At 38.6% G+C, this 144,179-nt stretch overlaps 1 protein-coding gene, 1 long non-coding RNA gene and 1 pseudogene across 2 annotated transcripts; 2 read left to right on the plus strand and 1 right to left on the minus strand.

Moving 5' to 3' along the window:
• Positions 1 to 22,592: 22,592 nt before the first annotated feature.
• Positions 22,593 to 26,146, minus strand: LOC140505049 (uncharacterized). Its single transcript, XR_011967329.1, has 3 exons — positions 26,059 to 26,146; positions 23,145 to 23,328; positions 22,593 to 22,943 (listed from the first exon to the last, which is right to left on the minus strand). It is a non-coding gene; the product is annotated as an uncharacterized lncRNA (long non-coding RNA).
• On the plus strand, positions 26,087 to 81,386 carry RAB38 (RAB38, member RAS oncogene family). Its single transcript, XM_072610606.1, has 3 exons — positions 26,087 to 26,988; positions 54,918 to 55,198; positions 80,564 to 81,386. The coding sequence occupies exons 1-3, from the start codon at positions 26,787 to 26,789 to the stop codon at positions 80,714 to 80,716; spliced, it is 636 nt and encodes a 211-aa protein (XP_072466707.1). The 5' UTR covers positions 26,087 to 26,786; the 3' UTR covers positions 80,717 to 81,386.
• A 42,822-nt stretch (positions 81,387 to 124,208) lies between these two features.
• Positions 124,209 to 125,311, plus strand: LOC140507665 (L-lactate dehydrogenase A chain pseudogene; annotated as a pseudogene).
• The last annotated feature ends 18,868 nt before the right edge of the window (positions 125,312 to 144,179 follow it).

A 144,179-nucleotide genomic window follows, 5' to 3' on the forward strand; every position in this document is an offset into this window, starting at 1 on the left:
TTGCAGAAGATATATACTATATTAAGCATGACAAGTAGAGGATGGCTTCCTTATCTAAGATTAGAATTTGTGGAATACTAGCTTTCTTGAAATTTTAGTGTGACCTTGAACTGGATTTCCTACTTGTGTTTTGGATCCCACTAACAATTTGTTGTTAAAATTTTTTTCTGTTTAATAATCCTGGCTCCTTCTTCGTGCCCTGTTTGGTTTGTACTTCTTGCTTGTCATTCATGTAATTGGCCCTCTTGACGCACAGGACTTGCTTCTTATTTATTGGCCTGCAGCAATGAAAGAATTTTTTTTAAAAATTTTATTTTTAACTTATGGAATAAAACAAGCATTTGTATAACACAGTATAATTTTTAAAATGATTGCACATAAAACTGCCAATCTATTATGTACAACTTGCTATTCCATTCAAATACGATAAAGTTGTCATGTAGATTTCTTTTTTCCTTTTTTTATCCCACCCCACTCTAGAGATGGCACAAATTTTATATATATATATATATATATATAAAATACACACACATATATGCACATATATATGCACACATACATAAAACATAGATATGTATATACATATATGTACATATGTATGTATGTAAAGTCATTCTATACATACTTCTATTTATCAGTTCTTTCTCTGGACTCAAATAATGTCTCCCTTCATATGTCCTTTGTAGTTAATTTGGGCACTTATAGTAGTCAAAATGACTTATTCAATCAAACTTATTTTTAAAACAATATTGCTATTACTGGATACAATGTTGTCTTGGTTCTGTTTATTTTGCTCCTCATTATTTCATGCAAGTCTATCCATGTTTTTTCTAAGATCATCCAACTAATCATTTCTTTTTTTAAAGTTATTTATTTTTAGTTTACAACATCCACTTCCATAAGTTTTAAATTTTCTCTCCTTTCCTTCCCTCCCCCCTTCCCAAGATGGCACTCTGATATAGGTTCTACATATACATTTCTATTAAACATATTTTCACATTAGTCATGTTGTATAAAATAATTAGAATGAATGGGAGGAAGTATGAGAAAGAAAAAAACAAACAAACAAAAAAAAGAAAATAGGCTGCTTCACTTTCTCTTCAGAATCCATAGTTCTTTCTCCAGAAAATGGATGGCATTTTCCATCATGAGTCCTTTGGAATTGTTTTAGGTCTTTGAACTGCTGAGAAGGGCTAAGTCTATCAAAGTTAGTCATCACACATTGTCGCTGTTACTGTGCACTGTGTTCTCCTGGTTCTGCTCACTTCACTCAGCATCAGTTGATATAAGTCTTTCGAGTTTTTTCTGAAGTCTGCCTGTTCATCATTTCTTATAGCTCAATAGAATTTCATTACATTCATATACCTCAACTTGTTCAATCATTTCCCAATTAATGGGCATCCCCATAATTTCCACTTCTTTGCCACCACGAAGAGAGCAGCTATAAATATTTTAGAGCATATAGATCCCTTTCCTTTGCCACATAAGGATCTAAGAATTCAGACTTTCCCATGCTGGCCTGAACCCACTGTCCCTGTGCTTTCTCATGGTAGACTATCTGTTACAGCCCAAAAGGGATGCTTGCATTCTTGCAAAAGAAAGACAAGACAAGTAAAAATATAGTCTTTAACAATTATAACATACTTGAAAAAAAGAGGAAGTTAATAATAACATCAGGTATGGACTTTAAAGTTTCCTAAGGAGAAGATAGTGTTACTCATCCTGGGAAAGCATGGTATAATTAAAAAGGACACTAAGGGATATTGTCAGTGGTAGTCAGGACATGTAGGTTTTATTCCTCCATACCTCATTACTAACTGGGTGATTCACTTAACCTCTCTAAAGTTCAGTTACTTGTTTCTTACCAATGTCTTACCAGTACCACTTCCAGACCATTTCCAAACCACATCTATACATGGACTTTTGCTTCTCATATCCCAACCAACTTTCCAACTCTAACCTCCCTTTATTTTGTCTTCCCCTTTTAGAATATAAGCTCCTTGCGGGCAGGGACTGTCTTACTTACTTAGACAGCAAGTTTGGTACATTCCAATCATTCAATAAGTTCATCCATTCTGTGCACACACAATGACTTTTTAAATAGGTCCCCCACTAAATTGTGCATTGAAATTGTTATTTGCATCTTTGGAATTTCATTCCTAAGAGTTTCTAAACAATTTTCAGCTGATGACATCTGGAAAGTTTTAAGCCACGGCAACCTGCCAATGTTCTTTGGGCTGCATGCCCAATTATTCCCAGCTTTCTTTTCCTACACAACCATGTATTTGAAGATAGGGTGGTAATTTGCCTCTCTGGTACTCAGGTTTTATACTTCAGTAACCAGTTTCTTCTTATTTAATTAGGTACAGAATAGCTACAACTCTTGTTACTCCCTCTACATTTTAGAAGATGAAATAATCACTTAGCCAAGACAAGAATTTAATAATGCTTTTCTTCTTTTAACGGGAGGAATGTCCTAGCAGATATCATAAGATGCAAAATCTCCAGTCTCTACTATATCCTGCTTCTATTGCATTTGATTCCTAAACACATCTCTTTTTTACTCTGTACTATAGCAGTCTATTGCAGTGGTACGAAACTCAAATAAAAACAAATCCCTGCTGCATATTGACTTAGAAAACCACAAAGTAACATTATCTGTGCTGTACCTTTATGTATTTTTCTGACATTTCCCAATGACATTTTAATCTTGTCCTCTAGTAAGTGTTTGACACCTATGACCTATCTATGGTTTACTCCTTCAACAGTACTGATTCTGTTTCTCTCTTTACCCAAATGCTCTCCTTCGTGCTTCCCTTTTCTAGTTGCTAAATATAGTAGCACAGGTTTTAAGTACACAATGCTACTAGTACTCTTTATCTATTCTGTTTCTTTTGAATAAGATACTTTTCCAAAATCATATTCCAATAAGTCCTATCTTAGCAAGCCTTAATGACGCATAGGAAATAAAATTTATTTCCTTATATTTCTTGATTAGAGCTCGTTCTTTATTCCTTTGTGTACACATGTCTAAGGACTTCATTGCTGTCTTTTCTTGGATGTCATCTCTTCTAAATTAATAGGAATCTCTACTGATTTTCTTCTCCATGTGAAGTATTGCTGATTTTTAATTGACACATATGTATAGGCAGTTTTTTCTTCTTTCTTTTCTTTTCAAGTTAAAGCTTTCTTGATCAAATTATGTGCATGTGTATCTAAATATTTGTGTATTTGTGCACACAAATATATATGTCCTGTGGCAGCTAAGTGGTGCAGTGGATAGAGCACCAGTGCAGGAGTCAGGAGGACCTGAGTTCAAATCTCACCTCAGACACTTGACACTCACTAGCTGTGTGACCTTGGGCCAATCACTTAACCCCAATTGCCTCATCCTGGGTCATCTCCAGTCATTCTGTTGAATATCTGATCACTGGATTCAGATGGTTTTGGAGAAGTGAGGCTGGTGACCTGCACAGCCCTCTCTCGCTCACAATGAAGTCAAATGTAAGTCATGTCACTGTTTCTCTGACGGCATACTTCTTCAGCAACGAAGGACGAACACACACACAATATTTGTCCTGTCCTGTTTTCAGGCAGCATTTTTCAAGCTATCTATTCACATGCCAAATCCATAATTGTCTTCTAAAACCCTTGTTTCATAAACTGGTATGACCACAAAATTATTTGAATTTTATTTTGTTATTGGAAGAGAGTTCAGAGATCTAGCGTCATTTCTATGAATCTATCTCCTCACCAAGACAGAGTGTAACCACTCCATGTCTTACTATATGTTTTCATTAATTCTTTTGGCCTATCCCCTCAAGGAATGAACTTAATACAGGTGAAGAAAAATTTAAATGATATTAATCTCCTAGATATATTTCATATTTCTCAAAGCTTACTACTTCATTGAAATTTTCTATGAGTATCTCTCATGTAGGACTATCACTTTTAAGCCCACTTAATACATCAAAATTTAGATTCACTTTTTCTTTTCACAGAATCTTAGCATGAACAGAAGCTTAGAGATCACCTAGTTCACTTCTTTTATTCTACAGAAGAGAGTCGGGTCCCAGATGATGCAGTAACTTTTTTTAGTTTGTGGATGAGCAGGGATTTAGTACCTCAGTCTTCTGTCTTCTGGTCCAATAGAAATTTTCCCCCACTACATGATGACACTTTTCTTAAAAAGTAAATCAGGGGAAAGAAACCATATAACAAAAATACTTAGGACAACATTTTTTTCAGTAACAAAGAGGTGGAAACTAAGGAGACGCCCATCAGTTTGGGAATGACTAAATAAATTGTGATGTATGAATATAATAGAATAATTTTGTGCTGTAAAGAATGATTTCAGAGAAAGTTTGGAAGATTTGTCAGAAGTTATACAAAGTGAAATGAGCAAAACCAGGAGAATGTGTTTTTTTCATATAATAACTACAATGTTAAAGAGATAAATAGATCTGAAAGATTCTGATGAATGACATGGCCAATTATGATTCCAGACGGTTGATGATGAAGCATTTTACCCAGCTTCTAATAGAAGGATGATGAAATCAGCATGAAGAATGAGTCATGTACATGGCCAATGTAGGAATTTATGTTGCTTGACTATGCATATTTATTACAAAGGTTTTGTTTGTTTTTTTTTTTTGATGCAAGGAGAGAAGTAGAGAGGAGAGAAAATAGATTATTGTTAACTGAAAAAATATTTTAAAAAAATAATCAATGGCCATAGATTATTTTCCAACAAGGCATACATAGAGTAAATAAAGTGCTGAATTTAAAGTCTAAAGATCTGTGTTTGAATCCTGATTCTGTCACTATGACCTGTGTGACCATGAATAAAACATTTAACTTCCCTGGTCCTTACTTTGCTCATTTGTAAAATGAAGTATTTAGACTAGATAACTTCTAAGGATCCTTGCAACTTTAACCCTATGAAATGATGAACTCCTCCAATGGCATGTAAAATGCTCAATTTCCAACAATTAAATTCATGCAACCTCTCATGAACTCACCTATCTTAAAGAACACTTGTAGTTTTCCCCATAATTGGAAGAGCTAAAATTTATCTTGGGACTAAATATCTTTCCAAATCTGTAATGAGCTGATGACATTTCAAGAAAATATGAGATTCTCTTACTCTGAAATTCTTCTTGATTAAAAAATAAAAAAGCTCAAAATCTAGTGAAATTAGAGCCTAGTGAATCGAGGCTCTAAGGTGAGCCTAGTACCTCAATTCCTACTTTTTCAGACTTTGGTGAGGTATGGTCGATACATGGTATTGACTAATCCAAAGCAGGAATTGTTAAATTTTAACTAATCCTACCACTAACATAACATTTAAATATTATTTCTAGTAATTAATATCTGGTTATAATTGGAGGGGAAAAGGTCATTTCAGAGAAATACATGCATGAGACTCAGAATTATAAAGAATAATAATTCCTTACAATCTCCTGTAAATGAGCTTACACAGCCTGGTAATTACAGGAAAGACACTGACTGACCTTTATGTGCACACAGCAAGCAGCGGTAGTAACAGGCACAGAACTAGGCGACCAAGCAGCTTGACTGCTAATCACCCACTCCTTCCATTTGGATTTACTTTCTCATTCCTGATCCCAGACCAGCTGTTGTGAAGAATAGGTCAGCTGTTAGAGGGACAGTCCTTAGGTCAAAGACACAAATCAACGCATTTTGGATGTCCTTCCTTCCCTGCAGTGGTTTTCTTGGGAACTTTCTCTGAAGGAAAAAGAGGTTCAGAAAATGTCGATCAGGGATGACAAGATAACCCAGACATGATAGACACCCACCAACCAAGTGAATGGGGCAAACTGAGCTAATTCTTTTCTACTCTCTCATGTATACTAATCACCTGTTTGTCACAGACCAGATTCTAGGCTTTGCCCCTCACTAGCCCCAGTTCAGACCATGTTGTGATTACAGCTTTTGAACTTGCTTCCAGCTCAACAGTGGTTCTTTTAGTTCTGCAACTCATCTTTATCTTGGTTTGTTTGGATACTGATTCTGTCACATACTTTCACAAGACAGTTTTGGCTGCCATTACTCCCACTATCTGAACTGGGGAAAGCTCAAGCAATCCATCAAGAAACCAATGAGTGTTTATTAAGCTCACTATTTACCAGGCATTTTGCAAAGCACTGGGCACACAAAGCAAAGCAAAAATACAAAGCATTTTCTGTCCCCAAAGGGCTCCCATTTTAGTGGGAATAAATAGCAATTTATAAATAAATTTTTAAAAGTTCATACAAAAAACAAAAAGGAGCTGGAATAATCCTTACTCCACATTGCCACTTCCTAGTTCCCTCCATCACTGTCATAAATCCTTCATTCAGTCACTAAAGTGAATTTCCTAAAAAACATAAGTCTGACCAGGTCACTCCCCTCTTCCCCCACTCTATAAGCTCCAGTGTCTCCCTGTCACCTTTAGGATCAAATACAAAATCCTCTGCTTGATGTTCAAAGCCCTTTATAACCCAACTCCCACCAAACTTTCTAGTCTTTTTATAGCTTATTCCCCACCACATAATCTTTGACCAGTTATACTGGCCTTAATGTTCCCTAAACAAGATACCCCATCTCTCATCTTTGGGCCTTTTCTTATGTCTAGAATGCTCTCTCCTCATTACTTCCTACTGCCTTCCCTGCCTTCCTTTAAATCCCAACCATAATCCCATCTTTTACAGGAAGACTTTTCCCAGTCTCTTTAGTGCCTTAATTTTATTTAAATATTTCTAATATTATCCAACTTATCCTGCATGCCAACCATCCTTATTTATGTTTGTTATCTCCCCCATTAGAGGACAGAGACTGTCTTTTCCTTCTTTTTGTGTACTTAGTTCTTAGCACATCTGATACATGTGGGAAGCTGGCCTTTAACTCAGACCATCTTTACTCTCTAAGGCCAGCATGGTATCCATTATACAACACTTACTATTGCTGTCTTAGTCATAAAATATAAAACAGAGTTTAAAATAATTGCTCATATTTCCTGCTCTGTTTTCTAGAAGTCATTTTATTTTATGAAACATGCCATCTTTTTCATGAAATTTGAAACATCATTGAAATATAAAGCTTTTCTGACCCTGTCTAATTGATAATGAAATTTTACCCCTTGATTTTTATCAGGCAGAGGTAGATTTGGTTTAACCAATAGATACCTGGTATGTAATAATAAAGTGCATGACTTTTTCATTGGTCTTTTTTTTTTTAATTTATGGGATAACTCTTGACATTTTTTCAATCCAAATGTTAGTACATCTGGATTAAAGCTTTGCTATGTCTGAGCCAATTGTACAAGGATCATATTATAAAATTGTGTATTCATGAGGTAATAACATATTTTTTTTAATCTGTGAGATCTTTCATCCTCTCAAGCCAATCAGTTAGTCAGCATTTATTAAGTACCTACCAGCAGAGACAAGATGGCGGAGTAGAAAGACACACATATGCTAGCTCCGAACCCACAGCCCATAAAATATCTGTAAAAAAGAACTCCCAACAAATTCTGGAGCAGCAGAAGGCACAGAACAACAGAGCAGATGAGATTTCTGTTCCAGAGAGCCTGAAAACCTCTCGCAAAAGGTTCTTCACGCTGGGGACCCAGAGCCAAGCCGAGCCCTGCTTTGGCCATGTGGCTCCAAGAGGAGGAGATCCAAGCAGGCTTCAGGAACAGAATCTCCAGCTGCCACGCAGGTCCCTCCACCCACAGGTGACAAGGGTTGGTGAGAGGGTCTCTTTGGTGGGTCGAGAGGGCAGTGGGGTGCCCCCATAACTCAAGCCCCCTTGGGAGGCAGCAGTGGAGGCAGCAGCAGACCAGGGATCCCCAAGAAGGCAGGAGCCCGGCTCCATTGTTGAAGGTCTCCCCATAAACCCCCTGAGGGAACTGAGCCCCATGAGGCATCCCTGCCCCCACCTGAGCACCTGAACTTGATCTCACACTGAATGGAAGCCCTGCCCCCGCCCAAAGCCCTGAGGCTGGGAAGCAGCATTTGAATCTCAGACCCCAAGCACTGGCTGGGAGGATCTGGAGGCAAAGTGGGTGTGAAGAGAATACTCAGAAGTCAAGTAACTGGCTGGGAAAATGCCCAGAAAAGGGGAAAAAAATAAGACTATAGAAGGTTACTTTCTTGATGAACAGGTCTTTCCTCCCTTCCTTTCTGATGAGGAAGAACAGTGCTTACTATCAGGGAAAGACATAGAAATCAAGGCTTCTGTACCCCACACATCCAAAATAAATATACCATGGGCTCAGGCCATGGAAGAGCTCAAAAAGGATTTTGAAAATCAAGTTAGAGAGGTGGAGGAAAAACTGGGAAGAGCAATGAGAGACATGCAAGCAAAGCATGAAAACCAAGTAAACACCCTGCTAAAGGAGACCCAAAAAAATGCTGAAGAAAATAACACCTTGAAAAATAGGCTAACTCAATTGGCAAAAGAGGTTCAAAAAGCCAATGAGGAGAAGAATGCTTTCAAAAGCAGAATTAGCCAAATGGAAAAGGAGGTTCAAAAGCTCACTGAAGAAAATAGTTCTTTCAAAATTAGAATGGAACACATGGAGGCTAATGACTTTATGAGAAACCAAGAAATCACAAAACAAAACCAAAAGAATGAAAAAATGGAAGATAATGTGAAATATCTCATTGGAAAAACAACTGACCTGGAAAAAAGATCCAGGAGAGACAATTTAAAAATTATGGGCCTACCTGAAAGCCATGATCAAAAAAAGAGCTTAGACATCATCTTTCATGAAATTATCAAGGAAAACTGCCCTGAGATTCTAGAACCAGAGGGCAAAATAACTATTCAAGGAATCCACAGAACACTGCCTGAAAGAGATCCAAAAAGAGAAACTCCTAGGAATATTGTGGCCAAATTCCAGAGTTCCCTGGTCAAGGAGAAAATATTGCAAGCAGCTAGAAAGAAACAATTCAAGTATTGTGGAAATACAATCAGGATAACACAAGATCTAGCAGCTTCTACATTAAGGGATCAAAGGGCATGGAATAGGATATTCCAGAAGTCAAAGGAACTAGGACTAAAACCAAGAATCACCTACCCAGCAAAACTGAGTATAATACTTCAGGGGAAAAATTGGTCTTTCATTGAAATAGAGGACTTTCAAGCATTCTTGATGAAAAGACCAGAGCTGAAAAGAAAATTTGACTTTCAAACACAAGAATGAAGAGAAGCATGAAAAGGTAAACAGCAAAGAGAAGTCATAAAGGACTTATAAAAGTTGAACTGTTTACATTCCTACATGGAAAGACAATATTTGTAACTCTTGAAACTATTCAGTATCTGGGTACTGGGTAGGATTACACACACACATGCACACACACACGCACACACACATAGAAACAGAGTGCACAGAATGAATTGAAGAGGATGGGATCATATCTTTAAAAAATGAAATCAAGCAGTGAGAGAGAATTATATTGAGAGGAGAAAGGGAGAAATGGAATGGGCCAAATTATCTCTCATAAAAGAGGGAAGCAAAAGACTTATTAGTGGAGGGATAAAGAGGGGAGGTGAGAGAAAAATATGAAGTTTACTCTCATCACATTCCACTAAAGGAAGGAATAAAATGCATACTCATTTTGGTATGAAAACCTATCTTGCAATACAGGAAAGTGGGGGATAAGGGGATAATCAGGGTGGGGGGGATGATAGAAGGGAGGGCAGTGGGAGGAGGGACCAATTTGAGGTTGACACTCATGGGGAGGGACAGAATCCAAAGAGAGAATAGAAGCAATGAGGGGCAAGATAGGATGGAGGGAAATATAGTTAGTCTTACCCAACATGACTATTATGTAAGTCATTTGCAAAACTACACAGAATTGGCCTATATTGAATTGCTTGCCTTCCAAAGGGAAGGGGTGGGGAGGGAGGGAGGAAGAGAAGTTGGAACTCAAAGTTTTAGGAACAACTGTTGAGTACTGTTCTTGCCACTAGGAAATAAGAAATACAGGTAAAGGGGTATTGAAAGTTATTTGGCCCTACAGGACAAAAGAGAAGATGGAGACAAGGGCAGAGAGGGATGATAGAAGAGAGAGCAGATTGGTGATAGGGGCAATTAGAATGCTCTGTGCTTTGGGGTGGGGGGAGGGGACAAAAGGGGAGAAAATTTGGAGCCCAAAATTTTGTTAAAATGAATGATAAAAGTTAAATAAATAAATAAATAATTTTTTTTTTTGAAGAAAGTGCCTACTATGTGCCAGACACTTTGCCAAGGGCTGAGGATACAAAGAAAGACAAATGACATTCCTTGTCCTCAAAAACAATCAAACAAGGGAAGATAATACTTTGAAAGGAGTAAAACTAGGAAGGGAGGAGGAGGGTACCTGGTAAGAATATGAGGAAGTTCTGCAGGCCAGTGGGAAATGGTGAGATGGTTGCCGTGGGCACCCTCATTAAGTGGAGGATCTGGGGGTTTCTCTGATGTTTACCCTCCATCTCTCTAATCAGAAGGAGTGACAGGCCCTAATGGCAGGGGGCTGAATCTGATTCCTCATCATAGTTTGTAGAGGTGACACCAGTGAAAGGCAAGCTTTGTCAGATCCTGTCAATCAATAAGCACTTACCAAGTCTCTACTATGCCCCATACATGAATAAATGACATATTTATTAGGCACTTATTATGTTATTGTTTATGATTCATCAATGGCATTACAAGGATGATGTCTTGACTTATGGGTAAATTAGATTTAAGTGAGACAGGGTTGCACAAAGTCATTAGCCTCGCTCTTTCTTCCAAAGTCATCAAAGTCCAGTGGCAAGGCAAAAGTCAAGGTGACTGGTGATGGCCTAGGTTATAATGGATGAACTTGGCATCTTTGATTTCTGACCAAGCTCCAAGAACCTGGGAATTGCCAGATGTATTCCCAGAGCTTAGCACAGTACCTGACACATAGTACACACTTAGTAAAGATTGATTGATCAATTGTCATTGTTCTCAGTGAACGTCTTAAATCAGCTGTTTTTAGTACTAGCATAGAAAGGAAACATTTAAATGTGACTAAACGTTCAAATCAGAAAAGGAAAGGACAGCATAAATTTAAGGTGAATATTATAATAGCTCACATGAATAACAATGAAAAAAGGGTGAAAGCAATGATATGCATTAGGTGGAGAAGCACAATGGCCTCTGTCCAATTCTATCCCTTACCTTCAGCAATAAGTATCATCATTGTCTTGAACATAACCATAACCTTCATTGTAACACCACCTATTTATATAATACCTCGTAGTTTTATAAACCTTTAAATAATACCAACTGGAAGGTAGTACCTGAATTATTATCTTGATCCAGGTCTCCTAATTTCAAGTGCCAGGGCTCTTTGGACTACATTATGCTACCTCTCTGATTAAGCCATCTCAATAAATCGGGTGAGCAAGGCCCAAGACAGTTTCTAGAGGTCAGTAGGCCATTGTTGATCCTTGTTCACATGCCTCAACACTGAGAAAAAAAGTGAAAAAATACTAGGTTATTACCAGTATGGCTCTCTTGGGTACATCCATTCCTGGTGAAGTACAACATACTCTAAAACTCCCTCTCTTCAGCCCATAAAATACCTGTAAAGAAGAACTCCCAACAAATTTTGGAGCAGCAGAAGGCACAGAACAGAGCAGACGAGATCTCTGTTCCAGAGAGACTTGAAAAACCAACGTGAAAGGTCCATCTGCACCGACCTGGAGCAGAGCCCAGCCCTGCCTTGGCCATGCAGCACCAAGAGCAGAAGATCCGAGCAGGCTTCAGGGACAGAATCTCCAGCATCTATGCAGGTCCCTCCACCCACAGGAGCCAAAGGTGAGTGAGAGAATCTTTTTGGCTCCCCAAGAGGGGAGCAGGGTGTCCCCATAACTCAGGCCCCCTCGGGATGCAGCAGCAGAGGAAGCAGAGGACAAGGGCTCCCAAAGCAGGCAGGGACCCGGATCCATTGTTGAAGGTCTCCCCATAAACCCCCTGAGGGAACTGAGCCCCATGTAGCGGACCTGCCCCTACCTGAGCAGCTGAACTTAATCCCACACTGAATAACAGCCCTACCCCCACCAAAAGCCCTGAGGCTGGGAAGCAGCATTTGAATCTCAGCCCCTAAGCCATAGCTGGGCAGATCTGGAGGCATGGTGGGTGTGGAGAGGACACTCAGAAGTCAAGTAACTGGCTGGGAAAATGCCCAGAAAAGGGAAAAAAAAATAAGACTATAGAAGGTTACTTTCTTGATGAACAGATATCTCCTCCCATCCTTTTTGATGAAGAATAACAGTGCTTACCATCAGGGAAAGACATAGAATTCAAGGCTTCTGTATCCCAAACATCCAAAATAAATATTCAATGGGCTCAGGCCATGGAAGAGCTCAAAAAGGATTTTGAAAATCAAGTTAGAGAGGTGGAGGAAAAACTGGGAAGAGAAAAGAGAGATGCAAGAAAAGCATGAAAAAGAGGTCAACACCCTGCTAGAGGAGACCCAAAAAATGCTGAAAAAAATAACACCTTGAAAAATAGGCTAACTCAATTGGCAAAAGAGGTTCAAAAAGCCAATGAGGAGAAGAATGCTTTCAAAAGCAGAATTAGCCAAATGGAAAAGGAGGTTCAAAAGCTCACTGAAGAAAATAGTTCTTTCAAAATTAGAATGGAACACATGGAGGCTAATGACTTTATGAGAAACCAAGAAATCACAAAACAAAACCAAAAGAATGAAAAAATGGAAGATAATGTGAAATATCTCATTGGAAAAACAACTGACCTGGAAAAAAGATCCAGGAGAGACAATTTAAAAATTATGGGCCTACCTGAAAGCCATGATCAAAAAAAAGAGCCTAGACATCATCTTTCATGAAATTATCAAGGAAAACTGCCCTGAGATTCTAGAACCAGAGGGCAAAATAACTATTCAAGGAATCCACAGAACACTGCCTGAAAGAGATCCAAAAAGAGAAACTCCTAGGAACATTGTGGCCAAATTCCAGAGTTCCCTGGTCAAGGAGAAAATATTGCAAGCAGCTAGAAAGAAACAATTCAAGTATTGTGGGAATACAATCAGGATAACACAAAATCTAGCAGCTTCTACATTAAGGGATCGAAGGGCGTGGAATAGGATATTCCAGAAGTCAAAGGAACTAGGACTAAAACCAAGAATCACCTACCCAGCAAAACTGAGTATAATACTTCAGGGGTAAAAATGGTCTTTCAATGAAATAGACGACTTTCAAGCATTCTTGATGAAAAGACCAGAGCTGAAAAGAAAATTTGACTTTCAAACACAAGAATGAAGAGAAGCATGAAAAGGTAAACAGCAAAGAGAAGTCATAAAGGACTTACTAAAGTTGAACTGTTTACATTCCTACATGGAAAGACAATATTTGTAACTCTTGAAACTTTTCAGTATCTGGGTAGTTGGTGGGATTACACACACACACACACACACACACACATGCACACATGCACACATACATACACACACACAGAGACAGCACAGAGTGAATTGAATAGGATGGGATCATATTTTAAAAAAGGAAATTAAGTGGTGAGAGAGAAATATATGGGAGGAGAAAGGGAGAAATGGAACGGGGCAAATTATCTCTCATAAAGGAGGCAAGCAAAATACTTTTTAGTGGAGGGAAAAAGAGGGGAGGTGAGAGAAAAACATGAAGTTTACTCTCATCACATTCGACTAAAGGAAGGAATAAAATGCACACTCATTTTGGTATTAAAACCTATCTTATAATACAGGAAAGTGGGGGAGAAGGGGATATGCAGGGTGGAGGGGATGATGGAAGGGAGGGCAGTGGGAGGAGGGAGCAATTTGAAGTCAACACTCCTGGAGAGGGACAGGATCAAAAGACAGAATAGAAACAATGAGGAGCAGGATAGGATGGAGGGAAATATAGTTAGTCTTACCCAACATGACTATTATGGAAGTCATTTGCAAAACTACAGAGATATGGCATATGTTGAATTGCTTGCCTTCCAAAGGGAATAGGTGGGGAGGGAGGGATGAAGAAAAGTTGGATCTCAAAGTTGTAGGAACAACTGTCAAATACTGTTCTTGCTACTAGGAAATAAGAAATACAGGTAATGGGGTGTAGAAAGTTATCTGGCCCTACAGGAGAAAAGAATAGTTGGGGTCAGGGGAAGGGAGGGATGATAGAAGAATAGGGGCAATTAGAATGCTCGGTGTTTTGGGGTGGGGGGAGGTGACAAATGTGCAGAAAATTTGGAACTGAAAATTTTGTGAAAATGAATGTTAAAAGTTAAATAAATAAATTTTAAAAAAATTTAAAAAAAGAAATTAAAAAAAAAAAAACCCTCCCAGTCTTTGTGACCATTCCAATTCCCATCTGTCCCTGCTTATCTCTCACCAGCCTGCATGGCTGATTCTGACTCTTATGAGGAATATAATGAAAGAGTAAAAGGAGGAAGTTCATTTCCATATGGGGGGAACTCTTTACTGGAGGGACTGGACGTGTGTTCTTCCTTCATTACCGAAGAAGACCATGCCATGAGAGAAATAATGACATGATTTGCGCTTGACTTTGTTTTGAGTGAGGGAGGGCTGTGCAGGTCACCAGCCTCACTTCTCCTCCAGACCCATCTGGATGACTGGAGATGACCCAGGATGAGGCAACTGGGGTTAAGTGACTTGCCCAAGGTCACATAGCTAGTGAGTGACAAGTGTCTGAGGTGAGATTTGAACTCAGGTGCTCCTGACTCCTGCACTGGTGCTCTATCCACTATACCACCTAGCTGTTCCACTGGAGGGATTAATCAAGAAGGCAAGTATACAAAGATTATCTGAAAGGGTTAAATGCATGTCATTAAGAGACATAGAGCTAAGAGTCCTTCAGTGTTAATCCAGTCCAAACCTGTCATTTTCTAGGAGAAACTGAGGCCCCAAAAGAAGAGATGACATACTCAGAGGTAATAAGTAAAAATCAGGGTTCTAACTGAGATTCTTTGACTATGAATTCTCTGTTTTCCCCACTATACTGTACTGCTTCAAGGACATTTCATCAAGGAAGTGGGAAGAGATGCTAGGTTATCTGCAGTGTCCATAGTGCATAGACTGGCTAGTTATACAGTTAGTCCTATAATAATTTAATTTTAAATAAATATTTAAATTTTGATTTCAAATTAGGTAAGAAGTCACATCTCTAAAGTGGGTCAGTTACATTCAGGATGATATCTGCAAATGGTTTGGCTTTCTTGATGCTTAAGAGTTATCAATTATGAGTAATCAGATCCACTATTTTGCCAACTGCTAAAACAACTAGAAGGAAACAAAATACCTAATTATGCTTTAGAGCCTGTATGAAATAAAAAAACGTGCTAATTTAGTGCCTCTTAAATATGAGATTGCAACCAGAGAACTCCAATATTTTAACGCTAATTCCACTCCCTCTCTCCTACTCAAGAATGTTTCAGCTGTATATCGTCCCAGCTTAAATCTTTCGTATATACACATATACACACACATATATGTATATATGTACACACATATATGTATATATATGTAATTACACAGATATATACATACACATGTGTATATACATACATACATGTGTATATGTGTGTGTGTGTATATATATAAAACCCTTGAACTTTAACATGTGTGAAATGTCTTGAAATACTCAAGATGAAAAAATATTAAGTACAAAGTATGGTAGTTGTAATAAATTAGCATATGTTAAATTATTATGTCTGAACTACCATAAAGATGTTTTATTAACACTGGTATTTTAGGGGAGGGCCTGAATCTCTGAAAAACAGATATGATGACACTGAAGATCATTTTTAGAAGAATCAATGTTGATCCCTTTTCTAAAGCAATTTATATTATATTATTTATTCCTAAAAATGCTTCTTTCTTGGGTATCCTATTTTTTAAGTAATATGATAGAGAAAAGAAATGGGACAAATTTTTTCATTAAGATATTGGTGATTGTGTATTTTAAAAACTTGTCTTAAACCCAAAGGTGAAAATTACAAAGACCTTATACTAATTCACCTTTAAATCTTGTTTGGATTTATTTATGCTTTAAACTAAATGGATTTCTCTTATCTAAACAAGTGAAATTGAAAAGCATTTCATAGCCCATTTTTTTTTTAGAATTGCAAATTACATAGTTGATCCTTTTCAAATTTCTGCATAGTTGAGCCACTTACTGTTGAGTCTCACAAAGAAAAACCATTTACTTACTTGGTAAGCACCTATGTCTAGTCTAGTTATTAAGGGGATATAATAAAACATGTTATGCATAGTTAGACTTGGACGATGTGTTTGGTTCATGTTGCTGGGTTTTTTCTCTTGTTTTCTTCGTTACAAGCAATAACTTTCTCAGTAGGGAAGTAAAGGGAAGGAATATATTTGAAGAAAAAAGTTTGCATATACATACATACATATGTGTGTATACATACACACACATATATGTGTGTGTGTGTGTGTGTATATATGTATATATATATTCCATTTTAGTAGTTCATAGAGTTCTGAGTTGGGAGGAATCTTAAGAATCAACTAGTTGAACTCCATTTTGCCAATAAAGAAACTGAGGCCCAGAGAAGCCAAGTGATTGTGCTAAGTGTACATAGATTAGTAGAACTGGAACAGGAAGCCAAGAATTTTTGTTTTCAAATCAAATACTCTTTTCACTAGAGCATGGTGTATGGAAATGCACAAAACCAATGGAGTTTGAGTTTGGTAGATCTAGGCTCAAATCTACCCTCTGATACCCAGTTCCTGTGTGACTTTAGGCAAGTTACCATCTGGGCCTTAGTTGCTTCATCTGAAAAATGAGAATGTTGGATTAGTAACCTCTAAAATGCCTTTCACCTCTACATGTATGATCTTGATTCAAATCGACATACTTTAAATAGGTGCCATTTTATTGAGACCAATGAAAGGCTTCTATATCTAAATTAGACTAAAGCTAGATCTTAATTAGTGCAAATAATGATAGTAGGAATAAAGAATCCAGTGCAGTGGTTGCATATATTCAAATTTGCACTATTCACAGTTTTAGCTGTATGTAATATGGCCATTGGTTTCAGTCCGGTAGAAATAATAGTTTAATGGGACCAGTTGTAAAATCTTTTCCTAGTTGTTTTCTTCCTTTGTCTTTAAAATCTCCAGTCCCATAAAAATTAGATAGAAGTTAGCCAATTAGAAACTAGCAGATAAGAAGGGGCTGTTGCCTCTCTGAAGTGAATAAAAAACCCCATTTGCCTCCAGTGACTTATGACTTCAGTGTGAACCTTAACCAGAAATAAATCTACAACCATGATTATACTTAGAATACACATAATCTTCTTAGCCTAGTTGAAACTGTGAAAATCTCCTTCATCTTCAATTATTTTTTATTTGACCTACTTCTTTCCCTCAGCAAGCAGGAGAACATCTACCTAATCCCCTGGCTGGAAAGTAAGAGTCTTTGAAGAGAGGAGAGAATGTGGTCCTGGCTACCCTAAGCTGTGATGTTTTGGCTGGCCTGCTGTTCTCCACAGTGGGTTGTTCAGAGCTTTTCTGGGTTCCATGGGCAGAGGGTGTTCTAGGGTAGCTTGAAATACAACATTTATTTCAGCAGCAGTTCTGACCAAGTTCTACAGAGGCACAGCTCTGAGAAGTGTATAAACCTCCATTTGTTTGCAACAGAAGGAAAAGGTTGTTTTTGTTTGATTTGATTTGGTTTAGTTTTTTGCCATTGGGAGGATCTGGAGTCTGGAGGCACTTGGGCAACAAGTACTGGGGTATGAAGCGGGTCTGGTGTTCAGGGAGGTTGGCATTTTGGTGGTGAATTCTAAATGAAAACTATTGAAGGATGATTAGCTTAGAAAAGAGACACTGGGTTGGCAGAGGAGGGAGGGTGCTGAAAGATACCTAATAATCTTCAAGTACTATATCTGAAAGGTTTTCTTGTGGAAGGGAAAAATGACAATCTGCTTTGGCCCAGAGGGCAGAATGGACAGCATTGTGTGGACATTTGAAAGAGGCAAAAATGGTCTTTATGGAAGGCAAGACAAACTTACTAGCGACCAGAAATTGCTAAAAGTGGAACAGACTGCTTTGGAAAGTCCTTGGGATTTTAGCACTAGAGGGCTTCCAGGAATGTTCAGTTGCATATTATAGTTGGCATAAGGATTGGATTACTTGGTCTCTGAGGTACCTTCCCTCTCTAAGATTCTCTGACAATGGATGTCTGAAACCCAGTTCAGTTCCAAAATTAGAATGTGCATCAGTTTGTTGATGTTCAGAAGGGCTGTACCAAGCATCAGCTAGTTAGCTATAGCTGGAGGCATATACAAATACATTAAGGTAAGGAGCCCCCAGCCACCTCTGAATGTATCAATCATGAGTAGATGAAATAAGGATCAACATAGGAATAGGATTCCTCTGATATCAGAAGCTCCAGTTACAGATTCACTAGGCATTTAACTATTTCTTTCTGTAGGTCTTATCTTTTCCTGTTAGAGCAATAGTCTCCAAATTTTTGATCACATGTCTCTATAAGTAATTTTGTCTTTATGTGTGCACTTGGTTATTGTTGTGTTCGTCTTTCATTTTCGAAGAGGATGATGACATCAGAGAAATGATGACGACTTGTACTTGACTTTGTTTTGAGTGAGGGAGGGCTGTGCAGATCACCAACCTCACTTCCCCTCTAGAGCCATCTGAATCCAGTGACCAGATATTCATCAGGATGACTGAAGACAGCCCAGGATACAATCGGAGACCTTGGCCCTTTAGCCTAAGGCCTACTCAACTGGGAGAAAAGGAATAGATAATTTCCAAATCAGAAAATCAACAAGCTTTTATTAAAGAGTTCATCATTCATTTGGGAGCATATTTATAAAGTTCTTGGATTGAAAAAGTACCAAATTCATATGTGTGAGTGTGTGTTCACACACACACATTTAGTCTTCCACCCATATACACTCAGAAAGGCTACCCCTTAATCTCCACTTCCCATTAAAAAAAAATCTCCAGAAACCTCCCAGCTTTTTCAATAACCCATTGGTGGAGGCTAGGGAAAGAGGATCTATAGCAGTGTTAAAGATACTTGGTTGAGATATGGTTATACCTGTCCTTAGAGGTCAATGTTAGCATAGAAAGAATAAATGTTGGAACTGTACTTCATTGGGAAGAATGTAGGAGTATAAGGCTACAACAGGTGAAGAATAGGTGTGGTTCTTTTGGAGATGAACCTCACAATTGGTCATCCTAGGGAGGGTGGGATGTGACATCTTCTCCATCTCTAATTCTTTTAGGCACTACTCTTCATGTCAAACCTTGGCTCCTTTAAAACCACAGCCCCTAAGGGTACTCCCTTCCTCCTCTTCTGCTACTTTGGAGACCACTGCAATAGGTGGAGAGACCTAGCTGAATTAGACAGCATCACCCCTGTCTACCAGTGTTCATAGTTTCAGAGTCTGCTTTGACTTTTCTCTCCTCTTTGCCTAATGGACCAAGGCTCTCCTAGTCCAATCTTCACCATACACAACTATGCACAACTATTAGGCTTATCTTCCCCCAGTGACATTTGAATCATGTCACTCCCTTGCTCTGAATCCCATAACTGCTCTATAGAGCTTTTCCACCAAATAGAAATCTTTACTCCTCAGATTCAAGGCTTTCCAACAAATCTCTCCTGCTAATTAGTATCTTTATGTTCTGTTACACCCTGATTCCTACTCTCTTCCTATATCCTTTCTATATCCCTCCCTGTAGGAGTGCTCCTTCCCAAGCAATATTCTTCTCCATTCTAAAATTTCCTGCTGCCTTCCCAGACTGACTTATATTGACCTAACCTCTCTAGCAACTATCCACATATTTATCTCTACTTATAGTAGAACTCTGAAATAGAAGGATCACCTAATCTAGCTCCACATCTTTAGGCAGGTAAAGGACTATCCCATCTTTACAAATGAGATCATTAAGGTCTAGAAAGAATTAGTGATTTGGGCAAGGTCACATTTGGGTAAGTGACTTGGATTGGGGTTTCCTGATGCCTTATGCAGAGTTGGGTTTTTTTTTTTTTTGGTCTGTGTGTGTTTTTTTTTTCTGCTATGCCAATTGTATTTTATATACTTTGTTCTCATCAATGGCCACATTCTAACCCTCTTTATTGGCTTTTCAGCATCACCATGACCTGAGGCTTCTCTTAAAAGCACTGTGAAGTGTGTATCATATTGTTTTTCCGTTTTACTTGTCCTGGGATTTCCTCAGTGTAGAGAATTTGGTAAGAAATTTCCTCTACTAAGACAGAATGGCACTTTCTCTGTAACTTAGAGTTTTATAAAGTTGCCTGGAGACACTGAGAGGTTAAGCCTCTTGCCTGAAATCACATAACCAGAGTGTCAGAGGCAGGATTCGAACACATAACTTTCTGACTCTTAAGCCACCTCTTTATCCATTATGCTTTTCTGCTTACCTCTATATTTATCATATATATGAAAACAGTTTTGCTTTGAGGCTTTTTGTGGGAGATAATTGAGATAAATTAAGACAACTGGGCAGTAGCACGCTGGCAAAGTTCAACAGCTAGTTCTCCAGAAAAAAAAAAAATGTGTGCAGGATACAGTTTCAAATTTAATCTGTATTAGCAACATTTGCTCCATCACTTTCCGAAGTATATAAAAGGGGCCAGTATAGTTGCTGTAAAGTAAATACTCTAGGCTTTGTGGACCAGGAGGCAAAATTGAGGATGTTATACAGGTGCTTACATAAAAAGAAAGAAAACAGATCTCTACAAAATATTTTTGGTGAAATTCAAAATATAAGAAGGAGGAAGAGGAGGTGCACATCTGTTGTAATTGTTCTTGCTCTTTGTTCCCTATGAGGTGCTGGGTTCCCTAATAACAGGCCCTGTGACCATGGCTTCTTCTCTAGCTCCCTAGGGTCCCATGAATGCACTGCCTCGTTGCCAGGCCTGGACATAGTTAGAGAGCTCACTATTTCTGGGGTCTTGTGTCTAGTCTTTACTTTCTTTGTTTCTGGGAAAATTCCTCATCTTGCTCCTGCTGATCCCAATCAATGGATTCATTGCAAGTAGTCACTGTCCTCATTTCATGGGTGGCACAATCTGTGGGACACCATAGAACCAGTCAGACAGGATTTGTTCTACTAAACTAGAGTGACTCTGTTCTTGTAAAGTAGCAATACTATCACTTTAACCTGGACATCTCTGTAATCAAACTCAGCCTCTTGTTGCCACCAAACTGGCTTCCCCTCCTGGCTTCCTTATTTATTGTAAAGTTGGCCATTATTCTCCCAGGTCAACAAGCTTGAAATCTTGGACGCTCTCCAATGTGTCCCTCATGTTGCTGCCAGAATAATCTTTCTTAATCGTAAATCTCCTGATGCCACTCCTCCGCCTGGCAATCCTTAGTGACTTCATAGTCTCACCTTTGTTTGGTCTTCAAATCATATGCTAGCATCATCTTACCATCCCAATCTTATCTCATGTTGCTAAACTCTATGCACTTGATGGTCCAGTCAAGCTAGTCTACTCTCTGTTCCCTGAATATGTCATGCGCCTGTATGTATTTGCTCATCACTTTTCCCTGCGCCTGAAACTTCAACCCTATCCTTCTTTGATTATTTATCCTTTAAAATCCAGCTCAAACATCAGCTTCTCCAAAAAGCTTTCCCTGAGCCTCATCCTAACCCATTGGGAATGACCTTTCCCCTAGGAATTCACAGGAAGCTTTTCCTGTGGCTCCCTATTGCACCTGTCAGATAATGTTGGCTATTATAGATATCTGTATTTTTATCTTACTTGTGAGTGCAATGTCTCAGCCTTATCTTCATTTGGTATCTCTCTCGGTGCTTAGGAAAATTGTTTATTGACAGTAGGTATTTAATAAGCAGTTATTGAATAAATGTGGTGATAAATTGGACTAGATAGGAACTCACATTTAAACAACACCTTAAAGATTACAAAGCATTTTTCTCACTATAACCTAGTGAGATCAGTGTGAATATTATCACCATTTGAAAGATTAAAAAAACAAACAAACAGCAGTCCCCAGGAGACTACCAGAGCCCACCTTTGCTGGATGGAGCTAAATGACATGTTTTGCATGCATTACCTGTGTGACCCAATCTCTTTGGATCTCAGTTTTTGGAGATGTAAAATAAGCTGGCTGGAAGAGATGATTTCTTAGGTCTCTTTCAGCTTGATATCTGGAATACTGTAATCTGAAGTTTCTTCTGACTCTGAGCTTCAGGGATTCTGTGAAACCTCACCCACTAATTACTGAGCATGACACATTTACCTGCCCTGATATTTTACCTGTTATCACACAGGTTGGAATGATAACTTTCAGCCTTAGCTACTTTCCATCTCTGTGGAATACTTCCCTGAGTTCCAAAGTCTTTTCAAAATGGAAGGAGAATCAGCTCAATTCGTGGTGGGTCAGTGATATATCCTTTGCCCCCCTTTTCAATTCCCAGATATCTAAATTTGGGCTGCTTCATTCCTAATTACCACTCTCATATGGTGGGCTGACAGAGGAAGGAAAAAGAGCTTAGAATTTGATGTTTCAAAAGAATGAGCAACACTTGAAATAGTAATAATAATAAAATATCTATATTTCTATGACTGGTCACAAAGGATTTTTACCAAATATAGCCTCTCATTTGATTCGCACAATACTGCTATGAAATATTTTTTTTGCTTCATTTTCAGTTGCATCTTACTCTTTGTGACTCCATTTGGGGTCTTCTTAGAAGAAGTATGGGTATGGGAGAAATTTGCTGGTTCCTTCTCCAGTTCATTTTGTAGATGAGGAACTGAGGCAAACAGGGTTAAGTGACTTGTCCAGGGTCTCACAGCTAGTAAGAGTGTGGAGGTCAGATTTGATTTCAGGAAGATGAGTCTTTCTGACTCCAGGCCTAACACTCTCTCCACTGTGCCACCTAGATGCTCATAAAATAATTAATGATAGATAAATTGGTAGGTGATAGATATGATAACAGAAAAATTTTAAGCAGCTATGTGCTAAGTGTTAAGGATACAAATACAAAAGAGAAAAGATGATCCTTATTCTAAAGGGATTACTAATAGAGGAAGATACAATAAAAAGAGGAAATAGAAAGGGAGGAGGGAAGGATGCCCACCTGGGGGTAATGTTGTTGGGGGGTGATCCAGAAGTCCAGAGAGTGACAAGCTGGGAATGAAGCAAGCACGGCTGGAGCTCCTCAAGATATGGTCATCCAGGGACTTGCCAATCAGGAAGGCAGGGCCAGAACAGAGATGGGCAAGACTGGTGAGGAGGTATTGCTGATCAGGGAGTGAAAAAAGCTGGAAATGAATATTATTATTCCCATTTTTAAAGACGGGAAAGTAAGGTTCAGGCAAGTTAAATAATTTCCCCCATGCAACACAACTCACAAAAGACAAAGTTAGGATGTCAACTTCTATCTCTAGATCTGGAGCTCCTTCTACTCTATACCAATCTATCTCTTGAAAAAAGATGATAAAATTTAGAGCTAGAGGGGATCTTAGAGGTCATCTAGTCTGCCCTATCATTTTACAGATGAAACTGGGATTCTGAGAGGCTAATTGACTTATCAAAGATCTTATAGCTAAATAGAAGAGCCAAGATTGAGAATGAAGTCCTCTGACTCAGGTCTTCCCAGTGTACCATACTAACTTAAAAAAATGTGACCTCTAAAAAGTTCAAGAGACATAATTTCTTGGTAATTAATCACTTTATTAATAATGCCAGCATATTGCCAATAAAATGTGTCAATGACATTCTCGAATGCCAAAGACAAAATCATGGCGGTGCGCTCACAGTTTAAATGCCCTTGGAAGAGTGGGTGTTCCTAAGGCTGGCAATCAACTCTGATTGATTAATAATTAGTGAGAATTACACCTTACAGTGAGAGGAAGATCTATTCTAATGAAAGGCTGGGGGAAGGTAACTTTAATGATGTCATTTACTTCTAAATTGCCAGAAGTTGGGCAATCTAAGCAAATGAATTTATCCCTACTCATACCTGTATAGGTTGAATTCCTTGTAAGGTTGGGTGGGGTCTGACCTGATTGAGGAGAAAGTTAATTCAATCTCATCATCAGCAATGTTCTTCAGAGACTGAACAACCTACAGGTTTCTGAAAAAATCCTGGTCCTAATTGAATAATCAATCATTAATATGAGGGACAAATAATCAATTATCTCAAAAACAACAAAAAAATTTCAATGGAGATCAAAACTATTGCTAATGATAAATTTGGGGAATATTCTATGTTTTTCATTGAATTTCAGAAATGCAAGAAACCCTAAAGTTCTGATATAGTTATCAATCCATACATGGACAAGAATCCTCTCCACAATGTTATTACCTATCTCTGAGACAGCCCGTCCCACTTTTGGATAGTTCCAATTGGTAGAAAGACTTTGCTTGCATCAAACCTAAATCCCTCCCCCCTCCGCTAGCACTTTTTATTCTTTACTACTTCTGCCCATTGCTTCAGTTTCCATCACACTAATCAGAATTCAGGTAACAGAAGTAAATACTTCTCTTTTCTCCTTCTGTAGAAGAGCTTACTTAGTCTAAATCCCCAAAAATATCTACAATCATTCCTTTAAAGTTTTCGGATTCACAACCCATTTCCTTCTTCTTCATAGATAAAACAAAAGTCATTTCCTGTTTGACATTCTCTGTTGGAGTCCTGCATCCAAGACAGATGTCATCTGCAAAGCAAGTTAGTACAGGTCCCAGACAAGCAGGGAAGAGCATTGCCTGATCTTTGAATGGATTAAAGGACAGTAACTATTTGAAGCAAAGATAGGTTAACACCATTTTAAGTTGCCAGGATGGTCTATCAGTAAAGTGATCTGGGGCATTTTTATTTGCAGGGGGCATATCACATCTGATAACTATGTAATAGTTTTTAGGAAGAGCAGTTTTTAAGCTTAGTATTTTTAAAAGACTGTCCCCCCCAATAATAATGGTGTTAATTGAAGCAGAATTGGCCCTATCTCCTTACACAAAACAGTTCATATCTTTGCTCTTGTCCGTGCCCTCCTCCATATCAAAAACATAATGAAGTGCTTTGTAAACTCTAAGGCACTAATCAAATATCTGTTATTGTTAGTATCAGAATTGTTATTATTATTTTCTGGCTGTCATTTAAACTTTTTTTCCCTCAGAGTAGTAATGTCACTGATGTGGGCAAATCTCATTAAGGAAACTGCATCCGTAGAAGTAGATCAACAACTGCACTACAAAACTTAGTTTGACAAAATTATCTGCTGCACTGAGAGGTTGACATCTGCCCTTGATTATCCAGCTAACACAGGGATGGGAAACTTGTGGCTTTGAGGCCACATATGTCCCTTTAAGTCCTCAAATGCAGCCTTTAATCCACTTCAAGGGCTCCACATGTGGCCTCCAGACCACAGGTTCCCCACCTCTGAGTTAACATATATCAGGGGCAAGATTTAAACTCAGTTGTTCCTCCATCCAAGATTAGCCTTCTAGCCACTATTTCACCACTGTCTCCTGATATTTCTTACAAATAATCAAGAACTTACTAGGACTAAGGAATAATTCCTTAGGTCTTTCACTTTGGCAAAGATAAATACAGCTGAGTAACCTCTTAGGTAGAGAAGTGAATTACTGGCCCAACAAAGAATCCTTAGAAAGAAATGCAGGATGAGGTTATTGTCTGCCTCTACTGGAGGACAGAGTGATAGCACAGAGTCAGAAAGGATTTTGTCTTCCTGAGTTCAAATCTGGCCCCAGACACTTACCAGCTGTGTAACCCTGGACAAGTCACTTAACCCTGTTTGCCTCAGTTTCCTCATCTGTAAAATGAGCTGGGGAAGGAAAAGGCCAAACCACTCCAGTATGTTTGCCAAGAAAATTCCAAATGGGGTCATAAACAGTTGGGAAAGACTGAACAAAGTTTATATTTATAAAATAATCCCTAATTATTTTAGTTAGCGATGCCTTCTGACACATTAGCACTATCACCTACATTTTATAGTGAGGCATAGAAAAATATGAAGTTATTTGCTTACAGTTTGGATCAAGGATTAGAAATTCCATCCTATGTGAACTTTTATTTTCAAAAACCAAAGTGAGTCACACTGTCTACTTGTCTCTTGAGAAGAGGGAGACTTTGATTAGCAACTTGTCAGCGACGGCCAAGCCCTGGTATTCCACCAAGGAACAAGACGTCCAGAAACTTGACAGAACAGGGTTTGCAGACCTATCTTCAGGGACTTCCAGTTGAACTCAACTCAGCCTGGGCAGAAGGTTGCTCTCCCCCGCTACACAAGGTCGCCTCCCGGCCACAGCGAGACATCAGAGGAGGTCTTCAGTGGAGTCAGGAGAAGGGGAGAGAGACAAAGGTTAATGACAGAGGAAGGCGTCTGGAGCTCCCATTCCTTGTCCCTTTGCGCTTAAGGACCCCCTCCATCACCCAGGGCCCCGTCGGTGCTGGGCTCCAGTGTGACTCACTCCTTCCCCTCACTTCCCTTAGGGCCCAGACTGAGTTTGGCGTTTTAGAGGGCATTGAGCCCCTGGGTGGGCAGGGCGGTCCGGGGAGCAGAGCCCCGCCTCCTCTCTCCTCCCCGCTTCTCTTCCCTTCCTCCCCCGGCTTCTCTCGGCCACACACAGACTCACTCCTCCATACACGCGTGCACACACACACACACACACACACACACACACACACACCCTCCCACGTACGCCGGGGTCCATCCCCTCCAGAGCAGGGTGCGCGGGGCATGAGATCAGTGCCAGGATGCAGAGCCCGCCGAGGGAGCATCTCTACAAGCTGCTGGTGATCGGCGACCTGGGCGTGGGCAAGACCAGCATCATCAAGCGCTATGTGCACCAAAACTTCTCCTCCCACTACCGGGCCACCATCGGGGTGGACTTCGCCTTGAAAGTTCTGCAGTGGGACCCGGAGACCGTAGTGCGCCTGCAACTCTGGGACATCGCGGGTGAGTGCAGCCCGGAGGTGCCCGCGCTGCCCCATGCGCCGGGGTTAGCGCCCAGCCTCCCTCGAGACCCCCCCGGGGATCCAGCCCAGGCTTAGGCAGCCCTGCTTCTGTGGCCAAGCCCGGGCACGGGGCGGCTGCTGCCTGGGGAACTTGGACGAGTTGGCACAAAAGTTTGTGGAGAGGAGAGATGAAGTTTCCTCCCAGCTCTAACTTGGGCAAAGAGGACTCAAATAAGTTTGTATCTTAGGTTTGCTTCAGACTCATTTCCTAGGAGTTCTCGCTCTCTGGGACACTAGAACTCTTTCTTTTTCAGATTAAACGTTCAGATTTATGTTCCAAACAACAAAAATCAGTTTTGTTCTCCCTCCCCTTCTCCCTTATTGGGGGAAAAAAACAAAACCCCTTGCAACAAACATATATAGCCAAGAAAAAGAAATTCCAGTGTATATATTACAAACGCATATGTCAATGTGTCTTTGTGTACAAATTCATGCATATTCACACATGTACAAGAAATTATTCATGTGTGTGCCAATATATATGTACACATACACTTGCTTGCACCTCTCTCTCCCTCCCCCCTTTCTCTCTCTCTCTCTCTCTCTCTCTGTCTGTCTGTGTCTGTCTGTCTGTCCGTCCGTCTCTCTCTCTCTCTCTCTCTCTCTCTCTCTCTCTCTCTCTCTCTCTCTCTGTCTCTCTGTCTCTCTCTCTGTCTCTCTCTCTCTCTTCCCTCTCTCTGTCAGGTTTAGAAATTCTGAAAATCAGAAACCTTTCTCCTGTCTCTCCAGTACCACTAGGAGATTGCCTAAATTGCAATCCTCTTCCCAGTCCTCCCTCCCTCCCCACCCTCTCTCCACCCTAGTTTGTTCATATTTTCCCCTTTGACTTGCTTCCCAAGGCCCTTCAGTCCTATGACAGTGACTGACTGAGGGCAGCAGGAGGGCGAGCAAGTGGGAGGGAGGGGGAACTGGCCTACTGTGTTTGAAATGCCTAGCTGTCCTCAAGTCAGGGAGAGCCAGCCTTGACCTGCATGTTGCTCCTGGAATTATGATGAAACTGTATTGGGCTAATCCGAGGTCCTGCTTAGCCTTTCTCATCACGTGCATTAGGCAGGGTTGTCACTGCTTCCATCTTCAGACCAGCGGTGACTACTAGGCTGGCAAGTTTACGTGTCCTCAGCCATTAAAGATTTTGAATACCACTCAAGTCAGGGAGAGAGGGGTTGCTAGAAAAAATGTTTTTTTTCTTTTTTTACTTTAATGTCTTGGCAGGACTTGACTGAAAATACTTTTGAGGCAAATTCTGAAGGCATGCCCTGACCCGCTGTCTCAGCCAGTCATGGATTTATTGACTCAGCCCAGAACTTCCTATGCAGAGATCAGGAAAATAAGATTTGGGGTTTCTTTTGAAATCATAAGTGAGTTTTATTCACTTAGGTCCAGCACTGAGACCCAGGGAGCACAGTGAGGGTTTTATAGATTACAACACCTTAAATGGAAGAGATCCCAGAGAGCATCTAGCCCAAACACGCCTGAATATGAAAGAATCCCTCTGCAATGTAGAATCACAGAATTAAGGCATCCTCAGCCCCTTCCTCCCCATTGTTGTAAGGTACCTCAGCAGCCAGAGTCCAAACTAAACTTGGACCAACAGCATATGAAACAAGTTAGTCATTCATTCAGCCTTTGCTTGAAGACCTCCAAAGAGCCGCAACCCATCACCTCCCAAGGCAGTCCATTCCACTTTGGGATCTATTTCATCTCTTTGGAATCTCTTTATTTTAGGAAGTTTCCCCTTAGTTCACACTTGAATCTGATTTTAAAAATTCCACCTAAGTTAGAGATTCAAGTTCGGACACTTCAGTACCTCAAACTGTTGGAAATCATTTTGAGTTCTTAGCAAGCGATCGTAAATCTCTTAACTGGTATGATCTAGTCTTTGCCAGTGGGCTGATGTGTCTGCAACAGCATAGGGCTAGCCCAAACCAGCAATCCCTCATTGACAAGTCAGAGTGTTTAACTGATATATATGTATTGAAAACGTTTTTCAGTTAATCAGCAAACATTTATTAAGTGCCTACTATGTCCCAGGAACTGTGTTAGCTACTAGGGATAATAATCACAATGATGATGATAATAGCTAACTATTTATATGTGTATATATCCGTGTGTATGTATTATATATGTGTGGGGAGGTTGTCTATATACATATACATACATATATCTATATAAATATACATACATATGCACATATATACACACATACACATGTACCTATATATGCCAGGCATTGTGCTAAGCACTCTGTAATTGTTATCTCATTTGGCCATCACCACAACCCTGGGAGGTAGGTGCTATTATTATCCTCATTTTTGGAATGAGGAAACTGACACGAAGTGTTGAAAGCCTAATTTGAACTCACATTTTTTTGACTCCAGGCCTGGCACTCTATCCACTACAGCACTTATACAAAAAATCCAATGATTTCTACTCTCAGGGAGCCTAAATTCCAATGGGGCAAGAACATATAGAAGAATATACTGGATAAACATAAAGGGGGCAAATAGGTAGTTAAATACAAGGTAGTTAGGGTGGGAAAACACTGGCATTTGGAGGATCAGGAAAAGCTTTGTGTAGGACATGTTTGACCTGAGTCTTGAAGAAAGAGTTTCTGTGAAGCAGATGTGAAAAGGGAATGAATTTTCAGGATGGGGAGGATGGGCAGTGCAAAGGCATGGAGATGGGGGATGGGAGGAATGAAGAGAAGGTATGGTTGGTTATGTTGCATGGTTTAGAAGGGAGAGTGATATACAGTGAACCTGGAAAGTTAGGTTTGGGGCCCAGGTTGTTATAGGAATTTTTATATTTTACCCTGAAGGCAACGGAGTTTATTGAGTAGAGGAATCACATGGCCAGATCTAAGCCTAAGAAAAATCACTTTGGCAGCATTGTGAAGGAAAAGGGAGAGACATGAGGCAGGAAGACCAATTAGTTGTGCAATAATTCAGGTCAGAATTGTCAAACAAAATGCCTAAGGCTGCATGACACTCATAACACTCCCTAGTCTTGTAGAACCAGATTAAAATATGATTGGGAAATATTTAACAAAATAAATAAAAATATAATAAAGCCAGGTAATATTGCATTTTAAAACCTAGTCGATATGCAGCAAGAAGGGATCCCTAGGTATGATGAGTGACCCCATTCCTAGTTGGGTCTGACACCATTGATCTTGAGGATGAGGGTGGGAGCTGTGTAGGTAGGGAGAAGGGGTTGAACATGAGTGATATTATAGAGATACAAAAGACTAGAACTGGCAATTAATATGATGTGTGGGGTGAGGGAGTCAGCAAGTCAATGATGATACTTTAAAAGAAGTGGAGGAATTTGGAAGGGGGGTAGTTTTATGGGAAAGACACTGAGTTCTGTTTTGTATATGACTGGTGGAACATGTCTCCAGGACATCCAGTTTGAAATGTCCACTTTGTAGTTCGTCATGTTATACTTAACTATAAGAAGATACTAAGGCTAGCTGAGTGATCTAGGAGTCATCTGCATGGTTCTTTGGTGCCTTAAGGTGAAGACAATTTTATTAAAGTATTTTGGAAGAACACTTTTCTTCCTTTGGACAGAAATCATTGCCACCTTAACCAGACATCTGTGGAACATAATGAAATTGTTCTGCTAAGACAACTCTGAGTTTCCCAACATGTAATCCAATTTATAGCGAACAAGAATTTAAAGGATGCTTATGCACATAGAAACCGAAGCTAACTTTCTAGTGCTTTGACAACTCAATTTAGTTTTTGCTTGTTTTGATTTGGTTTTTCATCTGGAGTTGTGATTTTATCTGTGCAAGAAGTTCCCAGCATGGGAATGCTTTCCATCAGTTGAAACTGATATGTATAACTTATAGTCTTAGAAAATCAATTGTCTGAGACACTGACATGGGTCAGTTGACCCACCCAGGTCACTACAACCAGTTTGTTTCAGAGGCAGAACTCAGATCTTCCTGTCTTAAAGGCCCAACCTCTAGCCAGTACCACACTTAAGCTATAATGTTCTTGATACTCAGAGGGAGTTAGCGCAAGTCTTCTTATATCCCCATTTTAGATAGGGGAATGGGAGCTCAAATACGTAAGTTACTAGATCAAGGTCATATGGCTAAGGGGTAGAAATTAGAACCTAGACTTGTACCAGATCTTTTGACCCTCAAAATCAGTACTCTGTGTCCCTACTGGAAAATGTTGCACACACACTCTCACCCTCATATGTGCTTTTTTGGTTTGTTTTCTAGAGGATATTAAAAAAAAATGTGGATTACAGAATCAGAGAGTTTCCTGGTTGGAAGTGTCTTTAGCAGTCCTCTAGTTCAATCCATACCTGAAAAAGTATGGACTCTACGATATATCTGCCAAGTAATGAGAATGGCAGTGTGGCTCAGGGGATAGTGCTACAGTGGCATCCTGCCTCTAACATTTATAAACTGGATGGCCGGAGGCAAACTGGTTTACTTCTCTCACCCTCAGTTTCTTCATCTGTAAAATGTGAGTAACAATAACTGTAATACTTACTTGACTGGCTTGCGATGCTCCAGATAGTTTGTCAAATTCCTTTCAAAACATTATGTCTGTTAGTAGTAAGTAGCCATCTTCCCTTTGCTTGTTCCAATACGGAGCAGCTCAGTATCTCCAGAAGCAGGTGAATTAGCAGATCTTTTTGATATTAAGTCTAAATTTACCCTTTTGCAATTCCTAGCCATTGTCCATAATTCTATCACAGAACTGGTCTGTCCTTCTGACAGCTACACTTCTGTGGAAGCAGATCACTGGCTGTGGAGGCAGAGTTGGGGAGAGGAGGGCACGATCAAATCCAAATTGCTACCTGATGTGACCTTGGGCAAGTCATTTGATTTTCCTTATCTGCAAAATGATTAGTATGCTAGGGACTTGAAAATTAGACTAATGACTCTCAGATTCTTTCTAGATGGAGAGATTTCCCTGTGATTCTATGACAGCCCTTCAAATAGTGGAACTATATATATAATAATAGTATAATATAATAATAGTAATTATAATAGCTATAATAATAAGAGTAATTATTATTATTATAATTATATAATAAGATTAACTATCATTTATATAGCAAGTTTCCAATAAACTATCTCATTTTATCCACACAACCACCCTGCGAAGCAGAGAAGCATTTATATAGAGCCTACTAAGTGCCAAGTATTGTGCTAAAAGCCTTTCATTTTTTTATGCAATTATTATCTCATTTGATCCTCACAATAACCCTAGGAAGTAGTTACTGTTATTATCTCCATTCTACAGTTGAGGAAAATGAGAGCAGACAGAGGTTAAGGGACTTGGGAAGCTTCACACACAGCTTCCAAGTGTCTGAGTTCATATTTGACTGCAGGTCTTCCTGAATCCAGATCCAGAGCTCTATCCACTGCCCCACTTAGCTGCCCCACTCATCTATACTCTGGGTTTAACCCCACCTCCTTCAGCTGATCCTCATTTGTCTTGAACTTGAGGAAACAATAAAGAAGAACATTTTCTTTCAGTCAGCTTTCCATTTTGTAGAAGTTGATTATCCAGTTGGTGAATCATTTAAGCCTTTTGACCTCTCCATCCTGACATCTGGATTTTGGGAACATTTTTACCCATTGGCAAAACAGATACAGAACATAGAGGTAGAGAAAATTTCTTCCTCTATAAAAATGAGAAAATTATACAATATGTCCTGTGGAAGTGAGATTAGACTTACTCCTCTTGGCCCCAGAGTTTAGGTATAAATTGCAGGGCAAAGTTGCCTCTGCCTTTGCCCAGCCAGGGTCCCACAACTAGTGAGTATCCAAGGCTGGATTTGAATTCAAGTCTAAAATTCTCTAATCTTGTAGAAATTGCAGGGGCAGATTTAGGCTTCATGTAAAGATGAATAAAAATCTCTGACTTAGAGTTGTGCAGAATAATAATAACTCACATTTATATAATTTGTTGTTAAATCATTTTTCAGTAGTGTCTGATTTTTTGTGACCACATTTGGGGTTTTCTTGACAGAAATACTGGAGTATTTTGCCAGTTCCTTCTGTAGCTCATTTTATAGATGATGAAACAGATATATAAGATGTATCAACAAGGACCCCAGTATATGAAGGCAGGCCTCCTGTACAGATTTTTAGATCTGCTGTTCTAAAAGGGAAGCAACTTTTGAGGAGTCAACAAGCTACTTTAATCTGACACATATATCATTTGCTTAGTTCAGGGGATAAAAGTCAGCCAGCACCCTGAACTTCAGAGAATATACAAACAGAAATTATAAGCAGAAATTACAAACAGGAAGACCAACAGACAGGGCTTCCAACTGTCTGACCGTAGACAATACGTACTTTATTACCAGAGAGAGAAGCACCAACACCTGGGTTTTCAAGGCTGCCCAGAGTCTCATCTGGCACACCAACATTCTTCCAAAAAATAAGCCCCAAAGCAAAACCTCACTTCAGGGTATATATATACTCTTTTTAGGGCTGGAAAGCAGGACCCTCATGTCCCTGTGCCTCATTAGAAATTAACAAAAGGTGTCTGAGGCCTATTAATGGGCAGGAAAGATCTTTAACTCTTCCCTGCTCACCACCATTAACCTTACATTAACCTTACACAGGGTTAAGTGACTTGCCTGGCCAAGGTCACACAGCTAGTAAGTATCTGAGGCTGAATTTGAACTCAGGTCTTCTTAGGCCTAGTATTCACTATGCCACCTAGCTGTTTTCATTATAATAATCTTGTGATCTTGGTAATATGAATATTATTATTCCCAGGTTATAGATGGGGAAACAGATTCTAAGTAGTTCAGTAGTTTACCCGTATCACATAATGGGACCACGTTTACCATGTGCTAGGCAACTGTACTAAGGGCTAGAGATAGGAATAAAAGCATGCTAGGCAGTCCCTAAATTCAGTAAACTTGCCTTCTTAATACTTAGAAGGTATTATATATGGTTTCTATATCTGAGTGTGACATCACTGGTCTAGATGACCCTAGGACCCTTCCAGCTTTGAGATGTTGCAATTCTTTGTGGCCTCTACTGTTGCTGCAAGTTTTGATAAGACTTCTTTTATTCAATTTGATAAACACTTATTGAGCACCTACTATGTGCCAGGCACTGTACTGAGCTCTGGGGATACAAAAAGAAGGAAAAGACAGTCCGTACCCTCAAGGAGCTTACAATCCAGTGGAGGAGACAACATGTGGACAAACATATACAAGGCAAGTTGTATACAGGACAAATAAGAAATAATTAATAGAAGAGAAAGCACTGTCATTAAGAGGAGTTGAGGAAGGCTTCCTGTAGCAGGTGGGATGTTAGTTGGGACTTAAAGGAAGCCAGAGAGATCAGTAGCTGGAGTGAAGGAGGGAGAGAGAGCATTCCAGGCACAGGGAGATAGCTGTGTCTTATCATCTGATGTTCTAGGGTCACTTGTAGCTCTAATTAGAAGCAGCTGTGTGGTACAACAGCTGACGTGGTGGACTTGGCACCAGGAAAATCTGAGTTTCAATCTTTCCTCAGGTCCCTGCCATCTATGTTACCCATGGCTGGTCTTTCTTAGCCCTGGTTTCCTCATTGGTAAACCTGAGATAATAATAACACTGGCCTCACTATGTTGTTATGAGGCTCCAATGAGTTAACATATGTAAAGGGCTTTGCAAACTTTAAATCAATATGTAGATTCTAGCTCTTATTATGATTCTATAAATTAATATTAGCTAATAAGTTAATAGTAAATAATAAATTAATATTAATGCTACTGCCAAAATGTTTGGTTAATGAAAGAATGGACCTATTGCCCATCACTTGCTTTGGAAATTTTTGGTAGATTCTAGGTCTTAGAGATCACCGGCAGTCAAATTCTTAGGTTTAGTCACCCAGTCTTACTCCCTGCCAATATCTCCTTTCCCTCAATCAGTAATCAATGAACATTTATTGAGTGGATGGCTTTTGTTTGTTTGGGAGAGGGAGCAGGAACAATTTAAAAACAGAATTTTAGTATCATGTTAAGACTGGTGATGGTCCTTGGGATCAGGTTGTAGAAAGTGGGAGGATCTTATTAGACAAAGCAAAAAGACCCTCCAGTGGACCTTGCATGTCTTCTGAAGAAGGCCACACGACAAACTTTTTAGGTAGGAATTTTCATAGACACAACAGACATGAACCTGGAGAATATATCCATCCATTTAAGTGCTGAAGTTGCTGAGTGCCAAGCCCTATATAAATTGCTGGCTATTGGGTGAGTTGCTTCACCGTCCTCTCCCCTCCTCATTTTTCCTGTTCAGATTCTTACCCAGCTTTCAATGCCGCTTCCTCCAACAAGCCTTCTCTGACTTCCCCCACTGGAATCAATCCTCCAGACTTTTCTAATACCGTATTTGTACACAATAACTTTACAATACTAGACATATAGTAATATTTGTGTATATACCCCAGTGTATATCTGTGTACATTTATATGTGTATATACATATGATGCAGGGGAAAGAATATCATATTTGATGATGTCCTGGGTTCTTATTCTGACTCTAATACTTAATGTACAAGTCAGTTAACTTTTCTGCGCCTCAGTTTCTTCATCTGTAAAATGAAGGGGTTGGATGAAATGACCTCTGTGGTCCTTTCTAGCCTTAAGTCTATGATCCTAACATCCTCTGTTATTTGAGTTTTAGGACAACCCTGTAGGAAGGGTGTTGATAATTCCTTTCTGTAGGGGCTCAGAGAGGTTCAGTGTTTTGCTCATGGTAAGGTGGCATTTTAGCCCAGGTACTCTGATCCCAGAATCAGTCAGCACTCTTTCTACTGCACCCATACTGCCTTCCCCTGGTTTGGGGCACTTCATTTATAGGTTACTTGATATCTGGTATGTACATAATTCCTCTGAATTCAGATTTATAGGATCCAGGGTGAAATATACCTTCTTTTTAAGATTGCAAGAAATAATACATGGAATGAATTATATAAAAGCAATAAAATAATGGGAGTTGGAGGCAGCAGAGTTGTTTGGGGTTGATCATCTTTGCATTTTCCCTGGGCTATCCTTGTAGCTCTGACCTGTCCCAGAACTTGGTCCATGGAGAATTAGGACCTTGTGCTGGGGTAGATGAGCAGATAATATTCCCTATGAAAGGAAATTAGGATGTTTGTGAGCCATTTTTGTCGAGGTTCCTTCTCAGAATATGTCTGAGGTTGTTACTATCTGAAGTACTGGACTAGGGGAACCCCAAGTTTGACCTCCTTGATCATTATCTTCTTATGTTGCAAGAGTTAGTACCTCCTTGTGATTTCCCTAAACCTCCAAAAGGGTTAAAGCTTGAGGATTCCGAAAAACCACATCAGTTAAAGCCCTGCATCTTTAGTGTGCAACAGCATACTGGATTTGAAGACCAGAGACTTGGATTCATGTGCTAATCATCATAGTAACTAGCATTTATATAACATGTAAAGGTTTGCAAAATGCTTTGCAAATATTATTTGATTTTTGATTTTCACAGAAATTTGGTAAGGTAAGTTCTATAATTATTCTCTTTGTACAGGAGAGGAAAGTGAGGCAGGCAGAGATTAAGTGAGTTACCTCGGGTCACATAGCTAGTAAAAGTGTCTGATGTAGGTTTTGAACTCAAATCTCCCTGACTCCTTGTGAAGCACTGTACCCTTTGGACCACCTACCTGTCTCTATGTCTCAGCTGAATGGACCTGGGAAAATCATTCAACTATTCTGAGCCTTCATACCCTCATTTCTATAATAAGAATGATAATATTTACACTACATACCTTGCAGGACTAGCGTCAGAAAAGGGCTTTGTGGTCTTTAACCTACTATATAAATGTGAAGAGTTATAGTAGAGAAATGAATGGATATTGACCTAAGATTCAGAAGACCTGGCTGCCAGTATCAGGCCTGATTCTCTTCAGTCTCAGGTTTATTTATTTATTTTGAGTCAAATGAAATGGACTAGACTTAGATGATTTCTAAGAGCCTGTCAGTTAACTGACCACTTATCAAATACCTGCAATTTATGTGTTTCTTATTTATACCCACCATGTGGCAAGTGGCAGGCACTGTGCTAGGTGCTAGGGCTACAGACAAAAAATGAAAGTCTCTCCATAAGATATAGAGGAAGTATTTTATTTTTCCAGAATTCTCTGGGCATGTTGAAGAAATGAAAATAGAACACCCAGATGGTGGAATATAGTCATCTGGGTAATGTATATGAGATTCTGGGGAATGTGGACATCTATATCTATAATATGTGCATGTATATTATATAAAGAGTATATATTACCTTAGATTTCAGGATGAGTTTTACAGACTGTCTAGTTATTGGTCCTACCTCATTACCTTTCTCTACTCATTTGCTTATTTCAGTTTTTGCTTTAATCCTACATGGCTGGTGCGGTTTCTAGGCTCAATAACAGAACTTGAGTTTACATCGGAAAGAATTAGTGAGGGAAAGGATGAAAATAGACCGCTTACAGTCCCCCAAGTGCCTCCTGGGAAGGGAAAGAGTCTATTTTCATAGATGAGCAATACTAGTGGAAATTCAGAGTGTGCCACGGTCTTCTAGGCTTTATAAAGCCACCCTGCTTACTTAATCTCCATAATCAGAATGGCAAAATAATAATACTTTTTTTTTTTGCTTCAAGAAAAGAAATCTGCATTTATTAAGCACCTACTATGTCCCAGGCTGATAGGACCTATACATATTATCTCATTTGGTTCTCACAACAACTTTGGATTTTAGCCAAGACCAGAAGAAAGCCAGGGAAGCCAGAAGGTAGGCATGAGGAGGGAGAGCATTGTTCGGGAGATAGCCAATATGGAAAGGATGGCAATAGCCATACTGCTAGCAAGAATTAAGGTGAAATTCAAAGCTGCGTCTCTCCTTACTCCTGGTCTAGTGTGCATTCATTCATTCATTCAATAAACCAAAAAACATTTATTAAGTGCCAATTATGTGCCAGACTCTCAAGGAACTTGTAATCTAACAGGGACAGACAACAAACAAATATGTCTAAACAAGCGATATATAGGGTAAATATCAAATGATTGAGAGGGAAGGCACTAGAATGAAAAGAAGTAGAGAAAGACTTCCTTTAGAAGTTGGAATTTGAGTTGGGACATGGAGGAAGCAGGGAAGCTAGTAGGCAGAGGTGAGGAGAGATCATTCCAGGCCGGGGAGACAACAAAGAGAAAATGCCCAGAGCTGAGACATAGAATGTCTTGTTTGTGATCAGCCAGGAGGCCAGTGTCACTAGATCGAGGAGTGGCATGGCAGGGAGTTCCACCATAAACACTGCCTCCTTATCTAGCTTTATTCAGTCAATGAAGGACTCCTGCTGTTTCCTAATACTGGACTAGGTGCCATGAAGTATGTGAAAACAATAAGAAATAGCTATCCAGAATAGAGAATACAATTTATTTCCATATTAAGAGAATAGATGCACTAGTTAAGTATGTAATATAGCACATTATTAATCATGGTGATTGATAATCACGAGAAAGCTGCTCTTAGGCCCCATAAGGAAGATAGTTCCTTACATTGAGAGTTGTCCAGAAATGGAATAGGCTGCCTAGAGTGTGGAATGTTGGAGAGAAGTAATGAGTTCTCCATCACTGGTGGTCTTTGCAGAGGGTATTATCAATGATAATCATGATTTATATAAGGTTCCCAGCTCCCCTCCAATTTGAAGATTTGGTGATTTTTTTAAAGGTATAATATAGACCTACAGAATTAATTTTGATACACAACATATATGAAGAATTCAGGAGAGGTGCTTTCTGGACCTTCTTTAAGGAATGAGTTTTCTCTGCCAATAGATGAGCAATCACAACTTGTGATTGCTGCTGGCTCTGTCTATAGTGGATAGAGACCTGACCTTGGATTCTGGAAAACCTAGATTCAGCTCCTTCTTTCAGACGTACTGTGGTCCTTCCTCTGGGCTGTGGATTAACCAAGTGTTGTGGATGACTCTCTAAGATTGTAATTTGCTGACTTGCTTTTATAGAGGGAGTGTCCTCACCAAGAACTCCTTATACTGCTGAAATCATAGGTTCAGTCCCTCCCTTTTTCCCTATACAAAGAATAAGAAGGTATGAAGGACTGTTGTGATCAGTATCGTCCAGGTGAATTTTGAATCTAGTAAGTGTCCTGGCCTCAAGAAACCTGTGATCTGTTAGAATTCCTTTTCCTTCTTGCATCCTGAATAAGAAAAATAGTTTAGCAAGAAATGTATCTCTTCAGACAGTGGTTTCTGGTGATACGCACAATTGATAGAATCCATTTTATACAGTTAAATAACAAAGTTCTTCTCTTTAACTGTAGCCGTTAGAACTAGCATAATAATTTGATGAGGTAGAGTCACACACAAAGGGGCCAGAGTGAAGAATTTAGAGATTCACAGCATCTTAGAGATGGAAGGAACTTCAGTGGTCCTGATGAAAGATACAGGCTTCACCTTATGCTCATCACTAAGGTCAAACCCACTGCCTTCTTCTGCTGTGACTCATTCCAATTCTGGAGAGCTCCACTTGTTAGAAAGCTTTCCCTTAACCTAAACCTAAATTTGTCATTTCCACCTATTAGCTCTAATTTTGGCTCATAGGCCCAGTTAGTCCATAAACATTTGTTATTAAGTACGCACAATATGTCAGGCATGGTGCTAAGCACTGGGGATCTAAAAGAAAGGTAAAAGACAATTCCTGATCTCAAAGAGCTCATATTCTCAAGGGAGAGACCATATGTAAATAATCATAAGCTGGCTTGGGGCCAGCTGAGTAGCACAGTGTATAAGGTTCTGGGCCAGGAGTCAGGAAGACTCATTTTTCTGAGTTCAAATCTGACCTCAAATACTTACTAGCTATATGACCCTGGCAAGTCATTTAACTCAGCTTGCCTCAGTTTCCTCATCTGTAAAATGAGCTGGGAAAGGAGTTGGCAAAATGACTCCAGTATCTCAACCAAGAAAACCTCAAGTGGGGTCATGAAGAGTCAGACATGACTGAAACAACTGATCAAATACCTTTATTAATGTAGCTCAAGATCTTATTAGCTTTTCTGGCTGTCATATCACACTATCAACTAATGTTGAGCTTCAAATTCATTAGGATCACACGATATTTTGCATATAAGTTTCTGCCTGTCTACTTGATTTTTTAACCCCAATGTGAGACATTAATTATGTTTATCTCTATTAAATTTCATCATACTCCATTTTTTCCCAGTTGTTCAGTGATAGTGATAGCCAGCTCTGCTAATTCAGAGTATGAGCATTGGGCACAGCCAGAAGACTCAAAGATGTACAGTGTAGTAAGCGTGGTTGGCTCAGTTAGCTCAAATTATCATCAAAAGGGCTTTGCAGCTAGAAATTAATTAATCCCCCATAGAGAAGAAGTCATGTAGTGGAAAAAGCACTGGACCTCAACCCAGGAGTCCAGGGTTCAAGTCTTGGTAACTGTAATCCATGGCCAACTTATCTAACTTCTCTTAACCTCAGTGTTTTCATCTTCATAATAGGTGTAATAATACTTGAACTATCTATGTGTCAGGAAGGTGTTTTGAGAACATTAAAGTTAAACTTAAAAGTGATTATTATTATTTCTTGCATCTTCTTTGGACTAAATGGGAACATCAGGAAAGTTGGTGTATATCCATAAGGACTGCTTTCCTAGAATCATAGCCTAATTCTAATTACCTAATAGAATTATCTAATTCTAGCGTCCTTTCTTATTCCTTTTTAAGTCTTCAAATGAAATATTCTATTTGTGAATATTTTTTAAAAATCTTTTTAGAATGTCTACTTATTTTTAATAACCCATTAAATTCCTGAGAGAATGAGATTGACAGGAATACTTCCCTTAAGGGGCTAATATTCTGGGCTTAGAGCCATGCAAGGCACCTTAGAGAGACACCATATGGTTCCACATCATTATTTTCCAGATGGGGAAACAGGGCTATGGTGTGACTAGCTTAAGGTCACTCTGGGAGTTGAGGTCAGAGCCAGGACCAGAATCCAAGTCTCCTGACTCTCATTCCAGGACTTTTTTCATTAGAGCAGCTCAGTAGTGAGTGCATACAATCTGCTTTTTTCAGGATAGATCTTGTTTTGTTTTGTTTTTTGTTAGTGAGTGAAAGAGCAGATTAAGATACTAAATGCATGGGTTAGGAATGCCCAATAAATGAGAAATGCTTCTTTGTCAGCACAGCTCCTGGGCATAAATGAATTACTCTTACTGATGTATGCTAAGAAGGAGCAGTTTCTTTGTATGAATGACTCAAGGAACTTCATTCAGTGGTGGTGCGTATATATATATATATATATATATATATATATATATATATATATATATATATATATATATATGCACATGTGTATGTATATATATATGTATATATATATGTGTGTGTGTGTGTATGTATATATATATGTAGGATTCAGTGGAGAAGAGAAGGCCAGCAGACCCAATTCAAGGTCTCTCTCCTGAACTCTACTTCCTCATCACCAAGGGCCTACTGGACATTTCCAGTTGTTTGTCCAGGAGAAGCTTCAATCACCAAAGAGTCTAAAACAGCCCTCATTGTCTTTCCTTGCAAACTACCCCTCTTCCACCACCACCCCATTTTACTGTAAGGACACCACCATCCTCCTTGTTCAGTCTGGGTTCAGGCTCTACTCCTCCCTCTCACCCACCCTCCAAATCCAGCTGGCTACTAAACCTTTTCATGTCTTTCTCCACAACATCTCTTTCATCTGCTCCTTTATTTCTACTCATACTCTAATTCAGGCTCTCCTTCATCACCTTCACCTACTACAAGTCTAAACATGCCAGGTCCTTTTTATTTTGCCTATTGCCTCTACAGTCAAATATAAACTCCTTTTGGCATTTACAGCCTTTTGCAGCCTGGCCCTTTCCAACCTTCTCAGTTTTCTTACATATTGCTCCCTTTTATCCACACTGTGCCCCAGCCAAATTGGACTTCTTTCTGTCCCTCAGAAATGACACTTGGATTTTCATGCATTGGTGACCCCTGTACCTAGGATGCATTGCCTTCATCTTTCAGTATCCATAGTTTTCTGCAAGGCAGGCTCAAAGCACTACATGAAGCCTGTCCTGGTTGGGAGAGCTACAGCTGTCCTACATTTAAAATCACCTTATATCTATAGATACCTATCTATGTATGTAAGTGGGGCAGCTAGGTGGTGCACTGGGCTTTGAATCAGGAAGATTCATGCTCACGACTTCAAATCTGGCTTCAGACACTCTCTGTGTGTCTCAAGGCAAGTCACTTAACTGTGCTTGCCTCAGTTTCCTCATCTGTAAAATGAGCTGGGGAAGGAAATGACAGACCACTCCAGTATCTTTGCCAAGAAAACCCCAAATGGAGTCACAAAAAGTCAAACATGACCTAATCACAGCCTATATGTAAATGTCATCTTCCCTGCCTTGCTGTTAAGTTCCTCAGTGTCAGGGTTTCTCATTTTTGTCTTTGTATTGCAACTGCCTGGCACATTTTAGGAGTTTAATAGATGTTTGTTGATGAGATGTAATAAGAATCTGCCACAAGAAAGTAGAAGTTTGCTGTGGTAGAGAGAGCTCTGTTCTTAGAATCAGAAAAACCTGGGTTTCAGACCTACTTCCATGACTTGTGAAACATGAAGACTTGGTAACATTGGATGAAAGAGAGAGATGAAGTGCTTCTCACCTTGGCAATGAAAGAAGAGTGATACCATTGACAGTAATTAGGAAGTAAGAAGGGCTTCCTGGAGACCAGTTGGACAGGCTAAGTTTGGTATGATGACACAGGTGTCATGGTAGAGCTGGCGTGTAGAATTTGGAAGTAGAGAACCACATCTAAGGAGAAGCATGCAGAGGTGTAGGGTTAGGACTTAGAGAGCTGGTAGTAGAAATCACGAAGGTGATAAGACCTGAGAGGAAGTTCACACAGTGGAAAAAGAACAGAGGGCTCATCCCCAATCTTTGGTAGACAAGTATACTTAGAAGGGGCTCCTAGAAAAAAATCTGAATGAATGAATGAATGAATGAATGAATGGATGAACAGCAGCCTCTATCTGTCTGATCAAATGTTTATCTTTCTCTTCTTTGCATTCAGATTTACCATTTAATTATCTTGTAAACTTTGCCTTATACCCTCCTCTCCTGAAGAATGACAAAAGTTAACTTATTTCCCATGAACCTCCTCAGGTGAACGTAGGCAGTAGTAAAACACTTGAGAGTTTAAGTAATTAAAAAAAAAATTCAGTATGAATGAAATAATTTCATCACTAACCCTGAAAGACTCTGCTCAGTATTTTTTCTACATGAAGTACTTTCTCATTGTCTCGCATGAACTTAATGCATCTTGTAGTATCATACAAACAATGTATTTTCACGGCCCAGAAGGGGATGGAAGGTTTATTCTTAGAAGTTAAGCAAACAGTATCTTTCCCCAAATTTATTAATTTATTTGTTTTCAGTTTTCAACATTAACTTCCATAAGTTTCAAATTTTCTTCCCTTCCCTTCCCACTCCCTCCCCAAGAGAGCACCCAATCTTATATGGTGTGTAAACATACATTCCTCTTAAATACATTTACACACCAGTCATGTTGCATAGAAGAATTATAACAAATGAGAGAAACCATGAGAAAAACAAAACAAAACACAATGAAAGATAACAAAAAAGAAAATAGTCTGCTTCATTCTTCGTTCCAACTCCATAGTTCTTTCCGTGGATGTGGATGGCATTTTACATCATGAGTTCTTTGGAAATGTTTTAGGTCCTTGCATTGCTGTGAAGGGCTAAGTCTATCAGATACAGTTCTTGCACACTGTGGCTACTACTGTGTACAATGTTCTCCTAGTTCTGTTCACTCCACTCAGCATCAGTTCATATAAATCTTTCCAGGTTTTCCCAAAGTCTACCTGCTCATCATTTCTTACAGCAAAATAATATTCTATTACATTCATATACCACAACTTGTTCAGCCATTCCCCAGTTGATGGGCATCCCCTTGATTTCCAGTTCTTGGCCACCATGAAAAGATCTGCTATAAATATTTTTGTACATGTGGATACTTTTTTCCACATTTATGATCCCTTTGGGATACAGCCCTAGAAGCAATAATGCTGGGCCAAACGGTATATACATTTTTATAGCCCTTTGGGCATAGTTGTAAATTGTTTTCCAGAATGGTTGGATCAGCTCACAGGTTGGAATTAGTATTCTAACTTTCCCACATCTTCTTCAACGTTTATCATTTTTCTGTTTTGTCAACACACAGTATTTTAAAGCTGTGAATTATTACCTTATGTGTTGACATTTTGAGAGAGAAGTAAGGATTTAACTGTACATAATTATTTAGACACACTTGGTTTGACTAGGCCTGTTAGAGCTCATCTTCATACTTTATTTTTAAAATATGCACATTATTTCCAATGAAACACAAATCTCCAATTTGAGAATGGAAACCAAGTATTAAGAGTGTGTTACAGTGGAAAGAATCATGGCTTTGGAGTCAGAGGACCAGGATTTGAATTCTGGCTTTGCCATGTAACTAACTTTGTGACCTTAAACCGCTCTGGACCTCATTTTCCTCATCTGTAAAATAATGGGATTGGACTCCATGATCTTTAAGGTATTTTCTCTAAATCTACGAAATCAACGGGAACATTTAGGTGGATGGTTTACTAATTCCTATTGGTTAGAAAAATATTTAAGGCAATTTATTGTAGTGATTAGAGAGCAGGCCTTGGAGTCTGGCAGTTTGGACAGAGCAGGCCTCAACAGGTCATTCAACTTTGAAGTGTCCTACACAACGATCTGAGATAAAGTTTCAGCGAACTCATTTCCCAACCCTGGTAAATGAAGTTCCATATTTAGAGGAAGGAATTTCCTACACTTATGAAATCACAAGTAAGTCCTATCCAAGAAAACTCTAAGCCAAAATTATACTAGGAAAGCTACACCCACAAGAGTAAGCTCCTAACGTAAACATTTTCAGTATTATTTATAAAACTTTTTTAAAAACAAGGCACATGGACCTGTTACCTCAAGAATGTAATGAAACACTTGATGCTCATTTGGTGAGATCTTTGAGTTTTATTGTATAGCTTCCCAAGTCTGCATATTTAGTTAACCTGAGCCCACAGCCTGGGACGTAGGTCATCAACATCTTCACTGCCATGATCACCAGGTATGCTGTGGGCCAGGCACTGTGCTAAGCGTAGGGATACAGAGAAAGGCCAAAACAAGATCCTTTCCCACAAAGAACTCACAGTCGAATATGGGAGACAACACGCCAACAACTAACAATGAGATATATTAGATAGGTATAACTGTGTACAAGATACATGCAGATAATGTGGATAATGTTTAAAATATATAAAACCTTATCCTTGATCTCATTACTCACAAGTGCTCCACCTCTACTATCCATAACTTTGAAATCCATCTATCTTATCATAATCTCTTATCTTTCCATCCCCCTCTGTGCCTAACCTCTCCTAAACCTGTCTTCTCTCTTCCATACATGGTTGTCACCCCAATCCTCCCAGCTTTCCCAGGCCATCACCCTCTCCTATGGTTTCAATTTTCTCCTTTCAGAGTCTCGATCTTAGAGTTAACTGGTTCAACTATACACTGCCATCTTACCAATTATTTCTTTCCTAACCATAATTTAAGACTATTCCTGACATTTGTCTACTCTGCTCCCAACACGTACTGCTGAACATCTGTGGAAGAAGATACATGATTGTCACAGACATCTTCTAGGTAGTACAGTGGAGAAAGTAATGGACAGGAATCAGGAAGGTCTGAATTTTGAATCCTGCCTTGGTCACTACCTGAGTGACCCTGGACAAGTCACTTAAACTTTCTCAGATTCATCTTTAAAATGGAGATAATAATAATATAATATGATATGATATGATGTAATGTAATATAATGTAACAACGTAACATAATATAACATAATACAATATAGTATAATATACACAATAATAATATAAAATAATAAATTCTGCAAGAAATATAATATAATACATAACGTAATAAATATAATATAATTAAATAATGATAATAATAAAATAATAACCACAATTAAAATAACACTAAAGTACTTACATTTATATAACATTTTAAAGTTGTTTTTTCTCATTTTTTGGTGAAGTATGAGGGTTAAGTGACTTGCCTAGAGATTACACAGCTGAAAACATGACAAATGTCTGAGGTCAGATTAGAACTCAGGTCTTCCTGACTTCAGGGCTGGTGCTCCATCCCCTGCACCACCTAGCTGCCCCATTTTGTTCTGTTTTAGGTCTTTTTTTTTTTTAAGCATTTTAAAGCTTTCAGAGCACTTTGCATGTTATCTCATTTGACCTAGATCCTTAAAAAAAACCCTCAAAATGGGAACTCTTTTTATTATTGTTGTAATTATTATTATTATTATTTCCATTATAATTATTACTAATACTGCCTAGGACCAGGTCAAATCTAGGTAAACTCAACTAGGCCCTCATTGCTCTTTGCCAGTAACTTTTACTCTTTCTTCCTTCATTGGTTGACTTTCTCTTCCATTCCCTCCAGTGTCTGTCTTAAACATTGTCTTTTTTTTGCATCACCCAGCCCTTCCTTCCCCATTCCCTTGTAAGAGGGGACCTCACTTCTGAAAAAAACTGAGTACCTTCATCACCTTAGGGCTGTATTTCAAATTAACTTATGTCACCTGCCACTCTCTCCTCCCACAGAAAGAAATGTTTCATCTTATAAATCCTCTTTTTGTGCCTTTGACCCAGGCCCCCACTAGTTCCTTCGAGAACCAGCCCCCTCATTTACTACTTTTCTCTAATTTTCAATCTCTCCTTATCCCCTGGCTCTTTTCTACTTCTAACAAATAAAGCTTCACTGGACTCTACCATTTATTACTTAAGACTTAGTGTCTTACATCCCTCTTTTCCTTCACAGTCCAAGTCCTAGAAAAATCTTTCTACAGTCAGTGTTCATTTTTCTCACCTCCCACTCTCTTATCAGCACCTTCACATTCCGGCTTCCAAATTCATCATTCAACAGAAACTGCTCTTTCCAAGGTTACCAGGGATCTTTTAATTGCCAGATCTGATCATCTTTTCTCAGTCTTCATCCTTCTTGACTTGTCCCATGTCCTTCTCATAGATAATCTCTCTTTGGGGTTTTATAACATTATTTTGTCCTGGTTTTTCCTCCTTCTTCTCCAATTGCCCTTTATCAGTCTCCTTTTGTTGGATTTTCATCCAAATCCCCAACCCACTTCCTCCCAACTCCCCAAAGAATGAAATAATCACTACACAGTAGATCAGACTGGAGAAATCTAGGTCATTTTCTGTCTATAATTCCATTACTTTCAGTACATAAGAATAAGTGAAATAAGGCCAATTTTATTAAAGAGATTTCCATTTAAATTTTTTATGTCTTGTATTTAATTTTTTATATGTATTCTTTTCTTCTAATAGATTGTAAGCTACTCCAAGTTAGGGGTGATTTGTTTTTTATTGTTATATTTCTAATACTTAGCATGTGGCTGGTACATACTTCATATACTAAATGCTTGTTGAGTAAATAATTTTAAATTATACCATGATTTGTGATTTTGGGAGAAACTCTGGAAACTCACTGCACACCTAAACCTAATTATTTAACTCTGTCTTTGCATCCCTCCTGTTCAGCATGGTACATGGCACATAAGAGGCATTTTATAAATGCTTGTTAATTATTGACACCTAGAACCCTTTGATGATTCTGGTAGGGATAGAGGGTTCCCAATGGCTCTCCTTTAATGAAGTAGGTGTTGTTCCAAAATAATATTCACAATGATCAAATGTTTTACAGCTATAACCAACTCAGAACTAGATTGCTATCCATCTGTGACTTAATAGATGAGTCGTAGAGAATTTCTCAAGGCACAGAGAAACCATGTGACTTTTCCAAGGTCATGTAGCTTGGAAATGTGAGAGGAAGGATGCGAATCTAGGCCTCTCTGGCCCCCAAGTCATCATTCTGTCTACTAAGCTAAAATGGTGTATGTATGTCTATTTAAAATTTTTTTTAATTCATTTTGAAATCTCTGATACATTTTCATTAGATTTTTAAGATTGCTGTTAATGGACACCCCCAGTTTTGTGTTAAAATTCACTTTAAGATCTCTGATATGTATGCAGTATATTTTTAAAGCTACTGTTATTAATGGATACCTCAACTTTTCACTATATCTCTAAAACTATTTAATTTTGTTTTTATTTGAATTCTCTCTGCTCAGCACAATACCTGGAACATAGTAAGCACTTTATAAATGCTTTTTGATTGACACTTAGGATCCTTTGGTGATTTGGGAGAGATTTGGTGAGGGATCCCAGTGACCCTCCTGTCATGCAGTGAGTCATGTTCCAAGATAATATCTCACAATGATCAAGTGTTGTACAAAGTGGTTTCTTCACAATAGCCCTGTTCCACAATGCTAGGACCCCCAACCCTCATTTTATAGTAAACATGGGGAATGAAGGCTCAGAGAGATGAAATGACTTGCCCACATTCAGGCAGTGCTAGGATAGAAACCCAAAAACTGATCTCATGGTTCTGGGTCTAGTACAGTCTATTTATCCCATTGCCCCTCTTTATCATCAGAAAATTGTTGGGTTATAGGATCTCAGATCTGGTGCTGGAAGAGACTTGAGAGGCCATGTAACCTCATTTCTAGATAAGGAAACAGTGGCCCAAGAGGGGTTGAATGATTTTCCCAAAGTTATGTGGGCACTAAGCATCTAATGCAGAAGGTGAGACCAATTGCTGTGATACCAAAGCCAAGTTGGCTTCTAATGCTACCCCACTGCTTACTGTTTGTGAGAAAGAAGGTGTTATGCTCCTGGTCCAATTGTGCTGCTTTCAGAGTGAAACTATTGATGCACAGGACAAATCAATCCTCTACAGATGGGGTGGCTACTCCTCAGCTTCACCTTTAAAGCACTCTGAGGCTTACCTATATAATTAACCTATGCGACTCATTCTTAACAGCTGAGCCAATCCAAATGTCACAAAACAAAGTTTCACATAGTCGCCCAGTGGAAAGAACCTGAGCTAAGAGGTTAGAGCTCTTGGCATCCAAATCTAGCCGATCCATTAGAGAATTATATGACTATACCTCACTGAGATGATATTTTGGAAACTGCTTTGTAAACCCCCAGACATTGCAGAAATGTCAGCTATTGTTATTATTTTCATGGCTTTAGTTTTCTGGGATTCAGTTTCTATGAAATGAGGGTCAGTCAGTCAATAAGTATTTTTTAAGCACCTGCTATGTGCCAGGAACTGTACTAAGCCTCGGGGATTAAAAATATTAAATTTTTTAAATTAAATTTATTTTATATTTATCATTAAAATATTTTAAAAGATTAAAAAGTAAAAATAGAAGAGGCAAAAGACAGTCTCTGCCCTTAGAGAGTTCACATTTGGGTTAGACTATGTTGCAGATTGTTATTTTTGATCAGTATCTGTGATTTTACAATTGTAGTTGAGGAGCCATGTAACTGACTGGTTATTTTTGCTCTCAGACAGCCGCCTGAGGGTCAAGGTAAGGGACTAGCCTAATCTCATGTAGTTGGTATGTCTGAAGCTAGATTTGAACTCAGTTTCTCAGGTCCCTTAATATAATAACCAATATTCATATAACACTTTATAGTTTAGAAAGTGTATTATCTCATAGGAGACTCATAAAAACCTTATAGGATATACTATATCCTATATATATATATGTGTATATATATATATACATATACATATGATAGATACTGAAGATATTACTATCCCCATTTTATAGGTGAGAAAACTGAGGGTCAGAGATTAAGTGATAAACCTGTGGTAACAAGGCTAATAAGCCTCAGAGGTGGAATTTGAATCCAGTCCTTTCTAAGTTTAAGAACATGTTGTCTATACCATTCCCACTCTAAAATTGTAATCCACATTTCTTTGGCATTTTATGGTTTACAAGGCACTTTCTTCAAGATAGCCCAGGATCACACAGCCAAGAAAGCTCAGAGACTGACTTTGACCCCATTACTCCTAACTCATAGTTCTTTGTTCATTCTGCCATGGCCAACTTGTACTATCTCCACATGATTTTCCTATCCCTTCGTCTTTCACTATTCAGCATTTTCACAAATATGCTAGACATCATCAAAGCAGTCAAATTCACAGTTAACCATTAATTTCCTAATTTAATTTAATTTCCTAATATAATTTCCTAATTATATTAATAGAGAAGACCATATTGTCTAATATTAGAATATAACTGTACGAATATAGACATTATATTCCCTATAAATCTTTTAAAATCATTATTCTTTATAGCTGTAGCTCTAATAAAAGTTCTAAAGATTTTAATAGTTTAGAAATCTGAACTAGCATCCAGAATTCTAATTTCGCCTTTGCCACTGATTAGGCATGTATCTTTTGAAAAATCACAACTCGCCTGTGTCTTAAGAATGGAATGGAGAAAGTTTTAAAAAAAAGGGAACCCTCTCTCAGTGGAATAAGCATTAATTATTAAAGTACTTTTGAGATACCTAGGTGAAAGAAAACAAAGCATTTTAAAACACAATTATAATCTGTCAAAACAATTAGCTTCATACTCTAATTAAAAATTACAAATTTTATTTAAATTCTTTTGAAAGAATTAGCATTTTAACTTGAGTTCTTACTATAGATTGGCTTATATGCTTTGTATTCAGAAATAATGAAGAGAAGTCAGAGTAAACCCACCATTTTAAAAAACATGTACTCTTTAAAGCATATTTTAGGGATTAAATTCTTCATCTTCATGAAACAAAATCTTAAGCCAATGATATTTTCATTGTTCCAGGCGTGGGGAACCTCAGGCCTTGAGGTCACATGTAGCCCTCTAGGTCCTCAAGTGTAGCCTTTTGACTAATTTCAAAATTCACGGGGGCTGCACTTGAGGACCTAGAGAGCCACATGTGACCTCGACCCCTCTTTGGTCATTTGTGATGACTCATGTATACATAGACATAGATTGTGTCTACATGGGTGAAGAGTGGACCTTTGTGCAATGATTTGATAATTTAATCAGTAAGAATACTTAGTGGTTAATGAAAAGTCCCTGTATCTTTTGTTAACATTATTTTGGATTCCCTTCCCCCAAATAATAGCATAATTTGCTTCAAATATTTACCCACACATAAAAAATGAATGGCAAAGGCCATATTGTCCATTTTATATTGTTTTCAAACAAAATCTAATATAAGCTCTTTGAGGGTGGTGATTTTTTCTTATATTTTTTTTCTACCAGAACCTGGAATCCTACCTTGCACATATTGGTGCTAGCCCACAGTAGGTGCTTAATAAATGATTATTGACTAAATTGTTGAATTGGAATGATGGAAGAGAAGACAAAGTGGGATACAGTGTAAAACAGACTTTATTTACCCGAACTTAACTGCCCTTTGTTTTGAGGCTGTTTATTATTATTGGGATCTTTGACCTTGGGACAATCACTTCACCTGAGCCTTAGCTTACTCAAATGTAAAATGCAAGGGAAGGGTCAAATGACCTCTGAAATCTTTTCTTTTCTAAACCTATGATGCCAAGTTTGAGAATCCATGCGGTCTATAGTCCGAGTGTGACCTCTTTGCTGAAAAACTTGAAAGGCAAACTTCAGAGTCAGCCAGCCCAGTGACCTCAATATAAAGCAATTGGTTTTTTTCCTAAAACCAGTTATCTTTCTTCCTATACTTCCCCTTCTGCACATTCTTTTTTTTCCTGCATGTCCATGAGGATAAATAGACATGTACATTGATTGTCACAGTCTGAAAAAAATGTTATAAAATTTACACGATGAAACACAATCTTTCTTCTCAAAGGCCACCTTACTCTAAAGTGAAAAACCTCCTCACAAGGAGCTTATTGAGTAACACATGACTTAGCCTCTCATCTGATTAGTTCACGGAAATGGATCATAAGACCATTAAAAAGCCCAGAAGCAATTAGAGTTCTGAATGACCGAACGTTTTTCCTGAAATGTCACAACCATGATGAGCTTTATCAAAGGGAACCAGTGTGTACTTCAGCACACACATTCGCAAACCCCAACTTAATCTGGAAAAGGTAGAAGTTCATTTGACGGGTTTGTGTCATATGAATGAGTCCTCTCCCACCCCCTGCCCCCCCCACTTCATTTCATTGATTGACTGCACTAAAAAAAAAAAACAAAAAACTACGGAAATAAAAATATTACTTTTGTGTTATAGAATTTGCAGTGTGTTCCCAGGACTGTCATGCGCTGACCTCCTAGTTCTTTTCTCTGAATATGACATTTTGAAGCATGCTGCCTTGTTAGCTATAGTACACTGGTACATTATGTATGCTTCAGTTCATCAAATTTTGTATGCATTTATTATTCATGTGCTGTGTAAAGTGTATTGTGCTAGATATTGTGGATACAGGGGGGCAGCGAGGTGGCACAGTGGATATAGAGTGCCAGGCCTGGAGTCAGGAAGACTTATCTTCCTGAGTTCAAATCTGACCTCAAACACTTATTAGCTGTGTAACCCTGAGCAAGTCACTTAACGCTGTTTGCCTCAGTTTCCTCATCTGTAAAATGAGCTGGAGTAGGAGATGGCAAACCGTGCTAGGATCTCTGTTGGGAATACCCCAAAGAGTCAAACAAGACTGAAAACAACTGACCAACAATAAAACTGAAGATACAGCGACAAAATGATGAAATGGTCTGTATACTCAGAGAGTCCTACAGCGTATGGTACATAGTAGATACTTAAAAGTTTACTGATTGATTGATTCTTCTGGAGGGCATAGCATGTGCACAAATAAGATAACAGCACAATACAAAATGAGTTTAAGAAATGACTTTTATCATCAGGAAAAGCCTTTGTGCAGGAGGTGACCCATATGCTACACTTTGAAGGCAGCTAGGAGTCCTAAGAGGCAGAGATGAGGAGGGAGTGAATTCTAGGAGTCAGCAGGTGGGAGATATACAGGTAATAAATAACTAGCAGGCTTTCTTCACTCTTTAACTAGACTGCTCAGATTTCTGATCTTTAGTTATGGCACAAATTCCAGAAATCCAGCACTTAGTTCAGGAGGGAGTAGCATGGTGTTATAGAAAGGTAACTGCATTTGGAGTCACAGTTACCTGTTTTAGAATTACTTCTAATTACAACCTGGATGGCCTTGGCCATTGACATTGCCATGCCAGTTGAGCATCTTTAACATAAGGAGTTGGGACAAGATAATTTCTTAGTTCTCATTCTTTCTCTGAAATCTCATGATTTGTGACCATGGTGTCTTGAATATGCTAGACACTTACTAATATTTTATGAATTTACTTGGGAATTTTGGTTTAAAACATCCTAAGTAGGTCATGTGAATTCATAATGTGTTCCATTTTTCTTCTTGTGTCCAGGTTGAAACACAAAGACACACTGGAACAGAAGCTTGATGGAAAAGTTAATGGAAGTTCCTTCTCCCCTTCTCACTTCTCTAGAAAAGATTATTCTTTTCTTGAGATAGACAGAAAGAAGAGACATAAGAGAGACACATATAAAAATGATCAAGTGTAGAGAGAGATAATAGAGATAGATTTAAGAGAGATAATATATAGAGAGATATAAGAGATATATATATGTATAGGTATAAGATATATATAGATAGATAGATATGAGAGATTATATATAGATATGAGAGTTAATATATGAGATTTTATATATATACACACATACAAATGCACACACATACATATATACATGCATATATGTATATGTGTATATTGGTATATATACACACATACATACATATACTTTTACATACACACACACACACACACACACACACACACACACACACACACACATATATATATATATGATCCACACACATTCAAAGACAGAGAATGCAGCTGGATATCCAAACCTGAACCTAGCTGCTCCTTGTTCTTACCTTCCATATCTAATCTGTTGCTCAGTTCTGTCTACTTTCCCTTTGCAAACATCCCTCGTATATGCCTCTTGTTATTTCCTGACACTGCTGCCACCCTGGTGCAGGTTACCATCTGCTTACACCTGGGTTATTGCAGTACGCTGGTGGTGGAGTCTCCTTTACTCAGGTCTCTTCCCCATTCCAGCCCATCTCCTTCACTCAACTGTAAAATGCATCTTCCTGAAGTGCAGGTTTGACCATGTCATATTCCCCTACCCTCCCCAAACTCAGTAAATTCCACTGACTGACTCCCTGTTATCTTCAGGATCAAATGTGCCCTTTATAACCAGTCCCTTTCCTACCTTTGTGCTATTGTCACACATGACTCCTCATATGTACCCTTTGATCTAGTGGCACGGGCCTCCTTGTCACTCCTCATATGTCATTATCACCAGACTGTACATTTTCACTGGCTGTCCCCCACTCCTGGAATGCTCTTCCTCCTCACCTTTACCTACTGGCTTCCCTAGTATTCCTTCAATTCTCAGCCAAAATCCCACCTTCTTCATGACAGTGTCTTTTTTCTGAGATTATCATCCTTCTACCCTTATGCATGTTGTTTGTTAGTAGTCTGTTTTCTCTCTCTTGAGGACAGGGCTTGCCTTTCGCCTTTACTTGTATCACCAGTGTTTAGCATAGCATCTGGCATGTAGTTGATGCTTAATAAATGCTTAGTGATGTTGACTGACAGATAAACCGGATGCTTATGTCCAGGACATATTTTTACAAGTACACTTCCAGATTTTATATGTAGATTACTCCTTGATCTACAAAAGATGAGCCCAACCTAGGAGTGATAGTTCTAATAAAATTACAAATATGTGCTCTCTGTTGTGTTTCTGACAGGCCAAGAAAGATTTGGAAACATGACAAGGGTCTATTACCGAGAAGCCATGGGAGCATTTATAGTCTTTGATGTCACCAGGCCAGCCACTTTCGAGGCAGTGACAAAGTGGAAAAGTGACTTGGACTCCAAATTAACTCTCCCTAATGGCAAACCAGTGTCAGCTGTTCTCTTAGCCAACAAGTGTGACCAGGGGAAAGATGTGCTTCTCAACAACGGACTCAAGATGGACCAGTTCTGCAAGGAAAATGGCTTTGTGGGATGGTTCGAAACATCAGCAAAGGTAAAAAAAATTAAAAATTAGCTTAAATCCTTGCTAAGTGGAGCAAGACGCAAAAAAAAAAGTCATACTTTTCCTGGTTCCTCCTGGTGGAGGTTTGAAATCTGATCATTCATATAGAAAACCAGTTATAGCATATGTAAGAATAAAATAGAGAGGAAAGCCATTAAAATTGCAAGTAGGTATTGTATTTTCAGGCAGTGTCTGTCTTGAAGATGTCCTAGATGAGGGGTGGGGAACCTGCGTCCTCAAGGCCACATGTGACTTCTAGGTCTGCAAGTGCAGCCCTTTGACTGAACCCAAATTTCACGGAACAAATCCCCTCACCCTTGTTCTAGATCTATACAGTTAATTTGGAAAGGATATTTTTAGGAGTCTTTGAAAAATGAGTACACACACACACACACACATACACACATATGTGTGTGTGTGTGTACAATATATATTTTTTTATTATTGTTGAATCGCTTCAGTTTTGTCCAACACTCCATGACCCCATTTGAGGTTTTCTTGGCGGAGTAGTTTGTCATTTTCTTCTCCAGTTCATTTTCCATATGAGGAAATGGAGGCAAATAAGGTTAAATGACTTGCCCAAGGTCACATAGCTAATAAGTGTCCGAGACTAGATTTGAACTGAGGAAAATGTCTTCCTGACTTTAAGTTCAGCACTCTGTCCGCTGCTTTATATATAATCCATATAGACACATTAAAAATCTGAAAAGCTTACAACACACTAGATGAATTTGTCACCTGGCCAGATGAACTACATTTTTAGGCACTGAAATAATTGGCAGATTCTTTTTGAGGGCAGTACCATTTCATTTTTCTCTGTATCCCCAGCATATAGCACAGTGCATTTCGTATCATAGGCTCTTAATAAATGCTTGTTGATTAATATTTTTTTTTATTACTGAACCTGTCTAATGAAATTCAAAAGCTTATATAGAAGACAAGGGAATTGTTATATGTTATGCCCAGAAAGGGGCAAATGTTCCAATTTTCAAAATAAGGGAAGAAAATGAAATATATATGCTTCAGGTCAATGAGTTTTACTTTTATTTCTAGCAAAATTCACAATCTGGTTATTAAATAGATGGTTAGTAAACCTATAGCAAAGGAAGCAATGATCACAAAGAGCCCTCGTGGCTTTATCAAGAGCAGGGCATGTTCTTTGTTTTTTGATAGAGTTACTAAGCTAGCAGGCTAAATAAAGCATTGCTGTAGATATAGTCACCTGGATTTTAGTAAGCACTTGATAAAGTTCCTTTTGTTATTCCTTTAGAATTGTAGGCTAGATCAGGTGTGGGGAACCTGCGGCCTCAAGGCCACATGTAGCTTTCCAGGTCCTTGGGTACAGCCTTTCAACTGAGTTCAAGTTTTACAGAAGAAACCCTTTTATTAAGGGGATTTGTTCTGTGAAGTTTGGATTCAGTCAAGGGGCAGCACTTGAGGACCTAGAGGGTCTCATGTGGCCTTGAGGCTGCAGGTTCCCCACCCCTGGGCTAGATGATATTTCCAGAACTAAAGAATAGTTATTCATGCTTCTATGTCAAGTTAGAAGGAGGTCTGCCGTAGAATGGCCCCAAATGGCCCCTTCTGCTTTAACTTTCTTTTTTTCATTTTTGACTTGGATAAAGGCAGAGAAGAGGCACATCTAATGGGAGACATAGCTAATAGACTGGGAGACAAGGTCAGGATTTTGCCAACTAGAATGATGGAACAAATTAAATAATATACAATTTAATAGAGATTAATGTAAAATATTAGCATTAACTTCACATATGCAAAGATGAGAGAGGACAGATTACATTGATGTTTGTCTAGAAAAAAAATTTGAAAATTTAGTGTCTTTTGACTTACTATAAGTCAACAGATATATGGTGTTATGAAAAAAATGAAAAAACTGGTGCAAATCTTGAACTACATTAAGAGAGGTTCAGCTTTTGAGAGTAAGGAAATGTTAATAATATTGTTAAACTCTGCCGTGGTTAGACTACATGAGGAATTTCATGTTCAATTCTGGGCACTATATTTTAAGAAAGATATTGGTAAACTAGACTACCAGGATAGTGAAAGGACTTGAGTTGGTGCCATATGAAGATTGGTTGAAGAAACTGGGGATTTTTAGTGTAAGAAAGAAAATATTCAGGGAGGATATGGCAGCTGTCTTCAAGGACTGTCATATTGTAGAGGGATTAGAAGTACTTGGTTCCAGAGGAGAGAACTTGAAACAATCTTGAAATTTCAAGAAGAAAATTGAGACTTGATATAAGGAGAAACTCCTAAACAAGTAGATGGGTTGCCCAGCAGGCCATTGTATTCCTTCTCATGGAGGTGTTCTGACATATAGTGGATGATCATTTGTTGGGTATGTGGTAATGAAAGTTGTTTGTCATGTGTGAGTTGCACTTATTGGCCAATGAAGTCTCTTCCCACATGAAATCAGTCTTTGTTGTTGTTTGTCCTTCATTATTGAAGAGGACCATGGCATCAGGGAGGTGATGCCATGACATGCAAGTGAACTGGAGTTATGTGAGGGAGGGCTGTGCAAAGTCACCAGCCTCACTTTCTCCTCCAGAGCCATCTGGGTCCTGTGGCCAGATATAGATCAGGATGACTGGAGATGGTGATGAAGGCAGTAGGAGACCTTGGTCTTTTTAAGCTAAGGTCTTTAAGAAGTCTCAGTTTGACTGAGGCAGTGCCCATTCAGAGATTAAGGCTGTGTAAGAATAAACATTTATTAAGTACTTAATTACTGGCAGGCGCTGTGCTAGCCAGTAGGGATACAAAGAGAGGCAAAAGAGACAGCATGCAAATAATTATATACAAACAAGATTTATAGGTTGGAGGTAGGGGGAAAGGCTGGAAGACTGGGAAAGGCTTCTGGTACAAGGTGGGATTTTAGCTGGGACTTAAAGGAATCTAGGAAGCAGAGATGAAGGGAGAGAAAATTCCAGGTCTGGGGTAGAGCCAACCAGTGAAAATGTACAGAGTCAGAAGATGGATTGTTTTGTTCAAGGCTAGATACCTCTATTATGAGTTTAGTAGTAATAGATGACCATCATTTGCTTTTTGACCTTTTTTGGCTTTGGATAGCTCACTATCCACGATGCTATGTGCTCTGGTATTGGTTGACAATTTTATATAATTTTTGACCTGAGTACTGAGGTACAGGGAAGGATCCAGTGAATAAGGAGACAGTGTCTGTCTGCGTGGAGCATATAGCCTACTTAAGTAAACTTAAACTTGTGTTACCTTCAGAAACTCCATGAGATTTAAGGGGCTATTGAAGACAACAGGAGCCATCACAATGTAGCACATAGCGAACTACCAATACGTGATCTGAGAAGAGAGGTATCACTTCAGCCACAACCATGGTCATGAAAACTAGAGGTGGGATATGTCCTGGGTCATGAGAGATAGCTAGCACATAACGAACAATCAAATGCAACTTCTGCTTTCAGTCCCCCAGGCAATGATGTGCTATATTTGGAATGTCCTTCAGGGTTGTTTCTCCCAGCATTTCTATGAATATTTGGACCATTCTGCCCCTCCTTGCTCACTGGTGTTTTTAACATTGCCCTGATAGATATTGCAGGGCTAAAGCAAAATGCTGTTAGTATTGTAGGGGTGGGAGGGAGGATGGGGTATGTTCTTTAACCTAGATTGAAAAAGGTTGGATATTGCGTAAAGATATGTTAATATGTCACCAGAATTCCAGATCATTCTGATTAATTGTAAGTATGCCCCAAGAATAAAAATATAAGGGAAAAATAAGCTACATTTAAATTCTGTAATTTATAACATTTTGGGAGGAGACCCATTGAACATAGACCAGTTGTATTTAATGGAGACTACCTTAAATGGGTCATCTTTAGAATGTCCCAGAATTAAATTTGGAGATGTCATGGTTAGACTACCTAGGGAGTTTTGTGTTCCATTTTGGACTTGCCATTCTCAAGTTCTTTGGACTGGCCTCTGTATTGTAACTCAGTTTAGTATTAGGGAACTCCTTGTTGAAGAAGTCTCCTCTACTAACATAGATTGTGAGGCTGGTGACTTTGCATAGCCCTCCCTCACTTAAATCCAATTCACTTGCATGTCATGGCATCACATCCCTGATGTCATGGTCCTCTTTGACAGTGAAGGAACAACAACTAACATAGATTGGCACCTTTTTTTGTAACTTATAGTCTTAGACCATTTCCTAGAGAACATAGAGGATAAATTATTTGCCCATGTTCTGGCAACTAGTACTAAGTACAAAAACTGAAAGACTCTGTTTTGGTGGTGCTTACCACCTCATGGATTATTAAACTAATCAGAAATAACTCTGAGATTGTATAGATTTTTGGTGAGTACAGTATTTACTAAGGCAATCAAAAGTGATGAGATTACTATAAAGGGAACTTTAAAAGTCAAGGGACAGGGCGCCAGTAGCCAAATTTTGATTAAATCTTTGAATTATTTTCAAGTTATAGACCAATTTTTTAAATTTAATAATGTTTCATTTCCTCCTGGGCATTGTCAGTGAGGTGAGATGATCAAATTCTGATTTAAAAGTTTAAAGTCTTCATAGCTTCTGATGATGTAAACACCACTGCATGGTCCAACTTGCCCATCTAAAGCACAGAGCACTAGGCATCTCCAATAGCAGAAATCCTAATTAGCACCACCCTGGCACTTTGGTTTTCCACACAATTGCAACTCTGTTGGAGCATGGAGTGGGGTAGAGTTTTAGGGTTCAATAGAGAAATAAGCATTCTCTTGTAACATTGATTTTATGGGAGAGAGAAGTTTGCCTCCCTCCACTTTTGTTGGCTTTGAAATAGCTTGTCAGGTTTCATGCCTAGATCTAATGCTAGAACTGTTATGAGGCTCCCAGGAATCCCACAGAGTAATCCCTCCTTGACTCAGGTTCTGTAGAAAATGGAATGGTTGCCACTGATTTCTCCAACTCTTAACATATTTCTTTCTCTGTCATTATCTGTCTGCTGTTCATCTACTCTCTCATTTCCCAACTTGTCATTCCATGAGGCAAGGAAGAAGGGAAATGGAGCAGTTTGAAGCTGCCCAGTAGCAGAGAATGTGCAGTGAACATTATCCCAAGAAAAGATGATCTCCTTGTTTCCTGCATCCATCAATGTGTTTTGTGTCTTTCAGTGCATTCGAGAATCCCCAGAGAGTATGTAGAACCACCCTGAATTCATTCCTAGAATACTGCAGCACAGACGTATTCTGGCCCAAACAGATGCTTTCTTTCCTTCCTTCCTTCCTTCCTTCCTTCCTTCCTTCCTTCCTTCCTTCCTTCCTTCCTTCTTTCCTTCCTTCCTTCCTTCATTCCTGTGTTGGCATTCACTCTGGGAGCTGATGTTTTCATTCAGTTTAAGGTTCATGTGGCAGAATTCACCCCATATTTTTGATTAAGTTGATCAAGTCTAGATTCAGTGGTTACCAAACTGGAGAAGAAGGTCCCGAACTAAGATGGAAATGGACACAGTAGACAGCTTTTTCAGAGGCATTTGTTGTACTTAAAATTCAAGCTGGTTCCACATAACTGGCTGATTTGTGTAGCACAGTTCTTTCAATCATCAAGTCAGACAAGATCTTTTTGACTTTATGTCAAAAGTAGGAATAGTTTTCTGAAAGTCTTCCAGGAAACCTTGCCCATTTGAGCAGTTCAAACCATTAATAGCCTTTTATTTTTCACATCTTTAGCTAATTAGTGTCCAAAGGTTTTTGAGGTGTGCTTTCAGACTGTTATTTAACTTGAAAACCATTTTAAAGGAAACCTGATGATGCAGTGGAAAGTGTGTTATAGTTTGGAGTCAGAGGATCTTGGTTTGAATCCAGGTATCATCACGTACAAGTTGTATGAACTTGCGTAAATCACTTAATTTCTCAGTTTCCTCCTCTGTAAAATGTGGAGGTGCTGGGGAGTGGGGAAGGGCTTTCACCCTCAGACTCAAAAACTTCTAAGATCTCTTCCAGCTCTAAATCTATAAGCCTATAATCCTATGAACTATGACTTATAAATTTTAGTAAAATAAAGGAAGATCTATATAAGACACTTGAACTGAACACTTCATTGATCTACTGATCTTCTCACTTGATTTATAGGTTAAAATGCTGTATGCACATTAAGCTATTATTATAGTAGCTTCCTGACTCATCTTGGTGCTTCTAGGCTCTCTTTCTTCCTTTTCATATTAATGGAAAACTTTCAAATTGGTCTTTTCCAAATATCATTTGGATTGACCTTCCCCTGCTTGAAATGACTCCCTACAAAAAAAGTTAGGGAAAAAAAACAGCAGGCGTTAAGGCTACTGAATCACAGTTGTATAGCACTTCCATACTAAAAAGGGACATTTCCGAGTTTTCTTTGGTTTCTGAAGTTTTACAGAGATCCTTGTAGACTGTAGTTTCAGATTTATTTGGACACTAGTCTCCTCTGTTTGGGGGAAGGGTATACTCTTTAGCAATATTTCTTAAGGCATATAGCTAGCCACATGTGAGTGACCACTCTTCCTGGATTTTTTCTGAATGTATAATCTTTACCTCAGTCTTCTCTGGTGTCCTTTAAGTCTTGGTGAAAGAAGTCTTTCCCAGTCCCCCTTAACACTAGTACCTTCTCTCTGAGGTTACCAATTTTTACTGTACATATGAGGTTTCTACCTATTCGTTTAATTGTCATCTCAGATTTTGAGCTCCTTGAGTGCTGGGGCTGTTTTTGTCTTTCTTTTACTTAATAAGTGCTTGTTGACAATTAAACTGTACAAATAAGGCCAAGATGAATGAGACCTGATTTGTTTTCTAGACCCCACTCTCCGAGAAATACACAGCTAGATGTTCACACCTTGTTTGGTGCCTGGAACTGCCTCAACCCCAAGGGAGCCATGATAAGATCACAGCAGAATTAGGTTTCAGAGTATCACTTTGGTTTTATGGCCAACCTGAGAGAAGGACCGCTTCTAATATTTATTTTCCTCCAGTTATTGTGATCTATATTTTGTCTTCATTGATCCTAGGTCAGCCTAATTTACCAGCAGTAACTATAGTTTGCATGTAATTGTTATCCTTCTACAAGTCTACCATGAGCACTTGCGTTCTAGGGTCATAGTTTATTGTGCTTGTATATTGCGCTGTTCTGTCTTTAGTGAGGCTTATAAAGGAACTCACAATGTACTCACCCTCTAGAGTTTTATTGATCAGGGAACTAATGTGGTCGTGGCATAACAAAAAACAAGCAAACAAAATATTTATATTCAGTTCACATTTGTTAAGTGCATTTTCTATGCAAGATTTCATTGGCTGCAATTGCCAGGCCTAGAGGCCTGTGTGGGCTACCCGAGTCTTCTTACCTCACCTCCGAGGTCTTCGGTTGGCCAAAACCGGATGCTCATATGAGAGAAAGGACGTTCCAGAGTCGAACAAGGGTTGAGCTTTATTTCAGGGTCTAGTTACAAGTGCAGGGGGGTCTTCCTTAGGAGGAAGAGGGGGAGATTTCCTAAGGAGGCTAGGATCTTAAGGGATTGGAAGTAGAAGTACAAGCGGGGAGAGAGGGGGAGGGGAGAGAGAAGAGAAGAGAAGCGGAGCCTACTGTCCTCTTGGCTCCTCACGTGCTAAGAGAGCTTTCAGGCTTCCTCAATCCTACTTAACCTTCAGCCGCACAGTTTGCGTCTGAATACCGTGCTGTTAGATAACAATAGTGTACCCAGATCTGGGACGACCTCGAGGGCAGGGAGACTCCACCCATCACGTATCTCCCGGGGAGAGGCGGAAATACCCGAGCTAGCCGAGCTAGCTCAGTCTGACTTTCTCGAATCCCCGCTGTTCATGGAGGGCCTCGTAAGACTCTAAGATTTAGAAGTCCCACTTTTACCCGCCCGAGACTGTCCACACGGAATTGAGCTTCCAATCCCAACATGCAATGACAAGAACTATATAGTCCCTCTGTCAGAAGCTTATAATCTACAAAAAGGGGTTATATGCCCAGATAAATATTATTCAATACAGAATGTAAAAAGGCCAAAGGAAAGATCTAGAACAAGTGGTCTAGGGCATCTTTAGAGAAACAAGGCCACTTTTACCCAGAGAGGTATTAGAACTATAGATTTAGGCTTGGAAAGGGGACTTCTTCATTTTTCAGAGGAGGAAAGTGAGCCCTAAGTGAGTGAAAGATGAGCCAGCAAAGGGTTAAGAGAAGAAGCATTCACATAGGTAGGAGAGAGAACAATGTCAAGAAATCTAGGGGCAGAGAGAATATTCAGAAGAGGGTATCAGCAGAATCAACAGCTGCAGAGAGGTCATTGAGAAGACTGAGAGCCGGGAATTCCAAGTCCTTTCTAACCTGAACCCCTTCTGCTTTTCCAGTCTCCTCACACCTTACTCCTTGCAGCATACTCTGCAATTCAATGACACTGACATTCTCCAATTTATCCTGTACACATCTTGTATGCTTAGCTGTTTGCATCCTATCTCTCCCATTAGACTGTGTTCTCCTTGAGGGCAGGAGGGTATCTTTAGTGCTAAGCACAATGTTTGACATACAGGAACTTAACTGTTTTTTGCTTTGAGAGAAAACTATTAGATTTAGCTATTAAAAGGTAACCTTTGAGAAAAGAGTTTCAATAGATTACTAGGGGCAGAACAGTATGTGGTGAGCACATATAGGAAATAAAAAAGATGACACTGTCTAGGAATTTCGCCTTTAAGAGGTTGAGATATATGAGATGATAGTGTAAGGGGATGTCAGAGTCAGGGGAAAGTTTTTGTCTTTCTCTTTCAAGATTCTGTGAACCTAAATATGCTTGTAGGGGTCTGGGAAGGAACCAAAGATGTGTGTGAGGGAGAGAGGGGAGAGGAGTCATTGGGAAGGTAATGGGATTTTATATGGCTCAGTCACATGGTGAACCAACCTCTGTCTTTTTATGACTTTTTCTTTTCTGTTTGGAGGTTGCTGCATCTATATTACAGAAGAATTCTCAATATCCCTGGGCTTATGAGTGGCACAATAGAATTGTGGAAAGAGCATTGATTTGGATTCAGACTATAATAATGACAGTTATTATTCGACAAACCTAAAGGTTACAAAGTGCTTCCTCATACCTATTATAAATTATGTTTCTCCTCTTATTTTAGAGATAAGGACACTGAATCACAGAGCTGTGATAAAGTAATTTGCCCAAGTCTACAGAGGTAACCTGTAGCAAAGAAGTTGGTTTCCTTACTCTAGGTGCAGAGGTTCTTCTTTCAATAAGACATGCTGCCTCTAAAGGAGTTCAGTGTTGCAAGGAGCTGTCAAAGTCACTACCCGATACATCTTTTCTTTGAGAATGCTTTGATATCCAAATTCATTTTTATTGTATTGTTCTGCTTTTTTACAGAAGTATAGACTTGGACTCATAAGATCCCACTGGAATCCTGGCTCAGCTAGGCCCTCGTCAGTGTGAGCAAGGAATCCAGCAAAGATGTCTTGTTATTTTAATTTTGCACTATTTGAAGTTATATATGAAGATATATATATGTATATATATACACATACATATATTCTTGTATATATAAGTTATATGTGAAGTTTTATATATACATATATAATTATATGCAAATTATGGTCATTGGTTCTGGAACCATGGAAATGTGTAGTGCAAATCCGTATGATGCATCCACTTTATAGGATTCATTATTTACATAGACATGGACATGTAGACATAGCTTTCTTTTGTAGTTGTGTTGCCATGGACATATTTTTCATTTGTTCACCTCTCTGGGCATCCATTTCCATACCTGTAAGATGATGATGTTATTTATGTTCCTGCCAAGCACACAGAGACTGTTGGGAGGAACATATTTTGTGAGTTCTAAAGTTCCTTTCATATAAGTGTAAATTATTATGATTTAATTCAAAAAAAAGAATTCACAGTTTCTTGGTTTTTTCATCAGTTGCTTTCCAGACACAGGATTGTGCAGATAATGTAATTACTTCCAAATATCCTTGAACTCCTCAATTTCTGGATCCTGACCTAACATTAGGACAGTGGACAGGCTGCTGATGCATTACCAAGGCTACTCCTCAGCTCTGTCTAATGGAATATTGATTTTCTCCCTGGTGTGCTCTTCTAAGAAATCAATACTTTGCTAGATGGCGGAGCAGTCATGGATGAAAAAAGAAAGCGATCTGTTCCATCCAGGTGTCCTTCTCCACAGGGGCCCTGGAGGCATAGACAGAGACACAGCCTTGTGGGGTAGAAACAGTTAGAGAAACCAGGAAAAGAATAATGGGACTTTAGCATTTACAAACCACCCTATAGAGGAAGCTAGGTAGCACAGTGGATAGAGTACTTGTCAGGATATCTTGACTTCAGATCCTTCCTTAGACACTTAATAGTTCTGTGATCCTGGGCAAGTCATGTGACCACTATCTGCCTCAGTTTCCTCATTTGTAAAACAGGGATAATAGCACCTGACACAGAGTTAATGCTTAATAAATGTTTTTCTTCCTTCCTTCCATCTTGTCCACACAGGTAGCATAGGGATTTTATCAAATGCTCAGTGTATATATGCTATATCTAGAGCAAGGGGCCAGCAAGCAGGTGCAGAGGATAAAGCACTGGCTCTGGAGTCAGGAAGACCTGAGTTCAAATTTGACTTCAGACACATACTAGTTGTGTAACCCTAGGCAAGTTATTTAACCCTGATTGCCTCAGTTTCCTCATCTTTAAAATGAGCTAGAGAAGGAAATCGCAAACCACTCAAGTGTCTATGCCAAGAAAATCTCAAAGGTGGTTATAAAGAGCTGAACATGACTGAACTGACTCAATTACAACAGATCTAGAACATGCCCTTGATTTGCAGTCTAGCACCCCCATCAAAAAGGAAAAAAGAAAGAAAAGTCTAATCTTTCATAACCTGGAGATGATGAAGCAATGCTAGTGCTTTGTGATCATGGCTTCCCTTCATCAATAATCACAAGCCTATCTCTGAACTTCAGTTTTTTCATCTATAAAATGGGAATCCTATTGGCATCACCTATTTCACAGACTTGTAGGACAATGCTTTGTAAACTTACAACTTTGTAATGTAATATGAACCATAATCATAATTACGTCAGTTCTATTAGTTAACTTCTTGGCCAAAGTCAGACAGTTTTGTAAGTAGCTAATCTGGGATGAGAATAACCTGGGTTCCCACCTTCAAAATTTAGGACTTTTGCCACTAAAAAAAGTTGCTATGGCAATTTTTGGACAAGAGTGACCAGTCTTCTCACTACAGAAAAAATTTATCCAGCTCTTTTTAAGTGCTCTGAACTATCCCAGCCATCAGTAGAAAGCCTTTCCACTTTTAAAGAAAGTAAAGTCCTCATTAACTACATGCTTAATCACCATGTATTATAATAGCTAATAATAATTTGTGTGTATGTATGTATGTATGTGTGTGTGTGTGTGTGTGTGTGTGTGTGTGTGTGTGAGATCTCATTTGATCCTAAAAACAACCTTGGGAGGTAGTGCTATCATTATCCTCATTTTACAGATTAGGAAACTGAGGCTGAGAAAGTTTAAGTGACTGATCCAGGGTTACACAGCCATGTAAAGGTTTGAGAGGGGTTTTGAACTCAGCTCTATCTTTACTCCAAGTCCAGTGCTCTAGGCACTGCACCAGCTGGTCGCCTCTAATTAAAGCTGGCCTGCTCTTTTTGGAAAGTCCCTTTATGAAGTAGCAGGATCATGTTTTTATGTGCTTACTATATAGTTTACAGAAATTTGTGGTCCTCTGTATTATTAAAATATAGAGCACATCTGTGTTCTCTTCTAGAAGTTTCATAAGGGCTAAAATTAGTTATAGTGGAAAGAATACTAAGTAAGGAGTCAGAAGGCCTGACTCTCTGTCCCTGCAGTTATGCTGGCGATAATTATCTGCATTCACATCCTGGCTAGACGTTTACTAGCTACGTCACCCTTAAAAGTCACTTCATCCCCTTGTGTGTGACACATAGAATTGGCACAGTTTCTACATCTTCCGTGGCTTCTTGGAGTCCCCCATAATGGTAGTTGCAGTAAGGATATCACCATAAATCATACGAACAACTCACATTTGGACATGGAGTCAGGGAGACCTAGGTTTGATTCCTGCCTGGACTAGCCACATGACCATGGGACAGCCATTTAATGTCTTTCAGCCTCAGTTGCCTTAACTGCCAAAGGGGATAAGACTTCCTACAGTGCTTCCTTGAAAGGTTTATTCTAATTATCATGTAAGATAATGCACATGTGGAGAATATTTTGCAAACCTTTAAGTGCTATATTAATGTCAGCTATGATCATTAGTTTCATTTCTATAATACTTTATAGTTTACAGAATCTCTTTTCCTTGCAACAACCCTATCAGATAGGTTTTCCAATCATAGGTGGTACTAAAGTTGCTTTCTATTACATGGAATATAATTTTACAATTTTAATTTATTGTCTTTGTTTATAGCAGTGACTTTTTTTTAACATATAGTCTTTTGAATTCAGAACAAAATCCTTAGTGATTATAGTAGCGTTTCCCCCTCATCCATCTTTAACATGAACAAGTGACAAATAACAGTCTAGGTTGAATGTGACAAGAGTTAGTTTCATTGGCTTCTCATTACCTCAGCTTTTCCATTTCACAATTTCTACTTGTATAGAGTCTTAATATGTTAACCCTTAGGACACCTTCTGGATCATGAGCACCCATGGAAATTACCATTTCCATTTCACAAATGAGGAAGCAAGACCCATGGTCAGTGGATTGTCTGCTACTCAAACGTAGGCTTCTATCTGTGAATCCAGTGAGCTTTGTATCCCCTAATAGACTGCTGTCCAAATCATCAGCAGAATACCTCTTTAAAATTCCACAAGGCAAACAAAAATGTTCAATTCTTATTTTATGATTTGCCCATTAGCCATAATATTGATGATACAGCTCACTTTAAGATATGCTTATTCTAAAAATAATTGTTATTACTATTACAATCCAGAAAATAATCTTCCTAAATAATAGGTTATGATGATATCACTCCCCTGTTCAAGAATCTTTAGTGGCTCCCTATTGCCTTTGGCCTAAAATAGGAACTCATTTGTTTGGCATCATCATTGCCCTAATAATAGCTACTATTTGTTTCATGTTATACGTTTATCTCATCTTCACAACAACTCAGTAAGGTAGGTGCTATTGCTATATCCGTGTTAAAGAATGCCAGTTATTATCAGTATGATTCTGGTGACAGAGTCAGAGGTTCTGACTCCTTCTTTAGTGCTACTATACTAATTTCATCCCTTCTGAAAATTCTAGAAATGGATATACATGTAGTCTATACCTTAATGACACTGGGGGCCACAAATCACTGTAACTATATGGTGAACATTATGTAAAAACAACACCCTGCTGTATCATAAAGGACCTTTTAAGAAAGAAGAGACCAGCTATAAACTAGAAGTGACCAGGTGGCACAGTGGATAGAGCAGTGGACCTAGAATTAGTAAGACCTGAGTTCAAAACCCACCTTAGACACTTAGCTTCTTGAAATTTAAAAAAGTTTCCTGCAAATGATTTGGATAATTTGTTGTGTGTGTTCATCCTTCGTTGCCAAAGAAGAAGACCATGCCATCAGAGAGTAATGACATGACTTGCACTTGACTTTGTTTTGAGTGAGGGAGGGCTGTGCAGGTCACCAGCCTCACTTCTCCTCCAGAACCATCTGAATCCAGTGACCAGATATTCCTCAGGATGACTGGACATATGACCCAGGATGAGGCAGTTGGGGTTAAGTGACTTGCCCAAGGTCACACAGCTAGTGAGTGTCAAATGTCTGAGGTGAGATTTGAACTCAGGTCCTCCTGACTCCTGCTCTATCTACTGCACCACCTAGCTGCCCCAATCAGTTTGTGTAATGAAAAGCACAATTGACTGAATTTTGAGTCCCAATTGGCCCATTTACTGTGGGCCTAGCTTTCTCATTGTAAAGTGACCTCCATGTCATTCTTTATACATAAATACCACTAGATCTCTTAACTCTGTAACCTTAGCACAGGCCTAAAATGGATTCCCCTCTTCACTATCACCTTTTACAATCCCTAGATTCCTTCAGCAGTCAGAACAGATGTCAAATTGTATGTGAATGCCGTCCTCCTCTTGAAATGATTTTATATGAATTTTGTATGCACTCTATATTTACTTACCTTGGTAGATATTTTGTCCCCCACACCTCATCCCAAGAACGGTGTTATTTTTGTCTTTGCATTTTTAGAATGCAGCACAATGCCTTGACATAGTAAGCATCTGATAAAAATTTTTTGAAATCAATTAAAATGAATTCCACTATTTATAAAATTGTACTTTTCTGTACCTTACATTCTTTATGTTGGCCATTAGGTATGATAGGTGATACAGGAGGCTGTGGTTTATCTAGTCTACTGTGAGAGGCACAACACACTGACCTACAAGTTTGAGAACTTGTAAATATTCCCATAGGTTTTCCCACAGCAAATTAGATCCACTTTAAGACTCTGTGGCAAATAGTAAAAAAATCCCATGCTGCCTCTAAGGCTTTCTGGGCTCAAATGAACACCTTGAAGAATTATCTAGGGCTGGGAAAATGACTGGATTTTACTCTAGGGGTTTCCAGAGGCCAAAGTAAAATGCTTTGTGAAGCATGTTAGAAATGTAAACAGCTATAATAAAACATCTAAATGGCATATAACAGGAGCTGAGTGGTATTTGAAAGACTAGTCGACTTCAGTCCTGTGTTTTCCCATAATACCAAAGAAAAAGATTCTCTAGAAATCCAACAAATAGATACATACGTCATCTGAATCAGACAGTGGCATCCAGTTTTCTATAAAATGTGTGATTGGGGGGGAGTGGCATTCCATAGAAGTCCTCCTCCTATGCTTCATGGAGTAGGGGTAACACTGCGGTCTCCCAGTGGAGCATAAGCTCTGGCAAGGAAGATACCACCCTCGAAAGTCTTCCCTATTGGTGAGGGATTCGTCACAAAGGATCAGATATGCAGTTCTGAGGCCAGGTCTACAGGATGCCGTGTCATTGCCCATATTATCCCTTAGACATACTTTGTGTCCTGAATGTGAATCTCCCAAGACCTCCAGGGACATATAGCCATTTCACACTGGTCTTCGTATGGCATGGTAGCCAGTGATATACACTGTAACTAACACTAAGGAAGATAAAATAGGAAAACTCTAGCCCATGACAGTTTCCTCTGTCTCTCAAGTACTTCATTACAAATTGCACATGGTCCGTGTCACACTGGCTGGAGAATGCTAGGATTGAGCATAGAGCAAGTACAGCTTAGATTTCTCACAGGGTCTGGCCAGAATCCCTGTGGTTCATCTGAGTGCCCAGTCTCATCAGTTGCCAGCAGGCACCTCCTTCAGAGATAGAAAAGCTAGAGTTTTTAATTCTAGAGATAGATCAGCCTAGCTATGTACACAGAAGCTCATCACCCCATTCTCCCTCATCTCATTGCTATCTGGGCACATCCTCCTTCTGTTAGAGCATATGCTTCCTGACAGCTGAGTCTGTGAACCTTTGTGTACTCAACACTCTCTACACAGTTGGTACTTAATGCACCTGTTTTGAATGAGTGAATAAATAAAATTACATTAAAAATAGGTCATCCTGAGGAAAGAGACTGCTTAGAAGCAGTGCTCCAAAGCAATTGAAGTTGGTCCCTTACTCTTCTTAAGGAAAAGGTTGATGTGTATCTTTAGCTGTTAACCTCTCATTGCCTAACATAGAAATTACAATCTCAATGAGGCACTGTATGGATTTCATGATAGATACGTCACTCCTGCAGCTCAAGCAGTTCACCTTAGACTTATCTGAGCCGTTCAGTTGTTCTTCTCAAAGTATTCTAACTGTAAAGGTGATCTTTGCATAGAGAAAATTGGGGTCATATCGTCAACAAATGGGTAGTAAATTCTATATTCAATATAACTGGTCAGTCTGCTGTAGTGTGAAAGTGACTTGTTATATATGGCTAAAGAATCTAAAATTGTACAGTCAGGGAAATTAGTTGGATGGTCTTTGCTCCAGCCCTGAGAAATCATTCTCAGAATTATGGGAGCTTGTCCTTTCTCTTTGAGATTCCAAATGAATGTGTTTTTTCCAGTCACCTCCAGATTTGCTGGTTGCACACTGGCACATATTCCTTAGTGCTACCTATTCATATGTTGGTGAACAAACATAGTGTTGTCAGAGTTTCTAAATACAGCTTGACACACATATGTATAAAAGAAGAAGTCCTGTAAGTCAACCCAGAGAGAAGCCTTAATAGAAGCATATCAAGATGCTGAGAGTGTGTGGTTGGGTTGTTTCAGTCATGTCTGACTCTTCATGACCTGCTTTGGGGTTTTCATGACAAAGATCCTAGAGTGGTTTCCCATTTCTTTCTCTAGCTCACTTTACAGATGAGGAAACAGGCAAACAGAGTTAAGTGACTCACCCACAGTCACAAAGCTAGTAAGTGTCTCAGGCCACATTTGAATTCAGTCTCCAAGACTGATGCTCTAACCACTGTGCTACCCATCTGTCCAGAGAGTATAGATCTATGAATTTTAGTCTAGTATCAGCCTTGGAGTCTGGTATTTATTGAAGACTTGACCTTGAACAATTTATTGTATCATTCTTGGCTTCAGCTCCATCCTGTATAAAATGAAGGAATTGGACAAAATAATCTTTAAGATCTTTTTCTGGTTATTAGATATTATGCTTTATTTTGAAAACACTAGAAGAAGAGCAAACCTAATGAGTGTGGTCTAATTTATCATCCTATTTGTGGGTCGGCAGGCTCATCATTCTCTTTATTGGGAGAGTTTTTTTCCATCCTTATTGACCACTCACCCCACACCAGTGTCTCAAAGCCCTTGGTAACAGAACACTCTTCAGTTTACCTAACTGATTATATAACATATGATATATGTGTATGTATACATATATATGTGTGTGTGTACACACAATACAAATTGTCTAACTATTCCTTGGCTTAATTAATTGGGAGGAATGGATATCAAAGACTGTCAGGAGACTCTAATGAAAGATTTAAACCTAAAAGATACTTGAGGTCTTCTAGTCCAGCCCTCCATTTTAGAGTTAAGGAAACCGAGGAGTAGAGAGCCAATATAAGTGACCTGCCCAGGGTCCTAGAGGTCTAAGTGACATAAGCCATTCTCACCCACATAACTAACAGTGGAGTGTTTGGTAAACAGTGGAATAAGTTTCTTGAGGCCATACAGTAAGTGTGTAATAGACCTCACATTTAAACCCTAGTCCTTTGACCCCAAATCCAACACTTTTTCCATTACTTCAATTAATATTTTATCCTGAACCCACACATCTGTATTTTTCTTCCACATAAAATTGTGGTTTCCAAGTAGAGTCTATCTGAGGCCTCTTCCCGGTCTCACAGTTCATTATCATGTAATTTCATCTTTGGTTATTCATCTGCCTCCAAGGATAATCCCCATTTTGAACTTTTAGCAAGCATCTAAGCCCCCAAAGCCCACTGTCAGGAGCTATACAAAGAGAACTCCCAGGCACCAGTTCCAACCCTACGAGCTTACTTACCACCCTGTACCCAGTGACAACATTTAAGTGTGGATGGTGTTTATAAATAGTAACAGTGAAAACACTGAACATCATAACTGATGTGCATAAATAAATGAAGCTCCTTGATGATGCCATGTTGAAATTTGCGTGCTCAATCTAATGGAATATATTTATTTAACTGATGACTTCTCTTTTCATCAGGGATTGCTAACACATCAAAATAAGCCTGTTAAGCCTGCTTAAGTGATAAATTATGTTTGTATTTATTGCATATGTTGTAAAAATATTTGATAGGCTAATGATTGCCAAGAAAATACTTCATTATTTTGATATGAGATGTGAACATACATGAGAATGAAGATGTGAACAGAAATACAGCTCCCTAATTTTCTGATTCTTGGTGCATATATATAAACTTGGTCAAATACATTTGGGAGGGAGCAGGTAAAGGTAGCACCATTGGAGCCAGGAGAATCAACTTTTGGAATCAGTAAACACAGCTCCTGCTGCTTTAGTTGTCAGTGTCTTCTTCCCACTGGTACTTTGAAAGTAGGTAGTCTAGCTATTACTAATGTCTATTTTCTCCAGATAAGGAAAATGCTATATAAAAGTGAAAATCATATAGTCACTGAGGTATCATGGTATAGAGTGTATGTTCTTAAGTTCAGGAAGATCTGAGTTCAAATCCTGGCTAAGAAACTGGCTAGCTGTGTGACCATGGACAAGTTGCTTAAATTAATTCTCCGTTATTTCATTTTTCAAATCTATAAGATGAAAGTTGACTCTGGCTACTAAGGTCCCTTCCAGATGTTGATTGATCCAGGTCAATCAACATCTAAGATCCTATGAACATGTGTCATATGATCCTATATCATATCCTATGATCCTATGCAGATTTATGAGATATCACTGATCCTATGAATTTTCCTCAAAGGTCTTTGATTTTATTTTTCTATTCTCAGTGCTCAATACAATGCCTAGCACATAGTAGGCTCTGCTTTATGACTTGAATTGTGCCCCTCTCCAACCTTGTGAATGTTCTTGAGTTTTTACTACTTCTTGGTGGTCATCCTGGCCTCTCGTCTTCTAGGGATAACACCGAGGTCCCTGTCTCTAAAGAAAAACCTGAACCAGTAATTGACTTATAAGGCATCATAGGAACATGGCATCTTAGAGTTGGAAAGGACTTTCAGGTTCATTCTATTCACCTATCCTCCTTCAATAGAGGAGAAAACAGGTCCAGAGGGGGAAAGGATTTGTTTATAGTCACCCAAATAATAGAGATGGTTCTGGGACCTTTAGCTCCTTGTGGACCCACCATCTCCCATTAATACTCGTGACCCTTCACCCTCTTCTTCTACCCCAGATATGGATCAAGCCAATCCAAATAAAATTTATGGAGTATTTGTGAACTTATTTATAAGTCACGGAACTCCTGTATAAAGTGCTTTGAGCCTCTCACCTCCTTAGGAAAAGCTCCTCATTCTCCTATTTCCTGTTCACCTCAGAAAGAGACCTTGGCTTGCCTCCTCTAAAAGTAGCCCTAGCTTAGCTGATCTCAATGCCTTAGAAAATGAATTGGGTCCCAGATTCTGTATCAGATACTTATTAGCTCCTTAACCCTGGGCAAAGCATTCGGCTTTTCTGTGCTCTGGCTTCCTCACTTATAAAATGATGAGTTAGACGGGATTGCCTCTGTGCTCACTTCCTCTGCTCCTGTGATTATAACTTGCTGAAGATCTCTAAGGCAGAATTCGGGCTCTGAGCTTCCTCACGTCTTTGCAGTAGTCTGTCCACTATTCCATACCTGCCTAACCCTAACCTGGTATTGAACCACTCCAGATGTTGCCAGGTTCATCCTCAGGCAGTAGAAACATAGTCTTCCACTAGGCTCATAATCAAAATCCTTTTTCTTTGTATGACCTTCAAGAACTTGCTGGCCTAGCCCTCAAGAACCAAGAGTCATCTCCAGGCCCTGAGGAGACATCAGAGGAGGATTTGGGTGGAAAAGTCATTCAAATGAGTCAAACAAAGTCCTTTGTGTTGCTGCATTCTTCAATAAAGAATGATATGTATTCATCATAGGTAATTGTCTTCATTCTGCACTCCCCTCTGGGTATGTAGATGAATCCTCAACATGAGAAGCTACCAGAAACATTCATTCATTTAAAAAAAAATTAGTTTTTCCAAATGATCATAGATTTATGACTTGAAGGAAACTTGAGCTTATTGGTCTAGAAGTTGTTGAGTTCAACACCATCATTTTATAAAAGAGGAAACTGAAACATCAGACTTTAAATGACTTGCCCACGGTTACACAGCTAGTAACTGACAAGAGGTGGGATTTGAACCTCAATTTTCCTGCCTCCAAGCCTATCATTCTGCTCACCACACCATAGAACTGGTTTATTTTGTTTTAACCCTTTGTTATGGATCGCTTTTGCTTGTCCTTCATTCTCAAAGAGGACCAAGATACTAGGAAGATGATGTCATGACTTGCAAGTGAATTGGATTTAAGTGAGGCAGGGCTGTGCAAAGTCACCAGCCTCACTTTCTCCTCTGGAGCCCTCTGAGTCCAGTGGCAAGAGATAGATAAAGATGACTTGAGATACGGGAATTGCCAATGCAACATAGAGGGAAGAGTCGAATCAAGTCAGTAAGCATTTATTAATCACCTACTATGTGCCAGTCACAGAGCGAAATCTGGAGATAAAAAGGCAAAACAATAGTTCCTTATTCTCCAGGAGTTTATGGTCTTGGGTGGGAGACAACATGCAAAAGCTGTGTAGAAACAAGATTCTAAGTTCAGGATAAATTGGAGATTGCTTTACAGGGGAGGCCTAGCTTTAAATGCTAAGTGGATCAGGACAAGCTTCGTGCAGAAGATAGAATTTTAATTGGACCCCAAATGGAGTTAGAGAATCCAGGATAGTGGGAGGGGAAAAAATCCAGGCATAAGGGACAGCCAGAAGAAAATCAAGAAAAATAGAAAATGAAATGTCTTGGACAGGGAACTGTAAGGAAGCCATTATCACTGGATTGCTGAGTATACGAAGGGGAATAAGATGTAAGAAGACTAGAAAGGGAGTAAGGGACCCAAACAGAGGCTTTTATATTTGATTCTGAGGGTAATAGGGAGCCATTGTAGTTTATTGGACAGGGTAGAGAGGGAGTGACAGAGTCACACCTGCACTTTAGGAAGATCAGTTTTCTGGGAAAGAATACTTGAAAAGATTCTTCACTCATTGCAGAACCATAAGTGGGGCTGTTTTCTAAGTGCTTGTGCTAATTAAATTTCAAAGGGCTATGAAAAATCTTGTTATGGGGCTGAGGAATTTAGAGCCAGAGCCATGCAGAAGACTTGTGTTTTATTTACATCTGGTTTATTCAGATGTAAATAAAGGAAAGGAAAGATGGACTCATATCAGCTTTTAACTGTGAGTGTAAATATTTTGTCCCAGGCTTTTCTTATATCATGGTACTAAGGGAGCACGGAATATAAATATTGAATGAGTGCCAGGGAAGATTTTTGTTTTGTTTTCATTTGTCAACGAAATAACTTAAAGGCCCAAATAGCTTCAGTTGGTGCTTGATTTCAAAGAATTAGCTTCACAAGTACCAGATAGGGGAGCTTGCCTATTTCATGTAAAAAGAACTTGGGAAAGGGAGGGGTAGTATATTATAAATTCAGTAACTTTAGCAAGTGTCATGGCTAGCTAGAAAGTATAGCCTGATCTTAGGCTCCAGTAATTGAAACCTAGTACTCAGTACTGCCCATAATCTTGCCCATAAATTCAGTGCTAGGCCCTTTTTAGGCAGGAGACTGGAAAGCTGGAAATTGATCAGAGGAGTGTGACCCTAATGGTGAAATGACCATAAATCCTGTTGTATGAGGTTGAGCTGAAGGAATTAGAGTTGTCTTCCAAATCTTTTGAGGATTGTTATGTGAAAAAGGGATTATTCTGGGCCCAAAAGGCAGAGCTGGGAGCCATGAGAAGTCACAGAGAGGCAAACTTTGGGTCCATTCAAGAAGAACTTCAACAATCAGGACTGCTGCCTTCGGAAAGAATGAGTTTCTCATCTCTAGAAGTATTCAGATAGATTTGAGATGATCCCTTGTTGGGGATGTCAGAGTATAATTGGAATAGATTGACCTCTGATGTTCCAACTCTGAGATTCTGTGATTCTTTGAGATTAATTGGAATCCTGAAAAGGGTCTTGTGAGATCATTAAGAGATGGATAAATTTTTAGTATTTGGTATTGGAGCTGCTAAGTGGTGCTGTGGATAGAGTGCCAAGCCTGGAGTCAGGAAGACCTGAGTTTAAATCTGGTCTCAGATACTTGAAAGCTGTGTGACCCTGGGCAAGTCACTTATCCTTTGTTGGCTTCAATTACCTCATCTTAAAAATGGAAATAATAATGGCACCATGAAGATCAAATTGTAAAATTGTTCAGCACAGTTCCTGGCACATACTAAGCACCATATAAATGTTAGCTATTATTAGCTATTGTTTGTAGTCTCTTCTATAGAACAGGATTCTTAACCTGCAGTCCCTGAACTAATAGATAGATGGATAGATAGACAGACAAAGAGACAGACAGACAGACAGACAGATAGATAGATAGATAGATAGATAGATAGATAGATAGATAGATAGATAGATAGATAGAAATAGATGGTTGGATGGATAAATGGATGGATAACTATTTCAGTTTAATTGGTTTACTTTGTAATCCCTTTTGTTTTATTTTATGTATTTAAAAACATTCTGAAGGGTCCGTAGGCTTCATCAGTGTGCAAAAGGGGTCTGTGACACACATCCAAAAAAAGGTTAGGGACCCTCCAGAGATTAAAATCACTACTTCCTGGACTGAAACTATCACGTAGCATTTCTTAAAGCACTAATCCAGGGACTGGAAAATGGAGAACCTGAGTTCTACTCTAAGCCCTAACTCTGATTTTTGGACAGTTCATTTCAGACACATTTTCTTCATCTGCAACAGGAGATGAGAAGGAAGGAAGGGAGGGAGGGAGGAAGGAAGGAAGGGAGAAAGGAAAGAAGGGAGGAAGAAGGGAAAGAAGGAAAGAAGGGAGAAAGAAAGGAAAGAAGGAAAGAAAGAAGGGAGGAAAGGAGGAAGAAAAAAGGAGGAAGAAAGAAAGAAGGAAGGAAAGAAAGAAAAAAGAAGGGAGGAAGGAAGAAAGGAAAGAAAGAAGGGAGGAAGAAAGGGGAAGGGATGAAGGAAGAAGGAAATAAGTATTTATTAAGTGCCTACTCTATGCCAGGTACTGTACTTTAAACCCTTTACAAATATCACATTTGATTTTCACAATATCCTTGTAAGGTTGGTGCTATTATGATCTTCATTTTACAGTTAAGGAAACTGAGGCAGATAGGTGAAGTGACTTGCCCAGGATCACACAGCCATCACATAAGGGAATTGGAACAGATATTCTGCAAACTCATTTCCATGCTAACATCCCATGATTCTGTAATGGCTGATTTTTAAATCTCTTATGCCTCATTAACTCGGCTGAGCTTTATGACAGTCCTGTGAGTTAGATATTTAAAGCAAACATTCTAAAATTGAAGGAAACTGAGGCCCAGAGAGGAAATGATTTGCTGGGGTCATACAGATAATAAGTGTTTGAACCTGGTGTTTGAACCCATGTTCTTTGACTCTAGATCTGTTGTTCTTTCTACAGCAACTTGCAGCCGGAGCTATATAAAAATAACGTATTTGAAAATGTGTTCAATCTTGATTTAAAATTAAATACCAAGCCACATTGCCCTTTATTGGTTTTGAGCACATCTGTTCTTAAGGATAGTTTGTGGGTGGTTTTTAAAGCCTATTTTTAAGGGATCTATGCATATGAAAAGTCACATTCTCAGTAGAGGCAAGGATTAGACCATAACACAGTCTGATGACAGCCTAGAGTATTAGGCATTCTCAGTATCTCTTCACACTGTAACAATATAAATAATCCATATTCCTATTCAGTAGCTGCAGTGTGTGTGTGTGCGCGCGCGCGCGACGGTGTGTCTGCACGCAGGAAACCCAGTGATATGGACTATATGAATGATTACTCATAGGCCCTTAGAATTGAATTCAAGTCTTGTCTCTGACACTTACTAGCTCTGTGGCCTTTTATGAATCACTCCCTCTTCCTGAGACTCAGGGTCCTTCATGAAAAATGGGCCAGTAAATATTTGCCAACTCTTCTTTATTGGGTTATTGGGAAACTCAGATGAGATGGTGTATATGACCATGTTGTGTAATTGTAAAATATCTAATAAATGCCTGCTTTTGTTACTTAGCTGGGCTCTTTTAGACCCGGATCTAGTTCCACGCAAAGCACTGCCAGAATATTAATGGTACTGATGATGATGCAGCTGATCCAGGATTAACAGGACAAGAAGTTCAGTGGTTTTTCTGATAAGAAATGAAAATGGATTTGCACAGATCTGGCTACATTCTCCTTTAACTTTATACCATTTATAAATGTCCTATAATTCTCATATTTGAAAGAAAAAAGCCTACTTCACTCATAAATTCATGATGGGATGATTTTAAAGAATTCCTTGGACATAGGACCATACTATTTAAAACTAGAAGAAACCTTTGGGAATTATCTCATATTGGGATTCTTAATCTTGGGTTCTATGAACTTTTTTTTAATATTTGATAATGATTTCCTTCAAAATTTTCCTTCATAATTATATGTATTTCATTTTACACATTTAAAAAGAATTATGCTGAGACAGGGTTCTTAGGCTTCAGCAAACTGTCCAAGGGGTCCATGAAACAAGAAGAGCCCTTAGCCTAATGTAGCACCCTCATTTTAAAAATGAAGAAATTGGAGCCTGGGGGGTGTGGGGTAGGTGGATCCGTATCACATAGAAAGTCAGTTTTAATGTATTTTAATCCCTTGATGTGGGAGATGCCATTGTGGGACAACGGAAGGAGAAACTGTGGGATCCGAAGAGATGCCTTATTCTCTCCAGAAGAATCCATGAAGCTAGGAGCAGGTGGCACGGTGGGAAGCAGACCCTTTACTGAATATAGACCTTGCTTGTACCATCCTCTCCATATGGAATAGACACCTTCTAACCTTCATATTTTTACATTTTTTTCAGTAAACATTCATTTTCTGTTGCTTCCCCCACCCTATTGAATAAAGAAAAGAAAAACCTCATAACAAATTGCTTAGTTAAGCAAAACAAATTGCCATGTTAGCCATGTCCAACATGTATACCTCATTTTGCACTGAGAGTCCACCACCTCTGCCTGTTGACATATTTCCTGTTTTTCAAGTTCTAGTTTCAGGTACCACCTACTCTCTGCAGCCCTCTCAGATAACCCCTCCTCCACCCCAGCTGTACGAGATACTTCCTTCCTCTGATTTCCTCAGCTCTTTTCCACCACTTCTTTACATTTCCCTTGGCTTAATTATTTTGCTACATCTTTATTTGATGTTAACCCCCTTGAGAGAAGATTCTATGTTGTACTTAGTTTGCATCACTATTATCTAGCACAGTGTCTTGTAGCTCATGAGCATTTGCTGAATTAAAAAAAAAAACTGAAATATGGAATGTTTTTAATGAGAAAAGTGAGAGTGAAAACAGAATAGGATGAAGAAGGGGGTGGGGAGATTAGAGAAAAAGGGCTTTACAAATTAGCCACTAAAATATGCATCTCACTCACACTGGGGCTATGACCCATACGTGATCATCTCTGTGTACTGCCTAAGAAAATGTCCATTTGCTCTTCCACTCTAGGAAAATATAAACATCGACGAAGCCTCCAAGTGCCTGGTGAAACACATACTTGCCAGTGAGAGTGACCTGATGCAGTCTGTGGAAACTGACATCATAAAACCACATCTTCCTTCCTCCAAGATCTCCAGGTGCTCCAGCTGCTCCAAGTCCTAGGCTGTTGATTTGTGGGAATCTCTCGAGGGTTATTCCATGGCTCCATCAGCTGTGACTGGATATTTATTATTTCTGTTGAATGCCAGGATAGGTAAATACATGCTTTCTAAAGCACAAAGATTTGCTCCTCTGTCCTGCAAGAGAGAAAAACCTATTAACCCTTTTCAAAAAAATCACCAACTCAGTGTTTACAAGTTTTGAGAAAATCTTTTACAAAATCCCAACCCCTGCTGGTTTATGACTATCAATGGTTTATGACCGTCCATCAAGTTAGAAGAGGGTCAGTGTCAGAACCCTTTGATTCTTTGAGTATTATAGACAGATGAGGGGAAGGCAAGACAGTTGCTGATTGTCCCATAGGCCTTTCAAGTGCTGACTGTGCCATTCAGAGATATCTTTCCTCCAGGCAGAAATAAGATCCTCTTTGACTTTAGCTCTTCAGAAACACACACCAACCACAAAAAGTTAATTGTCTGCCTATGAGTCCTTCCTCTTCCCTGTCCTTAGTAGTTTGTGTTAAATGTTGAAAACCAGTGTACAAACGTTCCCCTCTAAGTGCCTTTCTACCAGCTACTTCTAACCAAAGCTGTGGGGTTAACATTGACTTGTAAGATATATATATTATACGTTGTTGTTTTTTCTGAAGTGAAAAATAAAACATGGAAACACATGGCTTCTCTGTCCCTTTGTGTTATTTTTCTCTTCTGACTGCATAAGCATATTTTTCACGATAATCTCATGAACTCATGAAATTTTATCATTCAGAAGAGTCTTAGAAGTTAGGTACCCCCACTGCCTTTTACAAATGAGGAAACTGAGCCTCAGAGAAGAAAGGGCCTTGCCTAAGATCACACAACTAATTATTAATAATAACAGTAATAGCTACCATTTACATAGTGTTTTAAGGTTTGTGGGATGCTTTGCATATTTTGTCACTTAAAGATTTAACTTAACTCTGTGAAGTATGCTCCATTATTATCCCATTTTAACTGATGAGGAAACTGAGACTGAGAGGTGAAGTATTTTGCCCCAGGTCACTCAGCTCTTACGTTTCTGAATCAAGATTCTAACTCTGGCCTTCTGACTCCAAGCTTGACCCGCTACTGCCATCTGGGACTAGAATCCAATTCTCATCTCCTGGCTTGCCTAGTTCTGTCACCACTACATTTTGAAGATTTAACTCAGGAAAGTGACTGGAAAGGTTCACTCTGTGGAAATTATGAAAATACCTTTATTAGAACCAGGTCTGTTACCACTACATAGAAACATTGAATTTTAAATCTGAAATACAACAAAGAAATGATAAAAATCCAATCCCCTCACCTCCTTTGTCAGGAACCTGAAATCTAGTGAGCTGTGGTGGCTTGCCTGAAGCTCACATGACTAGTAATTAGTAGAATCAGAACATTTCTTGTGTGAATTGGTTTTACTTCTAAGGGAACATGTGTGTGTTTACCCTACTTTGATTTGAAAGTAGGAAAAACGTCTTCAAGCCTCTGATCAAGAAATGAAATACAATTCGGCAAAACATTGACATGCATACCTCACTTTATATAATGCTTATGCACTTGAAAAGTTGTGGGTCAATCAATTTTATTTATTTATTTATTCATTCATTCATCTATCTACTTATGTATTCATTCATTCACTCACTTGTTTGTTTAATTAATTAATTAATTTGTGAATAGGATAGGGACTGGGATGGGAACCAAATCTGATTTTACTGTAGGAGAACTGGTGAGCAGCTTCCTCTTACCAATGTTGTTAACACCTTCTCTGCAACAACTGCCTTCCCTAGAGCATTGAGAGTGTAAATAGCACGCCCAGGGTCATAGTGAGCATATGTCAGCAGTGGTGGTTCCATAGGTCAGCTCTCTCTCTTTCCATTACATCAATAAGGTTTTTGTAAGCAGAATCATAATTAGTAGGAATCTTAGTCCTTGACAGGTAAGGAAACTAAAGGTAAGAGAGTTCATGTCAGCTACTTAGACTGGTTTCAGCTCTCAAAATACTTTGCCCCTTCCAGGATAAGCTCATCCCCTCTAATTCCACCACCATGCTGCTGTTAACTCAAGCCTTGACTGACACCATCTCCTCATCTCTGATGGAGGATAGAAGAATGCAGTAGCAATCTCCTCAAAGACTGGACTTTTTGGCTCATTCTACTCTGCATCTGCAGCTCTGCCTTGCATTAATTCCATAGAACAAAATGCCTGTGTACTCCCTGGTGTTCTCTCCCCACTTTCCTGCCTCCTTCTATGTGTTATTTCCCTCTGATAGACTAAGCTCTTTTGAGGGTAGGGACTATCTTTCTTTTTATTGATTTTATCTCCAGCCCCTGGCACATAGTGGGCACTTAATAAATGTTGATTGGATTGGATTGAGTCATAGAACTGGGAGTCAGTCTTCCTACTGTACCATGTTGCTTTTGTAATTTTCCCATTAACTTTCACAATAATTTCATTAAATGCTTTGTCATAAAATCCCAGTTGGAAGGCACCTCAAAGGTCATCTGGTCCAACATGCACCTGACTAATAATCACATCTACAAAGTACCAATGAGTGATCATCAAACTTCAGCTTATTGGCCTCCAATGAAAGAGAACCCAATGCTTCCTAAGGTGGCTTATTTCATATCTGGTTACCACTGAAGGTCAGGAAGTTCTTCCTTAAAACAAGCCAAAGCGTCCCTCTGCAACTTCTATCCGTCCCTCCTCATTCCGTCCTTCCGGGCCAAGCACACCAGACCAAGCATAACTAATTCTACTTGAGAACCCTCCAAATACTTGAAGACAACTAGCCCATCTACTTGAAATCTTCTCTTTTCTAAACTATCCATTTCTGGTTCTTAAATGGCACATCCAGTTCTTTCACCATTCCATTCACTGTATTGTGGACACATTCCAGCTCGTCCATGTCTTTCTTAGAATGCGGTGCCCAGAATGGGATAATCTTTCACATGTAGCCTAAACAGGGCAGATTATAGTGGACCTAGGTTACGTCTTTTGTTCTGAATGCTATACCTTCTTAGTGAGATAGAGAATGGCATACCTAATTTCCAGGTCCTCATCACCAGAACTGTTTTCTAGCCCTTTCATCCCCATTCTTTATATGTGAAATTAATCTTTTTGGATCCAAGTGTAGAACTTTATGTTAATCTTTATTCAATGTGCACATTTTCAAGCCTAATATATGTTCCATGAATGAGATAGTTTTTATAATAAGATAGTTCTTCTAACATAGTTCTTTCTTAAAGCTTAGTGTCAAGTTCGTTATTAAGATAGATAGCATTTGTTTGTCGTTAAATGACTCACCCGAGTCAAGGAGATAATGTATGTCTGAGATGAGATAGGACCTACATCTTCCAGTTTTATAAGGTCAACGTCCTATCCACTGTACCAGGCTGGCATATGATAATCTGGCCATCATGGCAACTACCTTCATTCAAGTTACTGATAAAAACAAATAAGTTGAACATCGAAAGGCCAAAGACAGATCTTGGGCTTTCCATGAAAGAATCCCAAATCATGATTACTCTTTGGGGCTAGTCATTCAATTTGTTCTATTTTCACTTAACTGTCTATAACGTAGCCCATATCTTTTCATTTTGTCTGCAGACATATTATGTTTTATTCTATGGCTTACTCAAATTTAAGTATACTGAGTCTACATGTCTCTGATCTGCCTGCCAGTCTAGTTATACTGTCAAAAAAAGAAATTATGTTAATCCAGTATTACCAAACCATCTCAGTAAAAATGTGTTCTAGAATTTTTTTTGTTTTAAAATAGATTCTTATTTCAATATATTATTTCTACATTGTCTAGATTTCCCCCTAGTTCTCTTCCTAGTGAGCCATTCCTTAAAATAAATTTTAAAAAGTTTTTATTTCTGTCTTGATTCTATATTGCCTAGTTTTCACCCTATATCTATCCCCTTACTCTTTCCAAGAGAACCATCCTTATAAGAAAGATTTAAAAACAAAAAAGAAGGATGAAAAAACAATCAGCAAAACTTCTGATTAATACATTAAAATAATTTACTATTATTTGAAGTGTTCCACGCTTGTACCCTTACTCTTCAATGACAAGAAATGAGGAGAGGGAGGGAGGGAAGGTGAGCTCATATCTCTTTTTGAGGGCCAACCTTGCTCTTTGTAATTTTGTACCACTCATTTTTTAAATTATGTTGTATTATTTCATTCTTTCTACATTGTTAGTCACTGTGTATATTGTTTTTCTGTCTCTGATAACTTTATTTTGTGAGGGTTCATGCTTATATTCATCATTTGTTACAACACAGACATGCAGCTACCACAATTTGTTTAGCCATTCCCCAATTGAGGGGGTATTTTTTTTCTTGGCATCCAGATCTGACAAAATATCCCTTTAAACAAAGAAAAAAAGGAAGAAAAAACTTCAGAAAAGTGGATGGATATATGGAAAATACATGTTCTAGTGTTTAGCCAGGAATAAAATACAAGCTCTTTGGTCTATAATTTGCAAAACCCACCCTCTTCCCTCTCTCCCATTTTTTTTTTTGGTTTTGTTTTTTTGAAAAATGGAACATTTCCTCCTATTCCTGCCATTTCCCCATGATCTTTCAAAGATCACTGACCTTTCTAGCTCAGTATTCATAACTGTCAAGCTTTTGGATCCTTTAGAATGTAGTTTTCTGGCCCGAGTGACTTAAATTCATTTTAATGCTTCTTGAAAAGTCACTTACCTTGGGCTTCTGCTTCCTATTAACTATTTTTATTCTGTTGTACCCAGTCCAAAGATTATTCTCCTTGGAAGAAAAATAAGCAAATTAAGAGTTGCGTGGTTCAGTCTTTTTATAGTCATCTCTTGTCATCATCCTGTTTGAATGAACCCCACCTCTTCTCTCTGTACCCTTAGATTTTCATCATCCTTGTTCTTCATTTATCTTTTAATATTCTTGCTTCTTTGGGGCAGCTGACTGACTCAGTGTATAGAATACCGAACCTAGAATCAGAAAGCACTGAGTTCCAATCTGTTTTCAAGTACTTTATTAGCTATGTGACCTGGACTTACTTTCTATTAGCCTCAGTTTCTTCCACTGTAAAATGGGAACAATGTCACCCACCTTTCAGGGTTCTTGTGAGGATCAAATAAGATAATATTTGTAAAGCACTTAGCAAAGTACCTGGCACACAGTGTTTCCATCCTTATCTATCTTCTAAATTCTATTGATCTTCTTCATTGACTTCTAATAGATCCCAGCAAGCAAGGGATTGCATGTACTTCTTCTGAGATTTGGAAACCACAAGTTTCATCATTCATCTCTTTATACAGTAGGGGTTGAAATATTTCCCTTTAATTTAGTCTGTGGCGAGGCCAGTTGGCTGCTCAACATTGTTCTGCAATGGTGGTGACTTAATGAATGATTTTTGGTCTCCCTATAATTACAGTTCATGGAAAAGCCTGAAGAGTTTTTCCTTCTACAAACAGACTAGTTCTAAGTACAAGGAATAGTTACTATGCAAGGAAAACCACTGGAAGAGGAATGTTCAAGTAGCAAAATTATCAATTGAAAAAAAGGAGAGATCATCCTATATGGTGAAGGCTCAGTTTTCCTTCACAGAATTTGCCCAAAGGAAACAGATCTCCTAATCATAAGCGGGGGATCCAGGGATTTCTGCCACATAAGTGTCTGTAATTTATAGGTTTTCCAATCTGAACACATGTTGAGCTCCTCTCATTCAATTCTCTCCTCTTACAGGTGGAAAAATCAAGGTAGAGAGAGGAATGCCCATGGCAAACAAATTAACATCAGAGCCAAGATTTGAATCAAGAACTTCTGATCCTTTCTTGACTTTCTATTTAATCAATGCCCTCCTCCCTTACATTGTTCTTCTGGATGTTCCTTACACAGGGCACTGCAACTCCTTTCCTGTGCCTTTGTACCAGCTCTGTCCCATGCCTGGAATGTATCCCCTCATCTCTAAATCTTAGAAAAGCAACTTAGGGCCACTAGGTTGAGTGGTGAATATAGCACCAGCCCTGGAGTTAGTTGAACCTGAGTTCAAATCCAGCCTCATACACTTGACACATACTAACTGTGGATCTTGGGCAAGTCGCTGAACCCCGATTGCCTCACCTCCCCCTTCCAAAACAAACAACAAAAAGAGAAACTGAATCCCTGACTTCCTTCAGCATTTAACCAAAATATAACCTTCCACATGATGCCTTTCCTTTCTCCCATCTAACTACCTGGCATTGATTTTATATAGTGTCTCTCTCTGTCTCTCTCTCTCTGTCTCTCTCTCTGTCTCTCTCTCTCTGTCTCTCTCTCTCTGTCTCTCTCTCTCTCTGTCTCTCTCTGTCTTTATCTGTCTCTGTCTCTCTCTCTGTCTCTCTCTCTGTCTCTCTCTCTCTGTCTCTCTGTGTCTCTGTGTCTCTCTCTCTCTGTCTGTCTCTCTTTCTTTGTCTCTCTCTGTCTGTCTCTCTCCCCCTCCATCTGTCCCTTCCCTCTCTCTCCCCTCATCTCTTTCTCCCTCCCCTCCCCCTGTCTCTGTCTCTCTCCCCTCTCTCTTTATCTCTATATTCATGTATGTATATGTATATTATACCTTCTTAAGGTAAAAGGCTATTTCATTCTTTCTCTCCAGTACCTAACACCAGTTTTGCCACAGAGGAGATGCTCAGTATGTGCTTGCCAATTGCTGGGAGACTGGTGCTAGACCCAATGTGTTTGCCCCTGGATCATTTTTACCTTCCTAGGTCTTCCTTGTCAGTCCAAAGGTCTGTCTGCCACCAACCAGTCCCCTGGTTAGAAAGGGACCCATGCAGTAAGATAATGTGAATATGAATTAGAGCCATATCACTAATTCACTGGGTAACCCTGAGTAATTCTGAACTCTTTTTGGTTTCTAGTGCTTTTTTATCAGGAAAAAATGTTAGACCTTTGTAGAGGCAATGTGATACAGTGGAAAGAGTGCTGGATTTCTGGATTTGAAGTCTAAACCTGTGTTCAAATCCTGGTTCTACTATTATGTATCCATGAGCAGGTAATTTAACATCTTGGGCCTCAAATTTCTCACCTGTAAAATGAAAGGGTCTGACTAGATGTCTCCAAAGGTCACTTACAGTTCTAAATCTGTCATGTTTCCTTTATAAAAGGAGTAGTTTGAATTATATGATTTTCAAGGCTTCCTTGAGCTCTGAAAACAAGGTCCTTAATCTTTTTTGTGCTGTGGGTCCCTTCTCAGAATCATGTTTTTAAATGCATAAAATGTATAATAATGCAAATAAAATACATATCAATACTGATAACTATTTCAATATAATTGTTTACTAAGGAAACTAATTATGCTGAAATATAGTTATCATTCAGTCAATAAACATTTATTAAGAACCTACTATGTGCCAGGAACCATATTAAGTGCTGGGGACATAAAGAAAGACAAAAATAATTCTTGCTATCAACGAACTCATAGTCTATGTAGTGTGTACCCAAACAACTCTGTACAAGCATGGTCCACACAGTGTAAAAATGAAATAATTAATAAAAGGGGTGGTAAATAAGTGCATTTATAGATGTGTGTGTATATATATATCTTACCTACTATGTGCCAAGCACTGTGTTAAGTATTTTACAATTATTATCTTACTTGATCCTCACAACAACCCTTTGAGATATGTGTTGTCACTACCCCCATTTTATAATTACAGAAACAGGCAAACAGAGACTAAACAGCTTGCCCAGGGTCACACAGCTAGTATTTAAGGCTAGATTTGAACTCATGTCCTTTGTACTCCAGGCCCAGTTCTATTTACTGTGCCACCAGCTGCTTTCAAAATTACGCATACATGTATGCATTTATTTTCTGTGTATATTTAGTTTGTATGTAGTAAACACTTAATAAACTATTTATTCATTCATCCACAAATTTTTTTTAAGAAAAGGTCAAGTTCACTGATCTCTGATCAACAACTGCTGCTATTTTTTCTGTAACATACATATCCAGATGTACTAAACTATCTATTTGGGAACTGCATCCTGCTTCTCCTGGCCTCTACCCTTCTGAAATTATTCATGGAATTCTTGACTCCATGAACACCAGGAAACTTTGAAAGGAAAGGGATGAGGTCCCTCCACCCAGCTGAAGAAGAGATTCCAGATGGAGCTCTCAACAGGGGTGTGCTGCCCAGTCTGATGTCTCTCTTTTCTTGACCTCATTACAGGGGCCATGACCTGGCTACTTCTTAAACAGGCCTATTCACCCTAAGTGAGTACCTGCAAAGACCTTGGCCTAAAGGGCCCAAGATCTCCCACTGTACCGTGGGTCATCTGCAGTCATCCTGAGATGACTGGATTCAGATGGCTCTGGAGGGGAAGTGAGGCTGGTGACCTGCACAGCCCTCCCTCACTCAAAACAAAGTCAAGTGCAAGTCATGCCATCGTTTCTCTGATGGCATGGTTTTCCTCAACAACAAAGGACAAACACAAGGGGTGTGCTGATAAATGTTTAACAATGCTTTTAAGTTTAATCTTCATTATTAACATTTTCTCCATCACTTTCTGACATTTAGACAATCAACAGCCTAGCAAATTAAACCCTAATTTGTAGCATTTGCTGATTTCTAAGATGTGAATTATTACTGATAATTTAACAACCAGCCCTTTTGAGCCAGTTTGACCTAGCTTTGGCACATCCCTGGCTCGAAGTGCTTCTTAGAAGGAGGTGAAGAAGTCCTCAGCATTTGTCTGCAATAAGATTTAATGCTTTTTCTTATAATCACAAAACTGTTTCCTTTTTTTTTTAAAGTAATGCATTTTTGAGCACATAAGGAATATTGGTAAGTTTAGGATGCATGCTGAATATTGCATGTGGGAAACAAACAATTGGTATTTTTTTTATTCATTTGTTTTCAGTTTTCGACAATCACTTCCATGTGTTTTAAATTTTCTCCCCCTCCCTCCTCTTACCCTTCCCAAGATGGCATGCAATCTTACATGGGTTGGACAATACATTCTTACTAAACACATTTTCACGTTAATCATGTTGCATAGAAGAATTAAAACGAATGGGAGAAACCATGAGAAAAACCAAAACAAAACAAAATAACAAAAGAGAAAATAGTCTGCTTCATTCTGCATTCCAATTCTATAATTCTTTCTCTGGATGTGGAAAACCATTGGTATTTAAAATTTCCAGATGGAACAGATTATATCTCTTTTTTTTAACAATAAAACTTTCTCAGAGTTGTGACAAAACCTTTGGGGGACATGCTTGGCTTTCTGCACAGTACTTCAAAGAGTTCACATTACACACTCAGCAGTACATCATCCTGTTTTGTCTTGTGAGTTGGACTTTTAGAAATTCTATTAGAGCAGATGTGATGCTGGTGTCCTTGAACTCAGTCTAGTCAGAGTTTAAATACTGGCCCTGGTGCTTCAATGCTGTGTGGCTGGCCAAGAGTCTTAACCTCTCCCAGGCTTCTTCAACTGTGAAGTAAAGCTCCTACTATATGCCAGGCACTGTGTTAAGCACTGTATAATTATTATCTTGTCTGATCCTCACAACAACCCATTGAGGTATGTGCTCTTACTATTCCATTTTACAATTCAGGAAACGGAGGCAAAAGAGGCTAAATTATTTTCCCAGAGTTACACAGCTAGTGTTTGAGGTCAAATTTGAACTCAAGTCCTTTTTACTCTAGTTTCATCAACTGTGAAATGAAAGTAATACTACTTCCATGACCTATCTCATCAGGTGGTTCACAGAGAGGAAACCTCTCAGTAATCCTGCAAACAATGATGATTATCATTAAGCGATTTGGATATTGTGCCAGGTCAGTTACCTCTAGCTGCCTTATTGTGCTCTGGTTGCCCTTAGAGTTAGCCTGTAGCGCAAAGTCCTTAAAAGATATGAGTTCCTAGCTGCAACAGGCATATGTTAGATTTGAGGAAACAAGACTTATAGGGAAAAACAATCAATCAAAATGTGGGATAATGAAATCTCTACTACATCAGAGAATGTCAAAAACCTGACATACTGTTCAATGACTTGAAAATTTCTCAGTATACCAAATAAGATGAAATATAACAGCAATAAATATAAAATCTTAACTTGGGTTCAAAAAATCAATTTCCTAAATGCCCCTTTCCTTCTGTTCCTCCACTCTCCTACAGAGATGTTATGTATTCTATAATGTTGCCACTAAGGCACTGCTTTTCTATTGAGGCCCTAGTAAGATACAGCCTGGATCTCCACAGCATTGCAAAGAGTACCTTTCTTAGTACCTCGCCAAGAGAGACCAGTGTGGGGTTGAGTTTTATTGCAAGCCCATGTGTTGTGTCTTTGGGTCAGCTAGCATGGCTTCTCTGTCTGTGTGTGATGGGGCAAGGTGGGGTGTCTGTACTGAATGAGCTCAGGGTAGGTATCAGTTCATGTTTTTAATTTGTTTTTAACCCTATATTGGTTTCTTGGTGTCCTAGACCATGGAGACAACTGAAGTTGTTTTATCTTTGACACAAAATTTCTATTTTACACAAGTGTGAGAGGTCATGGAGATCAGAGAAAATCTTTAGTCCTCCATCACATTAATGATATGACCACATTTTATTGTCATTTTAAATGAAACATAGCGTTCTATCTCTTCCTATAGGGTTTTATTGATAGATTTAGAGTCCAGAATGATGTACATGTATAATATATTATACATACACATATGTATATATGTATAGATTTGTCTATAGCCATTGAAAGAATTTGTTTTACTTGACTAAGGATATTTGTTATAAGAAATTTTTTTCAGGTAGGGGTACAAGGGAAAGAAAATATATTTCTGTGAATGTCTTAAATAGATGTTGCTGGGAAGGAAGTGCTACAGATACGAAATGCATGCACTTTTAGATGAGGTCACTGTATTATTAATTATACTTCATCATTTTCTTTTGTTACAAGAAACCTGTCATGAAGTAGAGTAATCATCAATGTTCGTGATGTAAAAACAAAACACATCAATAAAACTTCAAAGTAAAAATAAAAAGAAATGATAGGTTCCCCTCACCGAGGGTCTTCAAAGATTGGATGACCGCTGGTCAGATGGGGGTACTTTAGAAGGAATTCTTCATCAGCTCCTTGCACTTTCTACTCTGAGGTTTCACGTGATTCTGAATGTTAGCACCAGAGGTTCCTTTAGAGAGCACCTAGCTCAGCCCTTTAATTTTACAGCAGGAAATTATGGTCCAGAAAAGGAAGTAATTTACTTAAGGTCACACAGTGAATTAATGGCATAGCTGGAGCTAACAACCAACAATTCCGGCTCTTTTCTCAGTGTTCTTACAGCTTTATTTTTATAGTGAAAATTTTATGCATTCAGAGTAGCTTTTTTTCTTTTCTTTTCTTTTCTTTTCTTTTTTTTTTTACAACCTACTCCATCTGTCCTAATAGTAAATGAGTACAAAGGGACTCTATTGACAGAGTCATTTTGGAATGAAACCAAATGGTTCAGGCCAATGAGAAAATAAAATGAGTATAAAACCAGATTATAGCTAAATAGGGACAAATATGGGGTGGTTTGCTTGCGAGGGTGGGAATAAGCTATATAATTGTAAGGCAGGAGATGTTGTGGAGAGACTTTGTGGAAATATGTCAGACTCGAAATAGGAGACCAGATTTTGAATTACATTCTGATGCACTTGTGGGTAAGTTATATAAACTCTCTAAGATTCAGTTCCCTCATCTGGCAAATGGGTACAACAATTAGGGAAATAATACTTGTTGAGAGAATACTTAGTAAACTTAAAGTAATATGTTAAATAGAGTGACCGTTAGAAAAATCTCAGAATTTTAATTCTGGAAGCAAAGTGAGATCACCTAATCCAATCCGTACCTGAGCAGGGAACTGCTATTTATGCAGTCTAAAATTACATCAACTTTTTTGGTTGCTCCATCATACTGTTGACTCATTTTGAGTTTCTGCTTTATGGAACTTCCCTCTCTACACACATATATCTTTTTCACATGAACTATTGTCCACCCACACCTACTCTGTCTTGTACTTTCATTCATTCGGAAAGCATTTTTAAGCACCTACTATGAGAAAGTATTAAGCTAGGTTCTGGGTATCTAAAACAAATATGAAGTAGCCCGTTTTTGAATACTGTTTGAGACCTTTGCATCTCTTCCTATTAAATGTTGTCTTTGTGTGTGCCTATTGTTTTAGCTTCTTGAAATCTCTTGGGCTCAAGATTTGTCATCTAATGTGTTAACTATCCTTTATAGCTTTTTACCATCTGTAAATATGACACATATGCCCTCCTATCTCTTTATCCAAGTCATTGATAAAAGCATTGAACTGAAAAGGGCCACACAGGTCCATTTGATATTCCACTTGAGTCCTCCCTTCAGGTTGACAGTGACCCATAGATAACTATTGTTTGAGCTGAGACATTCAACCAGTTCTGAAACTATCTAGCAGCACCATTTATCATCCAGTTCACATGACTTCATCTTGGCCACAAGAAGAGCATGAGAAACTTTGTCAAATGCTTCACTGAATTCTTGGTAAACAATATCTACAGCCTCTCTCTGATGTGCTAGGCCAGTAACCCTGTCAAAAAGGGAAATACACTTGTGCTGTATGACTTTTTTTCTTTTAATACAGCGCTGCTGCTTTAGTAGTCATAGTGGACCACAAGTTGAAAAAGCTAACATAACTTGCAGATGACATAACAAATGTCTGTTTCTCATGCATGCAAGATTCATGAAAATTGGATACGTATACTTGTGGAAGGGGGGAACTATGTTGGCTTCCAGGCAAAAATTATGGACAAAAATGCAATAAATGTTTTTAAATTGTGCATGGGAAGATTTTGATTAAAATATTAATGATATTTCAGATGAAGTAAAAAAAAACACAAGGTGCCAGGGATGGTTTTTCATTTCATATAATAGCTTAAAGGCCTGAATAACTTACATGAATGCAAAGCACTTTGTGGAACAGTTAGTTGCTCATCTATCAAACCTCTTTCCCAACACAGAGAGCACAGTTATAAACATTCTCCTTTGGCTGGCCAGACTGAATTACTTAATGCTTTATGGATGCTGTTAGATTTTAAAAAAAGAAATGTTGATTGAAACTGAAGCCAGTAGGGGACAAACAATAGACAGAATGACTCATCAGTAAATAAGTAAGGAGTATATTTCCTTGAATAAATAACAAATGAAGGAATGGAGTATTGTGTGTTCATCCTTCGTTGCCAAAGAAGATCATATCATCAGAGAAATGATGACATAACTTGCACTTGACTTTGTTTTGAGTGAGGGAGGGCTGTGCAGGTCAGCAGCCTCACTTCTCCTCCAGAGCCATCTGAATCCAGAGACCAGATATTCATCAGGATGACTGAAGATGACCCAGGATGAGGCAATGGGGGTTAAGTGATTTGCCCAAGGTCACATAGCTAGTGAGTGTCAAGTGTCTGAGGTGAGATTTGAACTCAGGTCCTCCTGACTCCTGCACTGGTGCTCTACCCACTGCATCACCCAGCTGGTAATGGAGCAACACACTTATTTAAAGAAGGGTGACAAAATCTGAAAAATGTTGTTATTAAGTTTATTAAATCACATCACTGATAGATTATTTGAGTAGTAGATTTGGAGTCATGTAACCTGAGTACAAATCCTATCTCTTCTCCTATTTTGGCAAATCAGTTCATTTCTCTAAGCCTCAGTTTCCCCATCAATGAAAGGAAGGAATTGGTCTAGTTGGCCTTTGAGGCCTCTTCTAGCTTTATGTGTGTGTGTGTATATACACATATACATGTACACATATATAATATATATCCATATGTATGTATGTATATATATGTGTGCACATATATTTATATATACGTGTGTATATCTATATTTGCATGTGTATAAAAATTATTTAATCTATTCTAGGTTGGCAGCTAGGTGGTGCAGTAGTTAGAGCACTGACCCTGGAGTCAGGAGAATGATGAGTTTAAATCCAGCCTCAAGATACTTACTGGTTGTGAGACCTTGAACAAGTCACTTAACCCTATTTGCTTCAGTTTCTTCATCTGTAAAATGAGCTGGAGAAGAAAGTGACAAATGACTCCAGTACTTTTGCCAAGAAAACTCAAAATGAGGTCATGAAGAGTTGGACATTACTAAAATGACACAACTACAAGAAGTTGGATATCTTGGTATACTCAGAGTGCATCTACCAGTCAAGCTCAAATTAAGATGACATACCTGGCCTACCAGAAAAACTAGTGAATTTATATTCAAAGAACTTGGGTTCAAATCACACCTTTGCTGCTACTAACTATCCCCATTTCCATAGTGGATTTCCTTCTCTGTTGTGGGTCTCAGTTTTCTCATTCATAAGGTAGTGTGATGGACTAAATTATACAAAGTTCTTTCTAGTCATATGATCCCATGGTCTTTGGAAATGGAGCCTAAGTATCACCTCAGTCCTCTCAGCCCTTCCTGCTGTCCTCATTAAAAGTAATAACAATAATCCTACATGACTTTGATATGTGCCATACAATGCCATACTGATACAGAATACAAAACCTAGAAAGGACTTGATTCAGTCTAACCTGGACCCAACGAAGAATCCCTTCTACCTCCTCCCCAATGAGTGGTAACAAGTTCCCTTTGAAGACTTCTAGGGATGGACAACATGCTGCCTCCTGAGGTATTTCAGTCCATTTTTAAGTCATTAATTGCTAGGAAATTTTTCCTTCCATTAAGCTGAAATTTGCCTTTTTACCACTTTGCCTCTATTTCTATTTTTGTTGTATGTGATTAAGGAGAATAAGCCCAATCCTTGTTACTCACAACAGGGTTCAGATCCTTGAAGGAATCTCTCTTGTCTCTCCTAAGTCATGACCAAGTAATTGTTCCCAATTCTCATAAGTCAGACTGATTCCCTTCTACTAAGAAACATAAATTTAAGTCTTTCAGTTGAATTAAAAAATAAACAAATGCAAGAAGGAGAATTCATGACTAGAAAACAGTTTTTCTGGAAGAAAAAAAAAATAACTGAGAGCTTTACTACTTCTAGCTCAATGTGTTGATAGTACAATATGACAGTCAAAAAACCCAATATGACCTCAGGCTGCATTGAGAGGAGAGGGCAGTGATACTCTCACTGAACTCTTCCTTACTCAAATTATAACTTGAATACCATGTTCAGTACTAGATGTTACATTTTCTGAAAGGACATTGATAAGCTAGTGTGTATCCAGAAGCAGATAGTTCAGTGGTTCAGAACCTGGAGTATATGACCTTGGGTTTTTTTTTTTTTTTAGAAATATTATAATGATTATATATAATCATTATTAGTTTCCTTTGTAATCCTATGCATTTTATTCTATTTCATTTAAGAATATCATTCTCAGAAAGAGTTCATTCATTTCAACAGGCTGTCAAAGAGGTCCGTAATACACAAAAAAAGTTAAGAATCCCTAGTTTAGGGCTTTGAGATCCTGTAAGAAGTTAAATGGAAAGAACTGGGGGTTTTTAGGCTGGTAAAGAGAAGATTTAGCAATGTAACTTGTAAGACAGTGCAATGAGTTCCATGTTACTCACAAACCAGAGCATTCACATGTTCTTACTGTCCTTGTATCCTCTTCCCTCTGGACTCTGCCCAGGGTGTTTTCCATGACCATGACCAGGGTATTTCTTTTATGTGGAAAATCCCAAAATGCTTAAATCAATAATTTCTGTGATTTCAGCTATCAAGGAATTGTATAGCATCTTGGCATATGCAGGAGAGAAAGCCCATTGAACAAGTACCTTTGAGGGTATGGCTTTCTCTCTAGCCTCATTGTGTGTGTGTGTGTGTGTGTGTGTGTGTGTGTGTGTGTGTGTGTGTGTGTGTGTATGTTTGTAATCAATAAACAGTAAACACAGCAGATCTTGTATTCTCTATACTTTTTAGTCAGATATGTTACTTTAAAAATGTATTCTTCCATAGAAAATTCTCTGTGGAAGTCTCTCTCTTCCTAAGACCTAAGTAGTGCAGTACATAGAGTACTGGGCCTAAAGTTAGAAAGAACTCAAGTTCAAATTTGACCTCAGATCTTGACTAGCTGTGTGAACCTGGGCAAGTCAATTAATCTTTGCCTCAGTTTAATCAACTGTAAAATGGGGATAACAACAGAATCTACCTGTCCGGGTTATTGTGACTATATGTTATTTCCTTCTTCCTTGTTCATATTTTCATCAAGGATACCATCAATATATGGATAGCCCCTTCTCAAAATGATAATGGAGATGAAAAAATAGGCCTTTGTTTTAGTAATATTAACTATTTTTTTACTTGCCCCTATTTCTTACCCTACTCCTCACCTTTTTGGTATTTCTCCTTCTTTGTGATATCTTGAAAATCAATTCCCTATTGCTTCCAAATATCACTGATTGTAGATCAGATGTCTTCTCTGTGCCATCGTTAAGACCTAACTGCTTCTTAAGGGCATGCCTCTCTTCTGTTTTCAGTAGTGTCAACACAGGAGGTTTCTTAAGGGTCAGACTGGTCAGTGAGAGTTGTAAGTAGTGGGTCATTGTTTGGTGCATTTCAATTCCCACAACAGAGGTAGACAACACATATAGATAAGTGATGGCCAGGGAAGGAAATTTTGATTTGGGAGAGTCGCAGAGATGGTGAGTTGATTTATGTGCACGTATGTATATGTATGCAATATGTATATTATATAGAATATATATTTGTATTGCCAGTGCTTAGTATGGTGCCTGGCCCTTAATAAATGCTTGTTCATTCATTTATTCATTCACTGATAATTGTGGGATACCTGGATTCTTTTTTGTTTCTACAACTGGTAAATCAAATGTCACAGGCATAAGGTATGTATTGTTTTGATTTCTAGATAAGGACAAGTGGATCCTTTTTAATGTACTGTATGCATGAGGGGTAGGGTGGGGCAGAGGGTGTTCAGGGGACCATTCATTGGGTTTTGAAGGTTCAGAGTGAGTATAAATAGCAAATGTTTCTTTTCTGACCAGAAATCCTGATGGTCTTCCTGTCCCAGAAAGCTTGTTTTGTGAAGGCAAACTAGGCCACCTTTTGCCTCAGTTCCTGCCTAATCTTTATTCACTGGGTGTTGCCTTACATAAACTGAGACCTGGGAAAGACTTTGGCTTAAAAAGGCCAGGGTCTCCCACTGCATCCAGGGCCATGGCCAGTTGTCCTGACTCTGATGACTCTGGAGGAGAGTGAGGCTGATGACTTTGTACAGCCCAGTCTCACTTAAATCCAATTCACTTGCAAATCAAGACACCACCCTTTTAATATCATTGATCCTCTTCCAGAACTTTGAAGGATGAACATCAGCAACATTGACTAAGTCCTTCCAATTCTGGATGAAATTATGGGATATATAAGGAACAGAAGACACTAAGTTTTAAAGTTTTACCTCTTTCAGACTCTGAGTGATTGAATTCAGAGCTCATAAACGTTAGAGAAAATCTTTAGAGGTTCACACCCTGAGGGATCTATTGGCAAACTGTAAAAGAGCAACAAATTGAAAATGGCCTATTTGGACCAAGTAAATGGTTCAGACTTTTTCAGATTTTAATGGGTGGGTGTAAATAAAATATGGAGAGTCTTTACACTTTTTAACTTCTTCAGTGTAACAGCAAGCAAAGTGGGATTTTTTTAAAATTTTCTTTGTGTAGTTCACTTTCCCAGGCTCAGGCCAAATTGTGAGCATCTGAAGGCTCAATATCCTTTGAACCCTGATAATTCACACCTGTGCTGAGTCATATAGGTTTCATGCCTACTGACTCTGAGTCAATCAAGAGCTGAGTCTTTGTTATATATACTGAGAGGTTGATATTTTACTTTGGGGGTTCCCTTGTGAGAAGGACTACCTGGTTGGGACTCTGAGTGGCACTATGTTCAGGCCCCCCACTCCCTGCCTGCTCTGATGGAAAGGCTCTCTCAATCCAGGGATGTATGAAAAGTATGTAGAAATATTGCTTTGATTCAGACAGTGGAACCCTACTTGTTGATTTTTATTTCTCTACTTCTGTTTTCTGTTTGTTGAATAATTTAAAAAAAAAGATTTTTGGCCCCTTAAATGGCTATCTTTCCTAGTAAAGCAGACCTAAGAACCTGTGCTAGCAGCCATCCTGGGTATGCCAGTGTGGCTGCTGCTACATTTAGTGGGTGTGAAGTAGTTTCATTGTTGATTTGATGGATTTATAGGGCAGTTAATCTTTGAATGCCTGAAAAATCAGCTGCCCCACTAGTTACCTTGCAAAGTAACAAGTTCTTTGAAAGGAGTTTCCCCTTCTGGCCATTCAGAGCATGAGTGCTTATAACTGAATATGGCAAAGTGGAGGAAAAAATTTCTTTCTCTCATTTCTCCCACCCTCACTCCCCCAAGACAGATCCAAAGAGCCTCGTTACTATTGTGTCCAGCAGGTTGGTAAAAAGAAGTTGAAGAGCTTCTTGGGACATGGAAGTGAGAGCCAAGGCTCTTGCTGGTCCCAGGATTTAAATTCTTTCCAACAACAACATAAGCCCAAATGTCAGCCAAACCTGAATCTAGAAGCTGTTGTAACTGGAGCCAATATGTGAAGCAGCATCTAGCAGACTGTGAGGACAGGAGTAGTTCTGCCCCTCAACTCCAGTGCAGTCATGAGTTGCCTCTCCCCATAACAGCCTTAGCCATATTTGTTCTCCAACTGTATGTCTCCTCACTTGCTAAATCTAGGAGCATCCATTCTTCTCACTGATATTATGTGTATTTGTGGGAGATTACACCCCAGATTTATAGAAGAACCATAGGGATACTGTTCTTACTATGATATTTCATGAGTGCCTTTCCCTTGAGTTTATTGTGTCCTCTAAAAGTGCAGGAAACTGACTCCTTGGAGGAGATGAGTGATAGTTGAACCCCTTGAACTTATAGTATTCATACATGGGGGAAAACAATCTTCAACTTTGTAGGACTTGGGGATATCTCAGAGAGGGAAATGAAGAGGAAAAATACATACATTTACTTATCAATTCCTCGAAAAGTTTTCACAAAAATGTAGTAGACCTTTATTTAGCTTTGGTTCACACAAAGATATTAGGCTTCACTTTGATTCCTAGGGACCAGAAAATGGGGGAATTGGGTTAAGAAAAGAAAAATCCAGGGCTAAGGATACAATTAAGACACTTGATGAAGAGTTTCCATAGTAACTATGTTACCTGGGTACCATGATATTTAAACCATAACCAGAGGAAAATGGAGGTCATTAAAGTTCTCATCACTCCTCCTAGTTGATGGAAAGGGATGCTTGGGTCCTTTGTTACTTTCACATCAGGTCAGCTTGAATGACACAGTTAAGGGTCATGGTTTTTACAAGAAGGAGCAGGTTCTCATGTAGGTGCAGAACATCAGATTGGTCTCCCATTTCTGACATCACAAGCAGAGAGATCAAGTGTCCAGAGGATGGCCCCCACTGTGAATTATATGGTAGGGACATTTTTAGTATGGAAGTGTCAACATATTAGAGTATCTCAGAAAAGTGGCAGGGCAGGAGAAGAAGATATGTCAAAATGAGAGGAAATGTCTTACAAGTGAGGCTTTTAAAACTCAGAGATGCCTTAAATAACAAAGGGTTTTTTGGACTACCACATTGCCATTGACAATTCTCATAGTATTAGAGTCCATATATGGTTATTCCACTGTCACTGATGATGAGAACAGATTACTGTAGAAATGATGGAGTGGCAAAACTGGGTCACTGATACTATTAAATAGTCGATATGAAACAGCTAGTACAAGTCACTGGGAAGATAACTCCTCCCATGGGTAGACATTTCAAGGGGAAGGACTTCTCAAAGGGAGTATAGAGGAGCTGCCATCTTCTCTCTGTGGAATTCCTCAGATCCATCTGTACTGTTGACCATGTACCTCAGGATTATTAAGGAATTCTTCAAAAGCTGGAGGAAGTCTCACTCTGCGTGTATTTATGACACTGTTTCATGCATAACAAAGTCGATCAGACTTCCTATCTCATAAAAGGAGGCAAAGCCTAGTTGTTCAGACCTCTTTTATTGTCTACTTTCAGTCTTTTCTGTCTTGGAATGGAAGAAATATAAATTTTTAGACTGGAAGAGAACTCCATTTTGCAGAAGAAAAAATACATGGCCTAAGGAAGTGAAGTACTTGGCATGTAGTCAAGTAGGTGGCAAACATCAGAGATAAGATTTGAACTCAACTTGGACTCAAGAATCATCACTTCTGCCCTTGTTCTACATTGATATGACTTAACTGAATATCACACCAAGCTTTCTGTAGGATTATTTTTCTCCTTTTTTCCCACCATTCTGTGAGGCAGTGCTGCTCTTAAATGAGCTTATATGCTAAATGAGTCATTGCTATATCTTTCTGTTTCTCCAGCTCAAGTTTCTTGCTCTCTGAGGTAGTTTGGGATCCTTGCTTTGCAATTATTTCTTATCAGCTAATCCATTTAAGAAATGCTGATAATCAGATAGTAAATGTCTCCCCATTGCCCATTTTTCTGAGTCAATGACTGGTTGAAGCTGCTGTAATCACAGTCAGTATGTTTTACTCATCTTTATCCTTCTAATCCAATATTGATTTTACCCTTCACTTTAATGATGATTTGATACATAGAAATGGCTGCCTCCTCAGTAATCCTTCATTCCATGTCCATTAAAGTATAGTCAATTACATTTTTTAACATTGTCTTACAACTCTTATGTTAAAGAAATTATTTATGATTCATGATTCCATGATTCCCTCCAGCCAGAAGTAATACCCTCAAATGACTCATAGTTTTTGATGGGTATTTCTCCTATACACTCATATTCTAAATTGTGTTTTAGTTATCTATGTCCCTGCCTGTTTTCTGAAGATAGATGCATCATCCTTTGCCACCTCTTTACTATTAGCTACTCCTTTTACATGTCCTCCATCCTCAGGGCCAAGAGAGGTGGACATCCTTGCTAACTCACATTGTCGCTTTCAAACTGTGCTGCTGCTACCACCGTTCATCATCTTATGATTCTTTGAAATTCACTCAATCCATTTATGTCATCTCTAAGCATCACTAATTCCTTCAACCATTTCTCATGTGGCATGATCTGAAGGTCCCTTACTATGTTGGTTGCTGTCTTCTGGACATTCTGAATATTGGCTATGTCCTTCCTAAAATGTGGCACAAAAATAAGTTATGGTGCTCCATTTGTGATCTAGTCACAGCAGTGAGCAATGGGAGTATTGCTTCCAGTATTCTGGATTCTCTTTAAGACAAATAAGGACTTTCCTGAGTGAAAGCGTACCATCATGGATAGAGAGATGGCCTGAAGATCAGGAAGACTTGGGATTGAGTCCTACCTCTGATTCATACTGTCTGTGTGGTCCTAGGCAAATTACATAACCTTTCAGTGTCCTAGACCACTCTAATACTATAATCTACACAGAAAGTATTAAACACAAATAGAAGTCCCTTACTTGGGAGTTCCCTATAATCATAAAATCACAAATCTTATTCAAAGAAACCAAAGCATTGCAATAGCCTTTTGTGTTGCACTATTGGTTCATCTTAATCTTGCATTCTGTTTAAAAGCTGGGTATTTTTTTTACTGCTTTTTAGCCATTTCCATCCCAGAATAATTGAGGTTAGTTTTGTTTTGTTTTTAACTCAGTATATTATTTTGCATTTATTTCTAATAATCTCATTTTATTAGATTCAGTTTATTGTTAAAGTCTGTGGAGATGTTATCCCATCTGTTAGCACTCCCTCTTTCCTTTGCATCACCTGAAAAATTTGTTAAATTTATAACCCTTTCTAATTTATTGATAAACATATTGAACAGAATAGGGAAAATAACAAATTCCTAGAGTATCACAGAGACTACATCTATGTTAAATTGTACGATTAGGGATTGAGCAGTCAGTTATTCTTAAATCCACACGGTTCTAATATTACTTGGCCCTTATGTCACCATCTTGTCCCACAGCATTATATCCAAATCTCTGCCAAATCTTTTTCCGAAATCTAGGTAAAATGTGTTTATGGCATTACTCTCCTCCACCGGCTCAGCAACTATATCCAGAAAGATAATGTGCTTAATTTTTCATAACTTGTTCTTAATGAAGGCTAACTGACTCTGGGGTCATGGCATCCTTTTTTCTAGATGTTCTGGAATTTTTCAGGGATCAAGTCAAGGTCACTAGCCTATAATTTGCAAACATCATTCTCTCTTTTCAAAAGTTTTATTTTATTGATAATATTGATAATATATTTGCCTCTCTCTAGTCTGTGACATTCACCTGATGATCTAGTAGTCGCTCTAATCAAGTCTGCCATTTAAAAAGAATTTCCCTGAAATATATTTCCTTTGGCAATGGTAGGTTGACATCATTATGGGTATCTTGGTGCCTTCCTTGGGTTCCTGTTTCTTCATCATTTTTGTTTTAGCCCTTCTAGTTCAGAGACTATTCTCTTTGAAAGAGAAAGAGGAATCTAAAGAATTAAGCAGTTCTGCCTTCTATCCTCAGTTACCATTGCTTTAGCCATCACAAGTTTCCATCTTTTTGTTTACTGCCCCCCTTTTCTCCTATGTATCTACCAAAAACAAAACAAAACCTGCTTCTCTCTCTTTTTCTTTTTGTTTTTTCTTAGTTTTTCTCTCTAATCTCAGCCTTTTTAGCCCTCCTTGGAACTATTTTCATAGGACCAGGTCAGACATTTGCAGTTATGTTTTTCTGCCTTTTCTTCCTTTTTCTGCACATGCCGTCAAAAAAATCTTAGATGCTTGATAACTCCCCTGTACATCAAGCCAGTTCATTCCTTCCTTAATCCTCATTGGAATTGTTCTCTTTGCTTCAGAATTTCATTCTTGAGAGCATCTCATTTCTCTTGGGCTGACTTCCTCTGTAGATTTTTAGTTATGGGATTCTACCTAACCTTTCTCTGAATCTATTGACATTTACTCTTCCCAAATCTAGAGTGCTCATCAAAATATTTCTAGCTTTCCTCTACTTTTTCTGTTATAAAGGTGAAGTTTCTTCCCTGCCCCCAAATCAGTCAATCAATCAATGGACATAATGAAGTTCTAAATGTGTAAATAAGATGATATTTACTCTGTGATCTTTATACAAGCTGTGATTTTATTTGACTGGGTGAAGAAAGAAAGAAATATGATTGGTTCAGAGAAGCAATCATACCTATTAAGCCTATGAATAAAATAATATTCTGTATGTGAACTGGTCCAAAGGAATCTAGTCCCGTAACTGATTCTGATTCTGAAGTTGAAAATTTTAATGTGAGCAAAGCCCTAGAGGGAAGAATGTTTCTTTCATGCTCTCTGTCTCTGTCTGACTCTATCTCTCTCTGTCTCTGTGTCTCTCCCCTCAACCTTCACCCCACCCCACCCTCCATGGAGCTTGTCCTTGGAGATCAGTCACCAAGAGGAGACAACACATCTAACTCAGAACAGAGAGACATACACCAAGGACAAATATAAACAACACAAAGAGGAATGCAGACAGATGGCCACCTAGAGGAGAAAGCAGTCTTAACACTATAACAGCTTGAACTGGAAAAGAAGCCCGCTGTCGATTAAAGAAAGGACTTCTGGTAACCAGGAGTTTTGAAATTACCTTTTGGCCACACATGTTGCCTATGTGTGACTCACTGTCATCATACTCTAAGTTGGATCATGTATGTACTTATGGGAGAGTATGACCCTGGCTTTGGAGAGCAGAACATTTTACATCAATTGCTATTACTATATACCACCTTAGTAGATTATCTTTTTTCAAAAGTTACTTGAAGTTACAGAATGATAATCAGTGGGTAGCACATTGGTAGGGAGCCATGAGGAACAATACTAGAAATCCCAACCCCTTCGGGACCCCCTAGGACTCCAGAAGGGAAAAAGAATCTCACTGTTTCTACTTTAGAAACCAAGTCTTTGTTGATTAGAATCGATTCTAAAGTAGCTCTTCCCCTCATCACTTCCTCTACGTCCTGAAGGATGAAATTGTCATGAAATATATGATCTTGTGGGTTTTCTGCTACAAAAATAAAACCCTCAGTTGTTTTCAGTTGCCTCTGGATTGAAACAAAAAATGGTTTATTTAGCCTAACATTCAATGATCTCCAGAGTCTAGTTTCAATTTACCTTTCCAATTTTTTTCTTCCTCTCCCTTATCCCCTAATATTCCTCGTAATGCATTAAACCTTCTAGTCAAACTGGACATTTTATAAATTCCAGGCTGTTTTTTTGAACTTGACATTCCCTCTTTCACTCACCTCTGTCTCCAGGGTCTGGAATGCACTCCATCCTCACATAAACTTTGGGATCCTCTTCTCCCATCAAAGCACAGATCATGTAACATTTCTGCATATTATCATCCTACCTGAAAATATTCACTTCCTCCTCCAACTTCCCGATAACTCTTTGTCTAGATCTCTCCTTCATCTCTCTGTCTATTCCATATCCCATAATAAATGCAAGCTCTTGGGAGCAGGGACTCTCATTTTTTTTCATCCTTTCATCCTTACCCTGTGTAAGTGTGTGTGTTCCATATTGTAAGAGATTAGTAAATTCTTTTTGACTGATGGATATCGAGTGCTTATTAGCAAATGTTTATTGATTGATTGAATGAATGTCTACTACTCTCTTGTATACTTACAAGTTCCTACATAAGAACTATGTATTTCTTTTCTTTCCATCTCTTGCAGTACCCAGAATAGAGCCTTTTATGTAATAGGTACCCTAAAGTCTTTTGTTCTCTGTTTTTGGTCCAAATGAAACTTGTTAAAATGTTTCCAGAGACATAGAATGTTTATTTTAAATAGAATAATTAAATGTATACATGATTAATTTTAACAGTACCAAAAAAGAGATTATTTGTAGATAGACATAATGCCAGATAAAACACAGGCCATTCTCTGTTATATTTGAGATATCTCGGATTAGCCACACTTTAAAAAGAAGTCACCACTGCATATTAGATGCACCAAAAAGAAACACAAAGAACCAAAAATGATAGTGTTTAAAATGCACTTCCCTGTAGAGTTAGCATGATCAAGTTTAACCTTTCCTAAATTAGGTTTTTAGTTATTTTTACATGAATTTATCTTTCCCACTGCCATCCCCAATTTAGCAATAAAGGAGAGAAGGAAGAAGAAGGAAGGAAGGGAAAACAAAAATCCTTATAACAACATATAGTCCAGCAAAACAAATTCCCACATTTGCCATGTTGAAAAATATGCCTTATTATGGTTTTGAAGTCCATCACCTCTCTAGAACTGTTGGTGGTTGATCCATCTCTAGGTCTTTGGACTGCTGTATCACCATTGCATTAATCAGAATTCTAAAGTCCTTTTAAAAAAATATTTATTTTTAGTTTTCAACACTCATTCCCATAAGATTTTGAGTTCTCAATTTTCTCCCCATCTCTCCCTTTCCCCTACACCAAGATGGCATACATTCTGATTACCCCTTCCCCCAGTCTGCCCTCCCTTTTATCATCCCCCCTCAGAATTCTAAAGTCTTTCCAAGAGATTTATCCTTCTATAATATTATTGTCATTGTATAAACTATTCTCCTATGTCTGCCCATTTCCCTCAGCATTACTTCTTAGAAATCTTCCCAGTTTCTTCTGGGGCTGCTCATTATATAATTTATTTTGGACCACTATTATTCCATTGCATCCCTATACTACAATTTGTTTGACCACTCCCCAGTAGGTGGGCACCTCTTAGTTTCTAGTTATTGATCATTAAAAAAGAGCTGCTATTAATATTTTTGTATACATGGAGCCTTTCCTTCTGTCTTTGATCTCTTTGGGGTATAACCTTAATAGGGATATAGTTATGTTAAAAATAGGGATATAGTTGTGCAAATGTCTAGATATGTCTATATCTAGTTATATAGATATAAACTATGAGCAGTTTAATACTTTCTGAGAGCTGTTCCAGATTCCTTTTCAGAATAACTAAACCAACTATCCACTCCTCCAATAGTGCAAAAGCACTTTTTTCTGCAGCCCTTCCAGCTTTTGTCATTTTCCTCTTTTATAATTTTGACAATCTCATGAATGTGAGGAAGAACCTCAAAGTTGCTTTAATTTATGCTTATCTAATTATTAACGATTTAGAACATTTTTCACATGGTTGTTGATAGCTTGGATTTCTTCCTTTCAAAGCTCTCCTTTCAAAATCAATTGCTTATATATATATATATATATATATATATATATATATATATATATATATATATATATATATATATATATTGGAAATGAGAATTTTATCAGAGAAATTTAATAGAAGGATTTTTTCCCCACCATTATGCCCTTCTCTTTCACTTGATAAGACTCAAATGCTTGAGTGGATTTGTAATCTCATCAATTTGGAAGTTCCTTTCATTGATGGACGTAAAAACCCATTTGTGCCTGCTCAACTGGTTGAACTCTTGGCCATGTCCTCCCATAAGTTCACCACAAGGGGTCCACCTTACGTGCTCAAGGCATGATTTTATCTGATTTGGGGAGCTTACCAGTGAAGCATTCCAACTGTCTACCCACTATCCCTCCTTCTTGCCAAGTCTCCAGCCTATCTTTTCTTTTAGTTATATAATTCTTTAATGACATCCTTTAACCCTATTCTTCTTCAGGTTTACTCCAGGATTTGAAGCTATAGCCTACCCAAACTAATCATACACTTTCCATTGCCTTGTGTGATGCACATCCTTAGTTATTCAGTGACAAAGACGGTCAAGGTCTCACTGTAAGCTAATGCCGATAAAATGTTTATATGGAAAAGCATGAGATCAATGCCTTACCATCCATCTGCATTTTCTGCCACAGATATGCATGCTTTTGGATGTCATCCATTTGATCTAAATAGGAAATTTCTTTGGTTGGGGGAAGGAGTGTGTTGTGTGGTGTTATGAGTCGGAAATGTATAGCAGATACCAAAACAAACATGTGAAGGTTGTGCAACTGTCCATATCTTTCTTAATCCCATCCTAGGAAGTTAAGCCAAGTCAACAAACATTTATTAAGCATCTACTTATATGCCAACAATACTCATGTATTTCCCTCCTTCCACATTTTGGTCCCATCCACATCACACTGAAACCCCATCAGTGCATCCTCCCTCTCTTTGCCTCTTCCACTGCATCCTCATCTCACATCCTCTATTGAGTTTTGGTAGACTGTAATTAAAAATGAATCAGCAATGTGATGTGGCAGCCAAAAACAACCCTATGATATGTTGGGCAGCATTAAGAAAGACAGAGTTTCCAGTAATAGGTAGGTGATAGCTTTGCTCTTCCCTTAACAGAAGGCTCTATATACCAGAGTTAATGGTGGATATTGATAAGCTGGAGCTCATCCAGAGAAAGGTCATCACAACTGGGATGATGAAGAGCTACAAGTCTATGTCATGGAGACTAGAGGAAGGAACAATGCATGCTTAGTCTGAAGAGAAGACCTGTGGCTGGGCCAGGGCAGCAACATGACATATCTCTTTAACTATTTCAATGACTGATAGTTGGAGGAAGGATGAGACTTTTGCTGCTTGATTCCAGAGGGCTGAACTAGAGGGGAATGGGTGGAAGTTGTAAAATAGCAAACTTAAGATTGATATAGGGGCAGTGGGGAAGTGGGGAGGGGAGGCTTCCTATAATAATTATAGCCACTCATGAGTTTGAATGTGATTACTAAAGAGTTGAACTTCAAGTAGAAGTTGGATGAACTCCTGTGTGTAGGGTGAAATAGATAATGATGATGATGATGATGATGATGATGATGATGATGATGATGATGATGATGCAGTTCAGTTATTTTTCAGTTGTGTCTGACTCTTCATGATTCTAGTTGGGGTTTTCTTGGCAAAGGTACTAGAGCAGTTTGACATTTCCTTCTCCAATTTATTTTACAAATGAGGAAACTGAGGCAAACAGGGTTAAGCAATTTGCTCAGGGTCACATAGCTAGTAAGTTCCTGAGGCTGGATTTGAATTCAGATCTTTGTGACTGAAGGCCCAGCATTTTTTTCACTGTACCACCTAGCTATCTTACTATGCCTGATGGATGATCCTTGAGGTTCCTTCTGACTCTCAAATTCTGATTTTGTTATCTTGTTTTCCTTCACACTTTGACAGCAGCCACAATTATCTCTCCTCTCCTCACATTGCCCCTGACCTCCCTCAGACATATCCCATTATCTCTCCTCATGGCAAATGTCTGACACACAGACCTGAAACTAGCCCGAGGCTGGCATGGCTTTTCTCAAGGTTGATGACATGGAATCATGGCACGCTTACTCTTAGGAAAAAGATATGAGACAACCAAGGACACTTCTCCCCCCCCCCCCTTAAGAGATGTCCTTTGTCTACCTGCTCCAGCATGTCCTACAATCACTATCTTCTCCTTCTTCCTCCCCTCCACACATGTCACAGTCCTGCAGTGGAACTATCTCCTGCCTTCTCTTCATTGCCTGGTTTCTCTGATCAGTCTTGAAGGAAAATGAGATCAAATTGCATTTTCTTCAAGATCCCTTTTCTGTTTGCCACCCCACCCCATCCCCTAATTTAGTTACTTCCCTCTAATTGCACAGTATTTATCTTGGATGTATGTTGTTGTTTATATGTTGTTTCCTCCATTTGAATGCAAACTCCTCAGCAATCATTGAAACCACTTGGTATTGGCTATGAAATAGAAGGGTAGATCAGTGGAATAGGTTAGGTACACAAGACACATTAGTCAATGATTATGGAAGTCTATTATTTGATAAACCCAAGGTTCCCAGTTTCTGGAATAAGAACTCACTATATGACAAAACCTGCTGGGAAAACTGGAAAATAGCGTGCCAGAAATGGGGCATAGACCAATGCCTGACACTGTATACCATAATAAAGTCTAAATGGGTACAACATGTAGGCATAAAGGCTAATACTATAACCAAACTAGAGGAACAACAAATAGTTTGTCAGATTTATGGAGAATGGAGGAATTTATGATCAGGCAAGAGATAGAGAACATTATGAAATGCAAAATGGATAACTTTGATTGCAATAAATTGAAAAGTTTTTGCACAAATGAAGACAGCGCAACCAAGATTAACAGGGAAGCAGAAAGCTGGGACAGAATTTTTACAACTAGTGTCTGTGATAAAGGCCTCATTTCTACAATATATAGAGAACTGAGTCAAATTTACAAGAATGCAATCCATTCTCCAGTTGATAAATGGTCAAAGGATATGAAAAGGCAGTTTTCAGAGGAAGAAGTTAAAGCTATCTGTAGTCATATGAAAAAATGTTCTAAATCACTATTGGTTAGAGAGATGCAAATCAAAATAACTTTGAGGTACCATATCACACCATCAGATTGGGTAACAGGAAAATGATAAATGCTGGAGAAGATGTGGGAGAGTTGGAACACTCATTCATTGTTGGTAGAACTGTGGGCTGATCCAGCCATTCTGAAGAGCAATTTGGAACTATTCTCAAAAGGCTATAAAAATATGCATAGCCTTTGACCCAGCAATACGGCTTCTATATCCCAAAAGGGATCAGGCCTTATCCCAAAGAGATCATAAAAATGGGAAAAGGACCCACATGTACAAAAATATTTATAGCAACTCTTTTTATGGTGGTCAAGAACTAGAAATGGAGGGGATGGCCATCAATTAGGGAATGGCTGAAGAAGTTGTGGTATGTGAATGTAATGGAATACTATTGTGCTGTAAGAAATGACAAATAGATGGACTTCAGAAAAACCTGGAAAGACTCATATGAACTGATGCTGAGTGAAGTGAGTAGAACCAGGAGAACGTTATACACAGTAACAACCACAGTGTATAAAACTATTTTTGATAGTTTTAGCCCTTTATAGCAATGCAAGGACCTAAAACATTTCCAAAGGACTCATGATGCTAAATGCCATGCACATCCAGAAAAGAACTATGGAATCAGAACACAGAATGAAGCAGACTATTTTCTCTTTTGTTGTGTTTTGTTTTTCTTATGGTTTCTCCCATTCATTTTATTTTTTCTTTGCAACATGACTAATGTGAAAAATGTGTTTGATAGGAATATATGTGTAGAACCCATATAAGATTTCATACTATCTTGGGGAGGGAGGGAGAGAAAATTTGGAACTTATGGAAGTGAATATTGAAAACTGAAAGCAGATAAATTAATAACCTTGGAAAAATTAAAAAATGTTAGCTCCTTAAGGCAGAGACAGTTTTTGCCTTTTTTTTGTAACCTCAGCCTTTATCATAATGTCTTAAATCTATTATAATAGATAGGCTTAATAGATAATTGCTCACTGAGTGTCTCTAGCACTTTCTAGCTGTGTTTTTTTAGTCTTATTTTCCTCATTTTAAGAACTTAAAAACCAATCTAATGATGGTAGTATAAGGATCAAATGAGAAAATGTATATAAAGCTCTTTGCTTGGAAATATCAGACATTATTATTATCGGCCTTTGTCTCTCCCTCACTCTGCGTTTCTCACTCATGTGCTACTATCAATCTTTATACTTCATACCATGTAACTGACATATAGGAGACCTTCCCCTTTATTTTTCTCCAAAGCATCTTCTTTATCTCACAAGCATCCTATGATTTCCAGGGTTCCTTGTGCAACAGAACAGCAGCATTTATCCATATGGAGAAATGTACCAGCTTTTACATAGATCCTTCTCTGATTTCCCCAGATGGAAGTGTCCTCTCTCTCAAACACTTTGCATTTAATTGCTTTGTATTTATTCTTTTTGTTCTATATATATTTGTATGTGTCCTTTGGCTTCCCTGTTAGAATGTAAGATCCTTGAGAGAAGAGATTATTTCATTCTTTATATTTACAGCCTCAGTGCCTAGCACATAACAGGCACTAAATATATCTTTATTAATTGGCTGATCATCAAGTGAAAACTAACCCCTTGAATCATAAATGCATCGAAGTATCTCATTTGTGGTAACCAGATGTTTAGGAGCAAAAGAAGACTCTACTTAATCTCACATAATCCTTTCCTCACATTTGGTTCATCTTTCCCTTGGAGAAATCATATGGAAAAAAAACAGATAAGAATCAATGGGGTCCATCTTTCTGGATGCCTCCTACTTGTAATATCACACAAAAGAGTAAATTTCTTTGTCATTACAAGACAGCACTTGGATCATGGCACTGTTGTTCATTCTTTGTTTTTAAAGACCAATGACATCATGGGTGATGTGACTTGCACATGGATTGGATTCAAGTGAGGCCTATTTGCACAAAATCTTCAGCCTCACTCTCTCTTCTCTGTTAATAGGGGAGAGGGAGTGAAAAAGGGTCATAAATTCATAAATTTAGAGCTAGAAAGAACCTTAGAGATTATCTAGTGCAGGCATGGGGAACCTGAGGACTCGAGGCCATATGGGCCTTCTAGGTCATTGGGTGCAGCCTTTTGATTCAGTCCAACTTTTATAGAACAAACCCTTTTATTAAGTGAATTTGTTCTGTGAAGTTTAGATTCAGTCAAAGGACCACACTGAAGGACCTAGAGGGTCACGTGTAGTCTCTAGGCCACAGGTTCTCCACCCCTGATCCAGTGAGTCGGTTCATGTCAAGATTTCCACTCAAGTCATTTGACTCCAAATCTAGGGTTTCAGTTCCATTGTATTATCCTATTTAAAGAGAGAGAGGGTAGGACATGAGCCAACTCAATTGGTGGCATCTTAGTGGAGTGGTAAGTGTGGAGAAGTTTGAATCCTAGTTATGTGATCATGAAAAAATTGGTCACTTCCCAAGCCTTGGTTTTCCCATTTGTAAAAGGGGAATGATTCTAATACTACCTACTACAAAGGATCACATTCCATAAATTTTAAAGTTCAGAGTGTTCTGATGACAGAAAAGGAATTCTCTCGCACAAGCCTTTATTCCTATTGCATGTCCCTTCAGTCCTTCCCACCATCCCTCCCTAGTTTTGTTTGGAGCATCACATAGAGGAGGCCTGGGGAAGGCGTAGGTCCTCCAGAGTGTATAAACCACAGTGTATTGAATATTTAATGCAAAGCATATGCCTGAAGTCTATTTTTCATCGTTTCTGCTGCCTGTTGATATGCTGTGTTGAATCAGAGCTTGCCAGCAAAAATAACCTTGGCTGACCCTGCTTCCTTTTGAAAATTTATTTCATTTTTTCTGGTTTCAGACACAATTCAGTTTTTTTCCCTCTAACAATACAGACAATTATTAAAATGAAGAAGAAAAGGCTTGTAACATATGTAGGAATGCATTTATGTTGATACTGCTCCAAACCATGGACTGAAAATCTAGCTGTTTTACAGCAGGCTTAGTCTAGGGAAGAAAACTTCTTAAAAAATTATGAAATGGGAGATAGATGAACACAAATTAATTGTTTCTTTAGGGATTTAAGAGAAGCTGGAAGTGGTATAGTAGGAGGAGCAATGGACTGAGAATCAAGTCAAGAGTTTAAGTCATGGGGTAGGTCTCTTACCCTCTCCAAGCTTTAATTGCCTCATACACAAAATTCATTGGACTAGATAAACCATCTTAAAGATTACTTCTAACTTTATTATATTTTTAGTGCATAACATGCAGAATATTATTATTTATTAAATTCTTCAATTCTTCAAACATTTGGGAAGCCATCTGTGTCATTAGAGCATAGTCATTGATGCCCACAAATATAGATTGTGGGCTCTAGAACAAGGTAGGGGTTCAAGGATTGCTGTGTCTAAAAAAATCATCATCTTATGTCCAACCTAATAACAAATCTCTTCAAATTCAGCTAGATTGGCCCTCAGACAATGACCTGCAATCTATCACCAGATCTATTTCCAACTTTAGAAAATTTACCAGAGCTCATGTTCATGTGTCATAGCTTTGGAGAGCCCACAGTTGTCACCACACCATGATGAAGTATCAGAGTAGTTCACAGGGGTTGGGAACCTGTGGTCTTCTACGTCCTCAAGGGTGGTCCTTTTAATCCAAACTTCACAGAACAAATCCCCTTTATAAAAGGATTTGTTCTGTAAAGCTTGGACTCAGTCAAAAGGCCACACCCAAGGACCTAGAAAGCCACATGTGGCCTCAAGGCCACAGGTTCCCCAACCCTGGAATAGGACCTCGATATAGGGTTTATTTAATAAGGAGTTGGGAGAAGGAAGTAATAATGGTTTTATCACGATAGGAAGATTAAAGTGAGCGATGCTAAGCAGTGCAATCAAGTCACTCACTTACTCTGCAGCTTAAAGTCTTAGAGAGATGTTTAGGGCACTGAGAGTTTAAGTGACTTGTAAAGGATCACACAACAGTATATTTCAGAGATGGGAGCTGAATTCAGTTTTCTTCTGTGTCTGAGACCTGCCTTCTTAGTTTGGATAAATTAACAACGAGCTGGGAGCTAGAGCTAAACCCAAATGAGTTGGTTCAGGGCACTGGGGAGGTGTATCAGTAAGCACACGGACATACGCAGAGGGGCCTGCTATCACAGGTTCTTTGATCTGCTTTTCTAAAAGGAAAGGCAACTTTTGAGAGGTTAATAATCTCCTTTAATCAAGCACTATATATCATTCACCTAGTTCAGGGGAAAAAGTCAGTACCCTGAACATCAGAGAAAATACAGAAAAATCAAAGATCAGCAGACATAACTTCCAACTGTCTGATCATAATCAGTACATATATCACAAATCAACAGACTGGTCCAACTCTCTGACCATACAAGAGGAAAGCACCAACATTTGGGTTTTCAGGTTTTTTTTGGCTTCTTAGCTGCTTCCCATAGTCTCATCTGGCCAAACACTTCCAGTCAGTAAACCCCAAAGTAAAACCTCTCCCTCAGAGTATTTATATTTTTTTTAGATCCAAGAGATATCAGAACCCTTGAGAACCATTGCCTCATTAACAAAAGGTGTGGGTCTTCCTACAAATCTTCTCAGGCCCATTAATGGGTGGGGAAGATCGTTAACCACATTAAAATAATTGACATTACAAATACCTATACTGTTTCTAGTGAAAGAAACTCTTGTTTCTGTGCATTACTCCTTGTAAAGACTCTTGATTGACAAAAGCAAGATTCAATCAGAGGCATTTGATTATACTAAAACAAAAACAGCAAAAGATTCTACTTTGCTTACCATTACAGGAGGGTGAGATCAGAAGCCACTGCTACAGAGATGGGAGGAAACCATAGACAAGCTTCTCTACTTTTTATCTGGGATGGCATTGTTCCCAGATGCAATGGGATGGACCAGATCCATTCATTTTACTTTTGTATTAATAACGAAATATCACATATCTAAGTAGTTTTGTTTTTTTTTTTTTAAGTTGAAGCATTAGTGTCTTTGGCAAATTGCACACCTGGGATGTCACTTGTTTTCATGATGAATTTTTAAACCATTTACATTGGTTATGATTTACAATCAACCATCTATGAGAGACTGTGCCTTCCCAGATCTCATTAAGACATTACAAGCATGACATCAACTCTTAATTCAGAGGGAAGGGGAAGAGTTATGGCACCACAGTCTGCAGAGTTTTTCCATTTAAAGGCAACATTGGCTAAAAGCTCTATTAGGAAAAGTACAGTGCACTTGATCACATTTTCCTGGAATGTATGCAGCATTGATAGCTGTTCCAGGAAAGAGGGGTTCCCTCAAGTTTTCTTTGAGTATGAACTGATGCAACATAATTCTAAATCATAAGGCAGGAGAGTCCTAAAGGGGAGTGGGCTGGGTAGGCATGTGATTAAAATGTACTCTGCATACTCTGCCTAAACTCCAGTTGTGAAAGGGCTGACTTTTCATAACTGTTCACTTCCTCCGGGGCTAAGACAAGCTGAGTGGATACTACCTGCCCTTCTTTTGATGTCATTAACTTCTTATAATAGCATGTATATAGTGCTTTAAGATTTGTGAAGCATTTTACAAATATCATTTCATCTTATCCTCACATCAACTCTGGGAGGTAGGTGTGATTATTATCATCATTTGGTTAAGGGATTTGCCCAAGGTCACTCAGCTAATAAGTGTCTGAGATTGAATTTAAACTCAGGTCTTCCTGACTTCAGGTCCAGCATTCGATTTACTACATCACCTAGCTGCCTGCTCTTGATACATTTGGCTCACATATTAATGATATGTGGATCTATTCTTCCTTATTCGAATTTAAGCCCCTTGAGGGAAAAAATTGTCTTTATAGTCCCAGCACAGTGCCTGGGGCATAGCAGTCATTTAATAAATTTTGTTATTGTTTAGTTATGTCCAACTCCTTGTACTGATTGCTTTTGCTTTTATAGGCATAGATACTTAAACTGCTCCCTTTACAAAATACACTTGCCAAAAATAATTAAACAATACAGCATAATGGCAGAATTATGACTTCTAACTTTCCACTTTTGTAGTTTTCCAAACGTTAGCAAAAAGTAACATGTCCCATTGTATTTGACTTTAATTTTTTTGTCTTAGTTTTTGCCTTACTTGTATCTGTGCTTTCGTTCTCATTTTCTTCACTCAGAATCACTTCCTAAAAGTTTTCCCATGATTCTTTGAATTTTCCATACTTGTTATTGGTTAGAGCACAATAACATTCTTTACATTCAAATTCCATGGTAAGTTAAACCATTAAATGGGCAACTTGGAATAGTAGATAAAAAGGGCTAGAAGTGAAATCTGGAAGGCTTAGCTTTGAATCTAGTCTCTGACTCTTAGCTGTGGGTCATCCCTTAACTCTAAATTTCAGCTCCCTCATGTGTAAAATAAGGGCCTCTAAGGTGCCTAACCAGCTCTAAGCCTCTGATTTGACGATCCTATAATTCATTCCTCAATGATCAGATTGGGTCACACATTTTGTTAAAAGCTGTTTTGGTATCATAGCTAGGATACTCTCTCCTTTCTAAAAGGAAATTAACAGAGAAACATAGCTTTTCAGATAGAGATGTAACTAGGGTAAGACAACTTGAGATTTGTTTCATGGTACTGATATTTCGAAAACCCAGGATAGTATGTATATTCTTCAGCAGCATAGAAACAGCTAGGTTTTAAACTTAGAACAGGAGACTACCCCCTTTCCTTTCCCTTCCTTCCCTTTGTGTCTATATCCCTAGTGAAGTCCGTTCCCATGTAGTCTCACCCTTTTCTTCTTTCTAGGTGCTGGCTTTCCCAGCAACAGTTTTCTATTGCCCCACAGTTTGTCTTTTCATAGGCCTTGTGTTTCTTTGTGGAAGGACTTCCTTCTCTCAAAAAAGTATATGTTTTATACAAAAAAGTATATGTTTTAAAAATGTTGATGAAATGGTACTTTTCATGTTATTCATTCCTGGTGCCAAAATGACTAGTGATAACTTCCTTCTCAGATGATCATAATACTTCCTCTTCCTACCCCATAGGGTTATTGCTTTGTTATAAAAAGTGTTCTGCAAACCTTAAAGGACTAAAGAAATAGGTTATCATGATTATTAGTCATCTTACCATTAAAATGAAGAAATCTATGGTTTTGCAAGCATAAGGGTTATAGACCACAGCTCCCTTGTGCCTTAGTAGACAATCTCCATGCCAGAAAAATTCATCTGTTGTCAGCCTTCCTGATGATATGGCCTGGCAAGACCATTGTTCTGGAAGTCATCACTGACCACACTTGATGGTTCAATCTGTGACAGTCTGAGCTGTGGCAGACATTGCAGCAGCATTAATCAACCTAAGGCATCTGACTTATCCCAGCCTACCACCCACAGGGAAAATCCTTCAGCAAATTATATCCATGTGGTAATCGCTTTTGAAGAATGGATCCAGTTGAAGTTGCTGCCACCGAGATCAGTTTGGGTTCTTTAGAAATCCGTTCTCTCATTTGAAATGATTAGGCTTTTTTCTTTCTCTTGTGAAGTTGAGAAGACATCCCGTTTCGACTGGAGCTTGTGGGAGGGAGAAGGGGAAAGGAAGGCTTAACATCATGGAAGTCAACAGAATGAGTAGCTGTCTCCTTTGTTAATTTTTTTCAATCTTTCTAATGGAATCTTTTTTCAAAAAAAACTCAAAATGAGAAGTATTCACTCTAGCTTTCTTTTTGAAGACAACGTACCCTTAGTGAAACTACATCATCTGATAGATGGAATGTACAAAAAAGCCACAAAAAAGCTCCCTGTTAGTCATTTGCTAAGAGTCAACGTTCTAATGGAATTAGAGAGGTCATAGATTTATCACTCAAAGAAACCTTAGACATCAGTTAAATCCAATACATTAATTGTACAGATGGAAAAACTGAGGAACTTGGGGTTGCCTGAAACTATGGGTAATAAACGGCCAAACCTATATTTGAACACGGGTCTTCTAGCTCTGAATCTAATACTTTTGCCACTGGATTTGCTGCCTCCTCCAAAAAAAAAAAAAAGGGACCATGGTCGGTTCTGTCATCCAGTGTTTCACAAGCACTCTTTAAAATTAACATTGGGAGATATATCCATGTCCGATTCCTCAGTCCTTTCCCTCTAGCATCTATCCAATGAAACATTCTGTCAGTGGCTTAACAAGTCAGGTTTAACTTGAAAACCCAGGCCAGAATAAACTTAGGATCCTCAAATAGTTCATTTTTCCATTTTCAGTGTGAGAAATGTTTTGGAGGTCCTTTAAAGCCCTCAGGTGCTTTTCTCTACGTCCATAATCTGCCTAGCCTGATGATATTTGTGGCTATTACCATAAAATCATGGCATATGAGAAATCACATAAGCCAGGCCTACCCAAGGCTTGATTCTCCACTACCCTGGTCCTATTCTTCTGCTTTACTCCTTTTGTTTCTCATGTCTCTTAATCCTATCCTCATAATATGACCTTGAGTCTTGCTATTTGTCTCTACTTCAACTCTGGACCTTGATTTCTATTTTCCCAGTCCAGAATTATAATCATAAAATTAGGTCCAATGTAGCTACTCCAAGGTAAGAACCAGGATCCTTCCTGGTCACACTTTTCAGGTTCTCAATGTTAATTTAAAAGAGTGCCTGCAATGAATACATATAATTAAGATAATTCTGCAAAAAATAGCTAGCATTTATGTAGTGTTTCAAGGTTTGCCAGGTAGTCTACAATTATCATCTCATTTTATCCTTACAACAACCCTGGGAGGTAAAGACTGGGATAATAGTCATTGTACAGAGGAAGAAACTGAGGCAGAGAGAGGTTAAATGAAGTGCCCAGGTTCACACTAGTCAGAAGTGTCAGAGGAACCAAAAGGAATTGATATGGTAAGGAAGGAGATAGAAGAAAGGAACAGGATCAAATCTTGCTCTGGAACTAAATTACCAGATTTCTGTCCAAAGCAAAAGTGTCTGACACTCACCCCCAACCCCGCCCTGTTGCCCTTGTCTCAATTCTCCTGTTGGCACTTTAAGCATGCTTGATATAATGAAAGTTTCTTAGCAATAAAACAAATTTCACATTAAATTATATTTTAACATCACAATCTTATAGTATGGCTGATTTATAGTGAGCAATTTACCACTCTCATTGACCATACCTCATTAATGCACATAAATTCCTTACGTTCAGAATTTAAAGCATATTTCATTATAAAGTGCAATTCTTGTATTTAATCTGTAAATCAGGATTCTGTCTTTAAGGCCAAATACATCTTTCTTGAGAGAGGTATTGCATAGTGGAATGAGCATCAGATTCCAAACTAGGTCCTTGATCACTAGTCCAACATTCTTCACAGATGAATATCATTCACATTAGCCAACTTAGCACTCTATAGTCAGAAGACCTGAGTTGGAATCTCAATGTTGACACTTACTAGCTATGTGACCTCACATAAGCCACCTAACCTCTCTGAAGCCTCAGTTTCTTTTTTTTTAATTTATTTTTTTATTTTTCATTTTTAACACAGTTCATATCACATAAAACAATTCCAACTTTTGATCAGGTGATACTTCTTTTTAAAGCGTTTACAATATAGACTACAAACGAATTTTCTCTTTAACATTAACCAACTGAGACACAAATAATAACGATGTATGCTAACTTCACAAGCCCTTGACCTAATTGTCTCCACACTATTAGTAAGAATTAAAGGACCCTAACTTATTGTTGTTGGTCTAAAGTCCTAAACCTAATAGCTTAATTTTAGATTTAACTTGGGTATTCCCCTACCAACAATCTATAATTTAATAGATCTGGCATTAAGCTTACAAACCTTTTGATTACAGGAAATTAACGCTAAGAGTAGGGACATTGCAGGGAAACAATATCTCCCCAACTTCATGTCAATTCCAGGCAGGAGTAGATTGTCAACTGCCTCAGTTTCTTCATCTATAAAATAGGGCTCATAATGAATGCAATACCCCCATAGATTTGTTGTGAGGAAAGCACTTTGGAGATTGCAAACCATCTAAGTATGAGATTATTATCTTGTAGCACAGGTCCTTCACAACTCTATGGAAAAATGAGATATCCCCCTCCCCAAGATGCAAGAGAATTGTATTGATTGTAGGCTATTTTGGGACATCTAGGTGACTCAGTGGATAGAATGCTGGGCCTAGAGTCAGGAAGACCCAAGTTCAAATCTGGGCTCAGATACTTACTAGCTGTATGACTCTGAGCACATGACTTAACCTAATTTGCCTCAGTTTCCTCATCTGTAAGGTGAGAAGGAAATGGCAAACCATTCTAGTATCTTTGCCAAAAAAACCCCAAATGGGATCACAAAGAGTCAAACACAATTGAAAAAATGAACCACAACAAAGTGCTGTATAAATATCAGGACATTACTGTGTAGGACAGATCCCATGTGACTCTTCAGAAAAATGAGACCTACTGGAGATGTAAGACAATTAGATCAAATTTGTGTGGGTTATTTGGAATCATTTGTATGTTTTCTGCGTTGTATATAGGCTCCATGAGCTTCGTTTTCTTCATTCTCTCCAAGGTGAAATAAAGTCTGGCCACTGCTATACCTCTCTGGCTCTGCACTCATCATCCGCTAAAACTCAACTCGCTCTATTCACTCCTTGTATTCCAAATTGCTGTGAATGTCTGCTTAAGCTGTCATCTGCTGCTGCTACTACTGCTTTTTCTTCCCCTCAGAGGAAAAGTGTTCTTGCTCTTTCTTGAGATTGGATGGGGAGAATACAGTTAAAGGGACTGAACTAACACATTTATCTCTTTTGATAGAAAAATCTCAGTGCAACTAACAGCTTAAAAGGATCTCCCAGGCAATTATCAAGCCCTCCCTCCCCCACTTTCCTCTACCTTATCTCTTTATTTGCTCCTTCCCAATGACAAGTCCTTCAGCCTTCATTCTCAACTAGGTTAGGATGAGTGAATTCCTCTTAACTCCCATCAAGACTCAAACAGCTGATGTCTAAGCCACATAAATTGCCTTGAAGCTTACAGAAAAGAAGCCATCAACTTTTGACCTGAATTTTTGCCCATCTGGCAAATCTCCTGGTTCCCCATAAAGTTATTAAATAAAGGTCTGTGTTTTCTTTTAGTGCTTGTATTTCATTGTTTTGGCCATGTTATCTACACTAAAATTAGCTAACTCTCAATTAATGAAGGAGATAAGCACTTCCTAATCAGAAATTATTTTTATTTTATGAATCTCTTTCAGTTCTATAACCAGAGTGCCTAAGATTCTGAGCCTTCAAAGAAGGCTCTAATTCCAGGTTTCCATGAATGGTCAGGAATGGACCTTACAAAATACAAATTTGAAGGCCAGATCAAGATCCTCCATTCTATTACCACTCCTTTTCTAGACTGTGGGGTACAGTGGAATAACCAGGCCAAGATGCCTGAATTTGAATTCTGGCTCTAATACTTGCTATCCCCGGGCAACCTAAGATACCTCTTTGACCAGCAGTTTTTTTTTTCATTTGTAAATTAGGTACAATAATGCCAATTTTGCTTGTTTCACAATGTTATTATGAGGATCAGATAAGGTAATGAATGCAGAAATTTGTAAGATTAAAATGCTCTTTAGGATTGCTATTATTTGAAACAGTATTTTAGCCTTCTTTCTGGGTGACCAGTATCTTCATTCCTTTTCCTTTTTGCCCAGGGCCTTCTACTGTGGGGCACTCCATGGGTTTGTCATCCCTGGGAAATGAACCACAAGTAAAGATAGGCAGATTAGGCAACTGCCTGAGGAAAAGTTACATAGATGGTGCAACAAGAATTTCTTTTAATATTGTTTTTTTTACAAATGGAAATGTTTTAATTTCAGAAAATCCTGCCTATAGCACTTTTTGGTTTAGGATGAAGCAAATCATATGTATGATACAGTGGAAAAATTCCTGGATTTGAAGCCAGAAGACTTGGCTTCAAATCTCTCCTCTCACACTAATTACCTCCATGACTAGTGCTAGTCACTAGACCTCCCTGTGCCTGTTTCATCTTCTGTAAAACAAAAGAGTTGTTGATTCCATAGTACCCAGTGAGGAAGCCTATGTTTACCTACCACCTGACAGAGAGGTGATGAATTTAAGATGCAAAATGAGACACACATTTTTTACCTCTCACAAGTGGAAATTTGTTTTGGTTGACTATGTATATTTTAACAAGGTTTTTGTTTTCTTTTAAATTGGGGAAGAAGGAAGGGAAAAAGGAGGGGAGTGGTGATAAGGTTGCCCTCCTTTCCACTTCCCACCCAAATGAGAAGAAAACAGAAATATATCCAGAAGAAATCACAAATAAACTGGACAACCTTGAATGCTTAATATATAATTTATCACATGCTTCAAGAGAAAAGCAAGTTCTTCATCATAGAAATTTGTAGCTTCATGTGCAATTCTTTTTTTGTATAACATTTTTGGAAATGTTTATTTTATTTCGTGTTTGTTAAATACAGAATTTGAAAAATGAAAAAAACAAACAAACAAAAGGAAATTAATAAAATCAAGTGATTGGACAGGGTGGTTTCCAAATCTCTTCTAACTCTAAATCTATGATGCATGATCCGATATGTTTGCATATTGAAGGCCCAAAGCCTTCAGGAGCTCAATTCTTAAAACTTACTTTGGGTATGCCCAATGCTTTATTCCTTCTCTACTGAGAAGATGGATCTCTATGCTCCTGTTGACTTTCCTGCCCTATATCCTACTCTTTAGAAACTCTACTCTCTTTTCACCATCTCATCTAAGTCAATAGTAGGAGACCTTAACCTTTTTGTGTGTAATAGATCCTCTGACCATCCGATAAAGCCTATGGACCCCTTCTCGGAAGAACATTTTTAGATACACGAAATAAACTATGTAAGATTACAAATAAATCAATTATATTGCAATACAGTCTATAAACAGGAAGACTGATCACTTGCAGTAGACTAGTGGATCAAAATAGCCACAGTAATTTTGAAGTAATGGTCAGCATAAATAATTTTGAGATATCTGCCACAACTGTAATGTGTTATGAAAATATGATTTGTGTTGCTGACAAAATCACATGTACTGCTAATACTGTTGTGGCTTGTTGCTTATACTAATGATTGAGTGAAATGCTAAATTTCAGTTAGCAGTTAGTAAAAGTAAAGATGCAATTTTTTTGGCCTGTCCAAGTTCATGGACTCCCCTGAAATTTATCTTCAAAACACTTGTGGGTCTGTACACTCTAAGCTGAAGGTCTTTGGTGTAAGTAGGTACTGGAGAAGAGCAGGCTGAGCTTCTATAGTGAATTCTAGGTAGAATCTGGTACACAGTTGAACTCCTCCTATTGTTTGCATGTTTGGAGATTGAAATTTCACAGATATCTCATTCCAGGGTACCACAAACACACGGGAAACTAAACACTTACTACAATGGGGAAAAAATTCAGGAGCCTCAGAATTGTAGACATACCACTTCTCCCTGCCCCTCTAACCTATATACTTCCACTTATACTTCCTATAACCTATATACTTCCACTTATACTTCCTATAACCTATATACTTCCACTTATACTTCCTATACTTATACTCTGCCTATACTTTCACCACACACTTCTCCTTGGCAGCTTCCATGAATTAACCAGGGTGATCAATCCATAGTAGACTGGATTTGCTCTCTCTTTCTCTCTCCACTAAATATTTAATCTTGTTGTAGGTCTGGGAGTAAGTTCTTTCTACTCTAATCACCTGTTTTTGCCTTTTGCCTTAGTGAAAGCATTCTTGGGAAGCCCCTGTTTTTCATACTCTCATCCTGTTTTTCCCCTGCTACCATCCCCCAATTCCCTCTTCTCCGATGTCTTCTGGGTAAGAGTTAACCCATTTTTACACTAATTTAGGCTAATGGATCACTCCTTCTAGAGAACAAATACTCATCTTGCCAGGGGCCATTGGCTGACAGTATTTTAAGCCAATGGGAGTGATCATAATGGGCATTCTAACAGACTGCATGGAGAAACTTTGAAGTTACGTGCTTGTTTTGTTCTTTATTTTAAAAAGTTTCAGCACAAGTCTGGGAGTAGCAATCTCACATTTAACTCAGAAATTTCTCAGTCTGACCAGCAACCTCAGTCTGAGCTAAGATATCCCCCCAAATGGCATCTACTGTCAAGGATCAGCTGATTGTGAATGTCCTAAAGGAAGACCAGGTTCCCCAGAACAAGATCACTGTTGTTGGGGGTTGGTGCAGTTAGCATGGCATGTGCCATTAGTATATTAACAAAGGAATTGGCTGATGAATTTGCCCTATGTAATAAGGTATGTAATAGAAGACCAACTAAAGGGAGAGAAGATGGATTTTCAATGTGGCAGCCTTTTCCTCGAAATACCAAAAATTATTTCTTTCAAATACTATAATGTGACTGCAGATTTGAAGCTGGTTGTTGTCACAGCTGGGGTACATCAACAGAAGGGAGAAAGTCATCTAAAATTGGTCCAGTGTAATGTGAATATTTTAAAATTCATCATTCTCAATATTGTTAAATACAACCTTAATTGTAAGTTACTTATTGTTTCCAATCCAGTGGATATTTTGACATATGTGGCCTGGAAAATAAGTGGCTTTCCTAAAAATAGTGTTACTGGAAGTGGTTGCAATCTGAATTCTGCTCCTTTCCATTACCTAATTGGGGAGAGTCTTGGTGTCCATTCTTCAAGTTGTCATGGATGGGTCCTTGGGGAATGTGGAGATGCCAGTGTTCCTGGGTGAAGTGGTGTGAATGTTGCCAATGTGTCTCTGAAGAATCTTTATCCTGCTTTGGAAACTGGTGCTGATTCAGAGAATTGGAAAGATGTTCATAAATAGGTGGTTGAAAGTACTTGTGAGGTGATCAAACTGAAAGTCTACACTTCCTGGGCCATTAGCTTGTCTGGGGCAGATAGGGCAAAAAGCATTATGAAGAATCTTAGGAGAGTGCACCCAATTTCCACCATGATCAAGGACATATATGGCATTTTCAAGGATGTCTTCCTTAGTGCCCCATGTGTCTTGGGGCAGAATGGCATTTCAGATGTGAAGGTCAACCTGAATCTAGAGGAGGAGAGCCCTTCAGAGAAGAGCTCAGATGCTCTTTGGGAAATCCAGAAGTCTTTTAATCAAGAGACCATGACAGTGATTAAGGGGTTATGCATGATGCACTTTTCACTTTTCAAATCCTTCCTCTGCTTAGTGATTGAAGTCCAGAAATGTAAAACCTGAACACACTCTAGTCTCTTCTTAAAGTTAGAAATGAGGTATAGTACAGTGTGACTACTATTTGTTAAATCCTGTTGTTGTGTGCATGTGATGCTGGAAATGACTTGTACAGTCTCAGTATTTGGTGTCAAGCAGAGCCAGCACCCCACAAGCATATAAACTACCTGCCTTGTATGTGGGTGCTACAGATTTCCGTAGGTCCAGAAGACAACACTCCTGGATTCAAAACACCACACAGTACTAATTCTGTATTGATGCATTCCCCCCTCCATTAGGGCTCTATAGTATGGCCCCATGTATCACCTTTCTAGAGGACCTGTTTTTATCTGTCTGTCTATCTATCTATCTATCTGATATATAAATAATTGTAAATTTCCATATTATATAAAAAGATTTATATATGTACAATGATGCAGCCAATTCCTCATGTCATACTAACCCTAAATACTGAATAAACAATAAATAACTGATAAAGTTTCATTGATGTCTTTTTTATTTTTTATTTAGTGAATAAAACAAGCATTTCCATAACATAGTATAATTAAAAGAAAAGATTGCACATGAAACTACAAGTTTATTATGTAGAATTTTTTGTTTTTCTAGCCTAGTCATTTCTGTATATACAATAAGGCTTTGAGTATTTTTTTCTTTTCTTTTCCTCTTTTTTTTTTTGTTTTGAGGCAATCAGGGCTAAGTGATTTGCCCAAGGTCACATAGCTAGAATTTGAGGTTGTGTCTGAACTCTGGTCCTCCTGACTCCAGGACCCTTTGCTCTATCCATTGAGTATCTTTTAAGGCAAACATCTGAACAGAAAGGCAACCTTGCCTCTATGATCACAAATTTGAAAACTTGGCGCTGATACCTCCATCAGAATCCAGTGCTCCCAAAGACACTAGGATCCACTAGAGCTGTTTTACTACACAAGTACCAAACGTTACATCTTTCTGCTTCATTTAAAATACTCCTGTCTCAATGGAAATCCATAGAGGTAAGCCTCTCGTGAGATTATTTCCTTTTTTTGTATAATTGCTTTAAGCAGTATATGTGTAAGTTGTGCTTATATTTCAGGGTAATTTTAGTCCTTAACATTACTCAGATCATAGTCAAAAGACCCAAGTTCAAGTCCCGACAGCAACTTATTTGCTGTGTGATTCTGGAAAATTATAAACACACATGCACACATAATACACACAGGTATATATGTGTTTATCTCTGTGTGTATACACATACATATATTTGTGTATCTGTATATACATACAGAGATATGTACGTATACATATCTATACATGCACCCAGATATATACATATACATATATATCCTTTTCCTATAAACCCACAAAATAATATCTCAGATTTAGACAGTACTTTCTTCAGGACAACTCTGTAGAAAAAGAATTATTGTCTATCTCCATCTCTCCTTGAGTGGTATGGCAATAATCTCAGAGATTAAATTATTTGTCTAAGGTCATGTAACTAGGAATCATTAGAGACAAGAATTATTCTCAAGTCTTCTGACTCTTAAGTATAGTATTCCTTCTACCTTTTGCCACCTCTCCACATGTGGGAAATAATAAATTCTTTATGTCACAAACAAGATAATGTATGTAAAGTGTTTTATAAACATAAAGCATTCATAAATATAAGCTATTGTTGTTATTATAAAATAACCTTCACATATATGCATAACTTTCCAATACTCCTGTTTTAAAGAACTAAAGGTTATGTCCTTGTTTTTCTTCCTGATGACTAGGGCCTCATAATTGTGGCAGTTCGCCCCACTGAACAAGGCCTACTATTTATCATCTCTGGGAAGTAAATTTTCTCCTAGCAGGTGAGCTGGTAATAAATGATCATGTATACTTAGCTTTCTTTCCAGAGGAGTCAACCCCCACAGACAGGAATAAATCTCTGCAGTTTCACTCATCTCACATTTTCCATCCAGAGGGATGCTGAGGCAGCTTCCCAGGGGAATACTAAGCCCTGAGGATAAAACTCAAGACAAGCTTGGTTCTGAGACTCAGAAGGGAGAAGCCATTTGATTTTCTAGGGGTCAGAAGCTCCAAGATGGTCTTTAAAATGCCAAGAATGGAGATAATATCACTGTCTGGGATCCTAAATTTAGAGCTAGAAGGAGCTATAGAGTTCTTGGAGTCCAACTCCCTCATTTTATAGACTGAGAGAAATTAAGTGACTTCCCCATAGCTAGTTAGCATCTGGAAGAGGCCTTTCTGACTCCAAGTCCAACAATCTTACCTAATGCACCCCCAGATGCCTTTGGATCATGGGTTCTTATCTTTATTGTATCATAGACCCTGTTGGCAGTCCAGTGAAGCCTGTGGACTCCTCATATTTTTTTAATGCATAAAATAAAATACATTGGATCACAAAGGAAACCAATAATAATGAGATGTATGTACAAATCTACACACAGATACATGAGTACATATACAGATGTGTATAGATACATGAGTACATATGTGAATTTGTCATACTTCATGAATGCATATGCATACACATGTACATACACTCTTTTTCATGTGTGCATGTAGTTATTACATCTTCATGGATTTCAGGGTAAAAACCTCTGTTGTGGATAATATAATTAGCTAGATTAGACTTAGACTCTTCTAGGTCATAATACACCCATAGATCCCTGAAGGAGTTTTCATAAAGTTCTTTGATTTTGTATTTCTTGTTTAGTCCTTCAAGGATTAGTAAATTTATCGATGTATGTATATTTGTGTGCATGTGTACACACATGTGCATGCCTCTGTGTGTGTGTGTGTGTGTGTGTGTGTGTGCCCTCACTGAATGCCGCCATTTTCATCCATCAGTCTTTATGGATAACTTTCTGATGATTTGCCTCTTCAACACAGTCTGCTACTAGACTCAACCTCTTCAGCTCTTTCAGGTAGAGTCTGTCACAATTTGTAATCTATTGGTACATACTTTGAAAGCATGAGGTTACTTCCATGTCCCAACAAGACATCAGGAGAGAGCTCCAGTGCACCTTTGTTTTAAGAGGTCTTATTTATTTTTCAATTTGCTCAAGATACCTTTCATAATACTTAAAAGACATTGTATGTATGTATATATGTATATGTATGTACATGTGTTGATACGATTTTTAAAATACTGTTTGTCCAAGAATCTTCATAAATGCCCCCAAAACATCTGCATGCTATATTTTATGAACTGTGTCCTAATCAACAAATATTAGTGGACTAGGTTTTAGATAAGAGGAATTTTGAAGAGTCTTCCAGCTTGTTCAAATTCTTCCTCTAGAAGATGACAGAGTGGAAGGATGAACCTGTGGAAGCTCTCCCTCACAGCCCATAAAATACCTCTAAAAATGATGCTAAACAAATTTTAGAGCAGCAGAAGCCACAAAACAACAGAGTGAAAGAGATTTCCAATCCAAGGCAGCCAGGAAGGCTGACAGGAAAGGTCAATCGCACTAGGCAAGCAGAGTGCAGCCTGTGGAGTGCAGCCCACAGAGTTCAGCCCAGCCTTGGCAGTGGCACCGCAGGGACAGGACTGGAGCAGGCCTTAGGGGGTAAAATCCCCTACAGCTGCTGAGGTTCCAAGATTCCTCAACCCACAAACTCTAAAGACAGCTTCAAAGGTCACTGAGAAAGCTCTTTCACCTGGGTCAGAAGAGAACATGGTCTGACCCCAGCCCAAGACAGCAGTAGCATCTATTTTTGGAGCCCTTGGGCTAAAGACACTGGGGTAATAGAGCTGCTGATCCGAGTCTCAGTTCCAAGTAGCAATCCTGGGGTGAGGAGGAGCCCTGGCTAGCATGGTGGAATAGGTTGAAGCTCTGGAGAGGGAATTCTACTTGCAGATCCTGGGCAGAAAAGCTTGTGGTTGCTCCCAGACCAGAGCATAAACCAGGAGAGGAATAAACTCCTTTCCCTGAATTGTGCCACCTTGGAGGAACTGAGACCTTACAGGTCCCTAGAGTATACCCTCCACTTGACAAAGGACTCAAAAGTCAAGTAACTGGCTAAGAAAATGCCCCAAATAGGGGAAGACATAAGACCATAGGAGGTTACTTTCTTGGTGAACAGGTATTTCCTTCCATCCATTCAGATGAGGAAGAACAATGCATACCATCAGAGGAAGACATAAAAGTCAAGGCTTCTCCATTCAAAACCTCCAAAATAAATATGCAGTGGTCTCAGGCCATGAAACAGCTCAAAAAGGATTTTGAAAATGAAGTAAGAAAGTTGGAGGAAAAATAGGGAAGAGAAATGAGAGTGATGCAAGAAAATCATGAAAAGCAAGTCAATATCTAAAGGAGACCCAAAAAATGCTGAAGAAAATAACACCTTTAAAAACAGAATAACCCAAATGGCAAAAGAGGTCCAAAAAGCCAATGAGGAGAAGAATGCTTCAAAAAACAGAATTAGCCAAATGGAAAAGGAAGTTCAAAAGTTCACTGAAGAAAATAGTTCTTTAAAAATTAGAATGGGGAAGATGGAAGCTAACAAGAAACTAAGAAATTACAAAACAAAACCAGAAGAATGAAAAAATAGAAGACAACGTGAAATATCTCATTGGAAAAACAACTGACCTGGAAAATAGGTCCAGGAGAGACAATTTAAAAATTATGGAGCTACCTGAAAGCCATGCTCAAAAAAAGAGCCTAGATATCATCTTTCATGAAATTATTAAGGAAAATTGCCCTGAGATTCTAGAACCAGAGGGCAAAATAAATATTGGAAGAATCTACCTATCACCCGCTGAAAGAGATTTGAAAAGAAAAACTTCTAGGAATGTCATAGCCAAATTCCAGATTTCTCAGGTCAAGGAGAAAATATTGCAAGCAGCTAGAAAGAAACAATTCAAGTACTGTGGAAATGCAATCAGGATAACACAAGATCTGGCAGCTGCTACATTAAGGGATTGAAGGGTTTGAAATATGATATTCCAGAAGTCAAAGGAACTAGGACTAAAACCAAGAATCACCTACCCAGCAAAACTGAACATAATACTTCAAGGGAAAAAATGGTCATTCAATGAAATAGAGGACTTTCAAGCATTCTTGATGGAAAGATCAGAGCTGAATGAAAATTTGACTTTCAAACACAAGAATCAAGAGATGCATAAAAAGGTAAACAGGAAAGAGAAATCATAAGGGACTTACTAAAGCTGAACTGTTTACATTCCTGCATGGAAAGATAATATTTGTAACTATTGAAACTTTTCTCAGTATTTGGGTAGTTGGAGGGATTATACACACACACACACACATATATATATAGACAGAGGAAACAGGGTGAGTTGAATAGGAAAGGATGATATCTAAAAATATCAAATTAAGGGATGAGAAAGGAATATATTGGGAGGAGAAAAGGAGTCAAATTATCTCTCATAAAAGAGGCAAGAAAAAATTTTTCCAATGGAGGTGAAAAGGGGGAAGGTAAGAGGGAAAAAAGTGAATCTTACTGTCATCAGATTTGACTCAAAGAGGGAATAACATGCGTACTAAGTTTGATATGAAAATATATCTTACACTACAGGAAAGTAGGGGAGAAGGGGATAGGTAGGGTGGGGGGATGATAGAAGGGAGGGAAAATAGGAGGAGGGAGTAATTAGAAGTAAACATTTTTGGGTAGCAATAAGGTCAAAAGAGAGAATAGAATTAATGGGGGACAGGATAGGATGGAGGGAAATATAGTTAGTCTTTTACAACATGACTATTATGGAAGTCTTTTGCAAAACTGCACATATATAGCCTATATTGAATTGTTTGCCTTCTCAGTGGGGATGGGTGGGAAGGGAAGAAGGGACAGAAGTTGAAACTCAAAGTTTTAGGAACAAACGTTGAGAATTGCTTTTGCATGCAACTGGGAAATAAGAAATACAGGTAATGGGGTATAGAAATCTATCTTGCCCTATAAGAAAAGAAAGAAGTTGGGGATAAGAGAAGGGAAAGGTGTGGTAGAATGGAGGGCAGATTGGGGGAAAGGGTAATCAGAATGCATGGTGTTTTGTGGTGGAGGGAGGGGAGAGATGGGGAGAAAATTTGGACCTCAAAGTTTTGTGGAAATGAATATTGAAAACTAAAAGTAAATAAAATTTTTAAAAAGAAATAAAAAAAAGTCTTCTGAAATTGAGTTGTTTATATTCTTACTTCATGTTCTGTTAATTGTGGTATTTTATGTTTTTATAAATATTCATTTTTTCGTTTAAGTAGCTGGTTTTATTGGCAAATATTTGGGCAAAATAGTTTCTAAAAATATCCCACCTTATTCTGCAGTGATCTGAGTAACATCTAGAATATTGCATTCAGTTCAGTTTATCACATTTTATCAAGGACATTGATAAGACAGTGTTAAGAACAGCATGAACCATGGACCTAAAGGCTCAACATAGGAGAATTAGTTGAAAGATCAAAACATGTTCGATTTGGAGAAGAAATGACTTGGAGTTGGCATGATAGCTGTTTCCCTGTATTTGAAGACCTGTCCCATGGGTTTTGCCTATTCTGTTTGCCTCCAGAAGGTAATATCAGGAAATGTAAATGTAAGTTATGGAGAGATAGATTAAGCTTATTATTAGCAAAACTTTCCAATTACATGAGCTGTCCAAAAGTGACTTGGGAAGTAGTGAGCTCCCCATAAACAGAGGCTTCAAGTGGAGCCTACTTGATGTGGATGCCTTGGAATGTATTAGATGACCACTCAGGCTGCTTAGAATTCTGGAATACCAACCTGGTATGAAGAGATAACAACTGAGCCAAGCTTTGAAGAAAGAAGGATTATTGTTACAACTCTCCTCCCTCTTTTCTTTGCTCTAGTCAAACTAAATTCCTCCCTGTAATGCCTCATAATACCCACAATTATTTCCAATATCCCATATGTGAGTTTGCTCACCCCTATTCTCTAGTGCCCATAAGGCAAGAAACGACAGCTCCCTAGACCCCGCCTACCTCACAGGAACCTCAGATCTGTTCAGTTCAAGCTGAATACAATTTGGACATATTACAAAAAGAAGAGATGAAAATGGAGTCATTCCTATTGCAAAGATGCTCTGAAATACACCTCAGCAGGCAGAAAAACTACAGAGGTTAAACAACAGGCCAATGTGATTATTCACTAAGCTGTGCCCTAGAAATCGCCTCATGAGAATGAGACTATGTTTTCCTGATTCCTTAGCAATGGGATGCTGTCAGGAGTTGCCTATGCAGGATCTTTGATCTTATTGAAAAATTTACATAGCAACTGTCCAGTGTGGGCTATGTGACCATGTGAGATATTAACTAGGTTGGCACTATAGTCCTAAAACTTCTGCAGTGGCAGAAGTGCCAATATAGATAACAGGACTGTTGTCCAAAGATCTACATTGAACAAAAGGATATAAACAAAACAGACAAAACAGTTCAATGAATGAATAAAAAAGCATTTATTAAGCACTTGCTTTGTGCCAAGAATTGTGCTGATTTGGGGAATATTCATAGAAAATAGTGACAGATTCCTTACTCTCAAGGAGCTCACGTACTAAATGGTGGAGAGAACACATAAAAGAAAGGACAGATAATAAGGGCTGGAAATCCTAAGGATCTAATGGAAGGGCAGATGGCAAGGCCCTTGATAAATGCAACATAAGTAGGCAAGATGTCACTGTCAGAGGTCTGGTGGGCATGAAAAAGGGCAGATGGTAACGACCAGAGAGGCCTAGTAAGAAAGAGCAGAGTGGGTAGTAAGGTTTGGTGATCCATCTCACCTTGGGTGCAAAGGCACTCAAGGTAGATTTACTATATTATACATAGCATGCCTATCAGCACAGCCCATAGCTGAAAAAGAATTCCATTTCAGTAAACTCAACCATTAGTGAGAGCAATATCTCAATGTCAAGCTCTTCCCATGTATGTTCTCAAAGTTTCTCATCCTCTCCCTGACATATAGCCTAGAACAACTATTGCTTCCTTATACCAGGTTCTTTCTCCTGTACTTGAGGACTAGTATTCTATCTTCATATAGGAAGATCTTTTCTCTAACCTCCTGCCTAACTGAATACAAACCCCACCCTTGATGACACCTGTCTGACTCCAGGTGGTAATGATCTCCACATTAACTGACTCAGTCCTTCTGGTCAAGCTCTCTCCCTCCTGGACAGGCTATAGACCAAACAGTTGGTGATACAGTTGATAGTTTGATAACCATATACACCCAGGGTTCCATCTAGTCCACAATCCTTTCATTGACTTGAATTTCTGTCTTTTGGGTGACTTTTGTGAGAGGGAAGGAAAGATCCAAGAAAGAAGAAATTGACCACAAGTAAGTAAAAGCCTTTATGTATTCTACAATGCAATAAGATACTATAAAAATTATTAAGGGCTTACTTAATGCCAGGCACTATGCTAACTACTGGGGATACAAAAAAGACAAAGAAAGACTGTCTATATTGTAGTGTCAAAACCAAGCAGAGCAACTGGTAGCAAATGAAGAGGAAGCTGGTGTTTTGAGTTCTCCATAAAAGGAGACTATGGAGGAGGATTTTTTTGTGGATGTTATTTCCTTGTTTTTGTTCTGCGCTATATTCTTTCAGAGAGAGAAGGAATGAGCATACTAAAAGATATAAATAGAAAAGCTGAAACAATCTCTATGATGAGGAGTTTGCTGGTGATGACTTTATCCTGGGCAGCAAATGATGAAGATTGTGGTGGAGTTGAAACCAAGCGAAGTAGCTACTGCCAATCTAAAATGCTCCCTCAAATTCTATCCTCCTTCCTGTAGAGAGCAGATCTTCAGGAAATGCAAGGCCTTGTATTAGAACTGAAGAAAAAGTCACTGTTTTCATTCTACCAATTCTTAGCTGTATGATCTTGGTCAAGACGTTTAATCCATAAAATTACTATAAAAATACTTGTTCCTACCTATTTCACAGCATCATAGCAAGGATCAACTTAGAAAAGGTATATAAAATATTTTATAACTGCAGAAACTACATAAATATGTAGAATGCCTGGTACATAGTAGATATTTAATAAATGCTTTATCATCATCATCGTCATTACTGTATTAGGACAAGATCCTTTGAAAAAACTCTGTTCTGTTCTGGTTATTGTTTTAATGTTTTGGTACCTAACTTGGATTTCCAACTTTTATTGTCTTGCATTTAAGATATTATTAATTTGTATGTGTGGGTATTAATTTGTATTTTTGGATCTTATTAAACTATCTTTAATAATTTGAGTTTTAAGACAACTTCCTCTTAATCAATAAAGTGCATTAATTAGTTAATACAAGAAAGACTTTCTGTTTTCCACATTTTTTAAATTTTGAATTTCTGCTAGGTATTGAAAATCTTTCTTGCTATTTCAGGGAGCTATCTGGATTTTCTAATCATAGTTTGGGTATATTGTAGAAATCAAGAGAAACAAATCTGCAGATTCTGAATTCTGACCCTGAACTTTTTATCTTAGACAGTGCAGGAATTATCGGCATTTACCAGTTGTGGGACCATGGGCCAATCTCTTCACTGGAGGCTTTCAAATTGATCTTTGTCACAAATAATAAATATAGTAATGCAATAAACAGATGTTTTTCCTGAGCTGGTTGGTAACAATGTGCTCATCTGTAAAATAGGGCTCAAAATATTTGTAATCTCCGTCTCCTAGAATTCTTGGGAGGAGAGCCCTCTATAAATCTTAACATCAGAGAATTATAGACTTTTCAGTTGAAATGAATTATAGCTGACTATAATGTTGGTTAAGTTCTTAGTGTGTCCAAAACGCTATGGAAAGTTCTGGGGAATGCAAATAGGAAAGGAAGAAAGTTTTTTGCTCTGATATAATACATAAGGAAGGTTCCAGTTGAAAGCCAGATGAAGAGACGTCTTTGTCTTTTCAAAGGCAGTAGCATAGTAGACGTCAATACTTCTTTTGAATGTCATTCTCACTGATCAAATAATAACAATTTCTGATGTTGAACAATCTGAATAGTGCCAAGAAGTTTGATGGCAAGAACATTTTCCCCCTAGGTCTTCAGTTGCTATGACTGTAATACCTATAAGAACAATGGGCAGACTGAATCCCTACAGGGTTTGTTTCTCAGAACAATGGCTGAGGGCACTGGGTTGGAAGCATGGCAATGCCCTAGGATCCTGAACTCAGGTTCCTGAGCTGCCTTCATCAGGGACTGAGGGAAGATGGTGGTCAAATTTATCAAGGCGGTAGATGGTGGTCAAAGTCAATAGTGGAAGAGATCTCAATGACCATCTAGTCCAGGGATGGGGAACCTGTGACCTCGAGGCCCCATAGGGCCCTCTAAGTCCTCAAATGTGGCCCTTCACACTTGAGCACTGAGAGGGCCACATGGGCCCTCCAGGCCACAAGTTCCCCACCCCTGATCTAGTCCAACTCATAGTTGAAAAAGAATTCCCTATACCACATAATGACATAAGTCATGTAGCTTCTATTTCAAAAGAAAATTTAAGCTATCCTTGCCCCTGCTGTTATTACTACTATTGCTATCATGTGATACTCTGAGAACTTTTATAGTTTACTAAAGCATCTTAAGACATTGACTCCATGGAGTTTTTTCTCCATTTTTCATAATTCATGTTTGGTAATACACTATTCCTATTTCACCTTAATTTGACCTTAGACTTGATTTTTAAAATGCAGTGCTATTAAAGAGCTGAATATTGGCTGTACCTTGTTCTAGAAGTAGGCATGCATGGAATGAGTTAATGCTCATCCGCTGGGAACATAGGAGAAGCATACAGCAGCCTTAACAAATAAATACAGGTTGTCCAGACTTGACTGTCATCAAATATGGAGGGCCATTTGGCAATCTCATTGATGACAGGATATTCAGTTTTTAACAGTATAATAAGATGGAGGAAGACACAAGTACTTTTGAAATATCTTGATGGATATATGCTGGGTGCATATGTAGCCAGTTTCATCTACTGCCATTAAAGCACTTTGCTAACACTCAGACATTAATATACCAATTTTAGAAGTAGGAAACTTGAATACCTAAAATGTGTGGTGGCTAGAACTATACACAATCACTTTAGAGACACGGTAATTTTCTCATTTTGAGCATTGGAAAGTACCATATGTATCTTGTTTTTGGTTCTTTTACATGGTAAAGTAAATTCTATAACATAGAGAAAGAATTGGGGATTTAGAAGTCCCTGTGTGACCTTGGGCAAGTCATAATATCTTTGGGCCTTGGTTTCCTCATGTTTATAATGAGTGGTATAGGACTAAATGACCTTTAATTTATTTCTAGTTAATCTACTAGAATTTATTAAGCAGTTACTAGGTGCCATCCTTGGTTTAACTCTATCATCCTATTATCTTGTGAATCCTTCTAATCCTGAACTCCATAAGAGAAACCCATTATGTAGGTGATTGGACTGTATAATTTGGGGAGTTCTGTATGAACTCTATGATTGCGATTCTATGTTTCTATTTAAAAGCAAAACCAAATTCTGTCTCAGGAGAATCTTGTGGTCAGTATGAGTCTTTGGCCAGAGTGTCTCAAATTATAAGCATCTACTGATTGGATGTTTGTGAATTTAATAGTGACCGAAGTGTACAGTGTCTCTCCTAAGTGGACTGAGCAACTGTTCTGCTCATGGCTATCTAGATTAGAAAAGAAGGGTCATCAAAGATAGAATTGGTGCAAGTGTGTAATTCTTTTTCTACTTTATGAAACCCTCATACCTGAATGTGTTTCTATTTTTAAGAAATAGACTGAGTGAGGAACAAGAAATTAACTGTTTTATTATCATCATCAATAAACTTTTTGACGTGCCTACTACTACTCTTCTAGCGTGGTCTTTGTTGTTGTTTATCCTTCATCAATGACATCACAGGGTGATACCTTGACTCATGGGTGAAGTAGATTTAAGTGAGGCAGAGCTGAACAAAGTTGTCAACCTCATTCTCTCTCCCAGGGTCATCAAAGTCCAGAGGCAGAACAAGAATCAGGATGTCTGGTGATAACCCGTGTTATTTTGACATCTTCAATGTCTAACCAGGCTCCATAGCAGCGGCTTCAAATGCCTTCACAGTGATTGGAGCAGATTGTCCTCATCCTCCCATTCTGCTGGGGGAAGTCTTCACATAATTGGGGTAGACACCCTCCTAACTCACAGAAAGGTTTGAGGCCCCTTGGTTATTCTCAGCCTGATTTCGCCTATCTACAGAGATGGTTTACCAGGGTATGGTCTTTTCTTGGAACCACAGGTGAGAGTTGAGTGGAAGGTGGATAGCAAAAATTGATGAGCAACTCTGAAAAGGGCTCACCCCAGAGATGCTAGTTCTCCTGGAACACCCCATATAACCCATCATGCTGCATATACAATGAGGCATACAATACTCCTTTGCCCTTGAGTGTTGATGCAATCAGAAAACTTGTGAGGCAGAAATACAGCAGTTTTACTAATAGTCCCCCAAAAAAGGTATGTTTCTTTTGTGTAGATAAAAATTATCCAACCTGTAATAAGAGAGACTGAGGCAGAGCTCTGAGCCAATGGCACTTTATTAAAGGGTCCATGGTCCCCTCTAATGAAGTGGACCTCAGATCTTCCTCATAATCTGAAATGCCCCCTCCTCCCAGGCCTCTATTTTAATAGGGTTAAATTCTAGACATTTAAGAGCAGCTATCCCAAATAAAGAACAACTTAATTGGTTGACATATGATGCATAAGCTAAAATGAGCAAACAATATATCAGCAGGGTCACAGGTTGGGCAAAGCAGGAAATATCCCCACTGACTAGGTGGTCACAAGATGGATGGACTTCTCCTTATGCTAGGCAGGAGCTATACAAATGCTCTAAGAACATGTCAGGGGGACTTTCCATGTAATTGAGTCATCTCTGCCATACTGGATTTGGTCATCATGAGAAGGAAAAGCAATAGTGTAGCTAACTTCCTATGATTAAGTTAATGAACTTACAATCTGCAGCTCACAGTTCTGGGGCCAAATATATAGAACTTATAATCATTACCCCTATAGAGTCATTTCAAATTGATCGATACTGATTGGAATAGAGTAGGGATCCTCAATGAATGAACTTTCTCACCTTTCTACTCTGAAATGATCTGTAGGTAACAGATAAAAGAAAGAAGAGTCAGCCTAAACTTCTAATCTCCTAGGAAGGCTGCCATTCTGAAGGGAGAGTAAGAGAGCCAGTTGAGACTGTATTGCTGCCAGGGAAATATTTTCCCTTCCTTTGCTGGAAATCTTCCTTAACCTCTCCTAAGTCTAGTGCCTTCTTTCTGTTAATTACTTCTGATTTACCTTGTATGCAGCTTGTATTGTGTATACTTGTTTCCATGTTTTCTCCCTCCATTGGATAGGTTTTGCTCCTTAAGGGCGAGGACTGTCCTTTTTTTCTTTTGGTATCACCAGTTCAGCCCAGTGCCTGGTGTACAGCAGTCATTTAATAAATGTTGAATGGTTGATTGATCACTGGTTGAAGGAGCCTGACATTGAGGCGATACCAGTTTGAACTTAACTCAGCAAATGTTTATTGAATGACAACTATGTTTAGGTTTCTACTCAACATGTTGGCAGAAATAGTAAGATTAATAAGAAAAGGAAAAGAGTTAAGACATTTACATAGATAAACATAATACAAAATAGAATCCCATAATTGTGATGTAAGTGCTGCAAGCAACATGATGAAGGACTGCAGAGGAGGAAGAGGTGATGTTCGTTTGGGGGAGGGCTAGAAAGAAGAGCAGGATTCAGGACACGATGGAAAGAAAACAGTGAAAGCTGCTTGAATGAGGCAGCCTTCAATCGTAAGTTTAGTTTTGACAAGTCAAGTCAACTTATACTTATTAAGCCCTTACTTTGTGACAAACATTGTGCTAAGCCTGAGAATAGAAAAATAAGCAGAAAGACAGTCACTGCTCTCAAGAGGCCAAGATTGTAATGGAGAGAGGAAGCTGAAAAGGACTGGTGGGGGTGGGGTTGCCCTGAGTATATTCCTTCAAATGGAAGTTCTGAGAGGAACCAGCCAGAGGGAGATACCTCAGACACAGAGGGTACTTCCAACGTGAGAAGTCCTGGGGTAAATAAAATTTCCAAGTGTCCTGGCCAACCCTTAGAGTACCCAAGTCCATGAGATGGACTATTACAGATAGCTAAGATTCTTTCTTTCTCTGTTTCTTCCTTTGTTTCCTCCTTTTCTTCTTTCCTCCTTTCTTTCTTTCCTTTCTCCCTCCTTTCCTCCTCCCTCCCTCCCTCCTTCCTTCCTTCCTTCTTTCCTTCCTTCCTTCCTTCCTTCCTTCCTTCCTTCCTTCCTTCCTTCCTTCTTTCTCTCTCTTCATTTATTCTAAGGGTAAAGTGATTATTTTATAGGGAAAGGAAATATTTTATTTTGTTTTTCTTGGTCTTATAGGATTATTCCCTAGAACGTGCAAGATTGAGATTAAGCTGATGTTATTCTTGTCATATCGGATTTTTGTTGGATGGTCTCTTTACTCCTGGAAAAATGTTCCACATAATTTCTGAGGGCCTCAAAGATAATAGAAGTGGTTGTGATCCCACATATACGGGAGCACTGTGGGGTTATTTTGAAATGTGAAATTTCTTCACATTCTGAGGATACAAGTGAATTTGGCATGACTGTCATAGAGAGAAAGGAAGGCTCACCTTGCAACAATAGCTAACAGTTTCCCTGGGAACACTGAGCAAGAAGTGGAAACTGCAGAGAAATTGAGTGGTTCTCAGAGCACCCATAGCTCTGAGGAAACATTGTGAAGTCTGAACTGTTCTGTTAAACAAGTGCTTATTAAGCATCTGCTGTGGTCAAGACATGCATAAACAAAATGATAATCAGTCCTTTCCCTCCAGGAATTTGTATTGTATGAAAGCTCTATGTCTAGAACAGGTGTTCTTAAAATAGGGTCCACAGGATCAAAGGGATCTGTGGATAGAGTTCAAGGGTTATTGATCCATGAATTGGTTATGAAAATAAACACTTTTCATTTTAACCTTCAGCTGAAATTTAGTATTTCCTTTCATTATGAATGTAGGCACAAACTGTTCTAAAGAGGGGTCCATGGAGTTTCATCAGGCTGTCAAAGGGGCCCATCTCTCTCTCCCTCTCTCCCTCTCCTTCTTCCTTTCCCTATCCTCCTCCTTCTCCCCCCACCCACACACAAGTTAAGAACACCCCTCTAGAGAGTGGACGAGGAAGGAGTGGACTGGGTTAGGGACAAAGGGGAGTAGCTGACTGAATTTACAAACACTGATGTGGCATCTAGATGGATCAATGGATAGAGTGCTGGAGTTGGAGTCAGGAAGACCTGAGTACAAATCTGGCCTCATGGACTTACTGGCTGTGTCAAGATGGACAAGTCATCATCATTTAATCTCTGTTTGCCTCAGTTTCACCATATGTAAAATGAGGATAATAACAAGCTACCTCCCAGGGTTGTTGTAAGGCTCATATGAGGTCATATTTGTAAAGTGCTTATTTCAGTGTTTGGCATACAGCAGTGCTACATAAATGTTATTAATTATTATCCAGTGCCACTTGCTTGGTGGATCTTTTTTCTTAGCTCAAAATGTATGGTTTAAAAGAGAATAAGCCAAAGTTCAAAGTTGACAGGGAGATGAAAAATGGGCTTGGCTGAACGTGCAGACTTTGACATCTCATTCAATTGAATAAACATGGATTGATGCCTGCTCTGGTTTCAGCTGTGTCCTGGACTCAGAATAAGTCTGCATCTTACCAGGATGATAGCTTTGTTTTGAGGCAAGGTTATTAGAGAACTATAGGAACTCAGAATTGGATGGAAGATCAGAAACCAGCTAGTCTGGATAAATACGCTCTTCTTTCAGGAAGATGGAATAGGGTCTAGTGTTGGACCTGGAGTTAGGAAAAACTGGGGGAAGGGGAAATGAAGCCTGGCTCAAACACTTACCAGCTGTGTGACTCTGGGCAAGTTTCTGAATTTTTCAGCCTCAGTCCTCTCATCTGTAAAATGGGGCATGATAAAATAGTACCTGTCTCTCAGGGTTGTTGTGAGAATATAATGAGATAATATTTGTAAAGTGCTATAAAAAACTTAAAATGTCATTTAAATGTTAGCTTTATTATTTACTTATTCTAGCATTCTTAATAAGTGGACATTTAATTCTCACTCGGAGACTTCCAGTAATGAGGAACCAAAAACCTCTTGAAGCAACTTAATCCTCTTTTTGAGAGCTTTCCTTGTTAAGAAGTTTTTCCTTATAAGAAGTAAGCTAAAATCCGCTTTACTCATGCATTCAAAAAGATGTTATCAAGGCGAGTGCTAAGCTGAGTTCTGGAGGTTCAAAGAAGTCTATTAAGAGGGGAACATACACAAAGATGTCAATACAAATACATAAAAGATCACTTCTTTATTTTCTATGATATTATATCTTCCTCTAAATGAAAAGTAATTTAAAGGCTGGGATGGGGACAGAATCCTCAACTACAGATACTACACAACTACTACTACTACTACTACTACTACTACTACTACTACTACTGCTACTACTACTACTACATTTATATAGCACTTCAAGGTTTGTAAAGCATGTTACAAATATTATCTCATTCAATCCTCACAAAAACTCTGGGAGGTAAATGTTATTATTATCTCCATTTTGCAAATGGGGAAACTGAGACAAACAAGAGTAAGTGACATACTCAGGGTCACACAGTTAGTAAGTGTTTGAGGCTAGATTTGAACTCAGAAAGATGAGTCTTCCTAACTCCAGGTCAGGTATTCTATGCACTATGGCTCCACCTTGCAGCCCACATAAGCAAATACAGAATCATTCCTGTTGAAGGTGACAACTGAGTTGAAACTCAGGTGAGTGAAGGATTCTAAAAGATGTTGGTAACCAGAGAGTGCATTCCTGGCATAGGGGACAGTCTAGGGAGAGGCTTGGATATGGAATATGGAGTGCTGAGTTCAGGGAACAGGAAGTAGTCCAGATTCATTAGAACATAGTGTGGGAAGGTGAAAAACACCTAGAAAGGAAGGCTATCCCATAACTGTGGAGAGCTTCGATCATCAAACTGAGGAAGTTTGTGTCTTATCCTTGTTTCTTCTTCTACCTTCCGGAAATAAGAAGTTCTTCCTCTACATGATAGACTCCAGAATCAAAAATTTAGTTCTGGGAGGGTCGTCAGAAACCTTCTAGTTAAAACCTCTCATTTTATGGCAGGAGAAAAGGAAACAAGCATTTACTTAGCACCTGCTATGTGTCAGGCACTGATCTAAGTGTTTTCTAAACATTAATGTTTCTCAATTGGTCTTTCCAACAACCTGAGAATGAGATGTTATCATCCCCATTTTATAGCCAAGGAAACTGAGGCAGGCAGAGATCAAATAATTTGCCAAGAGTTACATAGTTAGTAAACGTCTAAGGCCAGATTTGAACTCAGCTCTCCCTGATTCCAGGGCCCAGTGCTTAATCATTGTACCACTTGTGGATAAGAAAACTGAGGCCAATCAATTTAAGTGCCTTGCTCACCAAAGTTGAATAAGTAAACATCAGAGGTAGGATTTGAACTCAGATCCTCTGACTTGAGTGTTCTTACCACTGGAGCACAGCATACTACCTTGCATATACTAGAAACTTAATAAATGTCTGTTGATTGATCCTGCTTCCCTTACAATATATAAAAATATGCAAAATATATAGCTATCTCTGGCTATACATCTTGGGTCAATCAATCAGCAATAGTCCAGGTGTCAGGTGATGAGGACTTGCATATGGAGCCTGAATTTAATAGCTTAGATGTATCTACATTGATGAAATCTAGCAGGTACCTTCAAAATATAGCTTGTGAAGACACAGGTTAGAAAGCTGGAGAATTTTTTAATGTTTTAAATTTGTGTATTAGATATCATAGCGTCTAAGAACCCATATAAACTCCCTGTGGGGTCTTTATTAAATTATGCACCCTGGGGCCAGATGATACAAGTCCTACCTTAGCCTAAGGCTAAGATACCATCCCTATTGTTCAAATCCCTTGTGAAACTTTTTCAACCTCTTAATCTATTTTAGATAGCCAAAATGTCCTATTTTCTCAGGCTAACCTCTTCCTCCTTTTTATTTTCCTCAGTATGTCCTCCTATCTGTCCAGGAAACTGTACAACCTTGAAGTTTCTCAAACTTTCTGTTATCTTTTATCTTTCACATATTTTTTGGCCAGATGTTCTGTCATGCTGTCTTGAATATTTTCTTCCTAGTTTTTGTCTTAAAATGTCCTATCCAACAATATCATGTACTCACGTTTTCACACCCATCTATCCTTTTATGTATCCATTGTAAGTCTTTTCTTCTTTAGCACCAAAGACTATCCCTTATCTTTGTAACCCTTCCACCCAGAGATGTTACAATGGAGATTTTATTTAATTTGTGTGTGTGTGTGTGTGTGTGTGTGTGTGTGTTTGAGTGTATGTGAATGGCATATGCTGGCATGCATTTATTTACCCAAATTCCCTAAGTTTCCAGAAGCTTTTGACTTTGGAAGTACTTTCTTTTGTTGAGAAGCCACTTGAAAAACAAAGGAGCCAGTGAGCTTACTCGAACCCTGACTTGATTATTTGTTGTTCAGCTGTTTCAGTTGTGTCCAACTCTCCATGACCCCATTTGGAGTTTTCTTGGCAGAAATATTGAAGTGGTTTGCCATTTCCTTCTCCAGTTCATTTTATACATGAAGAAACTGAGACAAACAAGGATTAAGTGACTTACCCAGGATTGCACAGCTAAGCAGTATCTGAGGCCAGATTTGAACTCAGGAAGATGAGTTGCTGATTTTAAGCCCAATATTCTATCTACTTTGTCACCTACCTGCCCCAGTTATACCTCTTTATAAATAGTGGGTCATAATATATT

Source organism: Notamacropus eugenii, chromosome 5, assembly GCF_028372415.1.
Source record: "Notamacropus eugenii isolate mMacEug1 chromosome 5, mMacEug1.pri_v2, whole genome shotgun sequence".
NCBI classification, from domain to species: domain Eukaryota; kingdom Metazoa; phylum Chordata; class Mammalia; order Diprotodontia; family Macropodidae; genus Notamacropus; species Notamacropus eugenii.

Excerpts from the sequence above, each read along its gene's own strand:
- RAB38 (XM_072610606.1), top strand. The coding sequence starts at position 26,787 with ATGCAGAGCCCGCCGAGGGAGCATCTCTACAAGCTGCTGGTGATCGGC. Across the intron at positions 26,989-54,917 it reads GCAACTCTGGGACATCGCGG|GCCAAGAAAGATTTGGAAAC; the intron begins GTGAGTGCAGCC and ends TGTTTCTGACAG. Across the intron at positions 55,199-80,563 it reads GGTTCGAAACATCAGCAAAG|GAAAATATAAACATCGACGA; the intron begins GTAAAAAAAATT and ends CTTCCACTCTAG.